At 43.9% G+C, this 144,179-nt stretch overlaps 1 protein-coding gene across 1 annotated transcript; it reads left to right on the top strand.

Annotated features, from left to right (window-relative positions):
• The first annotated feature begins 36,554 nt into the window (after positions 1–36,554).
• On the top strand, positions 36,555–137,796 carry LOC144774114 (extracellular calcium-sensing receptor-like). The gene is made up of 6 exons (XM_078659139.1): positions 36,555–36,757; positions 58,433–58,724; positions 61,488–62,330; positions 95,305–95,532; positions 104,235–104,358; positions 136,874–137,796. Exons 1-6 carry the CDS (start codon positions 36,555–36,557, stop codon positions 137,794–137,796), a joined length of 2,613 nt encoding a protein of 870 aa, XP_078515265.1.
• Positions 137,797–144,179: the final 6,383 nt, after the last annotated feature.

Raw genomic sequence — 144,179 nt, 5'->3', positions numbered from 1 at the left:
AACTGGGGTGGCAGAGTGGGCTAAAGAACGGTGATGGATTAAACCCAGATCTGACTGGGTGTGAGTGTTTGATTGGTTCAGATGCTCTGTCCATCACCACCCCCCTTTTGTACTGCAATACCTGACTGGCACCCATAGCAGGGCTCTTTGGGGGAGATCTTTCGTTCCTTGCTGTATAAGTGCTGTGGGTGTAAGGTTCCTAGTATGTGTAGATGTCAAAGTGATGTGTGCAGATTTAAACAGGGGTGGGATTCCTCTAAATGACTTTATTCAGGGAGGACCCTAGCCTGATTAAAAAGAATATAGGAGAGGCGAAAATCTGGCTACAATGTGCATCCCGGTTGCAGGGGAGCGGGGTAGGTCAACCACTGGGCTTCTTCTTGGAGCAGAAACAACATTACATGTGTCTTTTTTCTGCTGCAATTGATAAAGCACGACCTTACAGAGTTCAGGTTGGCTTCTTACCAGTGGATAATACTCATGTAGAACCACTGTATGGTAAGTAGTTGCACACATTATGAGTAATTTGTAGATAGTTCACACACGGTCCTGAGGAATCGCCACAGATCATTCGAGACTACCAGGTGAGAAACATGTCGACCACCTAGGAGTAGAGAGCATTTCCGACACATTGTAGCCAGATTGTCCCCTCTCCTAAATTCTTTTTAATCAGGCTAGGGTCCTCCCTGAATAAAGTCATTTAGAGGAATCCCACCCCTGTTTTAATCTGCACACTTCACTTTGACATCTACACAGATATTTCTCATTTATGACTTTGGTAAACCCTGTGCTTAGATAGGGCTGAGGTGATGTCTTGGAGTACCTGGGAAGGATGAATCAACCATGTGCTCTGCCTGTCAGTGTTGTTTTTTTTATCTAACAGGGAGATTCGCTTGATGTTGGACTGAGTGGAGCTCGCGGAGTTTCACTCTGTGGAATTTCGCAGAGTTACCAAAAGCTCTGACGAATTCAGCCGAGACCCACGAGCGGGCGGAGTATTGAGATGATAATGTAAAGACAGCACAACGTGTGAAAAAATGTAAGAGTTAAGGAAAAGAACACAATCTATGAAACTTTCCATGGAAGTACTACAGCGGTGAAATGACTGAGAACGTTCATCAGACGAGGTTGAAAGAAGATCGAGTGAAATAATCAGACACTGAATTGCCTATGAAGATTAGTGGTGAAGAATTTCTATACAAACTGACAGGAAACACGAAGAGACAACGAAGAGAGGATGCAATGTATATTAAGGTCTGTAACTACTCTGGCTGGGGAATGTTTTTCAAACACAGGGACGTACTCATCGGTTTTAAAGGTTCAATCCCTGCTGTGCAATATGGCTTTTAAAACCCACAGAGGGAGAAAGGCATGTGACTAGCCAAGTCCTTTACATGCATTGGTCAAGTAATGAAAAAAAAACAGGCAAAAAACTATTCAAAAGGTGTGGCAAATGTAAAGATATACACATTTATACGGTAGCAAGCTACTGTGTGGCGTAATCAAGAAAAGGACTGTTGCCTTAGTATGAGAAGATAGTACGCTTTTATCGACATCCATGCGCATTTGTTTCCAGGAAAGGACGCTATTCAAAGAGGGAGCCCCGGACGAGCCCCGGACAAGGTAAGTGCTTTAAAATAGTTTTATTCAGGGTAGTTGCTTAAATAATGTATCTAGGGGAGGGCGGGAGGGAGGCGGGTGGCGGCCGACTCGGCTACGCACACGGAGTGGGCGTAGTGTTGCCGGCTACGCTGTCTACGCAAAATGCGTAGAAGGCAACACTACGCCTACTCCGTGGGCGTAGCCGAATCGGACGCCCAGGGTTAATGTTTTGTCCCAAATTTTTGTCCTGAATTTTGACCTTCTGTCCTGAATTTCTGTCCTGAATTTTGACCCTTTGTCCTGAATTTTTACACTGACCGTCCTGAATTTGCACCCTGCCAGTTGGTAACCCTAGCCCCCAAAATCCTTAAAATTTCCCTTGTTGTAGGCCGTAGGTTTAGACCAGACCAGAGCGTGTGTTTGGCCTGCCATGTATTATTGCCTTCACTCATGCTTTTCTCGCTGTGGCCAGCAGGGGTCGCCGCTGCTCCACGCCACCTACTGATGTTAGCTCGGGATTGTGTATGTGCACCTACAGTCCAAGCAAGCGCTGTGCGGCTCTCCCTAAACACTGTCGGTGGGCTCCAGCCAATGAGCTGAAAGGAAGCAGGGTTAACAACAGAGGTTTAAGTCGCCCAAGGGCAATGAGTTGGCGAGCCAAGAAATTAACAAGGGGCCCGATTCACAGAAGATCTGAGACAAAATCTTAACTTGACCACTCCTAAATGCCTTTTGTGAATACCGAAAGTCGTAAAGTTAGGAGTTTGTCCCATATTACTTTTGTGAATCGTGCCCCGGGAGAGCTGAGCCATAACTGAGCCAAGGGTCCGGCTCGGATCTTGGAGCCCGTGCACGAGCCGAGCCGTGAAAGTATTTCCTAGGAAAGTCATACAACAAACCACATAAAATATGATAACATCTTTTCAAAATTCAAAAAAGTGTATTTCTTTAACATATAGAAGCTTTGACATTAATAGGACAAATTATAGCACTGCACTGAACGCACTAATAAAAGTGATAAACATATTTGAAAGTGCTTTCATAAGCGCTAATGAAAAAAATATTTGCAGGCTACGATCACAGAATTTGAGCCGAGAAGCTGCCCTTCATCCAGGTTTTCTGGATTCACCACGTACAAACCAGCCAGTCAATGGGTATGTATATATTAAGGCTTTGTTTTTAACTCCTAGTGCATTTTTTCAGCAGTTTTTGAAATGTAGAGAGAACTTGCCCTGCAGGTAATGGAGTGCTTTACTTGAGAACCAGATACATTACACACGGCCTTATGCAATGTTTATAGGCATGGGGTGATTATAGTGATTTGAAACACTGTAGAATGCAGCACACATGCACAGTTGGACACATAGGGAGAAATGAAACATGTATCCGCACTATGCCTGCCTCCAGGAGTCATACGTTTGTGGCTCGAATCCATGTGCATGAATATTTGTAGATAAGAATTTGCATCAAAACATATACGTGGTAGATTGAACTCCCTTGTACCACAGATGGAAGCCTCTTGATGTAAAGAAATGCAAAGCAGCACACAGCACAACTTTGTGTTACTTTGGGGAGCTTTCCACTGTGAATCCTGGCTTGTGTTGAATAGTAAATCCCACCCAGTACTTTGCACCGGGTTTGTGTCACCAGAGAGATGCAGATTTGGAGCAAAGGATTAGTAATTCAGGTCCATTGGCTCACATCGTGAGACAGGCACCGAGAGACTCTCATACGCTTCATACTGGCACCATTGAAACGCTTAGGCTTGGATAGTAATATAGATAATGAAACAAAGCTGCACAATAAGACACATGTCAACATTTATCTGTGGAAAGAAAGGGGCCCACCACCTGACCCAGATATTAAAGCACTCCATAAGGAAGGAGGGGTAGTTCATGCATATGGCTTCACAGCGGAGAGACTGCTCTATCAAGATAAATGGTTGTTGTGTTACGTGCCCAAGTGACACCAAGGGCACAACAATTAAAAACAAGGATTGGCAAAACCAACAGATCTCGTTTTAGTATGGTAACATGCAAACAAGGCATTCACAAATGCTATTTGCATGCATTAGCTGATTAAAGTCAGACCACTTGGCTTTGGCATGACAGGGAGTCTGAGGGGTGAGCAACACAATCTGCCTCCCACAAGATGTTACTAAGTGTCCCCAGAGTGAGTAGCCTACGCCTGCAGTACCACATGCTGTTTCTAGGTGTCCCAAGAGTGAGTAGCCTACGCCTGCAGTACCACATGCTGTTTCTAGGTGTCCCCAGAGTGAGTAGCCTACGCCTGCAGTACCACATGCTGTTTCTAGGTGTCCCCAGAGTGAGTAGCCTACGCCTGCAGTACCACATGCTGTTTCTAGGTGTCCCAAGAGTGAGTAGCCTACGCCTGCAGTACCACATGCTGTTTCTAGGTGTCCCCAGAGTGAGTAGCCTACGCCTGCAGTACCACATGCTGTTTCTAGGTGTCCCAAGAGTGAGTAGCCTACGCCTGCAGTACCACATGTTGTTTCTAGGTGTCCCAAGAGTGAGTAGCCTACGCCTGCAGTACCACATGCTGTTTCTAGGTGTCCCAAGAGTGAGTAGCCTACGCCTGCAGTACCACATGTTGTTTCTAGGTGTCCCAAGAGTGAGTAGCCTACGCCTGCAGTACCACATGCTGTTTCTAGGTGTCCCAAGAGTGAGTAGCCTACGCCTGCAGTACCACATGCTGTTTCTAGGTGTCCCAAGAGTGAGTAGCCTACGCCTGCAGTACCACATGTTGTTTCTAGGTGTCCCAAGAGTGAGTAGCCTACGCCTGCAGTACCACATGCTGTTTCTAGGTGTCCCAAGAGTGAGTAGCCTACGCCTGCAGTACCACATGCTGTTTCTAGGTGTCCCAAGAGTGAGTAGCCTACGCCTGCAGTACCACATGTTGTTTCTAGGTGTCCCAAGAGTGAGTAGCCTACGCCTGCAGTACCACATGCTGTTTCTAGGTGTCCCCAGAGTGAGTAGCCTACGCCTGCAGTACCACATGCTGTTTCTAGGTGTCCCAAGAGTGAGTAGTCCACACTTGCAGTACCACATGCTGTTTCTAGGTGTCCCAAGAGTGAGTAGTCCACACTTGCAGTACCACATGATGTTACTAGATTTCCCAGGCATGAGCAGGTCACGCCTTCAGTACTACGTGCTGTTTTTAGGTGTCCCAGGAATGAGTATTAGTTTAGTTTAGATTTATGAATTTATAGTGCGCAGCAGATACCCAAAAAGGGTTTCCCGGCGCAGAGGATGGGTCGGAGATGGAGCCATGTAGTACTAGGGTCAATATTTGTCAAATATCCAAGTTTTCAAAGATTTGCGAAACTGTGTGTAATTCGTTTCATTTCGAAGAGTTGTGGGTAAGGAATTCCAAGTGGAGGGACCAAGGAAGGCAAAAGACCTACCGCCCATCCAGGCAAGTTTGAATTTGGGAACAATGAACCTTCCTTGTGTGGCGGAGTACAAGTTCCGGGGGGGGGGGAATAGGGGCTGACTAAGGATTGAAGATAGCGAGGGGCGCAGCCTGACTTAATTTTGTGCATAAGACTCAAGGCCTTGAATTTGATTCTGTTTTCTATTTTGAGCCAGTCCAGTTTACTTCTATATTTCGAGATGGAGGAGAACTTTTGGGCTCCACATAAAAGTCTGACAGTTGGCATTTTGAGCCATTTGTGATCTGTGGACTACAGTTTTGTTTGCTCCCAGGTAAAGAACATTTCCGTAGTCCAGTCTAGATGTTATTAAAGCATTGACTACAGTTTTCCTGGTAGATTCCGGTAGCATCCAGCAGATTTTCCTTATCCATCTGAGGATGGTGAAACAGGTTGCCGTTACTTTGATAGATTGAGAATGCATGCCGAGAGAGTCATCAATGATGATGCCCAGATTTTTCACGTGAGAGGAGGGTTGCGGGAAGTTGCCCATTTTCATCGGCCAGTGTGTGGGATTCCATAGATTTTTTTGATTGCCCAGTAATAGAATCTCCGTTTTGTCCCAGTTTAGTTTTAATTTTTTTTCCTGCATCCAGCATGCTATTTTGAGGCTGGTTGGATCGTCCGTTTTATGTGAGTATCCACCCCTGAAGTACCACATGCTGTTACTGGGTGTCCCCAGAGTGAGTAGCTCACACATTTGATTCTGAATGATGATTCTAGTTGTTCCAGGAGTGAGTGGAACACACACAAGCTCTAGCACATAATGTTACTAGAGTCGCAATAGTGAGTATTCGATGCCTGCAGTACCACATGATGTTACACGGTGTCCTGAGAGGGAGTATCCAATCTCTGCAGTACCACAAGCTGTTACTAGTTGTCCTGAGAGTGAGTAGCCCATGCTGTAAGTATCACATACGGTTACTAGGTTTTCAGAGGGTGAGTATCCCATGTCTTCAGAATCGCATGCTGTTACTAGGTGTCCAGATAGTGAGTATCCCACGCTTGCAGTACCACATGCTGTTATTAGGTTTCCCTAGTCTGAGTAGCTCAAGCCTTCAGTACCGCAAGATATTACTAGGTGTCACAAGATTGAGTAGCCCCGCTTTCAGTACTACATGCTGTTTCTAGGTGTCCCAGGAGTGAGTATCCCACACCTGCGGTACCAAATGCTGTTACTATGTGTCCGAGAGTGAGTAGGTCACAATTTCAGTACTACATGCTAATACTAGTACAAGGAGTAAGTAGATCACACCAGATGTACCACATAATGCTAATAGGGTTCCAAGAGTGAAGAGCCCCTACCTGCAATACCACAACCTGTCATAAGGTGTCCTGAGAGAGTAGCCCATGCCTGCAGTACTACAAAATGTTTATAAATTGGCTCGAGAGAGAGAGTAGCCAACTCCTGCAGTACCATTTGTTGTTATTAAGTGTCCCAGGAGTGACTAGCTCCTGCCTGCAGTACTACATGTTGTTTCTAGGTGTTACAGGGGTGAGTAGCGCACACCTGCAGTACCACTTGCTGTTATTAGGTGTCCTGAGATTGAGTAGCCCATTCCTGCAGTACAACAACATGTTATTAGGAGTCCTAAGAGTGTTCCGCATTCCTGCCGTACCACATTATGTTGCTAGGTGTCCCGAGAGAGAGTAAATAGCCCATGCCTGTCGCATTTGACCAGAACAAAGTCAAAGTTTGAGGCTGAAAGCAATGGACCGCGGGTCAGATACAATGAGTGGGAGGGAAAGTCTTATTTTTAGCTTCGGATTTAGTTGTTTTTTTGGATTTGTAGTCAATGACGGCAGCTTGGTTCAGTGTGAAGCCGTGGTGAAATACTAGGAATCTTGAGCTTTCAGTGGGATCCAGGCTGGATTGCGGTTCGACATCGGCAGCTTGATTCTCTATGACGAGTCGGTCAACTTATGGAGCTTTTTTGAAATTTTTTCCAAAGAACTCCAAACTTCTGGAACTTATTCTAGGAGGTCATTTTGGGGTTCCAAAGTGTCTACAACACCAATGCAAGCTTCCAGAAGCTCTGAGCTGCTCCTTGGCATATCAGGTCTACATTTCTCAAAATGCACCTAGCCAAATCCTTAAAAATCTACTGGACGCCATCGAGCTTGTTTCTTCTTGGTGGAGATGATAGAGGTGGAGATCTTTAAACCTGTTGCTTTCCGTGAGTCCACTCCTTCAACTTTCCAAACAAGGCAAAGTTTTTTGGGCTGAAGACCAAAGTGTACAGAAGGTGCAGTCGTTATGAGTGCAGTCCTCTCTTGTGCAGTCCAAGGGTCCAGCAGGGTAGTCCTTCTTCTTTTGGTAGTTTCAAGGCAGGGATCTGAATTGCTGGGCAGCTCTCCCATATTTATTCAGTATTACTGGGTGACAAGCGGCAGGGGGCCCCTGAACACTGGGGTGCAGGGTGCCATCCAGAAGTATGACAGCTTCCTCCAAAGTGTGACATATTCTTCTCTCGGCTACACTGTACTTTAAGAAAATGGAGTAACTTTCTCCTAGTGGTTAAGATCTGGCTAAGCGAACCTACTGGTGTGGCTAACCTTCCAGGCCCACTAATTCATTTATTGGTGTTCCTGTCTGGCTAGGGTTGTAGGATGTGGGGGTGAATCTGTGTCCTGTCCAAATTGTCATTCCCTCTTTGATGACCAGTTTGTCTACTCCATCCCCATTTTGCCTTTTGCTCTGCAACTGGCAAATCTCCTCCCACCAGATGTTCCTTGTCTTTATGCAGGCCACTTCACACCTCATCATAGCAGTTTGACTCAGCCTGCCAAAGGCTGGCCAATCAGGAGAGGCTGCTAGACAGATGGATTTTAGCACAACAGAATAGCACATTCAATAACTTATTTTCTGTAATAGCTGTAATAAATCTAACCTGGGCAAGTTGTTGGATTTATCATAACATCTTTGAAAAATATTTTTGCTCACTCTTGTCAATAGTTGTATGTTGTTAAATTATTCCCAAGTTAGCCTACGGAGCCAACGTGGTACTTAGGGGGAAAATGAAATTAGCATTTTTCCTTCACCAGGGCGTATAAAACATCTTTTAATATGTCCCTGCTTATAGCTACAAGGCACCTACTCCTAGGGCACCTAGCTGAGACCATAGGAGTGACATATTAAAAAATAAGGTATTTCATTACTTCAGAAGTACCTTTAATTTCGAAGGGGAATTTGCAAATACTTTCAATTTCAAAGCAGCCTTCAAAGGAGGGCTGATTTTTAAAATGATAGAAGGCAACACAGCAGTGCACTCTTAAGTCCAATAAATCTACTGGGCCTCCAAACCTATATGCCCTACCATATACTAGGGACTTATAGGTAGTTTGTCAGTACCAATTGTAATGATACTTAATTACCATGTACCTTTTTACACAGTGCACATACTCTGGGTCTGGTTAGCCGAGCCGAGGGCACAATCAGAGTCAGGAACCTGTATTTAGTACTCAAAATGGGGGCAAACGTGAGGGCAAACTGCAAAAAGGTTTCCCACGCAATCCCTTCTTCCAGAAGCCAACAGATCAGGAGACTCAGCCCAACCCTGGGAGAGTTTTCATGGTCTGTCAGGCAAGTAAGAAAGAAAAGAAACCAGGCTGTACAATTGCAAAGCTAACTCTGCCTTACATCCTGCTGCCAAGGTCACTTCCTCTGTGAAACCTAATAATCTCTACAGTAACAGGACCCATTTTAAACTGAAACTTAATCACAGCTTTTTCATTTTCTTTCACCCCTTTTTAGCTTGGGCGGTGAGGTGCCTGCCTCCTCTAGCCTTGATGTTGCTAGGGCAACATCTTGCTTCGCCACAGAGATTACACAACACATGAGCAACCCCACCATGGCCAACAGGGTCAGAGGGGCTAACTTACATTTGGCTATCGGGTGTGCCTCCCATGCCAAGCACAGTGCTGCCACAGATTCCAGTACCCATCAGAGGTTACTGACAGCTGTCTGCACCAGAACCATAACCTCAGCTCACCACTGATAGGTGACTGAGCTGCACTAGGGGCACCTGTGGGTTACTGGATCTTCTCTTGCTGTTTAGATTGGACGGTACCATATCCTTGTGTTGCGGACAACCGTCTTCCACTCTCCCTTCTGTCAGGGAAGGGGGTCACCCTCCTCCTTGACATCTTCCTGAATGCTCAGGACTTTCTTCTGGTCAGCTTAAGTCTCACAAGTGCCAACCTTGGGTTTCTCCCTTACTGGGACAGAAGACCCGTAGCTCACTTGCACCCTCATAGGAGTGGCTTACCTTTCTTTTTTTTCCCTTCCTTCTGGGATCCCTGTCTCCTAACTGTAGGGACTTTGAGTTGGGGAGCTCTGGGCGACTGCCCCACTTGGGATAAGAACAACCTCTGGGAAGTTCTTGCCCTGGAGACAATATAAGGCGAGGTCAGAGCAGTTTACCACCTTATACCAGTTGAAGGTACCCTCATTTTCTAGGGGGACTAAGGTTACAGGTTTGGTTGCGACCTCATCTGTGGTTACCCTGACTCTTTTTTTCTCTCCATTTACATACATGTCTGTGGGCACCAACAAATCACTATCTAGGGTGTGGTCAGGTTTGTGACAGGGATTCCGTTCAACTGAATGGAGTGAAAGAGCATACTACCATCCTCAGGGCTTACCATCTGGACCTGTTTCTCAGCACAAAGCTATGAGGGCCTCCTCCTCTGAGGTGTCCATATCTATGGCTACACTGGACAGGCTAGTGCTAACCACTTTCTTGGAAGAGGTGGGGAAATGACCTGACTGCTGACAGTCATAGTACACCCTTTTGTCCAAGTATCTTTTTTAGCCAGAGTCTACTAACTCTGCTTATCAGAGAGGGGGTGAGATCTACTCTGCTCCTTTTCAGAGTTCTGGAGTACTAAGGGAGTCGCTATGGTGGGCTTACTACCTCCCTCCTTTTGCTTTTGTGGGCTTACCTCCCCCATTCTTGAAGTCTTCCCCCTTTGATTTCTTGATTACTCTAGTTTGCACTAATTCATCATCTTTTGCAGTCAGCTCTCTGGGGCTAGAACACTTTGAATTCACTAGATGCTGGTGTAAATCTTCCGAGAGGCAAGTAGCCAATATGTGCTCCTTCATGAACAAATTATAGAGTCTCTCGTAGGTACCTATCTGGTGTCACGAGCCATTCCTCTGAACACCGGGAAGTCCAGATGGGGTGACGATGGAACATAACTCTCGCTAAGGACCTTTTTTTGGTAGTAATGAATGGTATCCACTGCTCCTGTGAAAGTTCCCATGGGGAAGGGGGAATGGGAGTGAGAGACAAAGAAAGAAGCAGATCCCACAGGCTCTGCATATCTCTCAGGACACTGGACTGCCTTGGCTGATGGTGATGCTCTTGACCTCTTTAAAGAACAAGTTATGTTAATACACAATTGTTAAGTGAAAACAGATATGGAGTAATTACTTTTGCTAACTGGATAACTGATTACACTTTTAAAACAGTCTTTGAGGATCTCATTGGCAAATGTGACACAGGGTTCTTTTAGCTGATTAAGCAAAAGTTCAGTGCTGGTCCAAACCAAACCTGGTCTTGTTGAATGCAGAGTTCTTTATATTTACAATGAAACTGTCTTAACAAATCTTAAAGGAAGTTTTGTCTATCGAGCATAAAGATGTCTTTTTCAAAACGAATGTGAAAGATAAGCGCTTCCAGGACTGTATGCAAGACTCAATACACTCGTGTCCAACTATCTATCTGTTTTTTACACATTAATAAGGATTCCCAAAACTCATGAACTGCCCTATAATGTGTTTTGTTACAATGTTTCAAACTCTTGTGCTGTTCCTACTGTGCCTGCCTTTTAGAAAAGAAATTGGTTAACCCGAAAGTCGGTTGAGATCTGATCGTCAGGTGGTTGTTCCGTCACGAGTTATTCTTGTTTTTTTCTTTCCTGCTTTGTCTTTGTCTGTAGGAAGATTGAGTCAGCATTGTGACGAGGTGCACAGGTGAAAGAAGAGCAGTAGCGGCTGCAAGAAGGTGAGCAGGATTTGAAGAAGGAGAAGTCTGGAGCTTAGGTGAGTGGTTTTGGGCGACGAGGCCAAGCGTTTTTTCCTGAGCCTGGGGGATTTAAATGAAATGAAATACCAGCATTTGTAAAGTGCACAGCTACCTCCGGAGAGGTGTACCGGTGCTGGGGACCGTTGGGAAGATTAAGCAAGCTATTGCTCAGAGTTACATGGTGCTGGGCTGGCTTGCCACTGGTGCCAGGGATTGAACCGTGAACCCCGTGGTCGGGAGTCAGACACCCTGGCCGCTGCGCCACACCTCTTCCAATAGATAGTATGTGTGAAGTGTGGTGCTAATGAGTCATCAAAAATTAGATTAGGGCCGGCAGGAACCAAGCAGCAAGTCATCAGTAATTACTACTCAGTGAGTCATCCGCAATTACCAGCAGGAAACAATTAGTGAGTGATAAGCACTTACTCCCATTTTAGGGAATCAGTGACCGGTACAATGACATTTGAGTGTTTTATAAGAACTTTTCTTTTTTCAAAGGTCAAGAGCCATCGTAGGGGCAACAAAAGCACTAGTGAAAAAGGCTCAAACCTACTTGAGTGTTCTGATGGGGCCTACCCTGACTGTATTTCGGGCTAAACTACTCCCCTCAATTGCTTACGGTAGTAAGGCAACGCGGGGAAGAGATGCAAAGGAACCGGACAACACGCATTCAGCCTTCCGCCCTATACATCACCTGCTCAAATAAGGCTTGAGTTTGGCCTCCAATGGCAAGATGTAGCTAGGTATGGCACTTATATCATCTGCTTGTATAGGATTGGAAGTGCCACCACAAACACGTTAAACTATCTGCTGTGGCAGGATATACAGCACAGGAAGCACTCCCAAGCCAGAATTAACCTTCAGTTAGCCCTAGAATCTACCAAACTCACAGAACTATGGGATGCGCAAATTGGCTATCCCAACTTCAAAAAATTGGTCTGGAAAACCTTAAATCAAATTTCTTTGGTGGAGGACAAAGAAAGTTTCTCAAACAGATAGCATGCCTGGATGACCCTTAACTCCTATAAATCACTGGCTCCACAACCATTTTTCAACCAGGGTTACCCGAAGTCCATAAAAATGAATCTTCTGAGGTATAGGATGGGAATCTTTCCGTGTGCTCAGCATTTTCCACCATGGTTAAGGACACTAGCACAAGAGCTGTGCAGGTTGTGCAAACCCAAACAAGGTGACATACTACATCTAATCTACTTATGCACAGAACTGCACCACGCACAGCAACAGTTTCTTAAAGTACCCTTCAAACAGAAAGGCATCCGCACCAAGAGGCAAGCTAAACCCAGAAAATACACAACTAAACTGCAGACTGGTAAAATTCCTCATGCTGGCTGAACAAAAAATGCCCAAAACAACAAAAACGGAACCAGGCCTTGGTACTGCAGTACACTGCTCACAAGAACATGTCCCAAACCAGACCACTATAAGGACATAATGCAGCAGTAAAGAGCTAATTCTCGCATCTAGTGGAGAAAATTTGATGTGCAAAAATAAATTAATGGCTGGTCCTAAGGAACATGAGACTGCAATTTATAGTAACCAGTTATATAAGGACAAATATAATGTCTACAGTTAGTTTTGATTTTAATTGGTGAAGATTTACCCAAAAATGGGTCTTAATTAGGTTTTAATCTGAAGATAGCCTTTTATAATTTAATAAACGCATTGAAAATGGAGGAAATCATACATACACTGTTAAAATTGTTATATATGTTTTTGAATTTTATGCAGTAATATTGCAATGGTTTTAAGTAAATATATACTGGAAATAAAGAAACTGAAAACTGATAATAGAGTACACACTACCATTGATATTAGAGAATTCCTACTCCAAATAATATCTTTATAGGGGAGGAGGCCACATTAGGGACAATGACAGGACCGAACAATGTAACAGGACAACTGGATCATGACAGTCGCCCCTCCCAAAGGATGTATGACAGGGTTGGGCTTCGTGGGGGGTTAGGCATGAAATTGTTTTAATAAACAAGGGGCGTGAACAAAAGATGCGGGCTCCCAAGAGTATTCCCATGAGTCATATCCTTTCAAAGCAATCTAATAATATAAACGTCGCTGTATCCTTCGTGCATCAATAATGCATTGTACTTCATATTCAAGATTAACCTTACTGAAATTGGAAGAAAAGTTAAATCAGGTTGAGTAGCGGGGTTATGGGGTTTTAAAAGGAAAACATGGTGTACTGGATGGATATTTTATTTGGGGGTAAATCCAACTTCACAGAAACTAGGTTAAGTATTTTTAGGATGGGAAATGGGCCAATTAATTTAGGTTGTAATTTCTGTGATCCTTCTAATTTAATATTTCATGTTGATAACCAGACTAAATCCCCTACCTTGTATGAAGGGGTAGCACTACAATGTTTACCTGCCTGAGAATTTATAGTCTGCTTAGCTTTTGTTAACCAATGTTTAGCCTTTTTCTTGGATCTCTTGTAGAGCAGAAACTAGTGATGTGTCTGGGATAATCTGTAGTGCCCTAGGGGTATAACCAGTAAGGAAATAAAATGACGAGCAGTTTGTAGCTGGGTGTACGCTGTTACTGTAGACTAATTCGGCCAGAGGGAGGACTACTTCTCATTGACTGTTGGTGGAGACTAAAAGGCAATGTAGGGTTTGTTCCAAATTTTGATTTACCCTTTCAGTTTGTCCATCAGATCTGGGATGGTAGGCTGAAGAGAGGGTAACATCAATCATTAAGAGTTTGCAAAGTGCTTTCCAAAATCAAGAAGTGAATTGTACCCTTTGGTGGGAGATAAACTTGGCAGGAAGTACATGCCCCATTACTTGGGTCAGACAGTTGAGTGTTGTTAGTTGTTTCAGCCATTCCTCAATAATGAGTGGCTGAGTGGGTGGAGCAATTAGAAGGAATTCGGTCTTGAGGGTGTTTAGTTTGAGGTGGTTAACAGCAAGCCAGGATTGGGTTGCTTGTAGAATTGAATTAAGGGATCTGGTGTCTTCAGGGGAGGAGATGTTTAGGTACAATTTGGTGTCATCCACATACATATGATAATGAATGTTGAATGAGCCCAGAATTTTGGTGAGAGGCTTCATGAACAGGTTAAAGAGTGGGTGAGTGGTGTACCCATGAGAAGGTTGTAGATTAAATCTCTGCTTATTGTGCCAGGGATGTGGTGGTATGGGAAGCGACTGTAAAGGACTCCCTGGTGTCTGATACGTGCAGATTTGTTTCATGCACAAGTAGGGCATGCAGTTATGTTGCGGGTTATTTAGATGACCACAGCTTATTGCTGATCAGAGAATGACGATAGTCTGTAAGATCTTTTTTCTATATTTTTTAGGAACTGTGTATTCATACTGCCTTAAAAGTTTTTGTGTTTATCAAACTGGATATACCTTTCGACAGCAAATACTGCACTCACCAACAGGATAATTATCTTTGAGGTGATATTACATACATTCACATCCAGTTTTATTCACATTTGGTGGTAGGTCTATTGCATCACAAGAAAATAGGATATTTTTTTCTCACACTGCTCGGCTGTTTTTAGTTACACTATGTATTCTTCCCACATATTTTAATCCATTTTCTGAGTCTCATACTTGGCTCACCTTTTAAAATGCACTCTCCCCTGTGCAATGATTTCTTAATTCACTTGTTTATTCTTATTCTTGGACATGTATGGCATCGCATAAAGCTATTAATTTTTAGATTGAATATGTCGAGGACTGAAGGAAGCTTCTTGTCTAACAAAATGCATGTTGAGGGCTAAGAAAAATATATGTATGAAATGCAAACACTGTTTGGAATGGAACATCTACAATAGCTGTTGCATATATATTCCTCTGCAGCCCTGCGGGCGAAACGCGCGTCGGCTGCTGCTGTGTCTTCACTTGTCTTGGAAATAAAAATGAAATGACCTGATTTTGGAGTATGGCTGAAATATTCTTTGAAGCCTTGTTCTTGGGACTGTATATCAAGGACTCATTGGAAACCTATCACAAGGGAGTTGTTCCCATTACTTTCGCCATTGAGAAGTGTATACTGTTATGCCATTGGATTACAGTTATAGTGATTGAGTGTCCTCTGGTGCAGTGTGGTTAATCTTTGCTCTGGACCTCAAAGGTCTTGAGATCAGTTTTTACCCTGGTGGATATTAAGACGCCATTTGGAGCACCTCTTACAATTTGAAGCTAAAAATTGCTTGTAGACTTGTCATAGCATGTGCAGACCGAATAGCAAACCCACATCTTTTCTCTTTGTTTTAACAACACATACATCCAGGAATTCTGGCAGGACTTCATTAACAAAATATTGGAAATCCGCGGAGGCATTACACAGGCCAAAGGGCATAACAGTGTAATCAAACAGCCCGAACTTAGTTTGGAACGCCGTTTTCCAATCATCACTCTCTTTGACCTGTGTTAGATAGTATGCCCCGCAGAGGTCTAGCTTAGTGTAAATAGTTGAATGTTTTATCTTGTCTAAGAACATGGTAATGACTGGTAAAGAATATTCGTTTTATATTGTGGCTTCGTTTACGGTCCTATAATCATTGCAAGCTCTTAACTCTCTAGACTTTTTTGGCAGAAAAAGCAGAGGCGAGGAGATTGGAGTTGAGGAATGACGAATAAAACCTTAATGTAAGAGTTCATGTAGTATTTATTCAAGTATTGACTCTCAGGTTCTGTGAGTGCATATACCCTACTGCAGGACAAGGGAGTTCTGGAAATTAAATCTATGTGTCAACCAAAAGATCGGTGGGGCGTTAGCTGAGTTGCCTTTACAGGGTTGAAGACATCACAGTAATCCTGATAGACACTAGGCAATTCTGGGGTTGTGTCAGTTGTTGAGGTTGCCACACAATGTAGAGGTGAAACCTCTGTAGCTTCTTGGTAGTAAGTACTTTGGCAATATTAGAAACCTAATGTCACCATTCAAAGTACCCAGTCAATCTTAGGGTTACGACAAGACAACCCGGGTTCTCCCAGGATAGCCCCAAAAGCTGGAGTGTCAAAAAGACACAGTTTTAAAATGTATGAGCCAGGAAGACAGTTATGACCCATCTACTGCTCACACAGGCTCAGATTCAGTTTTGGAAATTGTAGGAATTTCAAGTTTCCTCAGCTAGTTTCTGGCTGTGGGTGCAGGATGGGGGGGAGTGAGCCTGTGTCCTGCCCTAACTATCATTCCCTCTGCTGCCTTTTGCTCTGCAGTTTTCAGATACCCTCCCACCAGATGTCCTTCGGCTCTATGAGGCTACCTCTCTTCTCATCGGAGCAGTTTAGCTCAGCCTGTCAAAGGCCGGCTAATCAGGAGAAGCTTCTAGAGGGTTTGTTTTTAGCACAACAGAAAAGCAAGTTCTATAAATATTTTTGTAATAGTTATAATAAATCTAACCTTGACAAGCTGTTGAATGTATCTAACTATTCTTTTAAGTCTTTGAAATATATTTCTAGCTCACTCCTGTAAATAGTTATACTTTATTAAATGATTTCCATTTAGCCTATGGAGTCAATGTAGTACTATGGGCAAAACGAAATTGGCAGATTTTCCCTCGACAGGGCATATAAGGCATGTTTTAATTTGTCACTGCTTATGGTTACAAGGCACCCTACACCTGGGGCACCTAGGCGAGAGCTTAGGGGTGACTTTTATGCAGAAAATGAGGTAGTTAACTACTTTGGAAGTACCTTTCATACAATGTCAAATTTGCATATAATCTCAATTTAAAGGCAGCCTGTAAAGCAAGGCTAACTTTTAAAATGACATCAGGCAACACAGCAGTGCACACTTACGTCCATTAAATCTACAGGGCTTCTAAACCTATATGCCCTACCTTATACTAGGAACTTACAGGTAGGTTGTTAGTACCAATTGTAATTATACCTAATTACCATGTACCTTTTACACAGGGTATTAAAGTTTGTGGCCAAGCACTGCCTCTATATGTTTTCCTGAATGTAATACGTCTTTATCGTGCATACCAAGGTATCGCTCCCCGCCTGGAGCGTAGTCAATGATTGGTTGGTAGCAGTTGTATACCAATATACAACTGTCCCCCTGGGCAAAGGTATTATGCTGACAAAAAATCCAGCTCTTTTAAAAAATAATATGATTATTTACAATCGTTGGTAGATATTCAATTTTATTTATTTGAATTTCCGAATCAATTATATGTTCATTTCATAAAAGTTCGAGTTTCTTTCAAAAAATGATATACATCCAATGCATTTCAGTGATAACTCCACCTTCATCAGGGATCCATCTGCAAGTAACAAACGACAAGTGCTAAGCATACTGTTTACTGACCGTTCTACTAACAACTGAATTAAAGTAAAGAATACTTATATGAAATACCACCCATGCCTATATTTTGGGAAACCAAACACAGTTCATTATCCAGCGTCTATGACAATTATAATTACTCTATGTATGATACCATTTCACTCATAATGCCGAAGTTCACCTAAAACGCTATGTTTAGGAACTCTCTTTCTACGAGATGTAACATAACTCTCTGACCAACAAGTAATACCCTGCTTTTACCGGCATGGTAATGTGAACTACACTATATGCCGTCAACTTTTCCATAGATTTAATTCGCTATGGGATGTATCTTAACGGTTCTCAATCACCGTTATACAAAACTTTCGTACGTTAGCGCTCTGCTCTTACCTGTTCTCGCTGTACTCTTATCTTCTAGGTGCTGCTGCGGTTACGCGCTACTGACGGTACCAGATTTGAGTTGAAATGAAAAGTTCTAAGCATGCGTGTTGTTACGTATGACGTATCAAGGGTACGCGCTGGTGTGTTTTTTTGCACTGTCTGCCGATAACTTTATGAACTGCTTCGCTGGTGTTCTAGTGTGTGTTAATAACAGGGTTGCTCTGTATGTCATAAAAAATAAATAATAAACAATAAATGTCTCAATCCTCACTGACTATTCTCGATCTGGAAAATTAAGAGGAACAATATAAACCTTCTGGTGCTACGTGACGTGCCCACGGAATTAACCGCCCTTAAGGCTTCTATTAGCGTTATGTTGTAATTTCACAATGAACATGTAATATGCACAGATATTACGTTACATTTATAAATAGCACAAGAATTCAGTCCTGTCGTTTAACCCATGAGGTTTCAGGCTGTTCAAATGAAAAATCCAATGATTCTCACGTTTTAACAAGTTGTTTTTGTTGGTGACTCCTTCTTTTCTATCCACTTGCTCTAAAATGCATGCCCTTAGTTGACTGATGTTGTGTTTTTTCTCCAAAAAATGTGTTGCCACTGTGGATTTCAATGAGCCTGTCCTTATGTTACTCTTGTGCTCAGTCAGTCTTGTTTTAAGTTTCCTCTCTGTGTGGCCCAGGGTGGTGTGGAGTGCAAAAAAACGATGGATTTAGGCCCAGATCCTTGTACTGGGGTGAATGTATGACATTGTTCTACATTCTGTCCATCAACTGTGTTTTTTGCAATTTTCACCCCGAGTGGGCTGGGTATGCTCAGACGTGAGTCCCAGGCTCTCCACACCACTGGAGTCAAGCTATCCAGGCTGATGAAGGCTGATAGCCAGAAACCGGTCCTTGGATGCTTGATTCCGGTCTGGGAAAGACATGGCTTGGTAGTTCGGACTGGACTGTTCCCATGAGGCACAGGGTCAGAGCTGATTTGCATATAGCCAGTGTCTAACCCAGGGTGGTGTGGAGTGCAAAAAAACGATGGATTTAGGCCCAGATCCTTGTACTGGGGTGAATGTATGACATTGTTCTACATTCTGTCCATCAACTGTGTTTTTTGCAATTTTCACCCCGAGTGGGCTGGGTATGCTCAGACGTGAGTCCCAGGCTCTCCACCCCACTGGAGTCAAGCTATCCAGGCTGATGAAGGCTGATAGCCAGAAACCGGTCCTTGGATGCTTGATTCCGGTCTGGGAAAGACATGGCATGGTAGTTCGGACTGGACTGTTCCCATGAGGCACAGGGTCAGAGCTGATTTGCATATAGCCAGTGTCTAACCCAGGGTGGTGTGGAGTGCAAAAAAACGATGGATTTAGGCCCAGATCCTTGTACTGGGGTGAATATATAACATTGTTCTACATTCTGTCCATCAACTGTGTTTTTTGCAATTTTCACCCCGAGTGGGCTGGGTATGCTCAGACGTGAGTCCCAGGCTCTCCACACCACTGGAGTCAAGCTATCCAGGCTGATGAAGGCTGATAGCCAGAAACCGGTCCTTGGATGCTTGATTCCGGTCTGGGAAAGACATGGCTTGGTAGTTCGGACTGGACTGTTCCCATGAGGCACAGGGTCAGAGCTGATTTGCATATAGCCAGTGTCTAACCCAGGGTGGTGTGGAGTGCAAAAAAAACGATGGATTTAGGCCCAGATCCTTGTACTGGGGTGAATGTATGACATTGTTCTACACTCTGTCCATCAACTGTGTTTTTTGCAATTTTCACCCCGAGTGGGCTGGGTATGCTCAGACGTGAGTCCCAGGCTCTCCACACCACTGGAGTCAAGCTATCCAGGCTGATGAAGGCTGATAGCCAGAAACCGGTCCTTGGATGCTTGATTCCGGTCTGGGAAAGACATGGCTTGGTAGTTCGGACTGGACTGTTCTCATGAGGCACAGGGTCAGAGCTGATTTGCATATAGCCAGTGTCTAACCCAGGGTGGTGTGGAGTGCAAAAAAACGATGGATTTAGGCCCAGATCCTTGTACTGGGGTGAATGTATGACATTGTTCTACATTCTGTCCATCAACTGTGTTTTTTGCAATTTTCACCCCGAGTGGGCTGGGTATGCTCAGACGTGAGTCCCAGGCTCTCCACACCACTGGAGTCAAGCTATCCAGGCTGATGAAGGCTGATAGCCAGAAACCGGTCCTTGGATGCTTGATTCCGGTCTGGGAAAGACATGGCTTGGTAGTTCGGACTGGACTGTTCCCATGAGGCACAGGGTCAGAGCTGATTTGCATATAGCCAGTGTCTAACCCAGGGTGGTGTGGAGTGCAAAAAAACGATGGATTTAGGCCCAGATCCTTGTACTGGGGTGAATGTATGACATTGTTCTACATTCTGTCCATCAACTGTGTTTTTTGCAATTTTCACCCCGAGTGGGCTGGGTATGCTCAGACGTGAGTCCCAGGCTCTCCACACCACTGGAGTCAAGCTATCCAGGCTGATGAAGGCTGATAGCCAGAAACCGGTCCTTGGATGCTTGATTCCGGTCTGGGAAAGACATGGCTTGGTAGTTCGGACTGGACTGTTCCCATGAGGCACAGGGTCAGAGCTGATTTGCATATAGCCAGTGTCTAACCCAGGGTGGTGTGGAGTGCAAAAAAACGATGGATTTAGGCCCAGATCCTTGTACTGGGGTGAATGTATGACATTGTTCTACATTCTGTCCATCAACTGTGTTTTTTGCAATTTTCACCCCGAGTGGGCTGGGTATGCTCAGACGTGAGTCCCAGGCTCTCCACACCACTGGAGTCAAGCTATCCAGGCTGATGAAGGCTGATAGCCAGAAACCGGTCCTTGGATGCTTGATTCCGGTCTGGGAAAGACATGGCTTGGTAGTTCGGACTGGACTGTTCCCATGAGGCACAGGGTCAGAGCTGATTTGCATATAGCCAGTGTCTAACCCAGGGTGGTGTGGAGTGCAAAAAAACGATGGATTTAGGCCCAGATCCTTGTACTGGGGTGAATGTATGACATTGTTCTACATTCTGTCCATCAACTGTGTTTTTTGCAATTTTCACCCCGAGTGGGCTGGGTATGCTCAGACGTGAGTCCCAGGCTCTCCACACCACTGGAGTCAAGCTATCCAGGCTGATGAAGGCTGATAGCCAGAAACCGGTCCTTGGATGCTTGATTCCGGTCTGGGAAAGACATGGCTTGGTAATTCGGACTGGACTGTTCCCATGAGGCACAGGGTCAGAGCTGATTTGCATATAGCCAGTGTCTAACCCAGGGTGGTGTGGAGTGCAAAAAAACGATGGATTTGGGCCCAGATCCTTGTACTGGGGTGAATGTATGACATTGTTCTACATTCTGTCCATCAACTGTGTTTTTTGCAATTTTCACCCCGAGTGGGCTGGGTATGCTCAGACGTGAGTCCCAGGCTCTCCACACCACTGGAGTCAAGCTATCCAGGCTGATGAAGGCTGATAGCCAGAAACCGGTCCTTGGATGCTTGATTCCGGTCTGGGAAAGACATGGCTTGGTAGTTCGGACTGGACTGTTCCCATGAGGCACAGGGTCAGAGCTGATTTGCATATAGCCAGTGTCTAACCCAGGGTGGTGTGGAGTGCAAAAAAACGATGGATTTAGGCCCAGATCCTTGTACTGGGGTGAATGTATGACATTGTTCTACATTCTGTCCATCAACTGTGTTTTTTGCAATTTTCACCCCGAGTGGGCTGGGTATGCTCAGACGTGAGTCCCAGGCTCTCCACACCACTGGAGTCAAGCTATCCAGGCTGATGAAGGCTGATAGCCAGAAACCGGTCCTTGGATGCTTGATTCCGGTCTGGGAAAGACATGGCTTGGTAGTTCGGACTGGACTGTTCCCATGAGGCACAGGGTCAGAGCTGATTTGCATATAGCCAGTGTCTAACCCAGGGTGGTGTGGAGTGCAAAAAAACGATGGATTTAGGCCCAGATCCTTGTACTGGGGTGAATGTATGACATTGTTCTACATTCTGTCCATCAACTGTGTTTTTTGCAATTTTCACCCCGAGTGGGCTGGGTATGCTCAGACGTGAGTCCCAGGCTCTCCACACCACTGGAGTCAAGCTATCCAGGCTGATGAAGGCTGATAGCCAGAAACCGGTCCTTGGATGCTTGATTCCGGTCTGGGAAAGACATGGCTTGGTAGTTCGGACTGGACTGTTCCCAGGAGGCACAGGGTCAGAGCTGATTTGCATATAGCCAGTGTCTAACCCAGGGTGGTGTGGAGTGCAAAAAAACAATGGATTTAGGCCCAGATCCTTGTACTGGGGTGAATGTATGACATTGTTCTACATTCTGTCCATCAACTGTGTTTTTTTGCATTTTGAAATTACAACATAACTCTAAAAGAAGCCTTAAGGGCGGTTAATTCCGTGGACACGTCATGTAGCACCAGAAGGTTTATATTGTTCCTCTTAATTTTCCAGATCGAGAATAGTCAGTGAGGGTTGAGGCATTTATTGTTTATTATTTATTTTTTATGACACACAGAGCAACCTTGTTATTAAAACACACTAGAACACCAGCGAAGCAGTTCATAAAGTTATCGGCAGACAGTGCAAAAAAACACACCAGCGCGTACCCTTGAAACGTCATACGTAAGAACACGCATGAGTAGAACTTTTCATTTCAACTCAAATCTGGTACCGTCAGTAGCGCGTAACCGCAGCAGCACCTAGAAGATAAGAGTAAAGCGAGAACAGGTAAGAGCAGAGCGCTAACATACGAACGTTTTGTATAACGGTGATTGAGAACCGTTAAGATACACCCCATAGCGAATTAAATCTATGGAAAAGTTGATGGCATATAGTGTAGTTCACATTACCATGCCGGTAAAAGCAGGGTATTTGTTGTTGGTCAGAGAGTTATGTTACATCTCGTAGAAAGAGAGTTCCTAAACATAGCGTTTTAGGTGAACTTCGGCATTATGAGTGAAATGGTATCATACATAGAGTAATTATAATTGTCATAGACGCTGGATAATGAACTGTGTTTGGTTTCCCAAAATATAGGCATGGGTGGTATTACATATAAGTATTCTTTACTTTAATTCAGTTGTTAGTAGAACGGTCAGTAAACAGTATGCTTAGTACTTGTCGTTTGTTACTTGCAGATGGATCCCTGATGAAGGTGGATTTATCACCGAAATGCATTGGATGTATATAATTTTTTGAAAGAAACTTGAACTTTGATGAAATGAACAAATAATTGATTCGGAAATTCAATGAAATAAAATTGAATATCTACCAACGATTGTGAATAATCATATTATTTTTTAAAAGAGCTGGATTTTTTGTCAGCATAATACCTGTGCCCAGGGGGACAGTTGTATATTGGTATATAACTGCTACCAACCAACCTTTTACACAGGGCACAGGCCCTGGTTCTAGTTAGCCAAGCCCAAGGCACAATCAAAGTCTGAAAACCAACATTTAGTAGTCAGAATCGGGGCAAAGAGGGGGGACACTGCAAAATGCCCTGATTCCCCACCAAGGCCCTGGAATATGGAATAATCGATTGTAGTGATTGTCAGGGTCGTCTGTCATGGCAGGCCGAAATCGTAAAATACCCCAGTGCACATTCAACTCTGCAACCACATCATACAATTCTGCCTTTTGTGCCATTTACAATCTGGCTAGCATCAGGGGCACAGTACAGAATCAATTCTGACATAGGGGATGATGCGCTAAAAATGCGGGACCCAAATTAATCTTGTCTTCTAACCTTTCTTGACGTATCTTCCGAATTCGACAAGGTTGAACATGACAACTTACTAGATCTCCTGAGGCATGGAATAGTCTTATCAGGATCCAGCCAAAACTGGTTCACCTCATTTCACCAAATAGATCTCAAAGATTCAAAGTCAATTAGTACCTATAAAAGTCCATCCCTGTCATTCTAGGATTCCCACTGGGCTCTTAACTCTCACCCACTCTTTAACCTGTTCATGGAGCCTCTCACCGAAATTCTGGGCTCATCCAACAATTATTATCATATGTATGTGGATGACACCAAATTGTACCTAAATGTCTCTTCCCCTGAAGACATCAGATCCCCTAATTCAATTCTACAAACAACCCAATCCTGGCTTGCAGTTAACCACCTCAAACTCAACCCCCTCATGACCAAATTCCTTCTAATCGCTCCACCCATCCAGTCGCTCATTATTGAGGAATGGCTAGAACAACTAACAGCACTCATTGGTCGGCCCCAAGTAATAGACTCAGTGAGATGTCTGGAAATAACTCTCAATAAAAACCTTAACATGCAGAAGCATGTCAGTGCCGCAACCAAAGAAGCAAACCTACAATTGAGCATCTTGAGGACGTTAAAACACTTCCTCCCCCCAATGACTTCAAATCTGAATAAAATGGCTGTATGCTGTTTTGGGTTGATTAGAGCCTTGAGAAAGATTCTTCCATTACTGCCCGCCTCGGCTAGAACATTAGTACTGCAGAGCGCAATTTTAAATCGCCTTGACTATTGTAGTGACCTGTTTTTGGACTCTCCTAAATATTTGATCCAACGTTTGCACCGGGTTCAAAACATGGTGGCAAGATTAGCTTTGGCTAAACCGTGAGATTCTTCTGCATCATAATGCATGGCAGAGCTACACTGGCTGCCAGTGTTGCAAAGAGTATAGTTTAAGTCCTTGTGTATAGTGTTCAAGGCCTTGCATGGCTTGGGACCGAAACCTCTGCAATAAAAATTACTTTGGTACATCCCCACTCGACATCTCCGCTCCTCTTCGGCCGGTCTGGCGAAAGTTCCTAGGTTTAATAGGGTCAGACTGGGTGGATGTGCTTTCAGCATTGCTGCAGCAAGGCTGTGGAATGAGCTGCCACCTAGTATCAGACAATGTAATTCCCTGCTGCTGTTCAGGAAAAGGATTAAGACATGGTTGTTTCTTAGAATTTGACTCTGTCCTCCGAGTACTGCCCATTCCCTCTGTTGCCTCTTTGATTAATATTGGTCCTCTAACTTACATATTGCAGCACCAGGGTACCCGTGGGGTGTTTGTTGCACTTAATATTATATACATACATACATATATACAAGTACACGCCCTAGTAATCCCTAGGCTAGATTATGGTAGTGTAGCTCATTGCAGTCTGCCCAGGTCTACAACAGCTTCTCTAAGAGCCTGCCTTAATTCGGCCGCTAAGCTCATCACAGGATCTACAAGAAACTGCCCCATCTCCCATTATCTCATTATTCTCAATTGGCTCACCTGTGAAGCAATAAAAAATTGCTTAGATTACCCATAAAGCCATTCACTTCAATACCCCGTGATATCTGGCTCAGACATTGATGCTCTCTGATGGCGATAAATCTTCCAGAAGCTCCAGCACTCTATTGCTTAAACCACAGAGATTCTCCAAAAAGAAAACATACAACCAAGCCTTCACCGGGATCACACGAGGATCTGGAACTCACTGCACCCATAAACCAGATTAAATTCCCTCAACTGCCTCCTTCAAGAAAGAAGTGAAGTCTCATTTTACTTCTGGAAAATCCTCTGTGCGAATATTGTCTTAAAGTTAGACTTTTGTTTCAGTTTGCCTTTGTGAATCGGGCCCTATATATTTTTTATTTAATCTGTGGTATTTAGTAGAGTGTGTCTAATAAAAGTAATCACTATTTTTTAAAAGCACTGATTGGACAATTATTTATTTTACTAGCCCTTACCACCTCATTTTGTGTAGGATTTGAACTGCTCTGCTTCAGTACCGTGAGAAAGTCAAGTGGTACAATTGGGGACATATTACTTGTGAAGGACTCATATCTTTCACAACTGATAACCCAGGGGCATATTAGCAAGCGGCAGCGATAATTATCGGTGACTGCTGCTAGCGTGAGGAATTCTATTGCCCGCTATCGCAGGCGATAATCTCCATGGTAGAGTTGTAGTAACAACGCTTAACGCCATGGAGATAAAAATCCCAGCAATAGCGGGGATTATCGCTGTTTTCAATGGAATATCGCTGGTTTTCCAGCGATATTCCATTGAAAATGGCGATAACCTTGCTGATAGGGCAGGGCAATTTTAGCCATGTAATCCACCTCCCATTGGAATACATGGCTAAGTCAGGTCACAAGCAGGCGTTAGGAAAGTAGCGTTAACTGTGGTTAGCGCTACTTTTCCTAACACTCTGCTTGTGAGCGTGCAGCTTGATAATAGGAGAAATGTCGCTTAGCGACATGTCTCCTATTATTTTGCCCTGGAACGCCCACTTTGCATCTCATTAGAGATGCAAAGCTGGGCGTTGTGGAAAAGGGCGCTAAATCAGCAAAACACGCGATAGCGTGTCGTTGCTGGTAAGGCGATTAAATTATCGCTGCTTTTTGGCCAAAAACAGCAGCAAAAGCTGCGATATTTTCATATCGCCCTCCTTGCTAATATGACCCCCAATTCTTACAGCTGCTTTATCTGTATGTGATTGCATTTCTGAATTCAGGGCTTTTTCCAATTGTTGGCTCTCTAATATTTTCCTTATCTTTTTGTGGGCCATCTATCCCTTCTTCCTCTTACATTTTCCCTCTGCTTTTGTTTATATTCCTCTCTCTTATTTGGTGCCATTTTTGCTGTTGTCTTTACCTGTTTCCTCCCCTTCACATATAGTCTTTGGGCTTGATTCACAAAGGTAAACGTACACCATTCTTGGAGCTTACTATTTTTTTGTGCTATTTACAAACGTACAGTAGTAAGATTACAACTCCACAGTGGTGGCGGAGAACTCTGCACATAAAAAGATGGGCCTGTCCTATCTTTTTATGTGCAGAGCTCTCCGCTCGACTTTGGACTCTCTACAGTTGGGAACTTACTAATAATGTGTAGCTTGTAAATAGCAAAAAAATTGCAATTTTACTCAAAAATGTAAGTTTACCTTTGTGTAGCAGGCCCTTAGACTTTTGTGTGTAGCACTTTTTCTGCAGAGTTGTTTTTCAAATTGTGTTTTAAAAATACTTTACTTTATAAAAGGGTTACAATTGAAGTAATCCTTTTATGATACAGACCATTCTATTCCACCTAACTAAATTATAAACACATCTTGTGTTTTTTTTAGGAAACAAACTGTAATGACCAGAAGTCCAAGAAACTCAAAAGACTCAAAATACAATATTGGTTTAGTAGATAATCCAAATCAAATTCCTGGCCAGCTTCTCATTTATACTTTTTAGCTATAGTTAATGTTAACTATCAAATTTCCTGTTCGAAGATTAATTTGAGTAAAACAGATGTTCCATCTATTATCAAGCTATGTTTATGTCACATGCTTGATGACTCTAATTTTATTTGGAATTCTAGAACAATAAAATATAATGGAATTTGGTTCATATCTACTCTCAAAAATATTATTTATCTCACACTTTCTGCTTTAGAGGATAAACTATCTGAGTTGATTTCTTTATTTATTCATTCTGGCAGGGCAGGCTAGATTCTATAAAAAAGATGATTGTTTCCACTATATTGTATGCCCAATCTTCTCTTCTATGGAAACTATCTTGCACATTGCTACTCATTTCCACATGATTTGTCCTCAATATCTTTGAAAAAATAAAACTTCCAGAATTAGTTTTTTCAAAACCTCAAAGTACTAACACTGAAGGTTTCTGGATTCCCAAACATATCCAACCTCTTTCCTTGTTCATCAGGCTTGTTGTCTATTACACAACAATTATTTTGTACTTCTACCTCCTTAGGTAATTACGAAAAATTCAGTGATGCCTTATTTTTCATTCAAAGAAATTCTCCATATGTCAAATTGGTCCCTTGTCAAGAGATTTCCTATTTGACGTTATCCTTTTGCTGAAACTTTACCTATGTCATTCATTGTTAGCTTCTTCCATATTGTATAAGATCATGAAAAATAACAACAATTTCCTTTTCTGGAAACAAATAATTTTTTTGTGGTAAAACCTTTTCCTCATTTTCACACCTAAGACTGGGGACCTGATTAGGATCTATGCAGACAGGGTTGCTCCGTCACAAACATGATGGATATTAATCTCGCCGTATTACAATTCCATTATATCCTTGTATTATGGGGACAGGATAGCTGACACATTTGTGACAGAGTATCCCATCCGCCAAGAATGTAATCAGGCCCTACGTTTTATTACCAACATCCTTTAACATGGACTATAGTATTCTCAAATATGTAGTTCGACAAGGTCTTGTGCATAGTCACACCACCGATGTTGCAGGTTTGCCATCTCATAGACTTCATAACCTCTTTTTGACAAACCCTACAAACCCATTCTCCCATTCTTAAAGTTGCCTCAATTTACACAGTGATTCATCAGCCTAAAGTGATCAGATCTAAGCTGCATGTTGCAGTTCTTTTCTTGAGAGTACATCTGTTATACTATGCTTCATTCATTGCTATGTTCCTATGACAGATTGCATATGCTCTCGCTCTTTCCTTACCTTCTCCCATTTGTTTCTATTTCTTTTCCTTTCGGTTTTCCTTCTTCCTTCATCTCCTAGATCATTTTCTTCCCATATCTGTTAGGCCCATTAGAATTTAGACAAACTGTTCTCACTTTGCTTGACATAAAAAAATTCTCCTTTTTAATGCCAGACTCAAAAAGGTATTATTTTTTGGTGTAAAGGCCTGTCCACAAATTTTAGTAGATAGAGCTTTGCATCAAAAACAGAAGGTGGCTGCATAGGTGGCCATGTACCCCCCATCTTGATGCAAAGCAATGAAAGGATTTTCCCTGGAAAGTAAATCCCCAAAATTAGTTTTTGCCTATTTACATCACCTTTTTAATGTTGTTAAATCTTCACCTTTGTCTTCCCCCAACTGGCATGCAGTGAAGTCCTTCTTAACCGAATGTCAGCTGAGGCTGAGTTCTGGGCCAGGAATGCCTAGACAGCTTGGCTCCCTAACAGTAGTGATGAGACCTTCAGCATGTTCACAATAAAATCTTGGGCATATGCTGTGGACAAACTAGTCCATGTTACCTTACATGTTACTGTAATGGAGTGAGGTATGATGTTATGACACATTTTATGCTGTCATGTTCACAACTAGCAGTTCCTGCACAGTGAAACTTTAATTTTGGCCCTCAATACTTCAGCTGGCTGAACCTTTGAGAAATACATTGGCATATCAAAACATAAACTGAGCTAAGAAATTTTGTCAGTAGTACACTTTTGACACTGCACAGGTATAGCATTGGTTAAACAACACCACCACTGCTCAAGTCAGGTTTGTGTTAAAAATGTAATGGAGTCCCAATCCAAAGTCTTTGTAAAGCTGGGCCTTAATGTACCATCCCAAACGGTCTGTAGAACAATTATTGTTCGGTTTCTTGTGTACCATGGTACTCAGTGGAAGATTCCACTAATGTGAAATGAACAGGAAACACACAGTGAAGGTTGTGACCCTGTTGTACTAGCACGCACCCCCTATATTAGCCGCCTCAGCTTCATTACTCCAGCAACCTCGGTGAGTCCAAAATGCAGCTACTCAACTTATTTACCAAACATCTAATTATTCACATATTTCATCTGCATTGCTACAGCTTTACTGGCTCTCTGTGCGAAAAAGTCACCTGATCTCTTGGCTAGGAAATTTTAATTTTGATTCCTCTGTCATTCACAGTGTGTAATTGTATTATTTAAAGTCATTAAGCTTCAGTGAGCAAGCACTTTTTTACAGCACAGTACTACAGACCATAGACAGAGATGAAGGGGAAGGTATGAGGTGCACGTCATTGCACATTTTTCATAGGTTAGCTTTTATTGTAGCAATTTCACTACTTCCCCCTTCTAGAATAACAGTACATTGTATTAGTATAAAATGCATCTTTGTTGCACACATGTAATGAGATGCTTTATTATCAAGACCAACTCTTTCTTGTTGAGCATGTTTGACAAATACAGCATCTGAAAGAGGCAATAGGTTGCTGGGCATCTGTAAGTGAAATGGTGCTATCTATGCACTAATATTTGTTGGAACTTTCACTACAAGTTTCAATTCAGTAACACATGTAGCATGTCTGGCCACAAGTGCACTCAGACACTGCAATGATCTGTGAAACATAACACAGGAATATCTGGAACCAGACATTTGTACCTTATCAAGTATAACTAAGGTTTACAGTTTTCAGTTAAAACTGATTATAACCACCAACACACCATCAACAGGAATATTTATTTTTAAATAGAAACTGGAAAACAACAGTTTTTGCTGGACTGTTACTGCTTTGACCGTTCTAGTGTCAAATAGTGTAAGTGTAGCCATTAATTTTAAGCACCTTTCAATTATGGATGTTCCTTATATGACCCACTATGGCTATGGTAACCAACTTAATAAGCCTGTGTGACCTTCTGCAAGATCCTCAGAACCATTGAACCTTATTACACACCAGTTTAGCTCACTGTTCACTACATGTTGCTGCATAGTTGCCATCAGGTTCACAACTTAATGCTAAGCAGTGTCTCAGTACAGTGACATTATAGTTAGATGAAATTATAAGGTAAAAGGTAACATTTTAAACTAAAAAACAGAAATTCACCAGTTGGAGTTCACTGAATAAGCTATAACTTGTGCCACTGCCATGCACAGTATTGTTATTAAAGATGTAATTTCATATGTCATAAGATATATTATCAATTATTTCATAGAGCATTTCAAGAGTGATGAATTATGTGAGGTCATAAGCAGTGCATGGTGAGGGCATGAGGTATAGTTTCTTCAGATAAATATAACTGTTTTGAGGTTCAGTGGTTATTTGAGTTTAACCTTTTTTTGGGGTGATTTGTAATGTTTTTCTAGCAAGCATAACGTAAGATTTTATTACCATGTGTAACTATGCAAACCCCGCCATATATGGTAAAAAACAGTGTGCAGTGCAGGTTTACACAGGCCTGGCCTGTGGCCAGGTCCTGTGCTCCATCCCCTGTGGGTGTCCTACCCCCTGCTGCACACTGACTTTGGCCTTGTCTGTACTCAACCTCTTCCATGTGCAGCAAAACACCTGCCACCCATGAACCTTTTTTTTATTCAGCAGGACTCTTACAAGAGCCCCCCCTTTTTTCTTGGTTCCCCTTGATGAATCACCCTAATACTTTCCAGGAAGGAGCTGAGTTGCGGGATGAACAGGCCCCCAGCCAGGCCTTTCGGTCAACCCTGCACAACGCATGGCCAACTGCCATGCACTGCCCTAGATTGGCTGCCCACGGGGCTTGGGCACAGGGCCTGACCACAGAGATGGTATAGTTACCTATGGTAATACAATATTGTTTTATGGTAAAAAAGAAACCTAGAAATTCACTGAAAAAAACAAAGGTTAAAGTGAGGTTATAGTTAACTTTGGTAATATTATCTTACTTTACATTGAAAAAACTCCATAGCAATTCACAGAAAAAACAAAGAGTAAAGTGACATTATAATTAGGTGAAAATTACAGTTTTAAGATAGCATTTACAACAAAATGAGTGGCACCTAAGTACAGAGTGAACAGTTTCTCAGTGTAAGGTGAAAGGTGTCTGAGTGCAGTTTGAATTATGTTTGAATGCAAGAGTGAGAAAAGTCTACATGACTGCCAGGTGTCCCAGGTCCATGCATGATATGCTTCTCTAGTCCAATTTTTTGCCTTTGAATTCTGTTACGTGTAGTCCTGTGTGTAAAGGTGTAAACAAGACTACAAATCCCTGAATTCAAAGAAAAGACCTTGACTGGAGCAGCAAATAACACCCAGATTTGGGAAACTTGGCAGAGCTGGGTCTAATTGCATGATAAACAGCGTGCGAGTGTTCAGGATGAGTAGAATATTGGTATAGGGTGAGAGGTGTGTGAGTACAGGGTGAGAGGTCTATGAGTGCAGTGTGAGATATGTGAGTGGACGATGAGAGGTATGTGAGCACTGCGTGTGTGTGTGGAGTGTGACGTGTTTGAGGACAGGGTGAGTGGTGGGTGAGCGGTGGATGAGCGCAGGGTGAGCAGTGGGTGAGTGTAATGCAGAGTATCTGGTGAGTGAGAGGTTTATGCATCCATGGTATGCTTTTGTGAGTTCAGAGTAAGGAGTGTGTGAGTGGTGTTTCTGTGTGAATTTCTGATTGAGTGTCATGTCTCTATAAGTGCACAGTGAATGGTGTGCTGAAGTGAATGCAGAGTGAAGGGGAAGCTTTTGTGAGTGCAGCGTGAGAGGTATGTGAGTGGAAGGTGAGAGGTGTGTGAGCGGTGTGTGTGTGTGTGTGTGCAGTGAGAGGTGTGTGAGTGTAGGGTGAGAGGCGGGGGATCACAGGGTGAGTGCAGAGTGAATTGTGTCTGACTGCACGGTGAGCAAGGTCTAATTCCATGGTGAGTATTCCACAAGTGTGCATGTGGGTGCAGGGTGAGAGGTGTGCGAGTGCAGTGTGAGGGGTATGAGAGTGGAAGGTGAGAGGTGTGTGTATGCAGGTTGAGAGGAACATGAGGGCAGGATGAGTAGTGGATGGGTGCAGGGTGATTTTGTAACATACCCTCTAAGTAGCTTAAATGTAAGTACAGTGGAAGTGATGGGCAAGAAATGTGTGAGTCTACTGTGTGCAGTTTGTGAGTTTCTTTGTGATTGCATGGTGTGGGTCAATGTTCTATAGGAGCTCAGTGAGTGGAGCGCCCTTGTGACTGTAGAGTGAGTGGCGTGCTTCTGTGAGTGGAGGGTGAAGCAGATTAAACCCAAACCTACTGGCATTGTAAATGCTTGCTCTACTTCATAATTTACTAATAAAACTACAGAAATAAGTTCAAAAACAGCTGAACTGACCAGGGGTTTGAGTGTGATAGCCCAGCTGCCCAAATGTATTTTTCTTTCCATATGCCCTTGCTTGAAAAAAATGATATAATGTATCCCAGCACAATACCACTTTGACTTTGTTACGACAATGTCTTGATAGAGGACAGTAGTGTATCCTCAAACTATAAAAAACTTTTTGGACTCGATCCAGTCATAAATCATTGTGACTAAACCTAAAAGAGGGTCCCTGATCAAAGTACAGTTAAGTATTGAATTGTTTTTTTCAATCACTGACAACAAAATTCCCTTCCAGCAGTTAATTGATAAGGATTGTAACACAACCTGAGCAAATTTGTCACCTCTTTGATACATGATAACAGCCATGATCAGATAAAAGGGTGCCAACTAACATTGTGCTGGGCACCGTTTTATCCTTTAGAGCAAGGAAATATTTTTTGGTTTAATAACATAAGTGATGTATAGAACAGATGATGCATTATGTGGCAAGTTTGGAAAATTAATATTTACACGGAAAGAACTGTGGGTGCATAACCATGGTTTACCGGTTGCCCTGTTATATTATGTTATGTTATGTTATTTTATTTTGTAACGCACACAGCTACTCCAAAGAGTGTCCTGGTGCGGACCTTGAGGGATCAGCAGGGTAAACATTAGACAAACAGATAGGTTTTCAGATGTTTTTTAAAAACCAAAGGATCTTGGATGTTACGTAATGCGAAAGGAAGTGCAATCCAGGCCGAAGCAGCTTTCCGGGCCAAAGAACAACAGCCCATCCTGTGGTGAAAAAAAATGGGGAACCTAGACTAAAAGTTGATTTGAGGAGCGCATTAGTCTTGGAGGGGTATAGAAGGAGAACCGCTTTTGCAAATAGGAAGGGCCCTGACCATAGATGGCACGGTGGGCGATAACTATGGATTTGAACTTAACCCGATCAGCCACAGGAAGCCAGTGTAGAGAGCGCAGGTGTTGTCTCACGCTGCTCCTGATAGGAATGTCAGGAAGAAGCCTGGCAGATGCATTTTGGACTACCTGGAGTTTATTCAGCAAGTAACCAGGGATGTCAACGAGCAGTGCGTTGGCATAGTCCAGCTGTGAAAGGATAAGCCACGGGTAACCGTTTCTTTCCCAGCCCTGGGAAAAAGAGGGAGACATTTCCTTAAAGTTTTAAGAAGTCCGAAGCAGTTGCCAGCCAGCTTCTTCACCTGAGTAGAAAAAGAGAGATTCTCCTCAAAACACACCACCAGGTTCTTAACTGGGTTTCCTTTGGATGTCGGGAAAGGAAACTCGGATGGCCAGTGCTTTTCTCTAAAGTTGGGGGGGACTTTTCCATAGAGAAGAATCTCTGACTTCTCTTCATTGCACTTGAGTTGAGCGGCGGACAGCCACTTAAAAACAGAAGACAGGCAATGCTGCCCTATACATGTAAAGCAACCTCTTATCTGACCTTTCTAATTTCCACACTGGTAATTACTCAAGAGTACACATTTCCCCATAGACAGAGTTTCATTACAAAAACTGATTTCTTTTTAGTTGTTTTATTTATCAAAACATTTATATTTTTTTATATTAGATATATATATAATTTGTATATATTTTCATAAAAATGTTTACACGTAGAGACAATTTCATAAGAGCATTTGAATTGAAAAACAATTGAATAGTCAAGCTTCTTATTTTTGAAAACTCAGTTTTGAAAAATTCAAATTTGAAAACCCCCCATACCACACCATCATCCTTTCATTCTCACCTTACATTCTACTCTTACACACTATCAATCAAACCATACAAAAGGTGTGAGTTAGGAGTGAATGTAACTTTGCGACTGAGTGAATCAGAGGGGCTGATAATAAGTGAGAATGAGTGACTGAGAGTAAGAGTGGGAAAGTGTGAGACAGAGTGATTGTGAGTGTGTAAGTGAGAGTAAGAGGACGTGCAATAGTGTGAGTGAGAATGAAGGAATGTTAGTGAGTGAAAATGAGTGAGAGCAAGTATGAGTGAGTAAGAATGAGTTTGAGTGAAGAAGTATAAATGAGCATGAGTGAGGATGTGGTGTTCTGCTTGCAAGCCTAGCTTTGGCTCTGGTACATTAACGGTCATTTCTTCCCCACTGAAACTCCCTAGAAGAGGCTTGGCTCATTTGCTGTGCTTGCTCCAATTTCAGGTAAGTGTTACATCTCACCTTTTTCAAAGATCACATCAGCACCTAAATATAAGTAGCAACTAAAATAGACATTTGTGTTGTGTTGTTTAATTAATCACACAGTTATCATGAAACGTAAGTTATTGTAATGTCATAAGGGTTATGGTCGTGTGACATCACTTTCTGGGAAGATTCCAGGTCAGAGGCAATTTCTTGTGATGTCATTAAGATGAAGGGATGTCTAATGTAATATCTGATGAGCCAGACATTTGAGTAAATTGATGACCATGGCTACCGTTATGGGAGACACAGGGGGATATTTATTAAAAAGTCACACAAAGCAACACATCAAGACAACTTGCCGTGCTGCGATGCGTGACAGGGAAAGAACAGAACTGCACCATATCTACTAAGATATGATGTATTCCTGATCTTTACCTGCGCTGGTGCACTGAATGCTTCCTGCTGCGAATGCAGGTGCACTGGCACCATGATGCAAATAACCCTGCGTTACAGATAGGAATGTGTTGTGCAGGAAGGTATACCGTCCTGCACAAAAACAATCCTTTGAGGCATTTTCCTCTTTCTTCCTAGAAAGAGTAAATAATGAGAAGAAACACAGATATTTCTCCTTGGTCCGCCTCTGTTGCAATCCCAGGTTTACTAACCTTAGTAAATCTGGGAATGCAACAAAATCCATGGGTGAATGTGTGGGAACACTCATGCTCCGCCTATGGAATGCCTTCCCAGCGCAAAGCAACGCAAGGCAGCAATTTTCCCAACTTTGGGTTACTCTGGATTTACTAAGCCATGCAGAGCCACTCAAGAGTAACACAAGCCCTTTGTAAACCTGGACCTCAGTTCTTCTGATGGTCAAAATGTGATCTTGTTGAGCAATGCTACATCTGGGACTTAAGAACCCTTCACAGTTCTCAGCACATGCATTTAAGCAGCTGATACCTCCCTGAACCGGTATCTCAGTCTATAGTGAATGCATGGATCATCTAGAAGTGGGAACAGTGTTTGCTCTGTGTTTAAATGCTTGTAGCTACTAGCCAGCAACATTTCAGAATGTCCGAGGCAACTGCTCAAAGAGAAAGTAAGTGTTTCAAAGTAAGTTTTCAAACAATATTGGAATTAACTGTCATAGGAATCAATGAGAATAGCTCATCTGCTTGATATTGTTCTCTTATTTTTAACACATATGTTCAGTCCCCACAGCTTCTGTGAAGTGGCAGATTAAAAGAATGATAAGAGATCCTTCAATTGCTCCCAGAGGCAGTATCTTGGATAATGCTCTTTATATGATGGGCTGATCAGCACTTGCCCTGGTCATTATATTACGCATTGTAATTTTCCAAAATGTAGTTATTACACAAAATACAGGCATTAGACAGCAGCTGGGTGATCAAACAGCTCCAGGGATGTATGATAAGGCGGGGAGAATGTCACCTTGGAGGTTAATCTAAACAAAGGTATCCCTTGAGAGTGATTTAGTATAAATTTCCTTAACTTGGAGCATCCTTGACACTGTGAAGTAGCATTGCCAAATGCCAGTGATGCATGATCAGCCACAAACATGCGTTCAAGGCTATGAATAGCGCTCTCTTCTCAGAGGTAGGATTTGGCTAGTTTTGGAGACGTCTACAACCTTGATGTCCCTGTTATTACTCTCAAGTTGTAACACATTGAAACACCAGTCTGTCTTATGGTACTTGATGAGAGGCCATTTCTGCACAGTAGCTTTGGTTGGAGCTCCTGGTTCCCTTGGCACTAGGCATCAGTCAGGCCCCTGGTGCTTGATGAGGTCCATTTTTGAACTGTAGCTCTGTTTGAATTTCTAGATTCAATGGCACTGGGCATGATGCTGGTCCTTCTCTTTGATGTCACAAAGGGCTCAGTGGACCTTGCTTGTAGGCTCCAGAGCGGGAAACAGGACAGCTACTCACACGATGGAGATCTTGTCATCGGGGGAGTGTTTGTCGTTCACTCACAGTTCACTTTCAACGAGCCCTCGTTCACAGAAAAGCCTCAAGCAGTTGTCTGTGAAGCGTAAGATCCACTTATTATTTTCATGTCATGTTATATTATATTATGTTATATTATATTACGTTATGTTGCATTGTGTTATGTTGTGTTAAGGTATGTTGTGTTATATTGTGTTGTGCTGTTAAGTTATTTTAGTTCTGTAATGGGTAGTGTTTGCCAATTAATTTAATGCTGGTGTAAGTGTCCTTTGATGTAACTGATATTAGCTTACAGAGCTGTTCCATTTGCATTGCACTTTAGTGTCTTTTTCTAGGTGTTGAGGATAGGGGTGTTCAACGGTGTTCAACATTGGGAATCCTACCGTAAAGAGGCACCTATGAGGTTGCAGCTGTTGTGGATGTTATGAGAGGTGCATAGTCCCATTAGAAGAGCTGCTACAAGCTGGGAGGGGATTGGGCCTGCTACATCTACCAAATCCAAGATGAGGTTCTTTGGTCATATGGATGTGTGAGGGTGCTATAAATGCAATTGTGTGTGTGGTTTAATGTACTTTGGTGATGTTGTCTACTTTTTTGTCCTGTCCTCTTGTTTATAATATAGGTTGAAGAGTACTACCTACCTGAACGTGTGCTGTGGTGTTTAAGGCATTTTCTGTGATTGTGTGAATAGAGGCTTGTGTTGATTTTCTGAGTGGTATGTTTGTATTGATGAACATTCTCCTGATGACGATGTCAAGTAATATTATTCAATTGTTTTGTGCAACTTTCACTGTTTCAAGTGGCTTCTTGAAGTAGGTGATTTATATGTGTTCTAACTTACAGTCACTGCATTGAGTAGTATGGCGGTGTGTATTGTTTTTAGTGTGGGCCATGTGTTGGGCTGGTGCAGTTCAGTATTTAATTGTCTGATGGCTGTAGAATGGTTGATGTGGAGCTTGTGATGTCAGGAGGGAACACAACGAGATTCCAGAGTTCCCCTCTGAAAATAAACCCTACAGTTCCGGGAAGAAACCTTCTCATTGCCATTTGAGAAAGGTGTTGATCAAATACAAAGTTTTCACTTTGTTCATCAATATGATACAAACATCTCTGATGTACAGCAGGTCATGAGTTCTTCCAAGCATGTTAGAAGATGCACAAATCCTGATAACATGACGCCATGAGCACACCTGGGTGGTGTCTCAAGTGTTTGTGTTTCGTGGCATTCTTAACCATGTTACCTAAAGAAGGAGAAGCAACAGCATGTATTTCCAGATGCATGTTTGATAAGTCCTTTGGATAATCATAAAACGTTGAAGAGCTTCAATTTCTTTAATTAAGCCTATCTAGACGAACTCCATCTAGAGGTCCTTCACTCATCTCCCACCCGTCTTCACATTCCCCTCAAGATTCTATAATCCCCACAAACATTCTTATTGCAACTTTCCGAGTGCCTATGTTTACCTGCCACCATTCCTCAATAACAACCCAAAAAAACACAATAGAGCAAAACCCCTCTATATACATCATAAAAGAAAGTAACTGTACTACACAACATGTCAAACATAACGTCCAAATGACCCACCTATCTGATCACGCATAATTCTTCAAATAACCAGGCTTTATTGTAACATGGGAACTCTTCCTCACTGTGGGCCGAGAAATTAGATGTCTTCATCAAAGTCCTCCTACATTGACAACTGTGGTTTCAGTGCAGTGTGACAAGTATTTTCAGTGTCCAAGCAAGAAGAGGATCATTTAACAAATCTACTTACATTTCAAATTCCTTTATCCTCTGTTTTGACCACATTCTTAAACAATATAATCACCTTTAAGGATTTAGTGAACTTGGAATAATGTATTCTTGACATTGAGATTTTTATTTTGACCCAATCAACAACACTCACCTCAGTTTTCATACCTCTTTTTCAATCATCAACCTTGCACTTTATTTCCAGCATTTTGCTTCTCTCTTTGTGTGTCACCTCCTCCCCACACAATATCTGTCTCCCAGGTTAGCCTCACCTTTTATTAACCCAACTCAGACTCATCAAACAGCAGGGTTTTCTACCTTTAAAAAGTTCAGAAGAATATCTACCAGATGTAGAGGGTGGAGCTAATCTGTACACTCTTACTTTCTCCTTCAGCTCCTCTGCCCAACTCTTACCACAAATCACAGCATGCTGATTGGTCTCCTTTAACATTTTATTAAACCTCTCAATCATCCCATTAGCCGTAGAGTGGTAAAGGAATGTCTTCGTATGCATTATCCCTTCATTCACCAAAAATTCCTGCATTTTCCTTGAAGTTGCACCCCAATATCTGTCAGCAAGGATAATGTACATCCTTTCCTACCAAACAACTCGTACAGAAAATGGATGACATCATGTGTCTCAATAGAGAATTTGCAATTTTCACTTCCAACCACCAAGCATACATATCAATGCAGTTCATTATGTATTGATCCACCCTGGATAGCCGTATGTGAGCCACAATAGCCAGTGCTATTTTTCCTAGGGGCCAGAAGGCAACTTTTGTAAACTGTACATTTCAAGATCTTATCACTACTTAAACACTGACCACAACCCCATACCATTCTATCACCCATCAAATCCATGCCAGGCCCCCAATAGTCCCTATGGATTTTATTCAAGACAGGAGGCTACCATTATGCCTTAATCTTTTATTTGCCACTCATACAGCACCTTTAAAGAACTTTACAAACATTAAACTTCAATCTAGAACCATACCTCTAATTCCATAAGTTATACCTTCTTAGAGCCCTCATCCTCTTTTAACCCCTTGTGTGCTGGCCATCCAACCTCACGGTGGGTGTGTGCGTAGGACGGCCGGGGGCCGTTTGAACCCCACCCACTCATTAATTCACCAGCACCGCGGGGGAATGTACGCAGTGCGCAAGTGGTTAAATGATGTGCCTGGAAAGAGTAGAACCTAATATTTATAGTGGTATATGAAATGTGTGTGTGTTCACAAATTAGTTCTTATTTAAGATGTGTTTAACTATGGGTTAAGTTTCTAATTTATAGAAGCAGGATATAGTTGTAATAGGTTTTAGAAGGATGTTCTGTTTAAAATGTGTATTTTTCAAATGTTATGCTTTTTAATACCTATTTTGAGTCTATCTGGAGACCAATGCATATATGTAGAGCTTGTCATTTATTTATAGACCTTTTAGAAAGTTTTCTGTAAAGTTGAATGATTACCGGCAGTTGGTGATGCTGGGGGCTTCGGCGCGAAGTCACCAAGCGGGAAGCAAGCACAGAGCGTAACAAGGTGTGAGCGCTGGCTGATTTAACTTGAGTGTCCGCTTTCTAGTGGTGCAGATCGTCTTTCATGAGCGCTTGGTGCCCGCTGATAAATGAAGCGGAGAGGTACGCGCTGCAGCAGCTGAAGACAGCATGCGCCGGTAGTGTAGCAAAAAAAGGAAAGCATTAAGTTTTAGTTTTGCAAGTGATCTCGTGTTTTTGGGTGCCAACTTGGATTGGTCAGATTTTGGGGACAATACTGGTAAATGCGTTAGAGCTCTGTAAAAGATCGTTTGAAAAAGAGAACAATAAATTATTTGTTGGTCTAGTGGACAATGCGCACAAGGTTAGAGGAGAGCATTTTTGGGATAAAGATTTTTCATTGTATGTTAAAGGTTTTGCATTGTATGTTAGTGGTAAGTTAGTGTAGTATATTGTGTGGATTATAAGGTTTGTTGTAGTTATTAGTAGTTTGTTACAGCATATAATTTTTGTATACTTGGGTTTAGATATGGGTTCAGAGCAGGGAAGGAGTTTAGAGATCAATGGATCAAAGATTAGTGAGGAAGTTATTAGGAAATTGATTCAGCATGAAATGAACGTTAAGAAGACTAAAACAGTATTTTAAAGAATAAGAAATGGAAGGGCATGAAGTCAGGGGTACGAAATTTACTCCTTGTAAAAGGAGAAGGCAATTAGAGGTGAGAAATGTGGTAAGAAGATGACAAAAAGAGCAAACATCCTCAGTAACCCATCAACCACAACCAACAACCAAGTGATCACCTTACGGGAACAACTCAGCACACAATAACCACTACCCTGATGAAATCAGCTAACTCATGGGCTCCCACTGAACCCTGCCCCCATTGGCTCTTCAGCCTCGGAAGCAACTAGATCAGCCACCAACTCACCTCTATCCTAAATGCCTCCATAACCACAACAACTTTCACTGATGCTTGGAAGCACACCTAGGTCAGACCCCTCCTCATGAAACCATCTGCAGACCCCAAAGATCCACAGAACTGCTGTCTGTTCAACCTCTTCCGGTTCCCCACCAAAGTCCTAGAGAAGACCATCAACACCCAACTCACCGAACATTTGGAAAGAAACAATGTACTGGACCCATCCCAATCAGGGAGCACAGAGGCAATCCTCATCACAACAACAGGTGGCACCTGAGTGCTACTCATCAAAGGATAAAGGGCCTACCTCAACCTCCTGGACCTCTCCACAGCTTTCAATACCGTCTCACACCATACACTCATCAAGTGTCTTTTTGCGAAATCTGAGTCACAGACAATGCCCTCAAATGAATGGTGTCCTTTCTAACTGGACGCACCCAGAGAGTACGCCTCCCCCTTCACCTCAGAGCCCACCCTTTTCAAACATCTACATAACACCAATCACAGACATCATCACAGCACACAAAATTAACACTCACTTTAAGCAAATGCACCCAGACAAAGACAAACTTCCACAAATACATGAAGAATGTAGCAACATGGATGAAAGACAACTGCTTTAAGATAAACATGGACAAGATGAAAGTCCTGATCTTTGGCAGACACACCACCCTCTGGGTCGACTCAGGGTGGCCAATGGAGCTCGGACACACCCCTTCCCTGAAAGACCCCACATGCAACTTAGCATCGTACTAGACAGCAAACTCTCCATGAGGCACCAAGTCAACAACATCACATCAGCCTGCTTCAAAACCCTCCGAATGCTATGAAAAATCTTCTGGTGACTCCCCACCAGCACCAGGAAAACAATGACATAATCCCTCATCTCCAGACGACTTGAATACAGCAATGTACTCTATGCCTGTACAACCTCTGAACTCATGCAAAGAGTCCAGACCATTGAAGAACACAGAAGCCAGTCTGATCTTCAACCTGTCCAAGAGAACGCACATCACCCAAAACCTCAAAGACCTCTACTAGCTCCCCGTCGATTAGATTTGCCAGTTCAATTTCCTGACCCTCGCCAACAAAGCCCTCCACAACATTGGAGCACACTGCATGAACCCCCCCCTGACCTTCCACCAACCCCCAGAAACCTGCTCTCCGTATACCTCACCCTCGCACAGATGCCACACATTTGTTGCACCGGAGGATGCTCCTTTTCTCACCTCACCGTTAAAGCCTGGAACACTGTCCCTCTCAAACTACGCACCTCATACTCACTCAGCCTCTTCAGGAAAGGACTCAAGACCTGTCTCTTCAACTGAGACTGGCACCAGGGCACCTGGATACCCCACAGGGTGATAAGCAGTGCTTTACAAAAGCTATTTGATTGATTGATTGAAACTTTTGAAAGACATAACTTTGTTAAGAAAAGGAAATGATGGATTGAATTCCATCAATACTAAAGTTGTCTGTTGCCACACAGAATGTAATTTAATTTTTAATTTGAATATTTGTAGGGCACAGCGAATCATCCCCTAGGGGATCTCTCGGCGCCTGGGAGGCAGAATGCCAGATGGCTAGTGCTCTAACAAAACTGCCACGTTTTGAGAAGCTTCTTGAATTGTGACAGGTTAGGAGCAGCTTTTGACTGATAGATCTAAGGAGGCGCCCTGTGGAGTACCATTGCAGCTTCTCGGTTAAATATGTCGGTCCGTGTCCTTCCAGGGCTTTGAATACCAGGCATAGGAGTTTAAAAATTGATCTTTTCCTCATAGGAAGCCAATGAAGGTGCCATACTAGAACCACTGATGGAGTTTGTGAGGGCTTGTTTAGGGCCAGGCGCCCTGCTGTGTTTTGTACACCCTGCAGCCTTGATAACAGATCTTCTCTGATCCCTACCAGTAGGAAGTTCTCATAGTCGAGTCTACTGACTAGAAGCGCCTGAATGAGAACTTTCCTGGTGTGGAGGGGGATCCAGGGAAAGACCTTTCTCAGCATGCGCATTGTGCCAAAGCACTTGTCCGAGGTGATTTTTACGTGCTCCTCCATGGAGAGTTTGTCGTCAATCTCCCCACCCAGGTCCTTAGCACATTTTTGGGGAATGGGAGCTTCCCCTAATTCTTCTGGCCACCACTCCGTGGACCATACCTCCTCAGCTTTCCCGAATAGAAAGATCTCAGTTTTACTAGAGTTCAGTTGTAAAACGTTCTTGCTCATCCAGGTTGCAGTATTTAGCATGCAGCTCTTAAATTTTTCTCAGGTCAGGGCAGGGTTTTTGCCTATGGGGACTACTACCGTGTGTCTTCTGCATTGGAGATTGTATGGAACCCACACGATCTAATGATTGGGGTCAGCGGGGAGACATAAATATTAAACAGGGTGTGACTTAGGATGGATCCTGTGGTACCTCCTTGTTCACCACTGTCGTTTGAGATACAAATGTGTCCATTTGTACACATTGTGTTCTTTCTGTCAGGAAGCTGTGTATCCAGTAAAAGGCCGGGCCTCTGACACCAATCCCTCGCAGTTTATCCAGATGTCCACTGTGATAGATGGTGGCAAAGGCTGCTGACAGATCCAGGAGAACTAATTTAGCGGGGGTTCCTTCATCCAGTAGCATCCTTATCCTTATTGAGTCTGTAACCTCTGTTAAAGCAGATTCCGTGCTCTGATGATCAGTTCAGTGCTGAGTTTGAAAATTCAGAGGAGACAAGTTCTAAGGATGTACTAAAAAATCCTCTAGGTGAGGAAATATTTTCTCTATACAATATTAGGCGCCCAAGGATTGGTGATTGGTGGCTGATGGAGCATGTAAGTAAATTTGTAAATTCATTAAGGAATGGATGTGGAAACCATGAGATGAAGAGGTGAGTAGAGTGCTGAAACCTGGGAGCTGGGTGCTCAAGGCCAGGTATTTATGAGAACGTTTGCTGCACCAAATTTAGAACCGAATACGATTTGTTCTTATCACGTTTGGGCAGAAACCCAGGGAAAGGTCTGGAACAATCATTAAAGCTGTGTCAATATAAGATACTGGATGTCCTTGGTCCATTGGCAAAGATATTTGATTTGGCAAAAGAGACTCATGTCAATGAGCATACAGGGGATTTGGAGTTACTCAAGGATGGAGTCAGAGAGCTATAATTATGTTGGGTAATCCATATGCAGGATTAATGGAAGAAAGGAGGAAAGCCATTTTAATGAAGATCAGGCTCAAGTTGGGGGATATGGCAGTGTCATATAGCTACTGTATATCTTTATAATGTGTTAAGTTAGCATAGGCTCATTAAATGTTTAAACGCCATTTTTCCTTTTGCTGCTTCTGCACACGACACTTAATTGTTGATTTAGCTTTCAACCCAGTAGTTCGTTGTGGTTTACATGAGAATAATATGTTATTACTCTGATATCAGCTTTGCTTAATAAACTATGTCTGTACAGAGAGTGCTGAAGTTTAAGGACAACACGATACAGATTTGTTATGAGGTCTGATCTTCGCGCCTTCATAGACATAACATAAGTGCCACTTCTACCAACTTTGGGCTTGAGGCGGGTTTTATATTGCTTTGCTTAAGGCACACAAACACACTTGATGCGGTTCGCATGCAGAGAGAGCTGGTGTATGCTGATGTGATCCCTTCAATCTAGGATCCTGAGGTATGGGCCCACCCTAATTCAACCCAAAGAGACCTTCTTAGCTATTAATATAATATGCGAGTTAGGGAGGGTGAGAAATAAGTGTTGTTAACCCTTATTAATTTACAGCATGGTAACATGCTGTCACCGTTCGCTTTCTATGGACTAGTAACTATGCTTGTAACTTTGTTTCTGATAATATGTTTACTTGTATTATCTAAGATACTGCGCCTGAGAAGACGGCATTAGTAAATAAACATTTCAAATGCTCACGTGTTCTTCTTTACTCCATGTTCTGGTTTGTAATGATTGTATAACGAAAGAGTGCTCATGTGTTCCACGTAACCTGAGGTTTGTGAGTTCATGTTCTGGTTTGTCTAAACATTGGGAGTTGGTTATGACCAATGAGACACTGTAGCTAGCTCGGTAAGGGGTTTGTTGGGTACTAAGGTGAGTTTTGGGTCACCCTAATTCGCTGAGGTTCCAATCCTCTGTGCACAGTTCTGTGGGAGAACAGAAACCCTGCTACATGGTGCCCGTACGTTGGTGGTCTTATATCATGGCACTCGAGTAGTATATCATTCAATCCTTAACCCCTTCACTGTCGTTTCCGGAAAACGGTGGTGTCGGTGAAACCTACCTGTTTTTTTAAATAGGTCTTTTTCAAGCTTGAATCTTTCTAAACGGTTTCCTTGAATTACTACCCAGTTGTGCTACAAAGTTGGCTTTGTTTTTCAGTAGTTCCGGTGAAATCATGGCTGTGGCTGTGGCCATTGCGCAGCATAGTCGCATTGTGGTGCGCACCCATCAACAGACATACCAGGTCCCGTAGGAGTGCATGGCTGTGATTTTAGTGGTGTGTGCAGATCCGGCGTACCCGTTCGAACTGTTTTACTCATGGGTAACGTTTCCGGCAGTGGACGCTACTTCTGGTGTGTTCCACTCCTACACACCCTCCCCTGTACCGGCTGAATATACACCGTACAGGGCACTGGAAATACCTATTGATCATTGGCAGCATCGCGTTTGGTTTGATGGCGCCCTCCCCCACTCTTTATCCGCTGCGAGGTTAGGTCCTTTATCCATTCCAGGCACGATTTGGCCTGCTTTGGGTGGCATTACCCCGCACCCGAATCACGGAGCTTGTACCCTTGCGGAAGTTCGCAGGCTACACGTTGTCTCGATTGCTGTGATTCGTGCCTTAGTGCAATACATAGGTCGGCATCTCCTGGGAGGTCCCCAGGGGGGTGCGGCCGTTCAAACGGAACGTGGCGGTTTAAGGCTCAATCCGGTTATGGTCAATTCGGTTTTTGGTCAGCGTCCCGTTGATAACGATGACTTCCCTTTCTGGCTTGCCGAGAAGTTTGACCAACTGGAGGCTGTGTTTCCGAATTCTACTCCTGCTGATAAACATAGAATGTTGACGATTACTTTACCAAAGGATTTAACTCCTGAGCACGTTGACTGTGAAAGCTGGGGAAAGACTTTTGCGGCTGTTTATACGAGGTGTTTCGGCACCCCGTCTATGTCCGCACTGCCTGAGATCGTTAAGCGTGTTCAGGATGATCACGGACCGGAGGCAGCGGTTGAATTGGGTATGCGCCTGTGTGGTTCTTTTGAGATAGTAAGCGATCTCATACTCTCCAATATTAAAGGAGATGCGGTGAACTTTCAGGTGTCGAATGCTTTGGCTGCTCTGCCCGATGCCGATAAACCCAGACAGTTAGCGAAGATAGTTGTGGCCGCATATAAAACTATTGGCCGCACAAGTAGGGGTCTGAAATATTTTTCAGTTAAGGAGAAAAAACAACCACAAGGACAGTCTGCTGCGGCAGATGTCCAACCCAAGTCCAAAAAACAAAATTGGCCTAAAAAACAGACACAGGGGAAGCAACAAAAGCAGACTCAGGATTCTTATCCTGCACCACAAGTTCCTGCGCCGACAGAAAAAGTTTATGATTTGCGCGATCGCGCGATGATTAAATCACCTGATCGATTTCAGGTTTCTGATCAACGCTCTCCTCGTTCCTTTCAGGACTCATTGGCCCCGAAGACCGGTGGAGGAGGAGGCGGTAGGGGACGTGGTGGCCAACAGGGACGTGGCCAGCCCCGCCAGACTGACGGCGCAGCAAAGCAGGAGGATTCTACGCCGAAGAGACCGCAGTTTGCGAAAAAGAAAGTCGAAGCATTAACAGTGCATCGATATGCCACAGATAGTGAGAACGCGGCTTCGGAATCTGACGTGGGCTCTGACCTTGCTGGACAGCGCGGCGGAGATTACCATAGTCAGAGAGGCGCTGCGTCCACTACTGAGGGTGACAGCGACTGATGTCTACGTTGTAATTGAAACAGCAGACACGAGACTTGCTCCCCCTGAGCGACTTTATGAAATTGTCCTGTTAATTGAAGGTGACATACAGCGTACTGTAAAAGGGGTGTTTTGGGAAAATCTTTCGTCTACATATGATATTTTGCTTTCGGAGGCTGACTGGCCCCCACCTTTTGTGTTCGCGGCGCCGCGAGGGGAGGAGGTAATCCTTCCCAGTTTCGCGAACACTGTCTCGAAAGAGCATGCGCAGCATTTTGCAGAAGAGTGGGCTCGGGCTCTTGCACCGGCTCTGTACCGTAACCAATGTGGTTGGGATAAATTGTCTCCTTGCAAAGAAATTCCGTTGCGGTCTCAGCCGCAGCCTCAACCTCAATATCCCCTTCAGCGCGAAGCAAAATCTTCTGTCGCGGAAATCCTTGAACAATTGGAATATCAGGGAGTTATTGAAACATGTGTGTCACCGATGAATAACCCTCTTTTTACTTTGACCAAGCCTGACGGTTCATATCGTTTGGTATTGGATTACCGGCATTTAAACTCGCATTGCCGTAACTGTGCAGTACAGAATACTCACGGCTCTGCCCTAGTGGATAGTCTAGTGCGTAAGCGTTTTAAAACAACGCTTGACATTTCCAACGGTTTCTATGCCCATAGGTTGGATAGCTTCAGCTCCCAATGGACCAGTTTTAAATGCGCTGGGGTCCAAAAACAATTCCGGCGTCTCCCAATGGGCTATAAGAATAGTCCAGGTATATTTACAGCACGCATAGTCTCCCTTTTGGAGAGGATCGACCCAGATGCTTGCTCGTATGTGGATGACATCTATCTCACAGACGACGAAATTTGGATGCATCTGTGTCGAGTAAATTCAATAATTTGTAACTTTGCAGATATGGGTTACAAATTTTACTTTGCAAAATCGCACATTGCTGAGTACACAGTGTTGTTCCTGGGCTATGAGCTCAACAATGAAGGTAGAGGATTAGCTCCTCACTTCTTGGAGAAATGCGCTCAGTTGCGCGCTCCTACAACACTGAAAAAATTACAGTCTTTACTGGGCTTTTTAAATTTCGGAAGGACATACATTCCGGAATATGCCCAGCGTATCAAGCCTTTGTATGCTCTGATACAACCTACATTTTCTAAATCATGCTGGCTGCCTGAGCATTCAGCCATCTTGCAGTCCTTGCAGGCTGATCTGCTCGCTTCTAAATTCTTACTGACTCGTGATAACCACACAAACCTGGTGATAAGAATTGTCCCTGGGACAGTGGGTTTCACGTACCTCACTTTTAATGAAGGAGACACAGTACCTATTGCTTACAAGTCGCACTTGTACACTTCGGCTGAAATGCGGTTTCCCACTGTGGAAAAGGTTTTAACAGCTGTGCAGATGGCGATTCTTAAGGAACGAGCTCTGTCACAGGGGAAACGCATGTTGGTTGTAACACCCTGTCCTCATTTGGAGGCAGTCACGAAAGCCAGTGTACCAAATTCAAAAGCTTTGCACCCTCGGTGGATTCAATGGGCTGCGTCCTTGACGTCCACGAATGTCACGTTTATTTTTGACGCCTCATTGCGGTCGCAAGAGTACTTGCAGTATGAGTTCGTTCATCCTGCTCCTCTGGCTATGCGACCTTTGGAGGACTTCCATTGCATCATTTACACTGATGGCTCGGCGCAGGTTGCGCATGGCTCTAAACATGCCTACTATTCCGCATGCGCCATTGTGGTCGGTGCTATGTTGGACGATGAGTTAATTTCCAGGGAAGTGCACACGTTGCCACTGGGCGATTGCACCGCACAATTAGCAGAGCTTCGCGCTCTCTTACTAGCGTTGGAGTACGCTGATCCTAGTGTTACTACTCTTATTGTAAGTGATTCCTACTACTGTGTCCAGTCTTACAATGAAAACTTGTTCTTTTGGATTCAGAATGACTTTCGTGATTCCAAGGGTAGCACAATAAAACACAAGTTGATCTGGGTTCGAGTGGCTGAACTTAAGGCTAAGTTGCCGCTCGTTTATGTGATTCATACTCTCTGCACCAGCCTGTTGGGGTTCACGCTGTCGGTAACTCGCTTGCTGATGAGGCAGCGAAATCAGCAGTGTCTACATACTTAGTTGCAGCAGTTACTAGGTCCAAAACTAAGATTGATAGTGACATCTTGGCGGCTGTTGCTGCCACTGAGAAGGGAGGTAAACATCCTAAGGGGTTCCCTTCAAAGTACACTTACCACTTAAGTCCCGAAAAGGTTCCTTTTGTGAAAATTCCAGATGTTGGAGAACGTTTGATTCCCAACTCGGATCGCAGGGCTGACTTGATTACAGCGGCACATGAAGGTGTGGCGTCTGCGCATGCGGGCGTCTCGGCCACTGTAACTCAATTACAACCACGCTTCTGGTGGCGGGGACTGTACAAACAGACGCGTGATTATGTCCTTCTTTGTAACATTTGCCAGCAGATTAAGCCTTCGACTGCAACGCGTCCGCCACAGACACAGTTGTACATTTCTAATAAACCACTAGGTTGTGTTTATTTGGATCACTGCGGTCCTTTTTCATCTGATACTGTGTATAAGTACATCTTAGTAGCAGTTGATTCATGCACACGCTTTGTGTGGGTATGGCCCCATCGCAGCGCTGATTCACGGACTGTCATTAGAGATTTGCGTGTCTTTGTAGGGATTTTTGCCTGTGGTACCTTCCATTTGGATCAGGGTCCGGCTTTCGCCTCTAAGGCGTATAAGGATGCCATGACTTCGTTGGGAGTCCAAGTCAAGTTTTCGTCTCCCTACAGACCTGAGGGTAACAGTGTAGTGGAGCGAATGAACCGTGATTTAAAGCAATCTTTGACAGCTCGAGTTATAGGCACTGGCAGAAACTGGCTGACCCACCTCAATGGCGTGCAGCGTGCGCTTAATAATCTCCCTAGAAGGTCTCTGGGTGGGCGGACCCCATACGAAATGCTCTTTGGCATCAAGATGTACGTCCCTGACCTTGACGGTCTAGACTGTGTGGTTCGCGCCACTTCCTTTGATGCAGATGAACATTGCAATGTTTTACAGAATCTACAAAAGACCAGAGACAGTCTTGCAAAGGAACATTTGCCCTCCACGTCGGATGTTGCGTTGCAGATCCCGGTAGTCGGCTGGCTACCCCAAGTTGGAGAACTGGTTCGTGAGAAGATCGATAACAAGAAAGAATTTGGTCCTTCCTATCGGGCTCCGGTTCCAGTGCTTGGAGTGAAGGGCACAAGAACAGTCGTATTACCACCACTTCCTGGTCGTAAGGAAAACAGGTTTATTTCAATTGACAATGTCAAGATACATAGAGTGGCCGATTCTTCTTAGCATGACACCGGCTGTTTCCTGTCCTTCCATTGTGAGAAATTCAGTTTTTCCCACTGCTTCTAATCATGAAACTGAAGTAGCCATTGAATTACCTGCAATTTCCAGTCCTTTATTAAGTACTTTGCCCGGTACAGTCCATGATGAAATTGACTATACTTACCCCACTGACTTGTACATGCCTGACCTGCAAGCAGGTTTGGCCACAGAATCCAGATTTTCATTTGACTCTGTCTCCAATGCCTCGAAGAAACCTTCACGTTTTGCAGTTTATGCTAGCTTATTTAAAAAACATTTTTTAATTCCCCCTTGGACATATATTTGGCTGGTGCTTTTTTCGATATATCTTTTTATGTCAATTGGTTTTGTATTTTATTTTTTCCGATTGGTAAATGGACACTATGTCGAGGAAAGAACATGCATACGCCATATCAATGGAACTTTGGCCCCCCTTTCCTCATCGCATTCTGCACATAGCCCGAGAAGAGACTTGACATTTGTTAACATCACTGCTTGGCCTGTCCTTGATGGGATAGTGTGGGATGCCGTTCGATTTCAAATTCATGGCCCTACGGAGGTTGTTAATGTCCCTAATGTGCTTAGAGTTAATATGGGGGATGTGGTGAAACGAAACATACGTTCTGATGATTGGGATGTTCAGGCCGTAGAGTCTTTGTTTTCTGATTTGAAATACTATGCTGCCTTTGATGCTGAAGATTTATATTTAGAATCTGCTAATTATGGTGATTTGTTTTGCTTTCAACATTTTGGCAATCACTTCTTGCATAAAACAACATCCAGAAGGAGTACTGTGAATTATACACAATGGGAGCATTGTCCGGCTCCTATACAAGGCAGTTCAAGTACTTTTTTGAAAAAGTACACATATTTTACTGACTTCAATCAGTCTAATCCCGAGTCCTTTTATTTCAAAATGACACAGAAGCCTATGTCCAAGGTTAGACTTACCGATACCAAGCTATTATATTCGAAGTCCTTTCTTGATCAGCTAGCTGTTGGCGGTTATGAATTATGGAAGGAAACTATTGACCTAAAATCAGTTTGGGGTTCTAAAAACTGGCAGGTACAAGGCTCTGAGGCTTTGCACCGTGCATGTCTCATCCCGAATCAGATTTTGTTTTTGAATTCTACTATTTCACAAACGACATGCTTTGGATTGGCTACTGCTAAAAAACTAAATTTTCCTTCTATCCCCGAGTTAGAGGAATATTCAGGCTGGAGTAATTATACTCAATTCTCGATTAGGGACTTACAGACCCTATTGCTGAATTCTTCCTTTAACATATCCTTATAGACCCTAAAGGTTGGCTAGTGTGGCACAAGAGTGCTGATTCTTGCCAGCGCCGTTTTCTGGGTTTGTCTGATGGCTTTGCTCAGGTTAAACCAGATTCACGTTTTGAAACTGAGCATTCTGTCACAACTTACTCTGTGGGTAAATTATGTCAAACATGGCTGAAACATTCTAAATTATCTGCAGTTAAATGACATCTTGCAAAACTAAATGATGATATAGATTTAAATGATTTCATAAAAGGCCCGGCTAGTGGTAGGTCGAAAAGATGGATATATGCTGTCTACAATGAAATCTGGAAAACATCACAGATTGAGGCAGCAACACGACTTAGGGCTATAGATCAAGCGAATCTAGAGAAAGTGCTTGCAGTGGTAGACAATAGTATTAACATGCTATCTTCTCGCATTTACACTTTAGATAACATTGTGTCTTCTGTAGTGGATATTGTGCATGATGAAGTATCTGTGTTGTACCATGGTCAGAATCAATTACGTTCTATCATGCAATTTGCATGGACTCTGCAAACGCTTAAATCTGGCAAGGTGCCATGGAGCTACATGAATGTTTCCTCTCTCTTTGCCCCCTTTAATTTGACTGACAAACAACGCTTGCTTTCTATGCGTGATGCTTCTTTTTCTATGTTACATATTGAGAAGTTGGAGTCCTTGCCTTTTTCTGTGGCAGAGGCCTCAGCTGCAACGTGGCTTATCCACGGTCTGATAACATTACCTTTTGCTTTGTAAAAATTTACTAACTGTATGAAATATGTTGCCATAGGTCGCTATGAGCCTTTGGGTAGTGGTTTTCTCCATGAAGTGTGGTCCCTTCCATTCGCTTATAGATGTTTGAAGGACGGCCAGGAAGTTTATCTGCATGGGGAGGAATGTACAGAAACTCCAGATCACTCGTTAATGTGTAGGCACATACAATTACACGGTTCTTGCAACCAGGACCGACCAAACTTGGCCTGTGTTTTAAAAGGCACTCCTGTACCAGCAATTACCCCGACTTTTACCTTGTTGGGGAACGGGAGTTATTTACTTTTGAATAATGAAGATTGTTGCGGGTTAATTAAAGGTGTAGCTTATGTGGTAACAGTAAGTGAACGTGTCGTTTGCTGCAGAAATGTCCTGTACCCACCCACACATGAAAATAGGGAGGTTTACATTTGGCCACGCATACCAACCTTGAAGGCAGAGTTCAATGGCATGACTAGACTGAGGGCTCTATTGTCCCAGAAAGAAGTGGCCTTGAGTTCGGCTCGGGAAACTTTCGTGCTTCACATAGCTAACACTCGGACCGAGGTTCAGGCCCTTTTAAATACTGATTTACCGTTGCATTTTGGCGAAATGATACATTCTATCTTTAACGCGTCCTCACCATCTGGGCTAGCGCATTTTTTCAAAACAGTTAGCAGCGGCCTTGTGACTTCATTTGAAAAAATATTTGGAGTGATCCCTAGTTTTTTCATTCCATTTTTTCGAGTCTGTTTGGTGGATTCCCGGTTTTACTGGCACTAGCGGCAGGCGTCCTAATTGTACTTTGCTTCCTTAAATATGGATACCCCACATGTGGAAGAAGCCGCCCAGCCCCTGCTGCCGCTGTTTCGCAACCGGATGCTTGAATATTTTGGCACACTGCCGCTTGCGATTTTGAGCACGGCATATGGATTATCGTTTCGATTTTCCTACTTCACCTGTGTCCAACCTGTGTTTCACTGCCTGAGTTGTGATTTTGATTGGGCCATTGATTTGTGTCTCTGCGGACCGGTTTCTCCTGACGTCGATTTTAATCAGCTGATGAGTCCTATCACTACTCACGAGTTGGTTTGTTCTGACGAAAGGATTATGGCCTTAGCAGCGGTGCATGGACTAATGGGTCCCTGGGGCTTATTCGCAGCAGCGCGGGATTTCTTGGAACTGAGCTTTATTGAAAACCCACCGAGTTGTCCTCTGATGGTAATAGAGGCTCCGATACTTGGGGAGCACGTATGTTCTTTTCCACTTTTGAATTGGATGGCTGAACTGTTTTCGGATGAAGACGGTGATTTCATGCTGGAGGATGTTGCTGCATATTTTGCTTATACGGTCTTGTCCTAAAAACTTTTCCATGGTTTAAGTCCAGCCATTTGACTTTCAGCTTACACCTTTTGCGAGTTTTAGTACATTGATTAATTTCCCAGACCTATTGACTTGAGCAAAATATTACATTTTTTTACAGTAGTTTCAAGTCTCGCAGTTCTTGAACTCTGCTTTCATGAAGTTGCCCTTATCTTATCTTATCTTATCCGTCCTCGGATCAAGGGGGGGTGTCATATAGCTACTGTATATCTTTATAATGTGTTAAGTTAGCATAGGCTCATTAAATGTTTAAACGCCATTTTTCCTTTTGCTGCTTCTGCACACGACACTTAATTGTTGATTTAGCTTTCAACCCAGTAGTTCGTTGTGGTTTACATGAGAATAATATGTTATTACTCTGATATCAGCTTTGCTTAATAAACTATGTCTGTACAGAGAGTGCTGAAGCTTCAGGAACAACACGATACAGATTTGTTATGCGGTCTGATCTTCGCGCCTTCATAGACATAACATAAGTGCCACTTCTGCCAACTTTGGGCTTGAGGCGGGTTTTATATTGCTTTGCTTAAGGCACACAAACACACTTGATGCGGTTCGCATGCAGAGAGAGCTGGTGTATGCTGATGTGATCCCTTCAATCTAGGATCCTGAGGTATGGGCCCGCCCTAATTCAACCCAAAGAGACCTTCTTAGCTATTAATATAATATGCGAGTTAGGGAGGGTGACAAATAAGTGTTGTTAACCCTTATTAATTTACAGCATAGTAACATGCTGTCACCGTTCGCTTTCTATGGACTAGTAACTATGCTTGTAACTTTGCTTCTGATAATATGTTTACTTGTATTATCTAAGATACTGTGCCTGAGAAGACGGCATTAGTAAATAAACATTTCAAATGCTCACGTGTTCTTCTTTACTCCATGTTCTGGTTTGTAATGATTGTATAACGAAAGAGTGCTCATGTGTTCCACATAACCTGAGGTTTGTGAGTTCATGTTCTGGTTTGTCTAAACATTGGGAGTTGGTTATGACCAATGAGACACTGTAGCTAGCTCGGTAAGGGGTGTGTTGGGTACTAAGGTGAGTTTTGGGTCACCCTAATTTGCTGAGGTTCCAATCCCCTGTGCACAGTTCTGTGGGAGAACAGAAACCCTGCTACAGCAGAGAAGTTGCCCAGTGCAGTTCCACAGGGCTTTTGTTTGGGGAGGGCTTAGTTAAAAGCCTAGGAAATATGTTGCCATATTTACAGCCTTAGATAATGCACACGTGAATATGAGGATGGTATTTAGAGGGAGTGTTCTTGGAAGGGCCAGTGATGCACACAGATGGCAACTTAGAGGTGTCCTCTGACAACCTACCACTACTAGTGTATTCTCTGACTAGTCTTAGCCAGCCTGCCACCACCAGACATGTTTCTGGCCTCATGAGGTGAGAGCCTTCACTCTCAGAGGAACAATGACTCCTCAGGGCAGAGGTGCTTCACACCTCCTCCAGGCCAGAATTGCATTTCATGGTGGTAAGCTTCAGAGGCAATGCCGCCTTTGAAATGCAACCAAGGCGTCTACAAATAGTGGAAAACGTCCTGCTCCACTTTTGGACTGGTGGCAAAATTAGTTATATTTGAGACGTGTTCACATTATTATAATTATTATCATTAATATTCTGCTTATAGAGCGCCTGGTTACTCCAACGGAGTGTCCCCACGCTAGAACACCAACAACACCTCACCAGCAGGCGTGAACCTCCCACCCTCCCTCCCTCCAACTGAGTCCCCAGAAGACCAGGTAAAGGCCTACTTTCGGCCCCCCAGTGGGTGCTTGAAGAGCCAAGCTTTTAGGTTTTTTACGTAAAAAAGTCTCCGACAGGCATGTCCTTAAATCAACAGGAAGGTCATTCCAGGCCTCAGCCGCAAGGAAAACAAAGGAGCACCCTCCACCCCGTACCTTCTGCACCTTAGGCACAATCATCTTAGCCTTGCCCAAGGAACTTAGATGACAAGCAGGTCTATGTGCGGTGAGAAGGGGGCGCAAAAATCGTTGCCCTTTCTTGTTGAAGATCCTGTGGACAAAACCCAAGGCCTTAAAAGTGACCCTAGCCTGTATGAGGAGCCAATTTAATTTCCTCAAGGCCTCCCCACCGAGGCCCGCCAAGGAATATTCAGAGTTAACCAAGCTGCAGCATTCTGAACCTTATTTATTTATTTATTTTTGCAATTTTTAAAGCGCTACAATTACCCGTTATTATTATTATATTTATATATATAATTAGCAGGTACGAACAAGGCAGAACTCTTGCGGCTGCAACGAGTGCAGAATGCCGCCGCAAGAGCGGTACTAGGGTTGCCTAAACGTTGTTCAGCATCCAAAGCATTGCAATCACTCCATTGGTTGCCTGTGGCTCGCCGGATCGAGTTTAAGGTGCTTTGCCTAGCTTTTAAAATTTTGAAGGGTATGGCTCCACCTATTTTGATGAACTTACTGACCCCTTACGTTCCCTCTCGATCCTTGAGGTCGATGGGGCAGAATTTGTCTGTTGTCCCTCGCTTTCTGCTGAGCAGGATGGGCGGCCGCTCATTCCGAGTAGTGGCGGCGAAATTGTGGAACGCACTTCCCAGTGAAATTCGAGCTATGGAGGACTTACTCCTATTTAGACGCGCCATTAAAACTTTTCTTTTTAACTAAATTCTTCTGGACTCAGGCGCGCTCTGTGATGTTGTGTTGACCTTTCTTTGGCGCCAGGACGCCCCTTTGCTGGGGTAGCTGTGCGCGGTACAAAAACTAATAACATAACATAACATAACCCATAGGTGTCTCGGCGCTGAAGCTAAATCTAAATAAACCAGTGATTAAATCGAAGGGACAATAGTAAAAGGATCTAAGTATCGTGTCGATGAGAAAACAGCCAAGTCTTTAGCTGCTTTCTAAAAACTATTAAAGATGGACTGGTCTTTATGTTGTCTGCAAGATGTTCAGATTGCTTGTGGTCACCCCTAAGTACAGGATGTTGCAATAATCTAGGCAGGATGTAACAAGGGCCTGTACAATGGTTCGTTGGGCATCTAGTGGAAGTAAGTCAAAGATTTATTGCAGGATTTTAAGAATGCAAACCCAGGCATCTCCAACTAGTGGAGAATGTCCTGCTCCACTTTTGGCAGGAGGACTGGTGGTAAAATTTGTTATTTGAAGAGATGTGCCCACATTCAGCCAGCACCACCCCTTGTGGAGGGAAGGTGATGTAGACCCCACTTTTCACATTCCTCCATCTTGTGTTGGAGCGAATCAGTCAACCAGGGTCAGGATTATGCCCACTTTCCAACAGAAGTTGTCTTATGAGGATGTATTCGCCCTAAAGGTAGGTAGCCCATTGCACCCCTTGACCCTGAGCTTTAGAGTTGATGTACCTACAAGGAAAAGGAAAAAAGAAGAGCTGCTGAAACTTGAGAATTGAGTGCCTGCTGTGGACTTTGTTGCAAAACCTTGCCTGCTGCTGCAAAACTCAACCATTATGGCGAGTTGCCTTGTTTTGATGTTGTGAGGACTCTACGAACCCCAGAGGACCTCCAGCCCTTTGAAAATCACCCACAAACTCCCTTGGAGCGGAGAAGCTACTCCCCTGCAGTACGCAGGCACCAACTTTGCAGAGTCCACCCTATCAACTGTGCAGGTAACCAGCCCGACCAATGCTGCGGCCAACAAGGAGTAGGTACCCTTGTTCTGGGAGGTCAGATCTGTCTCCCCACTGAGTCCGAAGACACCAGGACCTACCAGAGACAAGTGTACCAATCCCCAGGGTTCTGAACCGCCTGTGGCCAACACTGACTGAAAGAATCTACTCCGGACACCAACATCCCAGGAAGCAAGCACCCATTGGGGGACGTTGGAACCCCTGAGACCCACTCTGAGAGTAGCCCAGCTGTCCTGAAATTGTCCCTTCAGCCTGCTTCTCCCTAACCGCGATGGCACAGACCCCAGCTGACCAACCTGCTCTGCACCCAGTCAGCCTGGCCTGGGTACTCCCATGCTCCAGTGGCCCTTGTGACCTGAGCCTCAATTTGGGAGCCCTAGGACTTGCCTTCAAGTCCCCTTGTGCAGCCTGGTTTTAGGTTGCCCCCATTCTTCAAAGCGCACCAGCTACCAACGTCTTCAGCACCCTGCTCCAAGCCGAACCCGGGACTCTACTGATGATCTGCTGGTGGAACTTTGGACCTTGACCTTCTGCTACACTAAACCTCAAAGGTGAACCCCTGGAACTGACTGTACGATTTTCGTTTTTGTATTTTCTCCCATAGGAAATCCTTGTGCATAATTGCACACAATATTGAACTATTTTTCGAACTTTGATAATTAATAAGAAAATAGGTACTTACCTGTGAACGAAGTTCTATGTCAGAAAAATTATATAAAAAGAAGTATTCATTTTTGTATTGGTCTCAGATTTATTCTTGAATGTCTGTCTCATGTATTGCCTCTGTGAGTACAACAAATGCTTAGCACTACCCTCCGATAAGCCTAACTGCTCACCCACACTATCACAAATAGAACATTAGTATTATCTACTTGCGCCTCTATATACCAATCTGGGACTTACTGGACTTTCTGCACAGAGTACTTCATATCAGTACACTATATAGAGAGCTATGTAATTTACTGACTGGACACTGATGTTGTATAGCCCTCTTGAAGTTTAAGAATAGTTACTGATTGCTAGTTCTTGCTACTCTGTATTGTCTGTATGCTAATCTAGTATTTAAAGAGATTCATTTGGAGTGCACTGCTATTGTGACCCTTGCTTACATGTTGTTAAAGTGCTCTCTTTTTGTTAATTATCACAAACGTACCGGTCGTTATTGAAACAATGGCACTGCTTTCTACTCTAGGTTCTACACGCGATATTATCGGGATGTTCTGGCCATGAGTTTTGCCACAGAAGAAGTCAATGAAAGTTCAGAATTATTACCCAACATCACCCTGGGCTTCCGGATCTTTGACTCCTGCATGTCTGAGAGCCGAGCCATCCAGGGGGTCTTGGAGCTTCTCACAGGAAGATCGGGGCCGGTTCCTGGATATTGTTGTGAGAAGCAACCACCACTGGCTGGGGTAATTGGGGAAACAATGTCCTCTTTGACTGTCCCTATGGCCAGGATTATGGGTGTCTTCAACTACCCCCAGGTAATACCACATTATGAAGCTTGAGCCCTGCACTGCAAAGAACTCAAAGGATTAACGTTAATATTGTACATTACTCCCTATGGAGCATCACTTTTTGTGTTGCCCTGGTGTTAGCGCCTATAGTGACAGCCAAAACCCTTGGTAGTATTTCTGAATTATTCTATAGACTACAGTCCAGCATTTTGGTCATAGGAGTTTGCAGAGTTCCTGCACTGTTCGACCATATGGATAATCCAATGAGTATATGACATGCATTAGTACTGACTCACATGCCTGTTACATAAACTCAATGTATCTGCCATATTCAATCATGTATGGAAAGAAATTGCTGATGCCGATTTTTTGTATGTGTTTATCTTAAAAATCAATTAAAAGATAATTAAAAAAAACAGATGGGTAATGGGTGTCCGCCATAAGCCAGAAAGGGCCAGATTCATACCAGAATTTTTAATCCCAGAATTTATTGAATTTATTTATGGCTTGTAAATGTATATGGAAAAAACCTTATATTGATCTGTTGTTTGACATTCTATACATTTCTGGATAATTGATTTTATCCATTGATCATGTGACGCTTTTCCTACTGGAATATGGATATCATAATTAAGGCTCTCATGCTTTTGTTTTTACTGATTTTTAATAGAAATACGGACAGGAAACATTGTATTACCTGTCTGTATTTATTTTTAAAAGTGAAAAAATACTGTAAACTGTAATTCTTGTGAGTGACACACCATGCTTTCTTTTACGAATTTCTGGCTATTAGCTGAGCAGATATACAGCATGGGCAGTTAAAAAACAGGATGAGATTTCCTTTAAAATAGGCATATGTAAACATATATATGAAGAATAATAGTAATATGTACCTTTGGGTGTCATGTTTTGATACATTTGGCTGCTTAATTCGCGTAGGTTCATCAGTTAAAAAAAATTGGAAATGTACCATTTTACGACTCCATTTATTCTCAAAACACAAAATAAATATGGCTAAATAGCAATAAGATGGCCAAAAAAATATTATGGATAAATAGAAACAGAAATAAATACCATAATAACGGGACACCTAATCTTAATACCCTAGATGAGTGCTGACAACAGAATCAATACCCAGTGTTCCATTGAAAGTTTGAAGACCTCTGCTCTAAGTTAAGCCTGACAGCTTTTGCCTCGAGCTACCAAAGGATTAGGAACAGGTTAATTTTGGTTTGCTTGTGTTTTCCTGGCAAAAATAGTAGTTGCTCCTTTAGTAGGTATTCATCCCTAAACAAGAAAATCCAATTAACTACACTTGTCAGGTCCATTTCCCCAGCTATTTTTCCATGACAATAAGGGAGATAGCACCTCTGGTCCTGGGGAGAACCATGGTAATCCTGGGTGCTAGTTGATGTTAATGTTCTTCAGTCTGTTCTTGCAGTGGTATTAGGTGGCTTCACCTTCCAGCTTGGCATTATTCCAGCATCACAGCCTCATGTCCAATGTCATCTCAAGTGTCTTTTCTTTGTGAAGACTTTTGTAAGTGGAGTTGAAAGGTATTAGATGCCAGTCCTAGAGTGCAACATCATCATTGTGCTTAGATCCATCACAACCAGGAAGTGTTGGGAGCCATTTTGAGACTCAGACTCAGCATAGTCCCAAAACAAAAGTTAAAAATAACGAAATGGGGCAGGGTAGGAATACCCTGACCCCAAAGGCATGGTGCTGGGGTCCCTCAGAGACCCTGCCTGGGTCAAAAAGCATTTTTATCAAAGAATGTCAGCAAAAATCACACAGAATTGCTAATTCCAATATTTTGTTTTAAACTTTCTGCCAACCCTCTTGCACTTTGGGAAGATGGCAACTTTAAATGATCTATGAAAAGACTGTCCCTGGGAGCCTTAGCTCCTCCCCGAAAAGATACAGTCGCCTCGTCCCTTACCGCCAAAACCTCAAAGAGCAGCCCATCCTGGGGTTAGCTCCAGAACTTCGGCTTTTCCCAGCTGAGATGTGAGGAGTTAATAAGCATATGCACACAGGACAAAAAGAAACTCTTGTAGCATCATATTTTCTCCCCACCCCTTCATTTCCTAGGAACTGGGTCAATCAGTGTTAATGGCTCTAATGCGTGTGTAGAGTTTTGATCCTGCTCCTGACCAGAAAAGTAAATACCTTGGCCCAGTAAGGGGGGAGTTGGGCAGAGGCCTGGCATATGATTATTAGCTGAGCCAAGGCATTATGACAATTCTCAAAGTGCTATATTAAGAGTAGTTATGACAATAGTGACTGCGGGTCTGTATTCAGGATGCATGTTTACCCTAAGATTGATACCTCACTGGACTCTGTAGGCCTAAGTTGGGTGAAACTGCAGTTTGGTGTAGATTTTGCCTTTAATGTTTGACAATGTTTAGGTAACGTGGACTTTCTGTAAGCACTACAGACCTCCTTTATACATGCCCCCTCACATTGTAAGGCTCATCCCATGTCAGTATCAATCCTTGTGTGTTTGAGTACACTACTCTCCCATTTCACTACAATAATGGTAAATACATTTTCTATAAATGTGAACATAACGTGGACTGGTTCATTTTTCATGAAGTCTCTTACTGATTCAATTTTAAAACTCATGAAAGAGGCTGCTGGCTTCAAGTAGGATGCTGGATGACAATTTGCTTTGCTGATCCAGATTGAAAAATAAACATTAAAATGATTATTCATGCCATTTATGCTTTCCTGTACTACATAAATAATTTATACTTTCTTGTAATATTTAAATATGTTTTTTGACAGATCAGCCACTCATCTGTCCTCTCCACCCTGAGTGATAAACACCAGTTCCCATCATTTCTACGTACTGTGCCTGGGAACACGTTGCAGAACATCGCTCTAGCACAGCTGATGGGACACTTTGGTTGGACATGGGTGGGAATGGTCGTCTCGGATGATGAGGTTGGTTTAAAGGGAGGCCAGGACTTAAGAAAGGCCATAGAGGAAAATGGTGCATGTGTTGCTTTTGTGGAGCGGATCCACCTCCTGTACTCCAGGGAGAAGATCCTCCAGGTTGTAGAAATGATCCAGAGACAGTCTGTGAAGGTGATCATTGTTCACAGCCCTGAGGTGCACAGCAAGGTGTTTTTAGAAACTCTATATGCAGAGAATGTGACTGAGAGAGTGTGGGTGTTCTCTGCCTCCTTTGCTATAACCCCTGGACTCTTTCCAAGAGACACCTGGAAAATATTTAATGGGACTATAGGGCTTGTGCCCTACACAGAGAGCCTGCCAGGCTTTGAGGCCTATCTTTTACGTCTTCGCCCTTCACAAGGTCATGGGGACATCCTTAGTGAAACCTTCTGGGAAAACGTGTTTGGCTGCAGATGGCCTGAGGCCAATGGAACTGCCAAGGTGGCCACACTGAAGCAGGGCGCCTCAGACAAACTCTGTTCTGGAAGAGAGTCCCTGAATAAACTAGCCTTATCGACCTTTGAACTGAGTGACCTGAGCTACACGTACCACAGTTACCTAGCCCTTTACGCCTATGCTCATGCCATCCATTCACTGATATCATGCCAGCCAGGACAAGGTCCTTTTAGAAATGGGACGTGTGCTGACATCACTCACATGCAACCATGGCAGGTAACAACCAGTAAAGTTGAATAAATCATATACTCACAGCAGCCCTGAAGCATGACAATGAAAGATTCAGATGTCTGACATCCCTTGACTAAATTCATGCTTTGTTTATTCTGTGCAAGTCTTGCCCCACAGCTTAGCATGATGCAGCGGTCCTGTCTTTGACAGAACTTTCAACTGCTGTTGGTGCATTATGCTGATTGTGTCTCCACAAGCGACTGTGTGCACGTGTGAGTGTGTGTATGCATGTGTATCTGCATTTGTGTGTGAGTAAGTGAATTTAAGTGAAGCTTACTACCCTTTCACTCATTCACCTATGCCCTCACTCACTAAGTCACACAATGGCTTAGCCATTGACTCATGCATTTGCATATGCACTCCATTATCTAACCGTTTGATACAATCATGCCAAAAAAAAACAATACAATCATCCATCTTCTTACTTATATATTATCAATCAATCCAATTGCCTACCCACCCCTCTTCTCTACACCAACCCCAACCCCAAACCACCCATCACCTCTTCATTCATTCGCCTATTTCTCTATTCACCCACTCACCTATCTACTCGATCACTCCCAACAAATCATCTATTCACCCTGACACTCGTCCATCTACCCCAACTCAACTAACTTCTTAACAACCAATCCACTCGGACATCCATTACATTAACCAATTATATAATTACCCATAGTTCCACTAAATGATCCGTTCAGCTAGTCATCCATCCATTCAGCCATATGAGTCGGCAGTAAACTTGTAAAGAGCAGTATGTGCTGTCATCCTTAGAGGTGGAGTTTTTCACACCTCATACATCTGGTCACCTATCAATAGAATTATGATAGTGGGAAAAGTCACAAAAAGTATACTAACTTTAGAGAGGCTAAATTTTTCACAGGGCTAAGTAGCAGCTTCGCCCAGTGTATTTTCTGCAACTGGAACCTGCTCTGGAACAAACAGAAATTATCCTATTTGTATCACATCAGATTAGATTAGACGTTCAATGCCTATATATGAATTCAGCGACAGGGCTTTCAGTATGCCAAAGTAACACAAATCTGGTGGTTTACATTGAGCTTTTCTCGCAAGAGCAAAGTTAATGCAGGCAAAACAACAAAACTGTTGCTAGCCAACATGTGAACCAATTCCACACAGGCCTTCTCTTTTAAAGGTCTGAAAAGGAGCTGTTAGAACTGGCACCTTGGTGTGGGTCTCCCTTCCATGTTTTGCTGTTGCCTCATGTGTTTTTGCTGGTGATAGATGCGTTGGGCACTGTGCCACTGCAGTCCAGTGCCACAGTGAAAGTGCTCCCTATTGTAAATTGATGTATGGATTAGTGACTCCATGATTGGCTGATTTGGTTTACTTGTCAGACCCTAGTACAGTGCACTGAATGTGCCCAGGGCTGGTAAATCCAAATGCTGCTGGTGGGCTTTTAGCACTAGTTGTGCCACCCACAGAAGCAGCCTTGTAAAATGCGTCTCAGGTCCGGCGTAGCAGAGCTTGTGTGCAGTCTGGTACTGCCATGCTTACTGGGCAAGTGCACCCACTTGCCAGTCCCTAAACCTTCCATTTTCTTCATATCAGACACCCTATGGTAGGCCCAAGGGCAGGGTGCATAGTAAGTGTAAGGTAAGACACGCCCTGATGTGTATGGCATGTCCTAATTATGAATTACAGCCATTTTCGTTTTTCACTATTGCAATTCTACCTGTTCCCCATAGGCCAGAATGGGCAGTTTGATTATTACATCTTATACTCATAACTGACTCAGGGAACTAGGTAGAAATTTGCGTTTAGTATGCCTGAGCGACCTTTGACCCTGTCATCAGGCAGGTCGCTCCCCTCACCGCCACGCAGCCCCCTGTGTGACCGGTGATCACTACTGAGCTTGTTCTGCTAAGGTATCCTTTGTTTTTTTCCAGTGCCCTTTTACTTCTGTTCACCTGTGACCTGTGATCGCTGCTTGGCTTGTTCTGCTACTGTATCCTTTGTTTTGTTCCAGTGCCCTTTTACTTTTGTTCCCCTAGGCCCGTTTGTGCCTCTGTGCCCCCTCTCTTCTCCCCCGCCTTCCGTGTCCCCCTGCCGTTTTCCCGCCGCAGCATCCCTGCAGCCCCGCCCCCCTGTCCCCCTTTGGCCGCCCTGCTCCCACCTCCCAGCTGCTCCTCCCTCCCTCTACCCATCATATGGAGGCCACGCAGCGGTAGAGAGTGCGACCTTTGACCCTGTCACCAGGCAGGTCGCTCCCCTCACCGCCACGCAGCCCCCTGTGAGACCTGTGATCGCTACTGAGCTTGTTCTGATATGGTATCCTTTGTTTTGTTCCAGTGCCCTTTTACTTCTGCTCACCTGTGACCTGTGATCGATACTTGGCTTGTTCTGCTACTGTATCCTTTGTTTTGTTCCAGTACCCTTTTGCTTTTGTTCCCCTGTGCCCGTTTCTGCCCCTGTGCCCCCTCTCTACTCCCCCGCCTTCCGTGTCCCCCTGCCGTTTTCCCGCCACTGCGTTGCTGCGGCCCCGCCCCCCTTTCCCCCATTGGCCGCCCGCTCCCACCTCCCAGCTGCTCCTCCCTCCCTCTACTCCTCGAATGGAGGCCGCGCAGCGGTAGAGACAGCAACATTTGACCCTGTCACCAGGCAAGTCGCTCCCCTCACCACCACGCAGCCCCCTGTGTGACCTGTGATCGCTACTGAGCTTGTTCTGCTACGGTATCCTTTGTTTTGTTCCAGTACCCTTTTACCTGTTGTTCCCCTGTGACCTGTGATCGCTACTTGGCTTGTTCTGCTACTGTATCCTTTGTTTTGTTCCAGTGCCCTTTTACTTTTGTTCCCCTGTGCCCCCTCGCTTCTCCCCCGCCTTTCGTGTCCCCCTGCCGTTTTCCCGCCGCTGCGTCCTGCGGCCCCGCTCCCCTGTCCCCCATTGGCTGCCCCGCTCCCACCTCCCAGCTGCTCCTCCCTCCCTCTACCCCTCTTATGGAGGCCGCACAGTGGTAGAGAGAGTGACCTTTGACCATGTCACCAGGCAAGTCGCTCCCCTCACCGCCACGCAGCCCCCGTGTGACCTCTGATCGCTACTGAGCTTGTTCTGCTACGGTATCCTTAGTTTTGTTCCAGTGCCCTTTTACTTCTGTTCTCCTGTGATCTGTAATCGCTACTTGGCTTGTTCTGCTACTGTATCCTTTGTTTTGTTCCAGTGCCCTTTTACATTTGTTCCCCTGTGCCCGTTTCTGTCCCTGTGCCCCCTCTCCTCTCCCCCGCCTTCCGTGTCCCCCTGCTGTTTTCCCACAGCTGTGTCCCTGCGGCCCCGCCCCCCTGTCCCCTATTGGCCGCCCCTCTCCCACCTCCCAGCTGCTCCTCTCTCCCGCTACCCCTCATATGTAGGCCGCGCAGCAGGCGCGCCGCTGGCGTGCCGAAGTCACGCCAAAGGCAAGCCCATCTGTGCCTGGACCACGCCCAGCACCAGAACCCCTGGACCCCGCGCCCCCCCAACACCAGACTACACTACGACTCCAACACCCTCCACGCACTCAACAGCGTACGAGACCACCCCTGCTACCGGGCCACCCCGAAGCGCACCCAAGGGCCCTTCGCCTGCCGGAACTGCAGATTCACCAACATCCAGACCACCATACCACTAACCAGAGAACCCAACCACCTCCGCTGCATCCTCCTCAACACCCGCTCCGCTCACAAGCACGTCATCAAACTCTGGGACCTCCTACACTCCACCGCCCCGATGTGGCCTTCCTGACGGAGACTTTGCTGAACCCCACCTCAGCACCAGATATCGCCATAGCCATCCCACAGGGCTACAAGATCTCCCGCAGAGACCGCACCATCGGAGTGGGAGGGGGAATTGCCATCATCCACAAAGACACCATCAGAATCTCAACCAACACCGACGACACCCTCACCTCTGCCGCGCACATGCACTTCCAGATCCACACCGACCCCAACATGACCCTCCGAGGAACACTCGTCTACAGACCACCCGGACCAAGACCACAGTTCAGCGACACCATCGCCGACCTCGTCTGCACCCACGCCCTCACCTCCACGGACTACATCCTCCTTGGGGACCTGAACTTCCACCTCGAGAATAACAACAATGCCAACTCCACCCTGATAGACAACCTCGCCAACCTCGGACTCAAACAGCTCGTGATGACACCCTCCCATTCCGCCGGACACACGCTGGACCCCATCTTCTCCACAAGCCCCCACGTCTCCTTCAACCACACCACCGAACACCACTGGACCGACCACAGATGCGTCCACTTCACCTTCAGGAAACCCACCACACACCACCGCACCCAACAGCTGCCACGCCGCTGCTGGGGCAGGGTCACCAAGGACCAACTGACTACCACCCTCGCCCTGAGACCACCCGCCGACCCCATCGACCCGACACCGCCGCGACCAACCTCAAGCAGTGGATCAACAACTGCGCCAACACCCTCGCCCCTCTCAAGACCTCCGCAACCAACCACACCAACAAAAAAGCCACCTGGTTCACCAAAGACCTCCGGATCTCCAAGCGCACCAGTCGGAAGCTGGATAAGAAATGGCTCCACGACTGAACACCAGACAGCCACACAGCCCACAAGAACGCCACCCGCAAACACCACCAACTCATCAGGACCGCCAAGAGGATCGCCTTCAAGGACCGCCTTGACAACAATGCACACAACTCCAAGGAGCTCTTCAGCATCGTGAAAGAACTCTCCAACCCCAGCTCCAACACCAACGACATACCACCATCACAAGACCAGTGCGACTCCCTGGCCACCTTCTTTCACCGCAAGATCACCGACATTCACGACAGCTTCAACTATGAGACCCCCGCACTACCACAGAGTCCACCACCACCGCGACCACTACCCGCACCAACCGCCTGACCGCCTGGTCCAACGTCAGCGATAAAGACACCATCAAAACCATGAACTCCATTCACTCCGGATCCCCATCTGACCCCTGCCCTCACCAAGTCTTCAACAAAGCCAGCACAACCATCGCTCCCCACCACCGGAAAACTATCAACAGCTCCTTCGAGACAGCAACCTTCCCGGAAAGCTGGAAGCACGCCGAGATCAACGCTCTTCTGAAGAAACCCAAGGCGGACCCCAAGGACCTCAAGAACTTCGGGCCCATCTCCCTGCTCCCGTTCCCGGCGAAAGTGACAGAGAAGATTGTCAACAAACAGCTAACCCGCTACCTCGAGGACAACAACATTCTGGACCCTTCCCAATCCGGCTTTCGCAGCAACCAAAGCACCGAGATCGCCCTCATCGCCGCCACTGACAACATCAGGATCCTAATGGACAAAGGAGAAACAGCTGCCCTCATCCTCCTGGACCTATCAGCAGCCTTTGACTCAGTCTGCCACCGCACCCTATCAGCATGCCTCCATGACGCCTGAATTCAAGAGAAGGCCCCTGCCTGGACCACATCCTTCATCTACGGCGGAACCCAGAGCGTCCGCCTCCCACCCTATCGCTCAAAAACCACCGAGATCATCTGCGGCGTCCCACACGGATCCTCCCTCAGCCTGACGCTGTTCAATATCTACATGACACCGCTCGCCCACGTCACACGTCAACATAACTTTAACATCATCTCTTACACCAACGACACTCAGCTAATCATATTCCTCACCGAAGACCCCCCACACTGCCAAAGCCAACCTCCACAGAGGAATGAAGGCCGTAGCCAACCGGATGAAGGACAGCAGACTGAAGCTGAACTCAGACAAAACGGAGGTCCTCATTCTCGACCCACCCCATCAGCCTGGGATGACTCTAGGTGGCCCACATCGTTCGGCACAGCCCCCGGAACCCACAGACCACGCACGCAACCTGGGGGTCATCCTCGACTCCACCCTCTCCATGACCAGGCAAGTCAACACCGTCTCTGCATCCTGCTTCAACACCCTCCGAATGCTCCTCAGAATCTTCAAGTGGATCCCTCCCGACACGAGAAAAAACGTCACCCAGTCCCTCGTCACCAGCAGACTCGATTACGGGAACGCCCTTTACTCAGGAACAACTACCAAGCTCCTGAGACGAATACAATGAATCCAGAATGCCTCGGCACATCTGATCCTCGACGTCCCTGACACAGCTACATCACACCCCACCTGAGAGGCCTACACTGGCTCCCCGTCAACAAGAGGATCACCTTCAAACTCCTCATCCACGCACACAAAACACTGCACAACACCGGACCTACATACCTCAGCAACCCTCTCAGCTTCCACATCCCCACCCGAAGCTTCGGCTCAGCCAACCTCGCCCTCGCCACAGTTCCTCGTATCCAAAAAAACACTGCCGGCGGCAGATCCTTCTTCTACCTCGCCGCCAAGACCTGGAACGCTCTCCCTACCAGCCTACGGCAGACTCAGGACCTGCTGGCCTTCAGAAGACTACTCAAGACCTGGCTCTTCGATCAGTAGCAATCCCCCCCCTCCCCCAGTGCCTTGAGACCCTCACGGGTATGTAGCGCGCTTTAGAAATTCAATGATTGATCTTAGAATGATAAAATACATCTTTTAGTGGAGTTGGTTTTAACATTCTGTGTTTGAAAATACCTCTTTTAGAAAGTAGGTATTTTCTTGTCTAACCATCCAAGCCTGCCTCTGCTAGGTTGTGTATCTCTGATAGGTTGTGTATTCCTTGTCTGGAGTTTGAGTGACAGGGGCTGGGGTATTCCAGGAAACAGGGTGAGTCAGCACAGGGCTGAATAGAGAGTTCTACATGTAGATGGGTGGGAATAGTTGCACCTGGGACCTGAATAGGGCTGTGCCTTCGCTCCACAATGCTGGCTCCACCTCCTGTGGTGCGTCTGATGTCTCTGCCCTGCACTGTGAAAGGAAAGAAGGAGTCATGTAAACAGAGTGCTCCAGGACTGACCAGAACTGGTTTGGACTAGACAAAGGCCTCTCTGCCTGCAGCGAACAAAGAGAAATTGTGTATTAAAGAGGGGACCCAGAACTTAAAATCACTACTGGGAAATAAGAAGAAACCTTTGCTGAGGAGAGGAACCAAAGAGACTGAGGAGAGACTATCCCTAAGCTGAAGTGCTGCTTGGGGGATTGGCTTGCAGTGGTTGCCTGACTTCCAAAGAAAGGAGAGAGGAACTTTGTGTGTACTTTCTGCAACTTGTGAAGGATCTCCAAGGGCTTGAGTAAGAGCTTGCCTCCTGCTGAAGTCTCAGGGACAACAGATTTCAACAACCAGCTCCCCAAGAGATCTTTGGAAGTGCCTGCAGTTGTGTTGGGCTTTCTGGAGGACTGCGTGTCGCAAGGAGCTGAAAGCGCATCTCACGAGGAAGAGGCGTGTCGCCGCCGCAGCCGCTGCCGTCGCATCACTGAACAAGGGTGTCGCCGATGTACCTGTCACATCGCAGAAGCGCCTCGCATCACCGGAGAAGCGTGTCGCCGCCGCAGCCGCTGCCGTCGCATCACTGAACAAGGGTGTCGCCGCTGCAGCTGTTGCATCCCATCACAGAAGCATCTCGCATCACCAAAGAAGAGTGTCACCACCGCAGCCACTGCCGTCGCATCACTGAACAAGGAAGACGCCACTGTAGCTGATGCACCACATCGCAGAAGTGTCTCGCATCACCAGAGAAGAGTGCCACAGCCGCTGTCATAGCATCACTGAACAAGGGTGTCGCTGCTGCAATTGTCTCATCGCCTCGCCAGAGCAACCCGCATCACCGGAGAAGCATGTTGCAGGGCCTATCAGGGCTTAGAAGAATAGTTGAGTCGCCGCGCGGTTGTCGGGCATGCACGCATCGTATCGCATCAAGGAGAAGATGCCATCTTTGCTTTCATCACACCGGATCTTCATCGCCTCATGTTATTGCGAGCCGCATCACCACGGACGAGCAGTAAGAAATCGATGTATCACCGTCCCTACGTGTAAGGGACCAACGCATCACCTTCCCTGCAACACTTTCATTGTATAGCGTTACGCATCCAAAGGTACATTGAAATCAAAGTGCCGCATTTTTACATCTAAAGAGAACTAAGCTGATTCTACCATTTTACGTACAGTATTGTGGATTTTTTTCATTTGTGGTCTTGTGATAAGTCTATATAAATAATACTTATTTTTTGTATAAAACCTGTGTGGTGTTCATCTGTAGTGTTGTCACTCGGTTACTGTATGTGTTCACAAATGCTTTACCAACTGCCTCTTAGATAAGCCTGTCTGCTTGTGCCAAGCTACCAAGGGGGTTATCAGGAGTTATTTTAGGAGGTTACCCCTTACCCTGACTAGACACAAGGGTCCCTATTTGACACAGGTACCTACCTATGCCAACTAGAGACCCCCAAATCTAACCGGAGCCCATTATTTCATTATTGTCATTTTGTAATGCTAAGTGTTGCACACTCAATATGTTTGCCACCTTCTTATAAGTACTTTGTTGAGAGTTGTATACTTGAACTCAAATGACCATGTTCTTAATATTTGGTACTTAAGAGACAGAGAATCATTTTCATAAAGTTCAGTTTACATGTAATTATTCTCCATTTCCCCACCACTTCTCATTGTTACTCTCGCATTTACTAATAAAACTTTTATGTGTATGGAGCTCTGGTGCCCTAGGGTAGAAATTGCTCAACAGAAAAGACAGATGAGGCACAGGCAGAGATCTCCAGCTGGAGGTTTATGAATTGATTTTCGATGGCATACAGATTAGGGACTGTCTCGAGGCTGTTTTCGAGTGGTTCCGTTGTCAGGGTCTTAAATGCAACTCCGACAAATCGGAGTTGCTTTTCTTTGGCTGCACTCCTGATTCCAACTGGAAGGCCTGGTGACCACAGGATATGTTTCCCCCGGACACTGCCTCCGTGAAGGCAAAGAACCTAGGAATTCTGATCGATTGTGACCTATCCTTTCGGCCCCATGTCATCGGGCTCTCAGGGAAATGCTTCGGCATTCTCAGGATGCTTAGGACATTTCTTCCTTTGCTGTCACTTCACCACTAAAGAACCATCGTGCAGGCGTTAATAGGGTCGCGTTTAGACTATGCGAACGCCCTCTATCTGGGCCTACCCAAATATCTTTTGACCCGCCTGCAAGTAGTGCAGAATTCTGCGGCCCGAGCTATTTTCGGACTCTCGAGACGGGCCAACGCTGCTGAGCTATTAAAAGCTTTGCATTGGTTGCCCATCTCTAAGAGGATCCTCTTTAAAAGCCTCACTCTGGTTTTTAAAGCCCTTCATGGTATTGGGTCCAAGTACATCGGGAAACGTTTTTCCTTTTACCTGCCTAGCAGGGCTTTACGTTCTGCTTCATTGGCTAAAGTGGCTGTGCCTATCATTAAGCGCTCCAGAACTGGAGGCCGGGCTTTTCGTTACCTGGCATCGCGGGGCTGGAATGAGCTCCCTTTGGCTTTAAGAAGGGCAAGTAATCTTCTTGTTTTCAGGAAGGAATTAAAGACTTGGCTCTTTTCTGTATAGGGTTTCTTTCTGGCTTTTTTTTTTCTTTCAGCTTTTAGTTGTTATGTTTGTTACTCTGCATAAGTCCTCTTCGCCAAAGCGCCGGGATGCTCCTTTGGAGTAGCCGTGCGCTCTAGAAGAAATAAATAACATAACATAACATAACATAACAATTGCATTTGGAGTATGTAAAATTCACAGAAAAAGAGAAAGTGATGCTGTAGTTAGGCATGGTAATAAGAGCTTAGCTTATGTTCAACAATCTCAGAAATTCACTGAAAAAAACAAAGTTTTGGGGTGGGTACACAGGCTTTGCCCAAGGGGAGACAGGTTTTACCTTCTTCATCAAAGCACAGCCGCACTGTGGGATTGGTTGGTGTGGGACACAAAGGAAATGCTGCCAAAGTGAGTAGGGTTACTGTTACCCTTTTGGTTAAGGAGGGGTCAGGAGTCACCCCCTTAGCTTAGAGCCAGGCATAAGTGTAGCACAAAAACAATCCTGGGAAGATTTTTCCTCTTTCTGCGTGAGCTACAGAATGCAGCACACATGGAAAGAGGAAAAGATAAGTAACAATAAAGTTATTTCTCCTTATTCTCTTCCCCTGGGGAGGCATAAGATTTTGGTGCATCCCCAGGTTTATATGGTCTTGTAAATTTGGAGCTGCATCAAAATCCATGGGTGTTGTGGAGAAGTGTGGCTCACTGGTTAGAGGAGGCAGACCTGGAAGCAGAGGTCAGCCCGGGACCAGGGTTCAATCCCCGGCTCGACGGGGTCTTGAGTCGTAAAATGTCCATGGACTCGACAATTCTCGCTCCGGTGCCTACTCAATTCACGGGTTCACACTCTGCGACTCTGGGCAATAGCTTGCTTAATCTCCACAACGGCCCCTCGCGGTGGGATGCCTGGCTTTCACCTTGCGGATACCCTGCCGGGGTCATCTCACAGGGAAATACCAGGACGGGTTCCCTAAGCAAGCGCTTAGAAACCGCTTGGTGATTTGCGCTATATAAATTCCTGTACATTTACATTTGTTGTGTGGCAACACCCACCTCATTGCCCATGGAATGCCTCCCTAGTGCAGGTTAAGGCAACTCAGTGATTTGCGCTGCATTTCATTCCTCCACATGTATTAGGCCTTTCAAAGCCATGTAAAGAGGCTTTGCTCGGCCTCATAAATATGATTTTGTGGTTTGCCGTGCCAGAGCATCACAAAAAGTGCACCAGGGGCTTATAAACATGCCCCTTATTCTCTTGCTGAAAAGTTTCTTAAGGGAACTATCTTGACTAAAATAACAGATGAGTCATAATAAAATATTTCAGATCTAGCACAGAATTATCATTTCTGACAACCACGACCAGTTGACAGGGGTTGGTAATTAACGACTTTCAGCACTTTTTGAATTCAAAATTTAACACAATTTATATCTACAGTTATACTTACTGGATTTGTGTTATTTTGATTATTAAAATTAACTCTGTTCTTTCGAGTTTGCTCTGTGCTGTAGCTACCAGGAGGTTGCGCTCAGGTTAATTTAGTGACTTTAGGGGTCCACCTGACAAGAATTGTGATTATTAATTTAGGTCAGTAGGTACACCCCTCAACTAATACTCTCATTTTCACCCCTCTCCCCCACTAAGCACAGATGTTTGCCACCAACAGAGGTGGGCTGGCTTCAAAGCCCGATTTCTGGCTAGGCCACGTGTCTAACCCACATCACCTCCCACTGGTGGCCTTCTTCACTCAAGCTGTCTGTTGTGGGGAGTTGGGTGCAGGGCCTGTGCCATGGCCAACCCCCTACTGCACAGATGCTTTTGGCCATGCACAGAGGAGATTTGGTCACAGGTCCTGTGGGAATCCTACTGCTCCCGCCTGTGGCCAACCCCTGTGGGCAGCAAATATTTTTGATAAATACACTAGAGAAATAACTTGTACAAAGTTAGACTATACAGTGTGTGGACTCGCACAGCCGGGTAATCTGAAGTTATGCTTTTGTTTGAGTTTGTGGCGTGCTGCTGAGGTATCGCTGTCTGTTCCTAACAGCGTAGTATCAAATGACTATTACAAAGCACCTCCAACGCTTGGGTTTGGTCCTCAGTGCACAGCTGCAAGAAAGCCGATAGCTTTTTTATTAGTTCATAAATTGAAAACCAATATTTGTTTGCCAAGCAAAGTTGCTTTTTATTTTTCTTTTCAAATCATTTTTTCATGATCGCTGCATATCTTATGCTTTCATATTGCAAATAATCCAATACATGCTCTCAAGGGTTTAAATCACCGTAACATTTATTCCCAATGCATTTCGGGCGATCATTGCGCCCTACATCAGGGGATAATTCTAAAAGTAAAGAAAGGTATGAATATCAATAATCTATCTAATTTCATGTTACCTATTCTAAGGTCGGTGCTGTTAGAGTGACTGTCATGCTACATGCTGCAATTCTGTGGAGTGAAAATTGACGTGGCTCGCACATGCTCTATCTGGTCTGGTATATGTGCACCTTTGTTAATGTTTGTAATCATGCGGTGCATCGGTAAATTAAAAAAGTTTTCCTCGACAGTTGTTAGTCTGAATTCATAGGTGGGTCTGGTGACCGTGCATCCCTGGTTGATGGCCGTGATTATGGTGAAGTGCTATTAGTTGTGAAGTGGTTGCAAAAAAAAAGTGTTTGGCTCGCTAATGCAAGTTATTAAAGTTAGAGCGTGATTGTAAACATGCGGAAACTTACACGGTGAAAACCAAATTCCGAAGAGATCTATAAGACAAAAGTGTGGGCATACGGAAACGTTAATCCGATGCTGCAAAGAAGTTAGATACCGTCGGTCCCCCCGTTAGGAAGGTACTTACTTGGATTGTTAGTAGTACTTCTTATATTTCAAGTGCGACGTGCTCTGTGTTCGGCGAAATTGTGTGAAGTGTAAAGTCGAGAGCGTTTTCTGAATGTGTGCTCGTTAGTAAGTGGTAAAAAGAAACAATGGACTAGTGTGATGGTCCCAACTATGGGCGCCATCTTAAGCTGGTTTGAAAGGAACATTGTCGAGGGTAGTGCCCGTTGTGAGGTGCTAAAGTTGTTAACTATGCCGGTATTCACTAGGGTGTTTATAAATACACTTGTTTGAACAATTGTACAATTGACATTGCAATGACCTGATACATAAACAGTAAAAATAATAATTGGTAAACGTCTGTTCCAGATATGTTGTAGTTCTGTGATCAAAGATAACAAGAAAATTCAATTCTGTCGTTGAACCCGTTTGGCTGCATCGTGCTCATATATCGGATCCAGTAGTTTTCTCTCTTCAATAAGGTATTCTTATTGTTCATTCCTGGTTTAATGACTTCTAAGATGAGGAATTTTAGTTGTGCCATGGAAAGGCTCTTTTCCAGAAAGTGCAATGCCACTGTAGATTTCATGTTTTTAGTCCTGATATTGCTTTTGTGCTCTAATATTCTCACACGTATCTTCCCCTCTATGTGCCCCACATAGCTGGATCCACATGGGCATTTTAACATGTAGATTACATTGGCAGTATTGCACGTGGCATTTGCTTTTAATCTGATTTTTGTGCCTTTCATGGGATGGTGAGTGAAATTGCCCGGGATGATGTTATGGCAATTACTGCAATTATGGCATGGTACTAAGCCTTTGTATGTCACTGTGGTTGGACTCTCCTTAGTTCTAGTCAGCATTTCTTTGAGGTTCCGGCCTCTAGTGTATGCGAATATTGGGTTTTGATCAAACAGACCTTTAAAGTCCGGTTCTTCGCTTAGTAATGGCCAGTGTTTTAAAATGATGTTTCTGAATTTGGGACTGATGATGGCATATTTGGAGACTACTACCATTCTTTGGTTTTCTTTCTTCTCTTTGATGGACAACAGGTCCTTTCTGTTGATAGATTTACAGCGTTCTTCTGCTTTGTTCAAAACTTCGGTGGGGTATCCTCTGCTTTTGAATCTGTTAGGCATGATTCTCATCTCTTGTTGACTTGTGACGGGTGAGGAAACAATGCGCTTAACTCTGAGGAGTTGAGAGAATGGCAGGTTGAGTTTCAATCCGGATCTGTGAAAGCTGTTGTAATGCAACAGTGAATTGCGATCTGTAGTTTTACGGTACAGTGTGGTGGCTATGCTTCCATTTCTCTGTTGTATTTCTACATCTAAGAAGTGAATGAGTTCTTTGTTGATGGCCCATGTAAATTGAATGCGTTCGTCTATTTTATTCTTGTTGTCAAGAAATGTTTGTAACGATTGACAGGTAAATATTTGCAAACTATGCAAGGGTATGTGGCACAAACTTGAGTGCTGAAAGAAAACATTCTTTATTATTACATTGTTTAGGAGGAGAAGGGCAAGACGTTTTGGAATATTTACCGGAACTCACTGCATCTGAACAAAGAAACTTAAACGAGTATGAAATAGCTATTGAACAGTTAGATTGACATTATCTTCCCAGGTTAAGCACCATAATGGAAAGATACCATTTTGGTTTAAGAGGGCAAAAAAAGGATGAGTCAGTAGAAGACTATGTTTCTGCGTTAAGGAAATTAGCCTCATCTTGTAAGTTTGGTCAGACCTTGGAATAAAGGATAAGGGATCAATTTGTTTTAAAATGTGCACATGACAGCATTCGGAAAGAACTATGGCTAAAGGATGAACCACCATTGGAAGAAGTACTAGTAATAGCGAAACAGGTTGAACATATGACTAAATGTGTGGATGAATTAAAAGGAGAAAAAGAAAAGATGACGGAAACAGAAAAGAAGAATGAACCTAAAGTTGAAGAAGTAGTGTGTCAAGTAAAAAAAGAAGAAATAATAACTATGGAAAAAAATGATACTGGAGTGAATAGTTTTAATGCAAATCTTAACAATGCTAATAAGTTTTCTTGTTTTAGATGTGGGAATATTGGTCATTTGACTAACTCTCCCAATTGTCCTGCGCTGAAATCCATATGTAATAATTGTGGTAGGAGGGGACATTTTTCAAAATGCTGTAGAACTAAAGTTAATAAGAGGGAGAATATGAATAGGAAATGGTCCCAACCTCAGGTGAAGAGTGTGACTTTCCAAATCAATGGAGGCCCATTGGAACATCCTTCACACTTGGTAAAAGTCGATAATACTATGATTGAATTCAAATTTGATTCATGCTCCCAGATTACCATGATTGATGAAGCGTTGTTATATAGGAACTTTGGAAAAAATGTTAAACTCTTTAAAAGTGATATTTTACCCTTAGGATATGGAAAGAAACCCATAAAAATATTAGTTTATTTTTTGGCTACTATTGAGTTGGGAAGTCGCATCATTCCTGGTAAAATATATGTAGCCAAACAAGGCGATTCTTTACTTAGTTGCAGAGATCAACGGGATTTAGGAGTCAAACTCAATCCCAATGCGTCTCCTCAAGTGCAAATACAAGAGGTGGGTGACTTGTCAGAAATGTTTGCAGAAAAATTTCCGAGTGTATTTAATGAAATGTTAGGTTGTTTAAAAGGGTACAAACATTGTATAAGATTGAAGAAGAATGCTGTTCCCATAGTAGCTAAAGTAAGAAGAATTCCTTTAGCTGAACAAGAAAAAGTGCAGAAAGAGATTGACAAGTTGATAGAGAACAAAATTATAGAACCTGTAGAAGCCACAGAATGGTTGGCTCCCATTGTTATAGCTAAGAAGCCAACTGGCGAAATTCGCTTATGCATTAATTTACGAGCTTTGAATAAGGAGGTGGTGGTAGACAGATTTCCTTTGCCCAATATAGATGAAATGGTAGGGACGTTAGAAGGTGCTAGATACTTCACCACCTTAGACTTGGCTTCTGCCTACCACCAGGTGGAACTAGATACTTCTTGCCAAGATCTGACAGCTTTTATTACCCCCATGGGCACATTCAAATTTAAAAGAATGCCTTTTGGATTAATATCAGCTGCCTCTGTATTTCAACGCATAATGGCATCTATTCTTAAAGGTCTTCAAGGTGTGAAATGTTACCAAGATGATTTATTCATTTATGGAACTAACATGGTACAGCATAATGAACGTGTGTGTGATGTATTGAAAAGGTTAAGTAAAGCTGGTCTGTCACTTAAGAAAGAAAAGTGTAAATTTGGTTTAGAGGAAGTGAATTACCTTGGACACTGTATAAAGAGTGAAGGTGTTTTCCCAAAATTGGATTTAGTTACATCTATTGATAATATGGCCGAGACAATTAATAAAGAGGAGTTGCTCTCTTTTCTTGGCATGGTGGAGTTTTACGGAAAATTTATTGTACATTTTGCAGATAAAACTAAAAATATGAGAAGGCTTACTGCGAGGAGTGTTATTTTTGAGTGGTCAAATGAGTGCAGGAAAGAATTTGAGGAGATTAAAGAGGAGTTAAAAAAAGCTCCATGTCTTCAGGCATTTGTTCCAGGGTTGCCGACGTATGTATTTACTGATGCGAGTGATAAAGGTCTTGGGGCGGTATTAGTACAAAATATACATGGAAATGATTCTCTAATTGCGTGTGCCTCAAGATGTCTTCGAGGACCAGAACTTAATTACTCAGTTATTGAGAAGGAGTCTTTAGCTATTTTCTGGGCTCTTAAAAAATGTAAAAATCTGATTTGGGGTACCAAATTTGTTGTTAAGTCGGATCATAAACCATTGAAGGTAGTTTTTTGCAAGAAGGGTTTAGATTCTATCTCTTCCAGGATTAGGAGGTGGATTATCTCTTTGCAGGAATTTGATTTTGAGGTACAGTACTTACCAGGTGTTTCTAATAAGGCAGCAGACTGTTTTTCAAGACTAGTGAAAGGTGATGATCTATGTTCTGAGGAGGTGTTTGTAGAGGAGGATGATCTTCTCAATGTTTGTGAAGTTACAGACGGTGTTGTGGGAAAAGATGAGTGGAAGAATGAACTATTAAAGGATGCTGAGTTAGTTAAAGTGTTGTCCATGCTGAGGGAAAACAAGCGTTTAGATAAGCCTTGGTCTCTTGTCTCTGAGGAATTGTCTATAACTGATGACATGTTAACACGAGGTTTGAGACTCATACCACCCTCTACTTTAAGGAAAAAATTATTGGTACATGCGCACACTGGTCATTTAGGTATTGTAAAAACTAAGGAGATGTTACGTACTCAATTTTGGTGGCCTGGTATGGACTTGGAGATTGAACGTATGGTTAGAGAATGTCCTGAATGTTGTGCCAGTGACAAGATTCTTAAAACCAAGCAAATGCCCATGGTTTGTAGGAGTTTACCTAATCATCCCTGGGATGAGTTAGCCATTGATATTTTGGGTCCTCTTACTGGTGTCTCCGACACTCCTTATTTGATTGTGTTAATTGATTTATATTCGCGCTGGATTGAAGTGAGTGCTGTTAGTGACATAACATCTGATTCTGTCATAAAGTTCTTGTCTGAAATTTTTAAGAGCGAAAGCTTTCCCAACAGTATTTTATCTGACAATGGTCCTCAATTTTGTTCTAGTGTATTTGACTCTTACCTTAATAAATGTGGCATCGCTCACAAGCGTTCGTCATTATATCATCCCGAAACCAATGGTGCTGTTGAGAGGGTCAATAGAACATTAAAAGAATGCATTCAGCTTGCAAGAGCCAATGGTTTAAATTGGAACGAGGCTCTCAAGGAAAGGATTGATGCTTATCGTTGTTCCCCTCACTCTACCACTGGTAGATCTCCCTTTGAACTATTTAAGGGAAGAATTCCCAACACCATGTGGTGTCCTGGTTGGATGGATCTGAATAAAGGGTTTGTAGATAACCACATTGGTGCTTGGAGGGAGAGGGAGCTAGAAAAACAGACATGCAGGAAAATGTATTTTGATGACAAGAAATGTGTTCAGTTTCAGGAGGTTAGGATAGGTGATCTTGTCAAAATAAAAGCACCTGTTGGAAGGAAATATTGGTCTAAGTACACCAATGTTAGACCTGTCATCAAAGTTTTTGGTAATGCTATAAAAACACAAGATGGCAGGATTTGGAATAAAAGTCGGGTGGTTGTGGTTAGATCAAAGAATGATGTTCAAAATGACTTAGACACTGACGGGGACATCAGTGGCCCTGTTAATATCTCTTTATCTCGTTCTAGCTATCCTTCTGCTGGTCGAGTGAGGAGTCAAAGATTACGCAGAGCTCCTTCTTATATGAAGGATTATGTGTGTTCTTCCTAAGGATTATGTGTAATCTCCCTCTGTTTCTATTTTTTGTAATAATAAGTTATTCTCTTATTTCTTTTCATGTTTCTTATTTTGTTTACTGTTGTTGTAAGGAAGGGAGATGTGTAATGACTAGCTTTGCATGTTCTCTGTGCCTGTGCTTCTATTTGGAATATAGATCTCTGCGTATCTAAGATTCTCTGCATCAAGAATGTTGAGAGTTCATTCTTGGCAGTTGGAGCTGGAGCTGTTTGTGGATGAGGCGAATAAATCTTACCTGAATCACATCTGGACTTGTCTTCTTTTCTTCATGTAGAAAACACTACAACAGGTACCAGACCATAGTATAAAAATGTCGTCTAAAGTTAGACTATGCCAGCCTGAAGCTTCAGTAGACTACTCAACATTAGCCATCATGCATTTGCTTCCGTGATATTGTTTTTCCCTTGATGAGATGTGAAAAATCCTCCCAGAGCAGAGATACTGGCTTCAGCCTTTTGGCAAGAAGATCTGGGTGACTCATCCTCTCTCAGGAAATTTATATAGGGAGTGTGCAGTAAGTTTATTTACTTGAAAGAGTCCAAAATGAGACCTCCCCATTCCTATTTAGCTCCTAAATTGAGACCTAAAGAAGAGGGCTTCATCGATCTGAGGGTTAGCCCATACCCATTCCAGTGGCAGTGGGAGCTAGCCCCAGGACCGGTTTGGTGTTGTTGAGGAGGATGGACCCTCCTCATTTGTCTAGACACATCCCTGGGTTGACCACCAATCTCCACCTAGGGTCACAAGTTTCTGTCATCTTGATTTTCCCTGAAAATGTTGCACTGAGGGATGGTCTGCAGTAAGCAAAATGCATGTGCTGCAAACATTGTTCTTGGGAACTTTTTGCCCATTGGTTAGGAAATCACTGCCACCCACTGACTATAGAATTTTCCTGAATTGGCACCTCACACCAGCATCTCAGAACAGATCTGGGCCCGAAAAAGAACAACAATTGGACTTCCTGGCCATTACCTTTGTGGAAACTTGTACCCAGGGCTAAGAAGGTGACTCCAAGGGTCAGACGGCTAATCTCCTGTGGTGCTAAATGGACAAAAAAGCTACAAAAATGTGACCAGTTAAAAGGACTTGGACTTTATTGTGCTGGGAGCCTGTGGACCCTGCTCCAGGTGCTATTTCAGAGGCATTCAGAGTTTCTGAAAAGCCCAAGAGGAGCTATTCCAAATATTTGGCAAAGTTGGGACTATGAACATTTTTGACCTATGAAGGACTAGGAATAACCACCCAAGTCTCCCTGCTCAAACCACAACCTTGGCAGGAAATAAAATTATGTTGGTCCTGCTCAGAACTTTTTGCTGACTGAAAGAAGACTTCCTTGCGCCTTTGTGGCTAAGGCACCAAGCATTGGTGCGACCTGCCTGCCAACAGCTTCCAGTCTTGTCCTGCTGAAGGTTTCTGAGCACTAAAAAAGAGGCTAGTTTCAATGTTGAACTATTGACTGGATGAAGGATTGAAAAATATTCTGCCAACACAAGTATTCCACTGGTTACAAAATTTAGAGTTTCTTCTGTCAAAACCAATAGCTTCATCATGACCTCAAGCCAAGGTTATCTAACTTTGAGTGGACCTCATTGGCTGCAGCTTTTAATCTTGCCCCTGTGGAAGATTCTTAATTTCTAAAAGATGATGAAGTCAGTAGGTTAAACCTTTGACAGGGATGACCTGCTTGATGTACCCAACGTCAGTTCCCTTGATGCTGGCTTGAAACAATAGTTCCACCCAGTCAATGATAAACAGTGACTTTTGATTGGTGCTTTCCTTTTTCTTGTCACCTTTGGCCTAAAAAATCATATCTCAAGTTTCCCTGATTGGAATATAATTATGTTTATGCCGTTTTTCTAATTACAGTTTCCACTACATTTAGCAATTGGTTGTGGGATTTGTATAGTGTTATGTTTTAACCTTTTCATTATTTTGGTACTCGTGAATACTTTTATTTATCTTAAGCCTATCAGCTCATGATAAAGCTGCCATGGATTGAGACAATGTTCATTTACTTAACTTCTATATTTGACCTCACAGGTTTTTGGACTTATTATTTGGGAAGTACTCATGCCCCAACTAAACCCATTTCTTACAGGTATTATAGCAAACATCAATATTTTAAAAATGTAACTAAGGATAAAATTAATGAAAACCATGTAATTATATTTTACAACTGATAAGAAAATGAATTACACTAACATTTAAAATAATAGGTTTTTGCTAAACCATTTCAGCTGATTTGGATGATGTTGAATAAAGGATTCTAGCCCTCAGGGAAGCATTTTACACAAGAGTACAAAGAATGGTATGAGGGTTCAGCAGAATGCAGTCATTTTATCAGCAAAGGAGCAAAGAAGGTAGGCACTCTCAACAGGATATCCTCTACAACCACCACTATCAACATTAACACCAAAGAGTGCGCAGAACAAGGAAACTAGAAAGCACTAATGAGAGAAAAATGCAAAATATTGAGGAACATAAAGTATCAAACCTGGCAATGTTAAATTAATTGAAGCAGTTGTACATAGGTGCTTTGTCTAATATCCCTACACATTTGAAGTGTAATATGTATTGCAGTTCATATATATTGCTTCTTATATGATTGTTGTTGAGGGTGTGGGATGGCAGTTAGTTTCATATAATTGGCTTTTTTTAAAATATTTGGATAGTTTGAGAGCAGTTTACTTTTATAAATTTACTGTGTATTTTAGTGTTAGGAATAGATTTTAGAATTAGAGAGGGGATGGGATAGGATTTATTTTTTGGAAACTATGTAATAACATTTAATTCGTTACAAGTTAAAATATGTGTTTTAGATAATTCTTTGTAGATTAGATTATTTAAAAAATACTTAAAATATATATCATTATAACATACTTATATAATTATTTGTTTCAAATATTTAAATTTAATATAAAAATAAAATAATTGAATACTAAAAATCTCTACACATTTTCGATTATTGTAATGTAAACACACACATTTACATTATTATTATTAAAAACAAAATAAGGAACCATTTTACTAAATTTAAGAACATACTGAAGAGTCTCTTAAATGTGAGCACTTACATTACATGTTTTACATGGTTTGATATTTACAATGCAACTTATGCATATTTGAATAAATTACTCCAGCTTTAGGGCCAGATGTAGGTAGACAAATACCGGTCGGTAACGGCCGAAAATACAGAATTTCAGCTGTTACCAACCGGTATTAGGATTTTGAGATGTAGGGTCACAAAAATACCGATTCGCTAAATACGAGTCGGTAATTTTACCCAATCGGTAATTTTACAGATTCGATAATGTTACCGATTCGGTAATTATACAGAATCGGTAATTTTATCGAATCGGTAATTTTACCGAATCGGTAAATAGGAAATGCTGAAAAATTAATTTTGAGATGTAGGTAACTTCCAAAATACCGAAATTCGGTATTTAAGAGTCGGTATTTACCATGGATTGAAAGCAGGTGGTAACCAGGTGCAGGCTATAAAAAAGGGCCCAAAATGCAACAGTGTGACCAGAATGGCGGCATTCTACATGATAGCAAGGCGGCTACGGCTACAGGCAGCAGGAGAGAGGGTCTGGATAAGGGAGGAGCAAGTCTACAGGCAGAGGATAACGCTATTTCAACTAACTGACCCAAAGATATTGAAAAGGTATAGGCTACACCCCCACACCATCCTGGACTTGATCAGGGACCTGCACCCACTTTTGGAGCACCCAACCCCAAGGGCGCATGCCATACCACCCCATGTGCAGGTGCTGTGTAGCCTACACCTGCTTGCATCTGGGAGTTACCAGAGTGTGATTGCTGCGGTAGGTGGGGTGTCCCAGAGCTGCCTGTCCCGTTTCTTCAGGAAGTTCCTAGAGGCCATGATGCAGAGAATGCATCATTACATCAGCTTCCCTGAAACCATGCGGAACTACTCAAGACCAAGACTGACTTTTATCAAATTGCCCATTTCCCACACGTCATCGGCTTTATTGATGGTACCCACATCCCAATATGCCCACCTGCTGCCACAGAGTACATTTACAGAAAGAGGAAGTCAACCCACACAATCAATGTACAGGTAATCTGTGATGCCAAGTAAGCATGGGCGGATTTTGCGGATTCGCAATCCGCGAATTTGCGGATTTGCGTATTTGCGGATTGCGAAAATCCGCAAATTCCGCGAATTCTCGCGGATTTGCGGATTTTTTTGGGGGGGGTGTGTTCGCACGGGTTTCTGCAAGTTCGCGAGGGTTTTGTACAATTTCGCAAATTGCGAACTTACTTGTCGGGTCGCCAGTTTTGCGAACTTGTTGTTTCTACGTGCCCAGCCTGTTTGCAAGGCTTTCTTCATCACTGCCACCCTCTGTCACCACTGGCACTCTCTTTGGTCACCCATGCCACCCTCTGGCTCACCCATGTCACCCTCTGTGTCATCACAGCACCCTCTGGTTCACCAGTGTACATTATTGGGGCAAAGCAAAGCACTGCCATCCTCTGTCAACACTGGCACTCTGGTTCACCCATGCCACCCTCTGGCTGGCACACCCATGCCACCCTCGGTGTCATCACAACACCCTCTGATTGACCAGTGAGTGTACATTATTGAGGCAAAGCAAAGCACACCTGCAAAGTGCTTTAAGTTATGCAAACCGCAACACCTGCCCTGCCTCAACTGACATTAATGAAGGCTGGCACCTGCTTGTCTGCTCCCTTTCCTTTTTGTTGCATTGTTAAAATTTTTTAACAGGATGCAATGACATACTTGTAACTATTTTGTGACTGTCAGAGCAGGGTCACACAATAGTTGCAAGTAGGCAACCGGATTCTGGAGGGCCCCTTCAGGAAGCACTACAGGGAAATGGTTACAAATGATGAGCTCGAACTTTTGCACCTGCTCGTTGGTTTTGCTTTTGCAAAACTCGTTTTTCGGTAATTTCGCCCTATTCGCGAGGCGCGACGTCGTGCGAAATCGATCGTGTAAGCCGCGAACTCGTGCGAGTTACCCCAAGGTTTTGTACTTTCGCGAGTGCGAGATTGTTGCTGCCCGCGCCGCGGGCCGCGAGCAGTGCGAACACAAGCAAAAAATCCGCTTCGCGCGGATTTGCGTATTCTCGCCACATCCGCGAGAGTTCGCGGATTGCGGATTTTCCGAAAATACGTAAAATCCGCGAGCGTAACGGATTTTACGCCCATGCTTAATGCCAAGTACATTATCACGGACATAGGGGCCAAGTTCCCAGGAAGTACCCACGACTCCTACATCTATCAGAACAGTGGGATCTACACACGCCTGACAGCGGGGGAATTCGGAGAAGGACACCTGCTAGGTAAAACACTGTGTGACACTCCCTTGATACATATTGCAGATGTATGTGTATGTGTGCATGTGAGTAATGACTTTCTCATTTTAAAATAGGAGATAGTGCATAAGCCGTCCGCTCTTTCATCCTGACACCCTACCTCAACCCTTCAACCCCCAGCCGGAGACGATACAACGTGGCACACAAATCAACTAGGAACATTGTGGAGCGCACCTTTGGGCTGTTAAAAAGCAGGTTCCGCTGCCTCCACAAAAGTGGAGGGGCACGGCAGTACTCACCAATCATCTGCTGTAAGATGATTGCAACTTGTGCAATGTTGCACAACCTTGCTACTAAGAAGGGCACCGAGGTGGAATTGAGCGACTATGAGGACCATGATGATGAACATGCACTGCCTGAACCCAACACAGCAGGAGTTGCAACACCAACAGATGGCAGACACAGACGGGCAGAGATTACACGCAACTACTTTTAAGTTAGTAAAGAGACACAGACAGGTGGAGTATGCACCCAACGTAGTTTAATATTTGGCACTATGCAGGTACTCAAAAGCACAAATGTGCAACACAAATATCATCCATTTAATAATGGTAGTCCTGGGTCACTCCCCCATTTATTGTACAAGTCATTTACGCCCACGCCTACCAGTGCCAGATGTAAGTGGCTGGCTCTCTTTACTGTGTGTTTGGGCTGTTGGCTCACCATGGTGCCTGCAGCTCCTCCGTGTCTCAACAACAAGGGGGCTTGTCATGCTGCTCCTACTGGTGCTTTCCTCACTTTCCGGTACATCCAAAGCCGCAGTTTGTGCTGTCTGTGCATTAATCAGTACCTCTACAGCACTGGTCACCCTAGCAATGCCCCTAGACACCTCATTGCTGTTGTGTGTAAGTCCCTCTTGTATGTTGATGCATCGTCTGCATAGCAGGGAAGTGGCTATGGCCAGGCGGTTCATTGCCTTACTTTGTTGCTGCGCATGCTGCCTCTCCTTGCGCCTTGCTAACATGTCCTGGTCCAGCTTACTGCACAGAAGCTGCACCGATTGTGTCATGTCCCGCATCCCTCCTTGTTCACATCAACCAGTTCTCTGATGCCCTTCCCTATGTCTTCCATATTTGTGTTCCGGTTCCTCATCTGGCGTTGCACAGACTGGATGGCCTTCCCCTGCATCCTTTGAATCTTGACCGTGCTACCCTCCAGCCCACGGAAGACACTGGGACCCTCCACATGTGCTGCAACACTGCTATCTCTAGGCCTGCGGCGTCTGGTACCTGTACAGGCACCCTCTGCACTGGACTGCTGTGTGGCAGTGCTTCCGTCCCCAGCTAAGGTTTGAATAACATCCCCCTCCATGTCACCTTCTGATGACTCCATTTGGACTAGTGGGGCAACTACTTGCCTCTTGCTCTTTTGTGATGCAGGTGTTGTCAGAGGCAGTGACACAGGCAGTTCAGGTGAGGACAGGGCAGAGGGGGTCCTAAACGTTCTGGGGATGCCTGCAGATGTGGAGACATTTCAAGGTCTTGGGATGGTGGCTGTATTGTTGGTGCACCTGTGTCCTCTGTGACATTCTCTGCACTTGTGGCTGCCTCCTGGCTGTCATCCCTCTCTGGTGCCGTGCCTTCCTTCTCCCTGGTACGCCTGCGAGATGTCTCGCCTGTGGACATATAAGCATACATTAGCTCTGTGCTCCTGCCTCACAGCCTCTACAATTAAATGATTCACACTGTAACACTGTACATGTTGCCTGCGCTTGATTATGTCTGATATGATTTGCCTAACTTGTTGCTTGTTGTGCTGTATGACATGGTGTTTCATTTAATGACTACATTTCCCATAATCCATTGCTCCTGTATAGTGCTACCTCTACTGGACTGGGGTTAACTTTGCCACATAGGGAAAAGGGAAGGTGATGGGGTGGGGGTGATTGCTGTGCATGCGACTTACCTTTTCTGGTGGCAGCTCTGGCTGAGCTGTCTGCATCTCCCAGTCCACAGACGCTCTCTAGTTCAATGGTGGACCCCACCAGCTCCTCCAGCTCAGTCAGGGGGGGTGCACGGTTCTTCTCTCCTCCAGTTTTGTTTGCCTCTTTATGGAGCTCTGCAATTTTTTTCTTAGTCAGGCTCCTCAGGTCACACCACCTCTTTTTCAGGTCATCTATGTCCCTTGGAGTCACTCCTACAACATTCACCTTTGCTTGTATTTCCCGCCAAATCTTCCTTTTGGCAGATTTAGCCACAGTGAGGGACAGCTTGCCAAACAATTTCTGGTGTTCCTTCACGAGGACCTGCAGCTCCATGGTGCTAAATTGTATTTTTCTCTTCCTCTCTGGAAGTTCCTTTTCACTGCTGCTTGCCATTTTCAAAGTTTAAATGCACAAAACTTTTCCTGTGGCTCAGGGACTCAGCTCAGCTTTCACAGCCTCTCCTGAAGCTACTAATTACTTGCAGCTGCCAGTAGCCACTTCCTGGTAGAGAGGGGGAGGTTGGTAGCACCTGATTGGCTGCCTACTTAAGTTTCACTTTTATTTGCTTTCCGATTCGGTATTTACCAAATCGGTATTTCCCATTCATTCCTATGGGCCTTGTGGCCCATAGGAATGAATGGGAAAAACCAATACCGATTCGGTAAATTCCGAATGGCAGATTCCGAATTTTACCGAATTGGTAACAAATACCACATTTTTACCTACATTGCATTTACCGATTCTGAAATACTGAATCGGTAAAATTTGGTATTTTAGAGTCGGTAAATTGCAATTACCTACATCTAGCCCTTAGTTATTTAAACAACATTTAAATTAAATTGACATAGTATACGCGTTTCGTACCATACATTGTATATTTGATTTCAATCAATGTCAAGTTATTTTAAGCTACACATTTATGTGTAAACTAGTTAGCAATCCGATTTTCAAATGACCTTCAAGAAATTCTGTTGGGATGTAAGCAAGGTTCAATAGGCTACTTATGGTCACTACTTTTTAATATTATCAGCGCTCACTTAAGTATTGCTAGAGCATGGATCAACCAACTGCCACTGAAAGTGACAGAATGGTGGGCAATGCAGCAACAAATATATGAGGCAGAGGCTGCCTTAGCCAAGGCTAGAGGTCCTAGATCTCTTAAAAAGTTTAAAAGGATATGGTCCAGCCTCCATTGGGACTAGTCACACAGGCAGGTTAAATGTTGACCTAGATCTAAATCTACCAGGTTTTATCCCCTCTTATCCTTTTTTCCTGTGTTTTTCTTTTTTTTTTAGATTCCCTCTTATGATATTTATATTGATTCATATGTTGTTTACTTAAATATGATGGATTTGTCATACGCTGTAGTTACTGTTTTGCTCCAATGCATACTGGATCAAGTAAAAAATAAAAAAGTGTAAACTAGTTATCATGTCACAGTTTTCATTTGTTACATTCAAATCACAACCAATGTGCAGTTTTAAGGTGGTAAAGATAAGATAAAAAACATTGTAGTTAATTTATTTAAAATATATTTTTCTAGTTTATAAAGTATTTTTATTAGTATTGATATCATAGACACATGCATATTTAATACCATCATATAATTGACTATGGCATATCTTACTCACCTATGCCTGATTTGCTTACTCAGGCTTATCTTAAGCACTCATGAGTGTGTAAGTTGTGCATGAGTGAATAAGGTACATCATTTAAGTTACTCATTATTTCATAAGATGTTTACAAATAAGGCTTTACAAGGATTATCCAAAGAACAACACCAATGTTCAAGAGTAATAATGGGCGAGATGATGCAAATGATAATAAGGGTGTGCACATTTTTCATTATCAGAGTTTTAGGAAACACCCTTGCTCTTTTCACGTTAATTATTCACAAAAATTCTTAAATCTTTTCCTTTTTGCTTAAGTTTGTCTTAATTAAGTGTGGAAAATGGTGGAGTAACCATTCTAGATCATATGTTCAGGAATCCTAATCACTCTAAATTTCACAGGGTGAATGGAGTAAAAGTAGAAGCACCAAAGAACATATTTTTGAATAAAGTATTTTAGTGTGTTTTTTTCCTAAATGTGTTAAAAGCAACGTTTAATTAATTGCTGTGAGTTATTCCAGAGATATAAATTATGCCACTTGCCCATTGATTTTCCATTTTTATCCATTGCAATAGGCAAAAAAAATCCTAAGAAAATGTTATGCTTACTCTCAAAGAATAGTCTCAAATGGTTTCTAAGATTTATAGTTAAGAGACTTTATTAAATTGGGCCCTTCATATTTTACATATTAAAATGGTATTTTCAATTTATAAATTATGTTCCTCTATAGTAGAACACGTGAATGTATTAGAAAAGTAAACAGTTTACCAATACAAACATATTTGTGCAGCACGTTAATACAATTTTACTTTAACAATTCTACATGTTTATTTTTAAAAACATTTATTGAAGGAACAAATTATTAGCAATTTCTAATCGCCTTCTTGGATCCTCCTGTGTATCTGTGTCAAATGTGAAAAAGATTAAATATTGAATATTGATGTCCCCATTAACATTGTCCAACTCCTCATCTAAAGGTATTGCTCCATTACAGCTATTTATTACATAAAACTGCAACAAGTCATTTTGTAAGCTATTTCAGGTGTGTGTAGCTACTGTTCTCCCAACCGATCAAGAAAACAAGATCTTAACTTCCAGATTCCAAACTTATGTTCAACTTTTCCTCCTGTTTCTTTTGTACTGGACTGTATTCTATTCCTGCCATAGACTTTAGTTGATTGTGGGTGTCAGTTAACTTGGCTGTAGAGCATGTCCTTGGTCACCTAAGAATAATTAACTGTCAATAAATATTTAAATGTTGTACATGTAAAAAATGCAATTTTGAAATCATTAGTCTCAAAAGTTGCACCTCATTTTTCTAATCAACGTCATTATCATTGAATCTGTAATATTTAATAAATCCTCTTTAGTAAAGGAGAATTCTTTGTCTCTGTTGCTTGTCCATTTGATGAAGTCAGAGACTGTGGCACAGTATCTATCACTGTATCTATCTATCTATCTATCTATCTATCTATCTATCTATCTATCTATCTATCTATCTATCTATCTATCTATCTATCTATCTATCTATCTATCTATCTATCTATCTATCTATATATTTCTTTCTGCAGGTTTCCAAATAAATTTCAGGTTTGTAAAGCTCAACCGATCACCCCTAAGGGGATCCATGCGCTGGGGGCCATCAGGGAGATTAAGCGAGCTATTGCCCAGAGTCACGTGATGTTGAGCTGAGCTGCAACCAGCGATCGAACCATGAGCCCTGCGCTCCGGAGCCAGCCACTCTGGCTGCTGAACCACACATCTCCCCTGTCTTTGCAAGACTCTCTGGGGAAGATTTATAGGTCCTTATCAGCACAGGAAGTTCACTTTTAAAAACATTCTTGTGGAGATAGAGGCTTCGCCTTATTTACACAGCGGCATTAAGCCTCTTAATGTGGCTTAATGCTGCCTCATAAATAAGCCACATTTTCACGCAATACCTAGTATGAATGGGGCAGGCAATGGGTGTTGTTCGTGTTCCACCACAACGCCCATTGATTTTGAAGCTGCCCTCTATTTACAAGGGCGACGTAAATAGGAGGCAGCGCCAACATTAAGACCAGGGAAATCCTGGTCTTAACATTGCGAAACAAGGAGAAAAGCTTTATTTCTCCTTGCTTTTGTTATTTCTATGTGTGCTGCACTGTACAGCACAGAGGGAAACAGCAAAATGCCATGAATGATTGTTAATGTGCAGGAAGGAGTCCCTTCCTTCACATAAACAATCTTTCCACCCAAAGCAGGCACCCTTGCACTATGGTGCAAGGGTGCCTGTGTTGGCGCTAGACTGCTTAATTTAGCATCAGTGCAGGGAGAAATGTAGGGGTGTACTGTATCTTTGTAAATATGGCACATATCTGCATTTTCAAGATGGCGGCCCATTGGCATTAGCAAGTTTTGCTTAACAAACGCTCTGCCATTCTGCTGTACATATGTCCCTTTATTTGTTAGAATATTTTCCACAAAATGTACATACAATTGGCTTTTTAGGCCTGGTGTTAGCCAAGACCTTTTGATTTTGCAAACATATTATGTATAACATAATTAGATGTACTGGTTTTCCGGCAGACTTTATCAATTAGTCTGTTGTTGTGGCATTCATATTTTTATTTCAGCTACTGCAGTTTGCATCATGTGGCAATGGGTCAGAACACTTCAGCCACTGGCTGACTTTGAGTTACAGCCTGCTCCTGTTTACAAAGAGCACATACACACACAAATTAGCCCCCTTCTGTGTCAAGGGCTATGTCAAAGTGTGTGTATGTGTTTTTTTTTTTTTTAAATCAAGAAATATTTTTGCCTATAGACAACTATGTTTTTAGATTAAAAGCCCAGTTGCTTCCCCAGCAATTAGGTTTTCCACATTGCCAAAGCCAAAATGCTGGCAATCAACACCTGAGCTATTGGCTTTGCCAATGCTTGTTCTGTTTAAACTCGTATTCGCTTGTTATTGGTTTGTTCATACCCAAAAAGGTCAGTAACATACTGCCATATCATCAAAATATCTGCATCTTGACAGGTCCTGGGTACCATTTGTTAGCAGAACCAGTGATCTTAGCATTTTATTCAATAGTTGCTGTTAATCCGCGCATCCGTAGTCATCTAACTTCAACCAAAGTACCTGCCTTTCCTACTGCAAGTCTTGTGCAGTCTAATGGGGATGAGGACATCATATAAATGCATTATACACACCTATTTCTGGGTGGAGTGGGCCTGGAATGACCAACTTTCCTCATGTTTTGATATAATTGTTTGTTAGCACAGACTGACCGAAATGTATTTATCATGTGGTAAGGCAGTGAAACTGAGCTTGTCAAATACCATAACACAATCCAATCAGATTACTGAAGACGACAACCTATTGACAATAGTCGATCATGTTGTAGAGCTCCATACAGCACAGAAAGACCTACTCCACAGATCATGGCACCTACTCTGCTTCTCCTGGAGACCTGAGATTCATGCCTACTCATCCTTCTTGACCTATCTGCAATGTTGACATCACCACATCCTACCCAGCATCCTCTAGGGGAGACTGAGGATAAAGGGCCCAGCCTGAGTTCATCCCTCAACAGCAACAAACATGGCTGCTCTGTTGATATATATATTCAAAGTCCAGTGAGTAAAGGAGTTACTTGTATGTCACAAATGGATTATAAAGTTTAATTGCGACCTGCTGCAAAAGTAATCTTGGGGCATATTATCAAGGGGGTTTATCTCCGCTTTTTTGGCTTTAAAAGCCAAGAAAGCGGAGATAAAATTATCTCCCTATTACCTAGCTGTCGCTAACGCCAGTTAGCGACAGCTAGTAGGAGATAGCGACCATCTTGGGCCCCACTTTGCATGTCAGTGATATTTATCACTAATGACATGCAAAGTGGGCATGCCAAGATGTTAGCGACTGGAAACAGTCGCTAGCATCGCTATTCCCTATTACCAACTTTTGGAGATATTCGCGCTAAGCGCGAATATCTCCAAAAGCTAACACCTGCCCTGAGCAGTTCTTAGCCATGTTATCCAATGGGAGGTGGATAACATGGCTAAAAGCATTAGCTCGGTAATGCATGAATATCGCTGACTTTTCAGCGATATTCATGCATTGCGGCCGTTTTTTATCGCATTTGCGATAAACCTTGGTAATACCAAGGTTTATCTGCGATAAAAATTGCCGCAGCACAGCGGTAAAATTTTGTCTCTAACCAATTATCGCTATTGCTTGGTAATATGCCCCCTTGTTTTTTATAATCCGATGACCTCAGCCCCTCTAACGAATTTAGGGGCATATTATCAAGCAGGGCTTTAAAAATTATCACCGTTTGGCCTTGTGAATTCCAATAGAAACCCATGTTCTGGTGTGAACATGGGCTTCTATTGGAATTCTCCAGGGCATATTATCAAGCCCAGTTTTCTGCCGCTAAAACGGCGATAATTTTAACGCCCTGCTTGAGAATATGCCCCTAAAATACCTAATTCTATACTTTCAAACAGTTTTCTTTAAGAGTATCATAGCAAAATTCTGTTTTCCTATGTAATTCCAAATCAGCAACTAATTGAAGTTTTCTTATTTTTGGGGATGACATCAAGAGTGTCATTTATCGATCAGAAATTCAATATTGGGAAAATTATGCATGTTCATTTCTAGCCCTGAACAAGCAGCTGAATTAGTGGAATTCACTGTGCTGTTTCTAACGTGAAGCATTGCGGATTTTGAATGATGGATTCAAGTAATCTTGAAAAGAAACCAGGGCCTCATTCAGAAAGAATTGGTGTAGAGCAGCTCTGCAAGTCTTTTTGCTCCTCTGCCATATGCCATTTCGAAAGAGCAGGCATGCACTCTGTCTACAAGATACAGGGCATTGCTGTCTTTTCAGCCAGTGATAGTGCACGGTTTGCAGCCGAGGACCAACACAGGTACCCTTGCACTATGATACAAGGGTGTCTACGTTTTGGTATGATTTCTTTTGTGCATGAGAGGACACCTTCCTGCACAAAAATAATCCATGGAGGCGTTTTCCTTGTTCTATGTGTGCTGCCGGACGCAGCGCACACAGAAAGAGGAAAAAAACAAGGAGAAATTAAAATATTTCTCCTGGTTACACCTCCTCTGGGGAGGCGAAAGAGTTGTGAGCTGCCCCACGTTTACGTGATTTTGTAAATCTGGGCCAGAGTCAAAATCTATGGGTGTTGTGTGGGAACACCCACTCCAACGCCCGTGGAACACCTCCTTGACCCAGAGTAAGGAAACATAAGGGCTTATTTATGAGGCCTTGCATCACTTTTGCGCCGCCGGTGCGTCACTTTTGGTGACGCAACGGCGGCGTGAAAAATGAGCGTTGTTGCTCCATATTTACAAAGTGAGGCATCTAGGTAGATGCGTCACTTTGTAAACCCCTGCGCCACATTATACCTGCACCAGGTATAATATATGAAGGGCGGGCGTTCCCTCGTAAGTAAGCATTGTAGAAGTGACACAGTGAAATCTGAGATTTTACTGCGCCTGTTCTAGGGTGCCAATGCGCCAATATCTTATGCCTTCCTCACAGCAGGCGTAAGAGTGACACCGGCCCTATCACATGGGGATTGCCCCATGTAAAAGGAACATTGCTGGAGTTGAGTCACTTTTGTGACACACTACAGCAATGCGTCACTTTTGCACCTACAGATACGTCGCACTGTAAATATGACGCATCCGTCATGTCGCAAGGACGGTGCACTGAGAGGTGACGCATCGCTGCTTTCACCCAGCAATGCATCATTTCTCATGAATAAGGCCCATAGTGCTTTGTGCTGCTTTGCCTCAGGGTGACTTTGCGTCACCTCATAGACATGCCTGAGAGGCTGAGCTGACAGAACGTAAAAAAGAAAGTGCAGGCCTCTTGTAAATGAGGCCCCAGTTATTTAATAAAGAGAATAAGACTATACAAATATCAATAAAGATGTTCATAATTTGAAGGCCCCCTAAACATTAAAACATGTTTTCCTGTGTTCTCGTACTCAGTACTCCTGAAGCATGTATTGTTAAACACTTCGAGGACGCACGTTGGTTTGGGCACTATTTCCACAAAGTTTTTTGTTTATTAGGTGAACAGCAGTACATTAAAATTATCTTCGTACAATTTATAAATTGCATTTGTTGTGATTAAAAAACCTATATTGTCTACAAAGATCATATAGCTTGAACATTTTCCTCTTTGTATCAATGTGAACAAGTATTTTTCATATTACCATTGTTTATTCACGGATTTACCACATAAAAGCAGTATGTTGTTTCATGTTCTGGGGCAGGCAGGTTATATATGGGAAGTTACTCTCACACTTGCTAGAGATAATATCCGAACCTTCTGTCATATATTGGAGAAAGTGATGGGGTGGTTTTCAAAGCCAGGTGGCTCTGTGTGACCGTCTGTTGTTGTGTCACAACATCCAGGTGCTTCACTATGTAAAACACGTACACTTCGAGACGGCCAGCGGAAACGGGGTCATGTTTGATGCCAACGGAGACGTCCCCGCATCGTACGACATCCTGAACGTGCAGATCTCACCGGACAACACGTTCCAGCTTGTTAAAGTGGGAAGATTCAACTCAAGGGCAATGAGAGGCAAAGAGGTGACCATTGACATGAGCGCCATCTTGTGGAGTGACGGCTCATCGCAGGTGAGGCTCAAATGGCTGCGGATGAGATGCCCTCGAGGAAGTGGTAACAATCCGTGTCCCCGGGTGAAAGGGAGGTGTGAGGCCCGTCTAATTTGCATGTGACTTGATAAGAAGTGATATCACAGAAAGTGACATCAAAGGGCTATTAGTCTTCTCTGGCATCGCTGAAAATACCTGGGGGCTCATTTATGAGGCCTTGCGTGAGTTTTGCGCTTCCGATGCGTCACTTTTTGTGACGCATCAGCGGCGTAAAACATGCCCCCTGATGCGCACTATTTACAAAGTGACGCATCTAAGCAGATGCGTCACTTTGTAAACCCCTGCGCTACATTATACCTGCGTCATACCTGCGTCAGGTATAATGTTCACCCGCAAAAAGCCTCGTAATAGTGACGTAGTGAAATCTATGAGCTTTCACTGCGTCACTTTTAGGACGCTGTTGCGTCAAAATCTTGCGCCTGCCTCACAGCAGGTGTAAGACTGACGCAAGCCCTTTCACATGGGGTTTTCCCCATGTGAAAGGACGCATTGCTGGAGTTGCGTCACTTTTGTGACACACTCCAGCAATGCGTCACTTTTTCACCTACAGATACATCAGGAATACTGACGTACCTGTAACTCCTTGCAACATGATGCGTCATATTATAAATATGACGCATCAATCATGTCGCAGGGGGAGCGCAGTGAAAAGTGACGCATCGCTGTTTTCACGCAGCGATGCATCACTTTTCATAAATGAGGCCCCTAGTGTGGATGACAGTAACATGGCTGTAAAGATAAATACCCAAATTAACAAAGGGGCAGACATTGACAACTAAATTGTGTGGTGCTGCAAGCAATTTAGTGGCACCACACTGCGTCATTTATAAAAAGCAGGGATGAGCTGTACCGACAAGATTACGGTGCATCCCTGTGTTTTCCCTGGTGCCTGCATTGGGTGCCTGCTCTGCAGGGATGATTCTGTTTGTGCAGGAAGGGTTCACCTTCCTGCACAAAAACAATCATTCATGGTATTTTGCTCCTTCTATGTCTGCTGAAGAATGCAGCACACATAGAGCAAAAAACGAGAACAAATTAAACTATTTCTCCTCGTTGCAACACTGGCAATGCCTCAGATTTACAAATCCTCTGAAAGCAATGGGTATGTAAATGTAAATGTAAATGTAAATGTACCGGTATTTATAGAGCGCACAGCTACTTCCCTGAGGCAGTGTCCCGGCGCTGTCCGTATACCGCTTAGGAACCCTTCCTGGTTTTCCCTGTGAGTGTTCACTCCTGGGCACCCCCCAGGGTGAAACCAGGCATCCCAGCGCTTTTGGAGCCGTTGTGGAGATTAAGCAAGCTATTGCCCAGAGTCACAGAGTGGGACCCAAGGTTAGACTAGGCACCGAGGCGAGAATTATCAGGTCCGGGGAGATTGAGTCCAAGAGCCGCCGAGGCGGAAATTGAACCCTGGTCCCGGGCCAGCCCTCTGCATCAGGGTCTGCCGCTCTAACCATTGAGCCACGCTTGCTCCAGTATTGCATGGGTATGGCCACAACTACACCAATTACACAAACCTTGCCGCAGAAAACTGCGGCGAGGAGGCCCATAATTGCAAGGCGGTATTAATCCAGGCAAAGTGCGGCCTTGTAAATATGGAGCAGGGCATTGCGCCACCGGAGCATCGGAAAAAGTGATGCTCCAGTGGCTCAATGCCGTTGTAATTAAGCCCCTAAATCTGTCTATTTTAAAGCTGAAGTAGGTGGATTACATTAGTCACACTGAATGGAAAAGCTAGGCACAGGTCTCACAAAGATTCCAGAGAATTGTGGAAAATTGATTAAATGGAATAGCGAAATAAAGTTGTGTTCAAATAAGTGTAAACTTGCCATTTTTATCTAAAAGCTTTTTAAGTGAAACGTCAGAAGCTAAACAGGGCAGCAGAGTTCTGACAAATCAAAACAAAGCTTATATTATAGACAGCGCCATGCCACCACGTGAGGCTGCATCAGAGAATGGCTGAGATCACCTCTTTACTGAAATGGCTGTTTGAAAAAAGTTTTTAGAGTTTTCAAACGTATACATCATTTGATTTATTCCTTTCATTTGGATATTGTCTGCTGTATTTTTGATGTGGCACGTTCCAGATTGCTAGCAGGCTGCACTACTTCCACCTGGTACAAAAATGCACTACTACACAGTTGTTTTGGGCACCTTGCGTATTACTGCAAAGACAATATACATCCCAAGCACAGCTCATGGTGCTATAAGGCGCTCTCTAGAAACAAAACATGGTACAATTAACAAATACTAGTGTCACTCAAAGTGACATACGTATGATGTAGAGATGTGAATCGTAAAGACAAGGCCAATATAAAAATGGCACACATAGGCAAGGGATTAGCAAGAAAATAAAAATACTCCCCACTTTCAACAAAAGCTCTTCTGGCAACAAGCAACTGAAACAAGTCATTGTGACCCTACCCAGAAGAGTTCTCTTGTCTCTTCCATCCAAACAACTATCGATTCATCCTTTTATCCTTCCAACCACCCACTAATATCCGCCATTTCACCTATACATTCTGTATTCTATTCATTCTTTCATTCATCATTCAGTCTTTCACCATTCTGTCCGTCCATCCATCCTTGTGCCCATCCATATGCATTTACAAATGTATCTATCCATCAATCAATCCATCCATCATTTCACTCATCCATCCACACTTTCACTCCATCCTTTCCCTAATCCATCCATCCATTTCCCGTTCTCCCACCTACCCATTCTTTCACTTGCTCCTCCGTCTATACATCCATTCACTTAGCTATTTACATTCATTCACCCGTACACTGATCCATCAATCCTTTCTTCCTTCCCTACATCCTTCCTCCCTCCCTCTCACTCATCTATCTATTCTTTCACTCATCCACCCTTACATCGATTCTTTCACTTGTCCATCCATCCTTTTTCTCATCTATCCATTCCCCCTTTTACTCATCCATCCATCCTCCCATTCACTCTTCCATCAATCCTTTCACCCAGTCAGCCATCCTTTCACTAATCCACTAACACTTCAACCCATCCATCCATCCCCTCATCCATCCATTTCCCCCTTCAATCATGCATCCTTTCATTCATTCATCTATTTACCCTTTCTCCCATCATTTCACCTGCTCATCATCTATCCATCCATTCACTCAGCCCTTCATCGATTAATCTGTTCACTGATCATCAATCCTTTCTTCCTTCCCTCCATCCTCCCTGCCTCTCGCCCATCTATCTATTCTTTCACTCATCCACCCTTACATCGCTTCTTTCACTCATCCATCCTTTTACTCATCTATCCATCCGTTTGCTCATCCTCTTCCATTAATCATTTCACTCAGTCAGCCATCCTTTGACTAATCCATCCACCCTTCCTCCCATCCATTCATCCCCTCAACCATCACATCACCCTTCACTCATGCATCCTTTCCTTCATTTATCCATCTATCCGTTTTCTAATCATTCATCCGTCCACTCTTTCACTCATCCACCCTTCTATTCATGCACCCTTTTACTCATCTATTCATACTTTAATCCATCCAACCTTCCTTTCACTCATTCATACAGTCTTTCACTCTGCCATCTTTACATCCATCCTTTTACTCATCCATCCATCCATTCATCTAACAACTCATCTATCATTTCACTCATTCATCCACTCTTTCACTCCATGAGAGGCGGCTCCTCCCTGTGGGCGGAGGAGCGTCGCCCCACTGCTTTCTCGCAGTGCAGAATGCAGAAACATAAAATGGTATTACAAATACCATTTTATGGTTCTGCTTCCTGAACTGCAAGAAAGCAGAATGGTTTGGTAGGGAGTGGGTGGCTGGGCGTATCTGCTCGAGAGCAGGGGAGGAGTGGCTTGCCCAATGCTGCAAGCCATGACTCTGGGGCTGACCAAAACAGTCATGCACACTTTCCCTTTTCTCCATGTAGCCTACATGGAGAAAATGGCCTCCCAATAGACGCATGTGTGATCGGCTTCCCAAGCAATCACAACGCTGCCATTGTGGTGTTGTGATTGGCTTAGGGGAGGGGAGAGTGGCTGCCTTCTTCCTGTTCCTGTGGAGGCAGGACAGCAGGGGCAGACTGAGCTGGGAAGATGCGGGACCCGGGAAAGGTAAAACAAAAAAAATAATATTATTATTTAAATACCCCCTCCCTGCGCAACCCCCCTTCCCTCGTGGCCACTTGCCCATCTCTCTCACTCGTGAGCCATATCAGCCGTGACTGCACTCCATCCATCCTTTTACTCATCCATCCACCCTTCCATTCAGCTGGTGGTTCATGACTCACGCATGATGCACAGTGTCAGGGCGTGAGGTGATAGTGACATGGCATTGTGGTTCCTTTTCTGCAGTTTTATATAGCACAAACTTGGCAACCCCGATAACAGAGATGGGAGTAAACCTGAGGGGACGGAATTAACAGAGGTTACAAACTGGACCCATAGAGGTCAATAAGTAATGAGCTATTACCAAGGAATCTTTGATCCCAGGACTTACTCTCCTGTAATTTCCCCTTTTTTATTGGAATTTCACTCAGAGATGTCAGCTAATTTTTTAGCAAAATGTACCAGGTTGGATCAATACACACACCTTGCTATTGAGATGGGGTCTATTAGATTTGGCGGTCTCTAGTTGGCAGAGGTAGGTACCTTTGACAAATAGGGACCCTTGTGTCTAGTCAGGGTAAGGGGGTATACTCCTAAAATAACCCCTGCTCACCCTTGGTAGCTTGGCACAAGCAAACAGGCTTATCTCAGAGGCAGTTTGTAAAGCCTTTGTGAACACATACAGTAACCCAGTGACTACACTACAGATGGACACCACACCAGTTGTAGTATAAAAATAAGTATTTATATATAGACTTAACACAAGACCACAAACGACAAAAATCCACAATACTGTACTCCAAAATTTTAGAATTAACTCAGTTCTCTTAAGATGCAAAATGCAACACTTTGAGTTCAATGTACCTTAGAATGCGTAACGCTATACAACGAAAGTGTTTCAGGGAAGGTGATGCGTCAGTTCCTTACACGCAAGAACGATGATGTGTCGGGTCCCTACTGATGCATAGGGGATGCGTCAGTTCTTCTTTGCGAGGGGAGGTGATGCGTCGGTTTCTTACTGCGCTTCCGTGGCAATGCGACCTGCAGTGCCGTGATGCGATGAAGATCCGGTGCAATGAACAAAAATGGCGTCTTCTCTTGGATGCAACACAATGCGTGCATGCCCGATGGCCGTGCGGCGACTCAATGATTCTTCTGAGCCAGAGAGGCCCTTCAAAACGCTTCCCGGTGATACGGCGGCTTCTGGTGCGACGTCAATCCTCTTCTCCAGTGATGTGAGGTGCTTCAGCGATGATGCGACAGCTGCAGTGGTGGTGACGCGCTTCTCCGTTGATGCAGCGGCGTCTGATGTGACGTTGGTCCTCTTCTCCGGCGATGCGACGACAGCCGCTGTGGCGGCGACACGCTTCTTCTTCATGAGTCACGCTTCCAGCTCCTTGCGACCCGCAGTTCCTCAGATAGTCCAACACAACTGCAGGCACTTCCAAAGAACTCTTGGAGAGGTGGTGGTTGAAGTCTGTTGTCCCTGAGAATTCAGCAGGAGGCAAGATCTTTCTCAAGCCCTAGTCTCACTACACCAATGTTATGGGTTCACAAGTTGAATAAAAGTAGCACAAAGTCCTTGCTCCTCTCTGTGGCAGTCAGGCAACCACTGCAGGCCAATCCCTCACGCTCAGGTATAGTCTCTCCTCAGGCTCTCTTCTTTCTCTCCTCAGCAAAGGTTTCTTCTTGTTTCCCAAAAGTGATCGAAAGTTCTGGGGTCTGGGTCCCCCTTTTTATACACAGTTTCTCTTTGTTCTCTGAAGGCAGAGCGGAATTTGCCTAATCCAAACTAGTTCTGGTCAGTCCTGGAGCACTCACTTTTCATGAGTCCTTCTTTCCTTTCACAGTGCAGGACAGGGACACCAGACGTACCGCAGGAGGTAGGGCCAGCATTGTGGAGGGAAGGCACAGCCCTATTCAGGTCCCAGGTCCACTCCTCCCTCCCATCTGCATGCAGATCTCTCTATTCAGCCCTGTGTTGACTCACCCTATCTCCTGGAACCCCCCAGCCCCTGTCACTCAAACTTCAGACAAGGAATACACAACCTAGCAGAGGCAAGCTTGGATGGTTAGACAAGAAAATACCTACTTTCTAGAAGTGGTATTTTCAAACACAGAATGTTAAAACCAACTTCACAAAAATATGCATTTTATCATTCTGAGTTCAGGGATACTAAACTCGAATTTCTACTAGTTCCCTGAGCCAGTTAAGATTATAAGAACTGCCCATTCTGGCCTATGGGGAACAGGTAGCCTTGCAATAGTGAAAACGAAAATGGCTGTAATTCACTATTAGGACATACCTTTTACCAACAATGCACCCTGCCCTGGGGCCTACCATAGGGGCGACTAATTTATAGAAAAGGGAAGATTTATGGACTGGCAAGTGGGTGCACTTGCCCAGTCAGCATGGCTGTACCAGACTGCACACAGGCTCTGCAATGGCAGACATGAGACACACTTTTACAGGTTGCTTCTTTGGGTGACACAACCAGTGCTGCAAGCCCACCAGCAGCATTTGGTTTACAAGCCCTGGGCACACTCAGTGCACTGTACAAGTAAACCAAACCAAGCAATCATGGAATCACTAATCAATATATTAATTTACCATAGGGAGCTCTTGCAATGTGGCACTGGACAGCAGTGTTACAGTGCCCAAAGCATCTATAACCAGCAAAAACACGAGGCAACATGCAAGAAATGGAGGGGAGACCCACGCCAAGGTGCCAGGTCTAACAGGGTCTAATACTCCAAGATCAGATAGCCCCTTTCCCTTTTCTAGAACTCCTTATATTAGGACAAGGTTTCTGTTCCTGCGCTTTACAAAAGTCCTTATCCTGCAAATTAAAACAGACTGAGGGGAAATGAGTGATGAACCTCAACACCTCAAAGAATAAGAGGAGTATTAACATAGTGCAAATTCACCCTCATGGGGCATCCGGATGTATCCTTGTAGGGCAGAATAATCACAAATACATTTTATGAAGCAAGATGCCATCTACTTTTTTTAGTTTTATATAGTGTGAATTTGACCCAAACCGGGTATCAGACCGTTTTACATAGCACCAGTTACATTTCATAAGGAAACACATACATTTTTTTGGAGCACGGGGAGATTAAGTGATTTGCCCAGAATCACAGGATTTTCAGCATCATTGCTGAGATTCGAACCCAGTTCCCCAGATTTGAGGTTGACTGCCCTAGCCGTTAGGCCAACTCATCTCACCTACTTATCAACAACTATGCAGGGTTTCACAGTATCAATCAAATGCCTTCTGGACGAGGAAGGGTCAGAGTGGCTGAAACGAATACAGGCCACATATTCCCATGTCCTATCCCGCTGTTGACTAGAAGTATGAAGGAGAGGGCACTTCCACACGTGTTTGACATCTTCCCCTGCATTACGCACTGGGAACAGTCAGTGCGTAGTTCTGGTCAGGACAAAATTTTGACTAAAAAGGCATATTGTCTTGTTATTAGTATTAGACCTGTTTGACAAGCCGCATAAAACTTTCCAAGAAAAAGAGCGCATCACATTTGGGTTCAGCATGTCAAATTTTGTGTAGCCCCCATCTGGGGGAGGTAGGGGGGAGATAAAGGGAGGGTCGAAAAATGATATTTTTCCTGTTAGCTCCAACAGATGTCTCTGCTGTCTGGTACTCAAAAAGGCTTTTTTTGTAAAAAAAATAAAAAATAAATGTGGTAATAAAGTAGAACTTTACTCATGGACGTGCCTTTGCTCGATTTGGTCTAAACATGTTTCGTTACTTTTAAGAAATCAGCATAACAAAAACAGGGCCTGGCATTATGATATATTCATCATTTTAAAACCTCAAAATGAGCTAGGTCCTGAAACATGTGCTTGAGTCTCCAAAGGGGGCACTGCAGATGTCACTAGGTCATGCATGTCATCTATTCTAGGAATTTGTTGGTGGGATACTGAAAAACCAATGGAAAGTCTAAAAGTATCACAGAGATCATTGGGTGGTTTGTGGGGGTTTGAAGGATCACAGAGATCATTGGGTGGTTTGTGGGGGTTTGAAGTATCACAGATATCATTGGGTGGTTTGTGGGGGTCAGAAGTATCACAGAGATCAATGGGTGGTTTGTGGGGGTTTGAAGTATCACAGAGATCATTGGGTGGTATGTGGGGGTTTGGCGGATCACAGAGATCATTGGGTGGTTTGTGTGGGTCAGAAGTATCACAGAGATCATTGGGTGGTTTACGGGGATCACCAGAGAGAACAGACCTCACGAGTGATTCTTCAAGGATGTTTCTAACTTAGATGATCCTAAAATATTACAGGACACACTAATTGACCCATATATTTGTCTCAATCCTTTATAATTATGACTTCAACTTACATTTGAGATCCATGAAAGTTGATGAAAGAATGTGAGATTCATGGTGCCAGATGTATTGAGGAACAACTGCATGCACCTTCTAGTCTCCTCTTTAATACACATTACCATACCATGGATGTCCTGTGTCCTTCATGCTGGTTCACACTTTATCAATGTTGTTTTTCTCTTTTTCATTACATTTCCATTGTCTTACAGTCACCGCGCTCTGTCTGCAGTGACAGCTGTCCTCCTGGTCACCGAAAGGCCTTGAAAGAAGGAAAGCCCATGTGCTGCTTTGATTGTGTGCCCTGTTCACATGGAGAAATCAGCAATGCCACAGGTGGGGTTTGCCTAGACATGCATCATTCATTGCCCTCTCAACTTTAATCAGACTATCAATATCTCAGTACATGTGTGCTTCTCTCTACTGGACACAGATGGGATGACAAACGTTTTAACATGATTTGAAGAAGGGTATTCTGCAAATTGAGGATGATATGAGTAGGTTTTATCATTTAACATCTTCAGGAATCCTTCAATTGCCTTTAAAAGTTTGATAGATTCCTAAATACGTAAGACAATTCTACTGTGTAAAGGACAATTTGCTGAATATCTTTAGTTTAATAGGATACTGAGTGGTCCGAATTTTTGATAAACAATTTGGGATGTCTTCAAAATGCCTGTTGGTGTAATTTGGGCTAGAAATTCATAAAGTGAAAAGAAAGATAAAACTGTTAAGGGAGGCACAACTCAGCTGTAAAAATGATGCAGGTTGAAAACTCATACAGGAAAATAGGAGTCTTAACGATTTAGAATAGATATTTATTTTGGAAATGTTTAAGCATAGCAACATAAACCAAATGAGTTAGGCAAGTGCAAAACTGTAAATCTTAGATCCAAAGGGAGGAAGGTATCACATAATTTCAAGGGAAATATTCAGGATTTTCCTTCCCTTCTGCCCAAATATATATAGTAAAAGTCCCCTAACTTAATGAAAATCGTTATTTTTGTGATGAATATAGATTTCCAAGATTTTCTTTTCGTGGTTAATATTTACTTGTTACACTTTTTATAAGCTTAGTTTAAAGGTCTTAGAGAAGTAAGTCGCCACATAACTTGTACCACAAATGCCAGGATACTAGATTTATTTTCACCCTTACCGTCCAAGGGAAATTGGACACAGTCCATAAAATCTTCAAAATACTCAAAAATTTAGATTATAGTGAACATTAATTGAGCTACACATTCCCAATGAAAACTGTGGCAGGCAGACGTTGTAAAGTTATTCATCAATTTATCTCTCCTGATCAGAGTTGATCAAGTATAATATCCAGGTAAAATTTCTCTTTTGGATGCATTTGATTCTGCAGAAATGTTGTCCTTCCCATTTCAATAGCCTATTGCTTTTTTTGTATACTGTAGCATGCTTTATCTTAATGAGTGACGGAAGGACTAGTGTTATTTTAGAATGTAGGCATAACTACATCAGCAGTTACTGACCTCGCCAGTAAAGCTCTAGAACCCCTTATTAACAGTCAAGGCATCCCTCTTCCCAAAAATGTTTCATAGTTTCAGAAAACCTGTAGAGATCCTGCAGCTGCTGAAGGAGACCACCCTGAACGATCATCTGCTTACTATCTACCACACCTTGCTAGGATATTAATAAGCACATTGACACCCAATGCCATGAGAAGATGAAGGCTAATATCCATCTGCAAGATCAATGTTAGACCTGGTCCCATTGGCATAGATCTCTCTTGCATTTACTGCATTTGCCTCCTGTATTTCTTCTATGTGTTCTGCTGGTCTAGATGCTTTGGGGGCTTTGCAATTGCTATTCAGTGCCAAGTCCTCCCTATAGTAAATTATTGTAATGGATTAGTGACTCAATGATTGGCTTATTTGATTTACTTGTCAGACCCTAGTACAGTGCACCAAGTGTGTCCAGGGCCTGTAAATCAAATGCTGCTGGCGGGCTTGCAGCAATGGTTGTGCCATCCACAGAAGCAGCTTGTAAAATGTAATTCAGGTCTGCCATTGCAGAGCCTGTGTGCAGCCGGGGGCTGCCATGTTGACTTGGTAAGTGCACCCACTTACCAGTCTCTAAACCTTCCCTTTTCTACATGTTAGCCTGCACTAAGGTAGGCCCAAGGGCAGGGTGCATTGTAAGTAAAAGGTAGGACATGCCCTGGTGTTAGTGGCATATCCTGATAGTGAATTACAGCCAATTTCATGTTTCACTATTGCAAGGCTACCTTTTCCCATAGGCCAGAATGGGCAGGTTGATTATAACATCTTATAATCCTAAGTGACCCAGGGAACATGGTAGAAAAACGAAATTAGTATGCCTGAACTTTTAGTGAAGTTGGTTTTAACATTGTGTGTTTGAAAACACCACTTTTAGAAAGTAGGTATTTTCTTGCCTAACCATCCAGTATGCCTCTGCTAAGTTGTGTATTCCATGTCTGCTTTGTGAGTGACAGGGGCTGTGGTGGCTCAAAGAGACAGGGTGAGTCAGAACTAGGCTTAATAGACCTAGCTGCATTGGGAGTGGTGGGAGGAGTAGCTCCTGAATAGGGATGTGCCTGCCTTCCACAATGCTGGCTCCACCTCCTGTGGTGCGTCTGATGACCCTGGCCCACACTGACAAAGGAAGAAGTTGTGCACTGGCAGGATGCACACAGAACTGGTTTGGACTAGGTATAGACACTCTCGGCCTTCAGAGACAAATGATTTGTGTGTATAAAAAGGGGGACCCAGACCCCAGAACTTTACATCACTTCTGGGAATCAAGACGACCTTTTGCCAAGAAGAAGAACCAAGGAAGCTGAAGGAGGCGACTGCCCCTGTGCTGTGCTGTTTGGGTTGGTCTTCAGTGGTTACTTTATTGCCAAGGAAAGGAGAAAAGGAACGTTGTGTGTACTTTTGCTATCTTGAAGAAGAATCTCCAAGGGCTTGAATTGTGCTTGCCTCCTGCCTGAAGTCTCAGATATACAAGGCTTCACCACCAGCTCCCCTGAATTTGATTGCTGGGAATTCTGCCTGCAGAGAGGTGCCTACTGTTGTTTAGGCCCTCTGAGAAGACTGCGTGTCACTGGGAGATGAAAGCGCGACACAACAAGGAGAAGTGTGTCGCAGCTGCAGCAGTTGCCATTGCATCACTGAAGAGGCGTGCGGCCGCCGCAGAAGTCGCCGCTGCATCACCGGAGAAGCGTGTTGCAGGACCTGCCGTGGCTTAGAAGTTACCTCGTTCACCGCACAGCCGCCAGGCATGCATGCACCCACCACATACAATGTTGTTGCATCGCATCAAGACTCCATTTTACCACAGCCCACCGGATCGTCACATCGCATCGAGGTGCCATCTTGTTGTATTGTCACCGGGCTGCAGTAAGAAACGACACATCAGCTCCCCACACTGTAAGTAAGGAAGCAAGCCTCAACTCCTCTGCATAGTATTAAGGAACCGACGCATCAACTCCCCTGAGTGTAAGGAACGGTGCATCAACTTCCTTGCGACCCTTTTGTTTGTTTGCGTGACGCATCTAAGGTACTTTGAGAGTAAAGTGTCATATTTACCATTTATATTAAACTAAGCTATGTTCTACAATTTTAAAGTCTATTTTTTACAGTATTATGCATTATTGTTGTTTGCTCTTGTGTTAAGTCTAGCAAAGATTACTTATGTTTCTAAACTGGTGTGGTGTCCATTTGTAGTGTTTTCACTGTATTACTGTATGTCTTCACAAATGCTTTACACACAGCCTCTGAGATAAGCCTGTCTACTTGTGTCAAGCTACCAAGGGGGTGAGCAGGGGTTATTTTATCAGTGTAGCCCCTTACTCTGATTAGAAGCAAGGGTCCCTATTTGGTCAAAGGTACCTACCTCTGCCAACTAGAGACCCCCAGTTCTAAGAATCAACAACAATTTTCCAGGCTGCAGAGGACAACACTGAGACAGTAACCTTGTAATTGGTGGCTACATTCTTCCGGTCAATGAGAACGGTGGCAACAGATATAAACTCTTGTAGATTTGAGTTCCTTACTATAAACTGTGCCCCTTTCCCTAGCATCCACACTGTCACTGGGATTATTCAGTCTCTACTGCAAGCCTGTTGTAGTTCTCATCTACAAAGAAAATGTCAATGACATACAATTCTGCAGTAAAGGCTCTGCTGCAAGTCACATTCAATGAGGAAGGGTTGCATCACCAGAATCCAACCTACTAGTACAATGTACCCCTTGCTCCACTCTCTGAGGATAAAGTGTTTGCTCATCTCAAATGCCACCAATCAAGAACAACTGAAAGGCTGGCTCTCCAATGGTTTGCCCCACAACCCAGTCTCACTACACCAATGTTATGGGTTCAAGCATTGATTTCAATGTCTTTACTTTCAAAACGCATATTTTGAAAAAGACACAAAGGGCCTGATTTAGATCTCGGCGGATATGTGACAGTGACAGCTATCCTGACAGCTGAAATGTAAATCCCATAGTATACAATGGGATTTATATTTCAGCGGATGGGATGGTGTGCTGTAGTAACCTGTCCAACAAGATCCAAATCAGGACCAACATCTGCTTGACCTCAACTATTCTTGTGGAGGAAAGTGGAGACATTTCTGCCACATTCATATTCCCAAAACTGCCATACAATGCAGTCTTAACAAAAGCTATTTCCTACTTCCCAGCATCTCAGAACCCTCCCTCCACCAACAAGGAGAGCGTCCTCCATGCGGCCATGTATGGCATCAAAAGACTAATGCAAGCCCCATCAGCTCTTCTTACACAGAAGTCTCATGTTCAGTCTCATCCAGATCAGCTTCAAGGAGCAAGGCTCAAGTATTTCAATGACATTGGCAATTAAAATTATGATCTACAGTCAGACTTACCAACTCAGAGAATCATCTCAAAAGGCCACTTGCTTTTATTCGTGTAAAAAACTGATTTGTATTAGTGTATATTCTGTCCCATGCAGATTAGATGAAGTTTGTAATTCAGTTAAAGGTATTATAAATTAATTTTGCAAAAACTGGAATTTTATGATGGGACATTCTCATTATTATCGGATCCTGCTTTTTTGCCGCGGTCATGAAGTGCAAAAAAGAGCACTTTTAAATGTTGCCTGCTTCCAGCTCAAATACATCTTTGCAAGCCTTACTATAGCTTCAGCTGAGACTGCTCTTAAAAGTGGGTGTTATATAGCGACAGTGACTCATTTGTGAAATCATGGAATAAATCAAGCTGCTGCCCTTAGACTGGTGTGTGACCTGTCATCACTTCTTAATTTCTTGCAAAGCCTGTGCATTCCTTCCGAATGTATATGTCATTCATATTGCGAAAACAGTTTTTTGTCAATATTTTATAAATTAGGGATTCCTCTGTCCTCTGTCACATGGTTCCATTTGTATGCATTTTTCACTATATATCAATCCCTTTGAAGATATTTGAGGTCATTCTGTAAAACCAGAATTTTGGTCCATTCTCATCCCTGTGCCTTCTCCTTTAATCTCAGGGCATGTCTGCCCTATGGGATCTTAGTATCCGAGTTTGTTGCCTGTATTCCCCTTGCCCTTCCTGTAAGACCCTGCCCTGCTATCTTTCTGTAATGTGCAGTCAAAGCTCACTGAATGAGGCGGCTTCACAGCCGAAATAAGCTCAACCATAGGAACATCTATGGTTTAATAAAGCTAATAAACTAGATCCTAACCTTTCTACCTGGAAACAATAGTCCTCAGTAGGAGTACTATATGTTAGAGACATTATTCAACCCAATAATCCTGTTTTCTTTGCCATGTTCCTTCTTCATCCTATGAATTTGTAACATTTTTTTTATCAATGATAGTAGCTTTAAGGGATTTTTAAAAAGCTGCATAAGGTTGAATGTTTAATATTTCTTTAGAATTTTACTCCACGAAACATATTGTGCCACTAATATATAAATCCGGGAGCTCAATAAGATTCAACAAACATGGGACATCATGTTCTAAATATAATATTGAACCCATCCCTCCATTTAAATGGCATAATAGATGGAGCTCTTGATATGAAATAAAGTTTTTCTCTTCTTATCACAAAGCACATTTTGGACGGTCTATAGGTCATACTGGACTCCCTGCCCGTTTACCCAAACAGGGAGTTCTCCCTTCGGCTGTGTGTTGGCACCTCAATCATCCTCTGTTTGACTTGAATCATCTGTTATTCTACTGTAAGAATACTCATACTTTCTGGAAGGACATTGAAAATATACTATCTAATAATATTTACATTAACTTGTCCCTAACCCATACTCTTGTATCTTTGGGCATTCATTTTTGTACTGACACCCAACTGTGTAATTTTCTGATTTCATGGGATAGATTGCTGATTGAAGTTTTACTTACTATAGGTATTAAAACTATTCTTTCCTATTGAAAAAACTAATTAATATCTCATCCCAGTCGCGCACATCCAAGATGGCCGCGTGAGCTGGGGGCTCCCGAGACCCCCCTACCCTCCCACATATTGAATTTTGGATATGTCATACATGATTAGCGCTTATCTTTTACCCCCTCCTACAATGATATGAGTAGGTTATGCCAGGTTTTCACTACCTAATAAGAGGGCGCTTTGAAAAGAAATATGGGACACCATAGGACCGGTCCCGATTCGGCTGCACCGCCGAGGGAAACCACGTGACCTAGTCCAGGATCAGCTCTCTTCTTTTAAAAATGGCGGGGGACCGGCGAACACTGCTTCCAGGATTCCACGGGGAGGAGCAGGAGACCGCGGATACCCTATCACAGGTATGCCATACGACATGGACCGAGTACGATCGTTTATCTCGGGGACGTTTTTTGCATAATTGTGAAAACTGAACCTATATTTGTTTTAAGGTCCCGCTTTTCAAGATCTAACTTTGGCTACTGGTTTGGATGTTACCCGACAACCAGCACTTTCCACTGTCCCCCTCGCTACACTGACTCTCGAAGGTATCATAATCTGATGATCAAGAGTAAATTGTGTATTATTTTGATCATTTTTGGGAGAAATTATTGTTTATTGTAACAGAGGGAGGAGGATAATAATGACGGAATTGTTCTTAGCCACACTAATGGGAGGAGGATAATAGTGATAAGCGAACCTTATTTTGAGAACTTTATACTGAGACCCATATTACCAGGACTATTGCATATTTATTTCTGAGTTAAATTCTCTGATTGAGGGATTTTTAGTTTCGATGAGCTTCTAAGAGCCTGATATAACATGGCATATATATATGTGCTTCAAATGTGTTCCAAATACAGGGGGGCCAGAACAGACTCTCGTTTTTTCACTTCACGTACTGTTGGGGCCCATTTGTGGAAATATGACCAGAAAACATCTTCTGGAACGTTACATCTATATTGTCCAGGTAACATAATCTTTTGATTATTTCGTACGATGCTCTACATGAGCAATAATGAAAAATAGCATTTTTTATTATTAAACCTTTTTGTGACTCACATGACTAAGGCTGCAGTATAGCCCTCAGATCGAAATAAGTTTATGGTCAGCATTAAGATCCTTTATGACTCATGGCTGAACCGCTACTCATAAAGTTATACTATTATATCTTACTATTAGGAATATCTGGGTCTACCGACGGACCGTATTCTTACAGCATCAACTTTGAAGGTGCGACTACATTTTTGGCCATCGGATTGGAATGATCCATTTCTATGGTGAGCTTACTTTTGATTTATATTGTGGTGATTATAGGTGACAAATAGGACCACATCTTATCCCCTATGTTCATTTAGTCAACCAGGGTGTAATAATCGGTACTCCGATGCTCCATTCATATCTCGATTTCGGTCAATCTGACCTCACACTCTGCGATCTTCTATATGTCTCACTTTGGCCAAATTAGGTTCTACTTTACATTTCACCTCTGGTTATTATCTAGTACTACACGTTGCATGGTTGCACAAATTTCTTGTTTCGGGTGCCTTTCTTTCCCCCAATCGGCATATATCGGAGGAATTAATTCATGTCGAATTACACCATTTGGATTTGTAATGTGAAAAGCAATGTACTGGTGAGGGTGTACTTGCTTTTTAAATTGACAAACATGTCATATGGCTTGAATTTTTAGTATGATCTTGTCTATTGGTGTATCCTCTAATCAATTTTAACTTAATTTTGTATGTTATGTACTATATTGTCATGACCATTTAAACACAAGGCAAAAAATGCTTATGCATGTCAACATCTTTTGCAGCCCTGACGAAATTCCCAAGGCACTAAAGGGAATGAAACGCGTTGGCTGTGCCTGTGTATTTTAAAAAGAGAAAATAAAGAACCCATTAAAGAAAGAACAGAAGACTGACAACATCTATGAACTCTTTGTATTATTGACTTCACTGAGTGCACCTCTCAATTCTCTTATAAAACTATTTCTGACGGACATCCTTGGCGGCGGATGGTGAGAGTGGTTGCACCATTAGAAATTTGGAAACAAAAGACGTTGATGTGCTAAACCTTGGTCTGCTGCTGTGTGCTTTGGTTTTTTGTATAATTCCTAGGAATTGACTGTTTTGCACTCTTCTTTATTCATAACATTGCATGACTAGGATGCCTAACTTTGGAGATGGGAGGGAGGAAATGGCCCTCAACCTGTTTGGATCCAATAGACCTAATGAACCACAATACTTAGGTGAACCTAGCAAACCCAGCTTAAAGACCCTATTCCTCAAACTTGAGCGTTTGAAGAAATTAGAATTATCACGCTGGTGGGATGGGGCTACCCTCACTCAATATCTATCCAACAAAAAAGTTCCTAGGGGACTGAAAATCCTTTTATTCCCAACATTTGAAGATCTAGGGGAGGATCTACTCAACGAGTGGGAAGGTAACTTAGAACATGCCTCACAGGTCATGATGAAAATATTGATTCGTCATGCCCAAGAAAAGGGTGAAAAACTAATGGCTGAAATTGACGCCCTGACAATAGAAATAAATGGGTTAGAACCCAAAGATCTTATTGAAAAAAACTTTGCCATCTTAAAGAAAGTTATGGATGAACATCAAATTTACTTAAAAGACAAGAAACTAAAAAAGATAAGGAGAGACGACAGGGACTATAGAGATGGACGCATATATAGGTTCGCTAAGAAATTTGACCAGATTCAAGGGGTAGAGGAAAGAAAGAGGCTACGTGAGGAAAGAGGGACAAGCGAAGATGCACTATCTGAGAGTGGTGCCTCCACAGCATCTGTAAACAGCATTAGGTCCAACTCTGTAACTGATATCCCTTTAGGAGAGGGAGCCTCTTCTTTCCAGAAGGAGCTGGCCAAAATACGCACAAGCAGTCGTCTACAACAAAAGAAGGACCAACCCCAACCCCTAAGAGTACCACCAAAACAAGGAGGGTCAAAGGGCAGGTACAGAGAAGGGAGCAGTAGGCAAAGTAGAAACGGGAACGAAACAGAAATAACGCATTTGCCTACCACTAACCAGGAAATTGTTGTTTCAGAATGTACTACTGATTTAAAAGTTGTCAATCTATCAAATAAAGTTCTAGATGAAGATGAACTGGCTGTTTTGAGTAAAGGTCTCAGTTTCTGTCCTGCTCAAAATGGCGATATGACTAATGTTCACATTGACCTTTTTAAATTCACCAGACTCTTGAAACGAAAGGATTTTTTCTCACGCCAAACACCAAAAGAATCCCCACAAAGGGGGACAAATCCACAAGTTGCACATTCGGTGGCTAATATTCGCACCACCCTGTTATTGTATAATTTGGATGGGGAACAAGAACAGAATATGACCACCATGCTCAGGGAGTTGGATATAGAACAAGACTATAGTATGGATAGTCACCTAAAACGAAAGTCCACTTTCATACCTACCTTCAATTATCATCCGAGCATTGATACCTTTTATGAAAGGGTATCAATGGATCTATACAAATTGGAAGATACAGGAAGAGTCTCCACTATTTCTAACCACAACATTACCGCCAAACAACGACAAGCCCTTGAAAGACTCAAGGCTGACAAAACTATTGTCATCAAAGAGGCAGATAAGGGCGGTAATGTTGTGGTTATGAACCTTGTGGAATATATGACTGAAATCAACCGTCAACTCAGTGACACCAGCTGTTACAGACGCATCTCCAGCAATCCAACCAATGAGGTCACTTGTAAGATCACAGCCAAACTGATGGAATGGAGAGAGACAGGCCTTTTATCAGAGGATGAATTTAAGTTTCATACATTTACATTTACATTTTACCCCTGCATATACATCCTGCCTAAAATTCATAAGGGGGGGCTTCCCACCAGGACGCCCAATCATCTCTGGAATTGGGTCCCCGACCGAAAAAATCTCTGAATTTGTAGACTTGCATCTACAGAAATATGTGGTGGCTCTCCCCTCATACATAAGGGACAGCAAGGACATACTGGTCAAACTAAATGACTATCAATGATCTGATGAACTCTCCTTCGTCACATTTGACGTAGAGAGTTTATATACTTGTATACATAGGGATGGTGGCATAGAGGCATTACATTCCTTCCTGGACAGGGAACCAGCTGACAAACATGATTTTAACAACATGCTACTAGACATGACTGACATAATCCTTAGTAACAATTACTTTTTACATGACTCTGTCTGGTATCACCAGACCCGTGGCACTGCACGCAGATAGTGCTCACCCACATTCAGTAATCAGCAGGTGACCCTGTTAGCAGCATTTGGGACGACGCCTTGGGAGCCTGTTTGCCCACTTACTTTGCCTGGTTGCTGTGTTTGCTGTCTGTACACGGCTCGCCGCTCCCGCTGCGCGGGAGCCGCTTCGCTCCGTGTGACCCTTGAACCCACCGACGCTGTTTGCCCTCGCCTGCTGGTTTGTGAATACAACATCTGCGGAGGCTGCAGGGGTAGCGCGGCAGGGACTCACTATCCCAGGAGTCCCTGCTTGACCACGTTACATCCGGTCAGCGCCCCCCTGCGTGCCCCGCCCCCGCCGGCAAACGAGTAAAAGGAGAGTCTGGGCATTCATCACTGTGACCCTGTTAGCAGCATTTGGGACGACGCCTTGGGAGCCTGTTTGCCCACTTACTTTGCCTGGTTGCTGTGTTTGCTGTCTGTACACGGCTCGCCGCTCCCGCTGCGCGGGAGCCGCTTCGCTCCGTGTGACCCTTGAACCCACCGACGCTGTTTGCCCTCGCCTGCTGGTTTGTGAATACAACATCTGCGGAGGCTGCAGGGGTAGCGCGGCAGGGACTCACTATCCCAGGAGTCCCTGCTTGACCACGTTACATCCGGTCAGCGCCCCCCTGCATGCCCCGCCCCCGCCGGCAAACGAGTAAAAGGAGAGTCTGGGCATTCATCACTGTGACCCTGTTAGCAGCATTTGGGACGACGCCTTGGGAGCCTGTTTGCCCACTTACTTTGCCTGGTTGCTGTGTTTGCTGTCTGTACACGGCTCGCCGCTCCCGCTGCGCGTGAGCCGCTTCGCTCCGTGTGACCCTTGAACCCACCGACGCTGTTTGCCCTCGCCTGCTGGTTTGTGAATACAACATCTGCGGAGGCTGCAGGGGTAGCGCGGCAGGGACTCACTATCCCAGGAGTCCCTGCTTGACCACGTTACATCCGGTCAGCGCCCCCCTGCGTGCCCCGCCCCCGCCGGCAAACGAGTAAAAGGAGAGTCTGGGCATTCATCACTGTGACCCTGTTAGCAGCATTTGGGACGACGCCTTGGGAGCCTGTTTGCCCACTTACTTTGCCTGGTTGCTGTGTTTGCTGTCTGTACACGGCTCGCCGCTCCCGCTGCGCGGGAGCCGCTTCCCTCCGTGTGACCCTTGAACCCACCGACGCTGTTTGCCCTCGCCTGCTGGTTTGTGAATACAACATCTGCGGAGGCTGCAGGGGTAGCGCGGCAGGGACTCACTATCCCAGGAGTCCCTGCTTGACCACTTTACATCCGGTCAGCGCCCCCCTGCGTGCCCCGCCCCCGCCGGCAAACGAGTAAAAGGAGAGTCTGGGCATTCATCACTGTGACCCTGTTAGCAGCATTTGGGACGACGCCTTGGGAGCCTGTTTGCCCACTTACTTTGCCTGGTTGCTGTGTTTGCTGTCTGTACACGGCTCGCCGCTCCCGCTGCGCGGGAGCCGCTTCGCTCCGTGTGACCCTTGAACCCACCGACGCTGTTTGCCCTCGCCTGCTGGTTTGTGAATACAACATCTGCGGAGGCTGCAGGGGTAGCGCGGCAGGGACTCACTATCCCAGGAGTCCCTGCTTGACCACGTTACATCCGGTCAGCGCCCCCCTGCGTGCCCCGCCCCACGCCGCCCTTCCTACAACATCGAGAGAGAGCACGCTCTGCGGGACGCAGGCGGGACGCCGGGCAAAGCCCGGGCAAAGGGCGGGCCCTCTACGGCCCTCATCGGCCTGAGGAGGCTGGGCTGGGCCTGAGACCCTGGTTCCTGATCCCCGTAAGTTGCGCTCCTCTTCCTAATAGTTCCCGTTTTTACTATCTAACTTAACGATGGCAACTGCTGCTACTAGTCCTGTCTTAGTGGGAGCTGATAAAAATGCGGGCATGTTAAACCGTACTCTGGACAATTATTTCTTGAAACTAGCCCCTGAGGGTAACAAGGAGTTGCTGTTAGCAGAGAGGAGGGCAGATCGCCGTCGTTCAATAGAACGCATAAAAAACAGAACCTTCTCGGAACCCATAATGTCCGTTACATGGGATGATGATCTGACTATCAGCTCAGCAGACAACTCAACGCTAACAGCCAGCGTGCCCTTGCTCCTTCAAGACTGTTTAGCTCCAGCAGTGTCACCTATCCCAAGTCAACAAGACTCATTACCTGTGGCGAATGTCCCTAATAACACCCCCAAGAACTTGATTTCACCTACAATTAGATCCGGCAAAGTTGTGAGAGGAAAATGTTTGCGGCCACTGTCTTTTAAAATAATTGGGCCCCCACCACCTAAAAGGAGACGGAAAACAACATCAGCAAATAAGTCCAAACTAAGCCACACAGAGTTTGGCAATAAAGCGAAGATTGACGTTATTACGTCTTTGGGAGGTCCCGTCGCTCAACAAGCAATAGTGGCCGTTTCTCCGCTCCCAATAACTTTATCTCAATCAACCACAGAACCAGATATCGTCCTCGCTCAAATGGAAAAAGACTTACAACCAGCCTCCTTTAAGTCTCTTTTGGACAATATCGAGTTGATTGTACGCACTTATACACTTGCAATGGCTGAAAGATTTAAAGGGTTGGAGTCAAGGTTGGGTAAAATAGAGGAGGACCTGACCAAGCTAGGGAACTTTGTCCAGTCAGAAGGGCCCACAAAAGTGCAACAACAAAAAGTTATCACAATAACGCACCCTCCCAATAAAAATGTCGTCGTCCCTACACCTTCAGTACCCCTAAACGTCAATAGCCAGGCGGCTGCAGCAACTCCCGCTGCCCCCCACCGGCCACATGCGGTCACGATAATACCTGACGGCAATAACCCAAATAAATCTCTGCCAATAGACTCATTATTAGCTCAGGGAAGATCAACTGTTGCAGTCATAGACAGTAATGCTACCACTAGAGTTAATGCCCTGACTAGAGATCCTTGCTCCCTTCCGGATAGACACTCTAGATCCGCCGGGAATGTGACCAACCAGGGGAGAGGTGAACAAACCAGGATACCACCTATGGAACTTCCACCAGAAGCGTTGCCGTATGTGGTTGTACTTACCGGGGTCCCAGAGCTGATGAAAGGAAAAAGAGAGGGATTTTTCCAATTAAAAAACAAAATAACGCACTGGCTTTCGCTGTACAGACCCAAACCCAATCAGGTAAATGGCGAAATAGTTCATGTCCGGCGCATGCCCTGGCTGGGGGGCAGAGCAAAGGATATAGGGGGAGACATCGTGGTCATAAACTTTAGGGATATAAAAGCAGTACAACATATACTGAATTGGCCATTTGCCAATGAGAATAGTTGTATTGTACCACGTCCTTTGACGTACTTTTACCCCAGATCTGTTGTACTTCCCCTACAAAACCCAATTAACAGCACCTATTTTACCCCCCAGTCACTAACTTTGGAGTCCGCACTGAACCCAGCATATATGCCCTATCTAGCTCCGCCATCTGCAATGCAGGGGTGGAATACGATACCATTAACCCACAAAATAGATGCAAAGGGTAGCATGTCACATTTGATGCCATTTACTCCTCTAGAGCTTTATAATAGATGTGAGGCCTTTAGCGGTCTTGAGGAATGCGATTGATGTTTAAAGTATGTAGAGGGAGTTTGGGATGGTGAGATTGTCCCCCGAGATGAAACAGAAACACATACTGTTGCAACATATGCTGATATGAATGGTGGCTCACCCGCTGTATTATTTACAATGCCTTCTGGGTTCAACGTGGTGTCTCCACCACTCTTAACTGCTATTGTGTTTAATAATGGTATTCCTGTAAGTGATGTTATTAAGGATATATGCACGACAAACTGCCATGACGATCTTCCTAGCACATCATTTGTACCCTTGGCCCCTTCACCCATAGATACCAACTCTTCTGTCTTGTATGAGGTTTATGCTTCGACTCGAGAGCCATTAGTATCGGCTGCAGTAAGCACTGTGGATACGGGATCACACATTTTGAAACACTAACCCCAACTCCTGTACCATCTATCAGTGAAAGTCTTATATGTCCAGCATTAGCCGATTGTGTGAATTTAATTTCATGGAATATAGCTGGCTTGGCCGACAAGTTATGTGACCTAGTATGGTTATCATTTGTTAAAATTTTTTCCATTGTATGCCTTCAAGAGACGTGGTTGGAGGACAGAAATGTCCACATAGAAGGGTACTTAAGCTTCACCACTTGATTTTGATTTGAAAAGAATTTGTTAAGCGCGGCTAACACCATTAGGTTTCTTGGCGCTGTGCTGGGGCGTGGTGAAAATAAATAGAAAGGAAGCAGAATCTAAGGATACGAGATAGTAAAGAGGAAAGTTTTAAGAAGAGATCTAAAGCCAGAGTATGAGGGTGCTAGTCTAAGAGAAAGAGGAAGAGAGTTCCAGAAGGATGGGGCCAAAAGAGAGAACCTCAGGCCCCCATGTTTTTTCCTCTTGAACCTAGGGATGGATAGCAGGGCCATTTGGGATGAGCGTAAGGTACGGGACGGAGTATAAGAGTGAAGGAGAGAGGAGATAAAAGAAGGACCTGAACCAGAGAGAGACTTATAAATGGTGCAGCCTAACTTGAATTGGCAGCGGGCAGAAACCGGCAGCCAAAGAAGGCTCTTTAAGAGTGGGCGAACGTGCTGATCTCTGGGCTGGTGAAAAATCAGGCGAGCAGCCTGATTTTGTATCAGCTGGAGTCTTCTCTGTTGGTACTCAGGAATACCGACGTGTAGCACGTTGGCATAGTCGAGTCGACTGATCACTAACGCCAAGAGTGCTAACGTGAGCGCTTCGGTGGTAAGAAGGCGGGATATTTTCCGGAGTTTCCTGAGTTGGAAGTGGCTGGCGGACACCACTGCGCTGATCTGGGGGGTCATTGAAAGATCATTGCTGATAATGACACCCAGACTTTTGGCAGAGTGGACTGGAGAAGGAGGGCTTCCAAGACTGGCAGGCCAGATGGACGGTTGCCATGGGTTGGAGGCTCCCCCGACAAGAATTAGTTCAGTCTTGTCGGGGTTGAGCTTCAGATGATTTGAGCTCATCCAGTCACTGATGAGGCAAAGTGTATTTTGAAAAATAGAGATGGAATCCTCAGAAGAGTCAATATTAAAAATCAATTGGATATCATCCGCGTAGTTGAACGCAATAACGTTCAACCCGCGGAGAGCACGGAGTAACGGGGCCAAATACAAATTAAAAAGAAGAGGGGATAATGAAGAGCCCTGAGGAACACCACAGGACAGCTCAACCTGAGTGGCGGAGAACTGAGACAGCCTGACAGCTTGTTGTCGTCCCGTCAAAAAGGACTGAACCCAGTCAAGGGCGGTCCCTCGGATGCCGGCCTCCTCGACACGGTCGACCAGGATCCCATGGTCGACCGTGTCGAAGGCGGCCGATAAATCCAGAAGGACCAGGGCTTGTCGGATGTTAACATCAGCCCCTCTGCGCAATTCATCCATCACGGAGAGAATGACTGCCTCCGTTGAGTGCGCAGGTCTAAACCCTGCCTGCTTAGAATCCAGGACACACGAGTCCTCGATGAAGGAACTAAGTGTGGAAGTCACGTGTGATTCCAGAACTTTGCTGAGGAAGGGGAGAAGGGATATAGGGCGGTAGTTGCTCAGGATGGAGGGGTCTGCTGAAGGTTATTTTAAAATGGCAACCACCTCAGCTTGTTTGAAAGAGCAGGGGACAGCCCCAGTGACCAAAGAGCTATTAATGAGGGCCAGAGGGGGCTCAGGACAGGAGATGAAAGCTGCTCGAAGGACCAAAGGGGGGCAGCAATCACGAGGAGAACCAGAAGAAATTTTGTGCAGAAGCGAAAGAAAAGTAGTCATCGGAATGGGGGGAATAGCAGTAAGAGTGTGAGAGTTGGAGTATTTAGAGAGCTCAGGGGTTAGGGAATGAACAGGTAAAGTTTGGGCAGCAATACTAGATTTAATTTTAGCTATTTTTTCAATAAAAAAAACATTCAGGGAATCGCACAGAATTTGGGAGGGAAGTGGCCCTGGTGTAAGTCTGGCTGGGTTAGATAGTTCCTCCACAATGGCAAATATGTCCTTCGACTTATTTGTAGAATCCATAATTTTGGTGGAAAAATAGGAGGATTTAGCAAAAGCTATGGCGATTTTGTACTTTTTCAGTAAAGAGGAGAATACCTCCTTATTCTCAGGGGAATAACCTCGACGCCAGCGTCGTTCTGCTTGGCGGAGGCCTAATTTAAGGGCTCTCAGGTCCTCGGTGAACCACCTTTGAGCATCGTGGCCACGTCTGGCTCTAACTAATTTTAGCGGAGCTACTGCGTCAGCGGCGGAGGTGAGCCAGCGATTAAGGTCTAGTGACTGGGTATCAATAGAGACAGGTGGATCAGAAGTAAAAGGAGCAGAGGAGCCAAGAATAGAATGGAAAGTATTTGAGTCAGACCTATTCCAATTGCGGGCCAGGAAGTTCATCTCTTGAGGCTTAACGGTGGGGCAGGGAATCCCTAGCGTAAATGTAATTAAAGAATGGTCTGACCACAGGCATGGCAGAATAAGGGGAGCTGAAATGTCCAAGCCAGATGGCCACACCTGGTCTAGGATGTGCCCTTTTGAGTGCGTAGGCGAGGAAATATGCTGAATGCAATTCAGACCTGACATGAGGTCCGTAAAAGCTAATGAACTGGGAGATTCGTGGGGGTCCGAGGGCCAGTAATTAAAATCGCCTAAGACTAATATGTTAGAATTATTAATGGAGAGCTGGGCGATGAGGTCCCCAAACTGAGCAGGAAAGTTAGGCATGGATGAGGGAGGACGGTAGGTCAGAGCACATATAAGGGAGGATCCTGGCAGTTCCAGCCGGATTACCAGGCAGTCTACTGAGGGAATGCTGGTAGTGGGCACTGTGGAGAAGCGATCGGGTGCTTAAAAAGGGCGGCAACTCCCCCTCCGACTTTGCCGGAGGCGCGATTAGCTTGTAATATATGATAACCGGGGGGGGTGGCAGCCAAAATATCAGGGGCGGAGTCGTCAGTTAACCAGGTCTCGGTCAAAAATAGGATGTCAGGTTGTTCTGACTCCAGAAGATGGAAAATGTCGAGTTGGTGACTGACCAGAGACCGGGTATTGAGATAAAAGACTGAAAGGGAATGATGGGGGGGTTTTGTCAGTAAATGAGGACCAGGTCTGGGGTCGGAGACCAGGGGCCTCGAGATGGTAAATGGCCGTGTTATTTCGGGAAAAGAGCTGCGGGTGGTAAGCAGGCCTAAAGAGACCAACCTAGGAACAGATCCAGGTGGAGGAAGCGCAGGATTATGACATGCAACGAGTGATGCGCGGGTATACGTAAGAAGAGGGACAGAGTGGAGCGCCCCTAGCCCCGGCCGGCCGCGGACGGGCGCAGACGGGCTTAACTCAGGCGCAACTCCGGCGCGCCTACGACGCGCCCGCTGCGCTCGTCCACTGCGCTGACACATGGGGGCCGTTAAAATAGGAGGATGGCGAGGGGGTGTGGCGAGGCTCTAGCTCGAGCCAACCCGTTACAAGATGGCGGCCGCTGGGAAGCCCGTTAGGCGGGGCGACCACAGCCGGCGGCCAGGCACCAGGCGGGAGGCGGTGTCACCGGGAGAAGAGCAACCCCGCTTGTATTCAGCGGAGAAAGGTAGGGGGTTAAAAATAGTAAAGGTCACTGCTAGCGGTCAGCAGGACCAAAGTGATGTTAAAATACTGCTCGTAATCAGCGGAGGTATCAAAAGTAACAGAGGCAGCGCACCAGCAGTTGCGAGACAGCCCCCTGCCACATCCCCCAGCCCTACCACTCCAGCGGTTGCTTCGACCAGGGGCAGAGCTAAGGGGGGATTGGCCACCTTTATAAACTTGGGATTGCTCTGTAACATCAGCGTATATCATACTGATAATTTAAACATTCAGATGCTTGATTTAAAAAATGGCAAGAATACCCTGACCCTGGTCAATTTCTATAACGCTAGTGGTTCTGGTGGCTGTGATATTATATTGTTAAAAGATCTATTGAGAAAAAATGCACACACTACATCCCGGAACCTGTTGATAGCAGGTGACTTCAACGTTCACCCTTACGGTAACCCAGGCACCACCCCAATGGGATCCTTGGGATGTAATAGTGTTGAAGGCTTTCACTTTTCTCATACTAGGGGTGGTAAGAACCTAAATGACTTAGTAAACGGGAATAACCTAACAGTAGCTATGTCCATGGTTCCCGATATTAAAATCTTTGATATTACGACTTTTAAAGGACATGGCCAGGGATCCTTCATAGACCACATACTTTTATCTTCAGATCTTGTACAACGGGTCCTGCAATTTACCATTCTCCTCAGTGTATACAGTGATCACAACCCCCTATCTATTGGCATGGGTGGGCTTTTGTTCACTAAACGACCGTCCGGTATTGATCGTGGTACGCTGAGTTGTATAAACGGCAGACGCCGTATCAAATGGACAATGATAAATCAAGACAGTTTATATTCTAACATAAACAGTGCATGCGAGGAGGAGCTGATAGCATGTTCATCTCTTGATTCATCCCCCTTGAATATCTTGACCGGGTTTGCGGATATGGCTTCTAAAATTGGTGATATGCTATCCGCACCAATAAAGGGGCAAAGTAGAAAGCAGGTCAAATGGTTTGACCACAACTGCTCAAAGGCAAGTAGAGATCTGAAGAACGCTTTAAAAACCAAACCTAGACAACCAGACCTGATAAAAAGTCTTCGGGTGTCTTATAGGAAAGCATTAGCCATAAGAAAAAAGGAAATTAAGGCTAACACTATAGAATCCCTCCTTGATCCTACAGTGTTGGGGAATAGTAGCAAGTTTTGGCAAATCATTAACAAACCATTGTTTGATAATCCAAATGACACAGTTTTAGGTACAAGCATCTCAGAAGGGGAGTGGGTGTCTCATTTCAGCACAATTTTTAAGAGTAATGAGCATAGGGCAGAAAATGCCCTTTTAATATCACCTGTAAACCCATTATGCTTTACAGTAAATGAGGTTGTAAGGGGGATTCAGGGTCTAACCAGTAATAAGGCCCCGGGCCCGGATGGTTTACCACCAGACCTGTTTAAATCTAGCACCTCTTTTTGGGCTCCCGTTCTTACGGCAGTAATAAATGCAGCTGCTACAACGGGGTGCCCAAAAACGTGGGGCCTATCGACCATAGTCCCCGTTTTTAAAAAGGGTGATCGCAGCAGTCCACTATGTTACAGGCCGATATCTTTAATAAATTCAGTAGTTAAAGTGGTAGGGGGGGTAATACTTAATAGGCTATCTACATGGGCAAAAGACAATAGCATCTTGTCCCCCATACAATATGGGTTCAGACCTGGCCATTCGACCATTACGCAATGTCTGAACCTATATTTGATCTTAAGTAAATATACCCTGGCAAGACAAGGTTCTGTCTACATGGCATTTATGGACTTGTCGTCCGCCTTTGATTGTGTGGACAGAAGCTTATTATGGGCCTCTTTGTTGAACATGGGTGTGGAGAGGAATCTTGTCAACTTCCTAGCCGATTTGCACTTGGACACTAGGGCTAACGTCCGTTACACTCAAGACCTTAAAGTAACGGACGAATTCAGAATAAATCGGGGAGTTCGACAGGGCTGTATTTTGGCCCCATTCCTCTTTAACATGTACATAAACGAACTGGAGGAATTTCTCTTAAATACAGAAGCAGACTACCCCCGAGTTGAACGCAAGGGGGTGCCTGTGCTTCTTTATGCAGACGATGCAGTACTCATATCTAGGACAGCAATCGGTCTCCAAAAATTATTAAATTCCTTCTTTAAGTTTATGGAGTCACGCGGCCTCAGTATAAATAACTCCAAATCCTACGTCATGAAAACAGGAAAGGGTTCCCGGAAAACTGACTCCTTTAGTATAAACGGGGAGAAAATCCCTTTAACTAACTCTTTTTCATACCTTGGGGTCCTTTTAGATCACAAATTAACGTGGGGCCCCGCAATATCCAAAAAGAAGGGCGAAGTAACAAGGGTAAATGCGGCCATTCTTGGTTTTGGTAAAAAAATTGGCAATTGCCCCACGGCCGCATTACTCAAACTTTACCAGGCAAAAAGTGTTGCTGTCGCCTGTTATGGTAGCGAGCTCTGGGGCTATTGTAGGATAAAAGACCTAGAGGTCGCAGAAAACAACGTCCTGAAAAAGATATTGAGGTTGCCAAGGGGTACCGGGACTTACTCCGTACACGAGGAGTTGGGGGTTCCATATCTAAGCGACAGAATAGCAGTCAACCCGGTTTTGTGCTGGCTGAATTGTTGGCTCAACACCGACATTCCGCTTACACATGCCTTGTTGAAAGATGTCTTTTCGCTAGATGGTAGGTTTAAAATTCCGTGGGTGAAATATATAAGGGACTGTCTGTCGGCAATAGGCCGTTTTGACCTGTTTCATGCCCCCAATCTAATCACAAAACCCGATGTTGTCTCAGTAAAAAACGCCATATTATTGGCAAGATGTACCGACAAAGAAGAGGCTGAGATACAGAAGGGCAGCGTCAGGAAACATTTACTACTCAAAACCTGCCCCCAAATGGAGCCTTATCTGTCATGGCCTATGACTAGTTATGACCGGTTTTTGTTAACAAGGTTCCGTTTTGATTTATATCATCTTCTACTAGCGGTACCAAGTGGGGCACAACGGGGAGAAGTGTTGCCAGCTTGTGGCTGCGACAGTAAGTCTCCTCAAGATCTGGCACACTTTCTTTTTATCTGCCCTTATTACTCTATCCCACGGAAATTATACCTTAAACCTTGTCTCAAAAAACTGAACTTTTTATAAATTAAGCCCGCACTTTATCACCTACAACTACTGAATTGTGATTGTACCTTATTTGTCTGTAACTTTTTTAAAAAAGCTATCTGTTTCAGGAAAAGTATGGACGGATAATTATGCTGTGAATATTTTAGGTGTTTTTTAACTAATATAGTAATTTATGTTTTTAATCTTATATTGCTCATGCTCATAGCACCCGCTGTACCTTCTTTTTTTTGTACTGTATTCTGTGTCCTTCATTTGCCACATGAAATGTATTGTTTGGAATTGTTTTTAAAATGTGTATTCATGAACTGCACTTTTATGATTGTATGTTCTACAATCGAATAAAGACTTTTGAAATAATCAGCAATATACCTTACGGTGAGATGGTGAGGCTGCGTAGAAACTGCAGTGAAGAGAATTCCTATGTTCAAAATCTTGACATTGCAAAAGCAGATTCCTGAAAAGGGGCTACAACCAGAAAGTGGTAGATGTCGCGATCCAAAAAGCCAAAAATCTGAGCAGGGAAGGCACGTTACTAACTAAACATCACAACACCTCTACTAGAAAGGATCGAAGCATCACTTTCACGACCCAATACAATTCCAACAGTAACTAGGTTCACAATGTGCTTAGAAAACATTGGGATATTCTGAAAAATGCCCCTGGTCTGCGAGAATTGATATCAGCGAGACCACTCATATCCTACAGGAAGGGAAGATCCCTTAGGGATAACCTATGCCAGACTTACGTAACAACTCCACGCGAATCATGGTTCCCACCTAAGCCTTTGGGCTTTTACACATGTGGATCATGTATTGTCTGTGATTCAGGTCTTAATAAGATCACTAACTTTACATACAACACATCCAAGGACTAGAAGATAAACAGCTTTATAAATTGTAACACCACACATGTGATATATGTACTTGGATGTAGCTGTAATATCATTTACGTGGGAAGTACTGTGCGTCCTTTAAAATTGCGAATTCAAGAACATAGAAGGGCAATTATGGGCAAAGATAAACGCTATCCAGTGAGCTCACATTACAATGAGAAACATCCGGGGGACACCAATTTCTGGTTTCATGGAATAGACCATGTGCCACAGGATAAAAGAGGAGGTGACCGAGAACTAGCAGTAAGACAGAGGGAAGCCAAGTGGATTTGCCGCTTACGGGCAACACGAAGGGGGCATAACACTGATAAAGAACTTCATTATTTTCTTGAATGAGATACTAATGCCACCCCTTTTTTTGCCACGTTCCCTTCCCCCAATATACCTGTGTTTCTTGAAATCAGAATAAGAACTACAAAGGGTGGTAAGGATCTGTGTAATCTGCATACACCTTCAGACTAATCACTATTTTAAAATGGACAAGTGTAGGGTTAATCTGGAAACACATTGGCTCTTACTGTGAATATTTTGTAAATATACACTCGACCTGTGCATGCCCATTTTTTCATTGAGATTGATGATTCTTTTCATTGTCAATAATTTGTTCATTTAATGTTCTTCCAATTTGAATTGTTTTGGAACATGTGGAGCATACATCTAGCACATGGGTATTCATAATGTATCGAACTAATGTTTCCTTTCTAACTTCATGCATTGATATCTGCATGCAGACCTTTTAAAAAAATTCTCTTCGATTATATTTATATTTCTTCATTTATGTTCTTAACCACACTGGGTTTTTCATGATTTATCAATATTAATCGAATTTTGCTTTGGGGGGTAAGGATATAGCCACTCCATAACATGAGCTTAATATCTTCCGTGTATTATCAACCTTTTCTAATATGGCCACCACGGCCCTTCAGACTGCCATGGAATATCTTTCCACCTTCAAAATCAGCTCGGTCACAATGATTCGAGCTTTTAATAAGAACTACTCCCATTGTGCTAAACAACAGTTTCTCTAAACTATACATACATACCGAATTCACAATATTTAATCGGGGAAGTACTTTCATCGTTGTCTATGGACAATTATGATTGTATCGCCGTATATACGATGAAATGTACCCCTTTGAATTTTGGATATGTCATACATGATTAGCGCTTATCTTTTACCCCCTCCTACAATGATATGAGTAGGTTATGCCAGGTATTCACTACCTAATAAGAGGGCGCTTTGTAAAGAAATATGGGACACCATAGGACCGGTCCCGATTCGGCTGCACCGCCGAGGGAAACCACGTGACCTAGTCCAGGATCAGCTCTCTTCTTTTAAAAATGGCGGGGGACCGGCGAACACTGCTTCCAGGATTCCACGGGCAGGAGCTGGAGACCGCGGATACCCTATCACAGGTATGCCATACGACATGGACCGAGTACGATCGTTTATCTCGGGGACGTTTTTTGCATAATTGTGAAAACGGAACCTATATTTGTTTTTAGGTCCCGCTTTTCAAGATCTAACTTTGGCTACCGGTTTGGATGTTACCCAACAACCAGCACTTGCCACTGTCCCCCTCGCTACACTGACTCTCGAAGGTATCATAATCTGATGATCAAGAGTAAATTGTGTATTATTTTGATCATTTTTTGGAGAAATTATTGTTTATCGTAACAGAGGGAGGAGGATAATAATGACGGAATTGTTCTTAGCCACACCAATGGGAGGAGGATAATAGTGATAAGCGAACCTTATATTGAGAGCTTTATACTGAGACCCATATTACCAGGACTATTGCATATTTATTTCTGAGTTAAATTCTCTGATTGAGGGATTTTTGGTTTCGATGAGCTTATAAGAGCCTGATATAACATGGCATATATATATGTGCTTTAAATGTGTTCCAAATACAGGGGGGCCAGAACAGACTCTAGTTTTTTCTCTTCACGTACTGTTGGGGCCGTTTTGTGGAATTATGACCAGAAAACATCTTCTGGAACGTTACATCTATATTGTCCAGGTAACATAATCTTTTGATTATTTCGTACGATGCTCTACATGAGCAATAATGAAAAATAGCATTTTTTATTATTAAACCTTTTTGTGACTCACATGACTAAGGCTGCAGTATAGCCCTCAGATCGAAATAAGTTTATGGTCAGCATTAAGATCCTGTATGACTCATGGCTGTACCGCTACTCATAAAGTTATACTATTATATCTTACTATTAGGAATATCTGGGTCTACCGACGGACCGTATTCTTACAGCATCAACTTTGAAGGTGCGACTACATTGTTGACCATCGGATTTGAATGATCCATTTCTATGGTGAGCTTACTTTTGATTTATATCGTGGTGAATATAGGTGACAAATAGGACCACATCTTATCCCCTATGTTCATTCAGTCAACAAGGGTGTAATAATCGATACTCAGATGCTCCATTCATATCTCGATTTCGGTCAATCTGACCTCACACTCTGCGATCTTCTATATTTCTCACTTTGGACAAATTAGGTTCTACTTTACATTTCACCTCTGGTTATTATCTAGTACTACACGTTGCATGGTTGCACAAATTTCTTGTTTCGGGTGCCTTTCTTTCCCCCAATCGGCATATGTCGGTGGAATTAATTCATGTCGAATTACACCATTTGGATTTGCAATGTGAAAAGCAATGTACTGGTGAGGGTGTACTTGCTTTTTAAATTGACAAACATGCCATATGGCTTGAATTTTTAGTATGATCTTGTCTATTGGTGTATCCTCTAGTCAATTTTAACTTAATTTTGTATGTTATGTACTTTATTGTCATGACCATTTAAACACAAGACAAAAAATGCTTATGCATGTCAAAATCTTTTGCAGCCCTGACGAAATTCCCAAGGCACTAAAGGGAATGAAACGCATTGGCTGTGCCTGTGTATTTTAAAAAGAGAAAATAAAGAACCCATTAAAGAAAGAGCAGAAGACTGACAAAATCTATGAACTCTTTGTATTATTGACTTCACTGAGTGCCCCTCTCAATTCTCTTGTAAAACCCTCCCGCATATATCCTGCCAGTTATCCTGTTTGCTGTTGATGTGAGGTGAAAGCTTAAAACCGCGTCCCGACCCCGGAAGCCGAAGTTGTGAAATGCAGAAGTTTGCGGCCCTCATCTCCTGGATGCCCGGTGCTTGGGTTGGCAGAGTCCCTGAGGTGTAATTGAACAACATCGGCACAAGTTTGCGGAGGAGGCCGGTCCAGTCTCACATTCACTTTCAGTTTTGGCACTTGGACTGGTCTTGGAATCGGAAGACGCCTCATTGTGGCGGCGGCTCATACCCCTCTTGGCGCTTAATCGTATTGGACAAATATACGATTTATTTGACTTTAGCCTAGGGGGTTCGCCGTCCTTCTTTCGGGCTAATTCGTATGCGTGGCCCGAGGGCCGTCTTGTACTTTCCGGACCTTCTCTATAACCTGTTAACCCGGAGACTAGTTCCCCGTTATCCAGACTTGAGACTGTCCTGAAATGGCGAGCAAACCGGAGGGGGACAAACAGAAGTTGAGAACCAACAGAAGGGGTGGATGTACTCAGTCCAATGTCATGGATAGATATACCCAAGTTAAAGGATCGCCCAGTGGCCCGGGCAGGTCCCAAGATGCGGCCAAGGATTCCTCTGCTTCGACAACTGAACGAACGTTGCAGGATGTTATGGGCGCAATCGAGGGTGTCAGGTCAACCTTCGGGCAGCAGATTGAGGCCCTAGCACATAAATTGGACACAGTGGCTATTGATGTGAATTTGATTCGCACGGACCTTACAAAAACAAACGAGGTCAAATCGCTAGATATTAAAACGTCAAGTCTAACGGATGACGTCGTGGAGTTGCAGACTGAAGTCCGAAATCTGAGGGCCGTGAATGACACAGTTGTCCGTCGCCTGGAGGATTTTGAAGGGAGGGCCTGAAGGAACAATGTCCTTATAATCGGAGTTCCGGAAAATGCGGAGGATCAAGCTGCTGACCTCTTTGTTGAAGACCTTATCACTAACCACCTACGGCCCAAGGGCCTCAGTAAATTTTTTACCGTGGAGCGAGCTCATAGAGTCCCTGGTAGAAGACCGAAAGTGGGCGCCCCGCCGAGGCCAATTATAGCGCCGATCTTTAACTTTCGAGACAGGGACGTTGTTCTTCAGGCCTCTTGTGCGGGTGGGCCCTTGCAGTTCGAGAACTCATCTATCAGCTTTTTTCCGGACTTCACTCAAGCGGTTCAAAGACAGAGACTCAGCTTCATGGGGGTGAAGAGACAGCTTCAGGACATGGGTCTCAAATATGCCATGCTTTTTCCATCCAAGTTGAGGATCGAACGTGATGAACGGACCTATTTCTTCGACAAGCTCGAAGTGGTGGCTGATTGGTTGGACACGTTGCCGGCCCGGCAAGATCTGGAGGGACAATCTGGTGGGGCGGAGAGTGGACATATAGACCAGGAATAAGTCTCGCTCATCTGACTCCTGGGGTCGCTAGGGTATCCTATTGTTGTTGTTCTAATTGTTATGTGCAGTTTCATACAGCTGGAATGGGGAGGTTACTGAGCTACTGTAGGGTCTCCCTCCGCCTCAGCTTACTTTTTGTAGCTTAGTTTAGATGTGGGGGCGACAGGCACACTGCGAGTTGGGGTGGCTCTATAGTCGGAAGCAGGGGTGCAGGGTGGGGGGTATTGTAACGTGTTGTTTGGGAAGGGGTGGTGGGGGGTGTTGGTTGTTTGTTTCCTTTTTCAGCAAGGCGCTATATTGCAAAACATTTTTATTGAGGTGCTGGACTCGGAGGGGGGATGGGTCTTCTTTCTGTTTCATGATGGGGGTAGGGGGTTGAGGTTGATGAGCTGGAATGTTAATGGTTTGGGGGACAAGATTAAACGCGGGGTGGTGTTGCAACTCCTGAAACGACACTCCCCAGACGTGGTTTTACTACAAGAAACCCACTTGGTTGGTAATACATGTCCCGCCATGAATAGAAAGGGGTATCGTTTGGTTGCTCATGCTGGGTTTTCATCCGGTTCCCGTGGGGTTGGAATCCTCCTTAAGAATTCTCTTCCGTTCGAAGTGGATTCAATGATCCTTGATGAGAGAGGGCGCTATGTGGCTATATCGGGACGGTGGGAGGGCCGCATACTTTCCTTGGTGTCTGTTTATGTTCCTCCTGGCCTACAGTCTACTACCTTTGCCGACCTGGGGCGAGTTCTACTCGATCTCCTGGGGGTTTCTGATTCTGGGGGTGACTTTAATTCAGTAGTATCTGGTGTGTTGGATAGGTACCCACCTAGGGATCTAAGGGGAGCTCAGGGCTGGCTACCTGACTTCATTGGTACGATGGCCCTGGTAAACTGTTGGAGATTGCGTCATACTACTCAACGGCAGTATACATTTCTTTCCGGCGTCCATGGTAGTCCCTCCAGGATAGACTATGTACTGGTGCCGGCTGCACAGGCATCCTATGTTGCGGAGGTCAGGCATTTGGCTCGGGGTATTTCCGACCACTCCCCGCTCTGGTTTCGATTTGAATTAGCGCCTGGCTCTGGGGGGAGGGTGGCCCCTATTAACCCTTGGTATCTTCGTAATCCCAAGACTCGTTGTGCTCTGATTAAGGCATTGGAACTTTATTTCTCCGAAAATTAGGGTTCGGTTTCTTCCTCTATATCGCTGTGGGAGGCTTTCAATACTGTCATTAGAGGTCAAGCTCTCTCTTTAATTGCTGGTGTTAAAAAACAGAAGGAAGAGGGTGTGGTGAGTATAGAGACGGAGATAGCTGATTTGGAATTGGAATTGGAAAACGAAGTTACCCACTCTAGACTACATGTCCTGCGCTTGAAGCAGCTGGATTATAGAACGTTGGTGACGGACGGTGCGAAGGCCCTTAGTCGAGAACAACAGGGGCGTCTCTATAATGTTGGGGATAAGGCGAGCAAATTGATTGCATGGTTGGACAGAAAAGACAGAGCCAATCGTGTAGTACTGGAAATCGAGGTATTTACGAGATATTGCGCTCCCGTGCCTGTCTGTGGCAGATAGAGACCTTATGGATGGTAAGATCACTGCAGATGAGGTGGCGTTGGCAATGCGTTCTCTGCATTCTGGTAAGGCGATGGGTCCCAATGGTCTCCCATTTGAGCTCTATAAGCTTTGCCCGGATAGGATTGCTCCGTATTTGAGAGATATGTTTTTGGAGTCCCGAGATCGTGGTCTCCTCCCTCGTGAACAGAGATCGGCTTCGATAGTAGTGATTCACAAGGAGGGAAAACCTAGTAATAGGTGTGCCTCGTATCGGCCGATCTCATTGTTAAATGCTGAACCTAAGATTCTCGCTAAGTTGTTGGCTAATAGACTGATAAAGGTTATTTGCGATCTGGTTTACCCAGATGAATCGGGCTTTATCCCACACAGGAATACGGCGCTGAACCTTAGGCGTTTGCACGGAGTGCTCGCGAAGGCCTCGACATTATGTGAACCGGCCATTTTGGCGTCATTAGATGCCACGATGGCATTCGATACTGTTGAATGGCCGTATTTGTGGGTGGTGTTGGCTAAATTCGGTTTCGGTTCAGATTTCATTGGCTGGGTGAGTCTTCTCTACTCAGACCCTCTTGCCCAGATTGTAGTCAATGGTCGCGTCTCAGAGCCATTTTTTTCTCGGGCGGGGTACTCGCCAGGGTTGCCGGCTGTCACCTCTCTTATTTGTGTTGGCCCTCGAGCCTCTCGCAGCTTGGATCCGCTGGGAGCCCTCGATGAAGGGTATTAACTAGTCTCCGCAGTTTGAGGACCGTATCTCATTATATGCAGACAACATCTTGCTGTATTTGACCTCCCCAAGGAAATCCCTAATACTACTCTGTAATGTTCTGACCTCCTTCAGCAGAAACTCAGGCTTGGTCATTAACTGGGTGAAATCCTATTTATATGTTCTTAGTGGCGAGATACCGACCCCACCACATAACTGTCCTATCCAGATAGCACGGGATGGGTTCCGATATCTCGGAATTTATATTTCAATGGATCCGGTGGTTCGATACGAGAGAAACCTTCTCCCTCCTTTGACTCGGCTAAAGCAAGATGTTGCGAGCTGGCGGAAACTTCCATTGTCAATGCTTGGGCGTGCAGCCCTTTTTAAAATGATGTCACTCCCTCGTTTTCTTTATGCCCTTAAAAACACATTTGATATCGTCCCAGCTAGTTACTTTCGTTCTGTGGAGGAGCTACAGCGTAAGCTGTTGTGGGATGGAAGACCGCGTATTGCGCTGGCCAAACTAACACTCTTGTGGTATGACGGAGGTATTGCTCTTCCTGATATTAAGAGATATTACTGGGCTTCACAGTTGAGTGCTATCAATCATGGTATGTACGGCCCTGAGTTAAACCCTGGTTTTGCCATGGATAGGTAGTTACTTCCTGGCGGAAATTATTATAGAGCTTTGTACTCTGGATCGGTGATGAAAGCTTTGACAGGGCCAACCAAGACGGCTGTGCGGATCTGGCGCAACGCCACTAATTCGTTAGGGTGGAAGGACCGTCTGACTTTGGCTACCCCGCTTTTTGGCTCTGACAAGTTCGGCAAACTGTGGAACACTAAGGGGTTTGACACATGGGATCTTATTGGCATTTCCAAAGTGGGAGACCTGTGGGTGAAGGGACAGGTGAAATCGTTTGTGGACCTGCAGGCCGAGTTTGAATTGGGCGAGACGGAGTACTTTTGTTACGTTCAGATTTGGCATGCGCTGACGTCTGTCTTCCCGGAAGGGGAGGCGATACCGGAGTCGACCCCCTTAGAGGATGGTATTTTGGACAGCCATATGCCCGACAGTACTATTTCCCTAGTGTACAAGAAACTGATTAATCAAAGGGTGGGCCTTCTATTGCGGCTGCGTGAACAATGGACCCGTGACGGCCTTGAGCTTGATGATGAGGACTGGCAATTGGCGGTCTCCTCACCAAAGGAGGTGGCGATTCCAGCACGATTGAGATTAGTCCAGCTCAAAATATTACATAGGATATACGCCACGGGTCCCCGTCTGGTACGTATGGGCTTTTCTGAGGCGGGTCTGTGTCGTCTGGGTTGTGGTAAGCTGGGGACGTTCCTCCATATCATCTGGGAATGTCGGGAGTTATTAGATTATTGGAGAAGGGTACATGAAACGATGCAGGAGGTCACGGGCGTGGCTCTCTTACCGGAGCCCAGACGTTGCTTGTTAAATGTTTGGGAGCCCACTGATCATAATGTGGCACAGACTCAGTGGGTGACTCTAGGGGCCATGGTAGCTAAAAGGAACATTGCACAGCTGTGGGGGTCCCAAAGGCCTCCTACACTTGATGTATGGGTAGAAAACATGGATTGGTGCATGTTCAGAGAGAAAACTGTGTACTTACCTCGGGGTCGCCCCCAGAAATGGCATAAGATTTGGGGCCCTTGGAACCGATATAGAGGAGATATATGTGCTTCACCTGAGCCTGTGGTCCCTGATGGTTTGCTTTCCCCCTGACCCCTTACTATTATTGATACTTTTGTAAGATTTTTCTGCTCCTTTCTCCTCCCCCCTTCCCCCGTCAATGTAATGTTTATTGTGATGTTGGACGATATGATGCTCTACCCTCGTTGAGTCACTGTAATCGTATATCCTGTAAATGCCTTGCTTTGTTTTTCTTCAATAAAAAGAAATATAAAAAAAATATCTCATCCCACACATAGTGGTCATGGGTGCATTTTATCAGAAGTACAGATAATAATAATAATAATAAGGGTAGCTTGTAGAGCGCTTGGTTACGCCAAAGCGTGTCCCCGCGCTGCAACTGAAGAACTCTATGCGAGGTGGAGACCAGTGATCCTTTATCTGGAGAGCAGGTGTGTTTTTAGGTTCTTGCGGAAGCTGGATTCGGATGGATCCAGACGGAGATGGAGAGGGAGGGAATTCCAGCTTTTCGCTGCCAGATAACGGAATGAGCGTCCGCCCATACGGGCTCTTTTGACCCTGAGAACCTGTAGTAGGCCCTCATATGAGGAGCGCAGCTCGCGTGCAGGTGTATACCTTGTCACTAAGTTCTAAGTAATATCATACCTACATTACTTTTAACACCAAGTCATCTTGCCTACTATGGTACAAACGCAATCTTTACTTGCAAAGAGTTAACCCTCCCTAAATATACTATATGATGATTCCCTCCCCTGTCCTCTGGTCTCCTCTTCTCTTCTCTTCTCTTCTCTTCTCTTCTCTTCTCTTCTCTTCTCTTCTCTTCTCTTCTCTTCTCTTCTCTTCTCTTCTCTTCCCTTCTCTTCCCTTTTCTTCTCTTCTCTTCTCTTCTTTCCTCTTCTCTTCTTGTCTTCTCTCCTCGCCTTTTCTCTTCTTCTCTCTCTCCTTGCTCTTCCCTCCAGTTAATTAACTTACAAATAATCATTAAAGTCAAATTTCTCCACCTTTCAAGTATCTTGATGTACTCTCTCTCTAGCTGCTTTTGTATGGTACTTACTAAAGCACTGTTTTGTATTATTTTGAACTCTTTTATTGATAAAATAAAAACGTTTTTAAATAAAAAAGCTAATGATATGGTCCCACAGTTCAACAGCTCCAGAGCAGAAAGTAACCCAGAGTGTAGGGGTCATCAACAATGAATCACATTTGTGGTGAATTTGCCTACATGTCTTATGCTAACTGCCAACCTATCTGCCTCTTGCTCTTTTTTTGGGGTATAGCCAGCAGGAGAATGTTTACACATGAGCTTCATTGGTAGCCTGACTCATGCTCCTTGGCCAAAGGCTTGGGTAGTGAATATAACCCACAGGCCAATAAGATACAGCCACTCATTTGCCACTCACAAATGTGCAGAAGTATTTTAGATGAATCTGACCCAATTGTTTATATTTCATTGTATTGGTTAACTTTTATACTGTGCACACTAATATCAGTCTCTCAATTTCTAGGCTCAGCAAACAAAGTGAAAGGAAATATTATATTGTACAAAACATACTGAGATCAAAAGTGAATTGTAATAATTGATAGAAAATTAATAGAGTAAAATAGATATAGATATGCAGGTTAAATGGTTAGCCATAACAAACATAAGGAAAACTGTTGAAAATACTGCTCATGCCCGTACTTTAACCCCTTGCATGCTGATGACGTCCCCCATCCATCATGCACTACGGCGCTCATGTGCTGATGATGGCTGGGGGCCATTATAAACCCGCCCACTCGCGATTTTGCCGCACAGGCGCAGAATCGTGGCAGCATGCAAGCGGTTAAGAAGCTGTTTTTTTCACACTTGCAGCTTATAGTTACATTAATGCACTGGTTAATATAAGTGGCCAAAAGAAAACATCTTTGAATACTTCTATATCGATTGTGTTTCCATTTAATAATGTATTGACCAATTTTCCTGATCTGGTTGTGTGACTGGTAAACAGATCATGTGAGTAAATCTCCCTTCCTTCCTCCTGCTTTAGATACTCTTCAATGCCTAAAGTGCCCAAGTCATCAATGGACCAATGAAAAACGTAATCAGTGCATTCCGAAAGTGATCGAGTACCTGTCGTATCAAGAACTCCTGGGTCAAACACTCGCTATCACAGCAACCTTCTTCACGGTCCTCACTGCTTCTGTCCTGTGCATCTTCATCAAATATCGAGACACTGCCATAGTGAAAGCCAACAACCGTGATCTCAGCTACCTTCTTCTCATTTCCCTCATGTCCTGTTTCCTCTCTTCCTTCATATTTATCGGCCGTCCCAGGATGCTCACCTGTATGTTACGACAGACTGTCTTCGGGGTAGTGTTCTCCATCAGTATTTCTTCCATTCTTGCAAAAACGTTCTGTGTTGTCATTGCATTCAAAGCAACACAGCCCAACAGTTCTATCAGGAAATGGCTGGGAGCCAGGGCACTGTATTGTGTAGTGCTTTTGTGTTCTCTGTCACAAGTGATTGTTTGTTTAATATGGTTAGTAATCTCACCTCCATTTCCAGAACTGAACATGAAGTCTTACAATGAGAAGATAATCTTTGAATGTAATGAAGGAGAGGCCATCTTCTTCTATTGCATGCTGGGATACATGGGCCTCCTGGCCACAGTCAGCTTTATTGTGGCCTTTCTCTCAAGGAATCTCCCCGGAAACTTCAACGAGGCCAAGCTGATCACCTTCAGTATGCTGGTGTTTGTCAGTGTGTGGATCTCCTTTATTCCGGCGTACCTGAGCACACGGGGGAAGTACATGGTGGCCGTGGAGGTGTTTGCCATCCTGTGCTCCAGTGCTGGGCTGCTGGGGTGTATATTCTTTCCCAAGTGTTATATCATTCTAATCAGACCCGAAAAAAATACCAGAAACAATCTAACTGGTAAATCTCCTTTTGGTAGTATGAAAATTGAGTAGTCACACAAAGGAAAACGGTCCTAGGTATTACATCACACTAGTATGACCCAGCAAAATGCAAAAATTATATTTGTTTTTTACCTTAGACTTTGTGTCACCCTTTGCGTGTGATCTACAGGTGTCCTCAACTTTCAAGGAAACTTTAACTGGAAATCCTCCAATATTCTAAATAGGATACTATACTAATATCTATACATACTTGGAATATATACATGTAAGAGACCATGATAAATAGTACCTTTGCATTGGTGTGTTCCATTAGTTAAACACATCTAAGTATCAACTTCCTTTCTTATTTCTATACTTAGGAAAAGTAATGTACCTAGAAGTAGATGATATCAGAAACAGAACTTAGAACTGTCAAGTGAAGGTGGTAGCAGCCCGAGGACATTGTCTTCCTTTCATGGTTCCTCAGTGTATCTTGGTAGACAACTTTTTGTCTTGAGGAATAGGAAGACATGTTTATGACTCTTCAGACATCTGTATAGGCCAAGAGACACAAGAGTGTGTTGATCAACAATAGGCAGGAGTTCAAAAGAATAGGGATAAGACAATGTTTATAAAAATTAAAAGTCCCATATGAGATTAAAGTTATCAAGACTGCCACAAATAAAAGGAAGTTTGGAGTCACACAACTAAAAATAATGAGCTGTTTACTTATTTAAAGTTACCTACTTACTATTAGCAAACATGTTTCACAATTTTCTTGTTTTCTCAAGGGCACAGTAATATAAAATACATCAAAGATCCTTATTTATAAAACATATAAGTAAAAAAATCCAAATGTATGAGCAGGAAGTCCATATTGATTGCAAATGTATTTAAGAAATATTGCCTTACATGTATAATTAGTATTACATAACGTTTACAAAAATATTGTCCCATTTTTTAAGATTTTCTGTCATTAATTCCACTGAGGTGATATTTTTATAAATGGTGTTTAACACATGACATTTATGACACTTGAGTTTCTGACAACAATATTCTTGCACCACATATGAACGCACTAGTGCTTTTATCGTATTGTGACCTACAAACGCGCCACACTCGATGGCATACCAATCTTATAATACTTCATGTAAATTATATATTTGAAACCTGGAACAAGAAATCAAGCCTATTAATAATTTTTAATGCCAACACCCAGTTCCTAAAATGTATATTCATTGGTTATGATACTGGATCACTTTATGATATATAGAACTTTCTATAAGAAAAACTACTGCGTTTCCTCATATTTGAAAATATATCCTTTATCTTGTTTCTGTTTCACGAGACTGTTATTACTTCATTCTGATATGGGTAAATATTTAGGGCCTGACTACGAGTTTGATGGTCTTACCGCAGCTGTTGCAGTCCCAAGGAGACGGCTGCACCGGCAGCCTTCTGCCCGTTATATTACGATGTTCCTGATTAGAAGTGGGCGGTGTTTCTGACGGCAGTGAGTGTTTTTTCATATTTGTCGACGCATGTGTGTATATTTTGATTGCACAAGTGTTAAATGTACACAGATACATGTTACATGTGGAACAAAATACCTACTACCAGTACGTTTCTATTGCTCTGCCAGTCTGGTTCCATATGTGCCTGGTATAGTCAAAGGGTAAATAATGCAAAACGGGCTTACTTGGATTTCGGCACCAACAGGGTTGCTTTCTTCAAGGTCAAGATGTTGCTGTGAAGGGGGGACCTGGATGAAGGGTTCCACGTCGTAGACTTAAGGTAAGAAACAGAAATGGGTGAGCATGCAACCTAAATCCTTCGATTCTGAAAACTCAAAGCAGTTGGAAACCCAACTCTGAGGGCGGTGAACCTCTCTGTACCGCCCTGTAACAGTTGCTTTTTCTCGACCGCAGTCAAGGTTGTCTGTGATTGGCTGTTGGTGTCGGCGGCACTCCAGCAGTCTTTTGTATAGCAAACTGACAATATCGTAATATAGTGCCATGGACTGCCTAGTCGGAGGAGGTGAATCCAACACCTACGCAAAGACGGAGGTGTGACCGCCGAATTCTTAATCAGGCCATTAATTATCCCAATGTTATTGAGTCACATTGATTTTTTACGTAGGGTGAAAATTGTCTTCTCTCTTATATCATTAAATTTCCAGTATGTAATGGACTCAGGACCGGTGCTAGGCATGGCCAGTGTGGGCAGCTGCCAGGGCCCTGCACTTAGGTCAAATACATGGGGTCTCACTTCTGTGTGAAATGGCACACTATTAGTCTGCCCACTTTCTCCACCAGTGCCTCTCCCCCATCTGATCACAACATAAATGTTTTTTTAAGGTAGATGTCTTAACCTCGCTGGTTCAAGGGTGTGGTGGCATTCCTGGGTTGCAGAGGTGGGGGAAGGGAAGCAGTTGGTGGGGAGGTGGGCAGCAGCAAAGTCAACAATTGTGTTGGCTCATAACATCGGGGATCAGGCAGCACCTCTCTTAAAAACCTGCCCTGAAGCATTGCCAATGTTTTCTGTTTTGCATTGCCTGGCAAGAGAAGGGCCCCTTGGTTCCATGGACCAGGTGGGCATTATCAGGTAAGGAGAGGTGGGCTGGGAAAGGCGGTAGCAGTCAGAAATACTAGCAAGATAGGACAGTGTTTGCCAACGTGCACTCCCCTGGACCTTGCAACTGTGAATCAGACTACAAAGTCCAGGTATGGGACCCCCTCCATGGTCTTTGCAGCCATTTTTCAGTCCTGCAAGGCCCAGGGCAGAGTGCCCTCTCTCCTTGGCTTCAGTGCTACACTATTGCTGTGAAGCCCTGGCAATCAAAAACTCCCTCTCATGGGCCCAGTAGCACATGGAGTAGTTTTAAGGAAGTGGAAAACCAGGTACAAGTGCTGGCATCTGATATCAATACTGATAAGTTCTGAGAAAATCATTAAACCTCCCCATACCTAAAAAAAAAAAAATCTGACCTTTTGTAGCATTATTGGTACTTGTGTAAAGAGCTCCAAATATTTTGGGATTGGTTTGTGCTATATAAAACTGCAGGAAAGGAACCACAATGCCGTGCCATAGTCACCTCAAGTCCCGGCACTGTGCATCATGCATGACTTGTGAACTCCCAGCTGAATAAAAGGGTGGATGGATGAGTTAAAGGATGGATGAGTTAATGATGGATGAGTGAAAGGATGAATGGATGGACAGATGAGTTAAAGGGTGGATGTAAGGACGGATGGGTGAAGCAAGGTATGAATAAGTGAAAAGGAGGGTGGATGGAGAGAAGGATGAATTGATGCATGAAAGGGTGCATGAATAGAGGGATGGATGAGTAAAAGAGTGGACAGATGGATGAATAGAGAATTGATGGATGGATGACTGAAAGAGTTAGACGGATGGATGAGGATAAGAATGGATGGGTAAAAGGTGGATGGATTAGTGAAAAGATGGCTGGCTGAGTGAAAGAATTGATTGAAGAGCGAAAGGCAGGATGGATGGATGAGTGAAAGGGTGAATGGATGGAGTAAAAGGGTGGATGGATGGATGAGCGAACAGATGGATAGATGAGTAAAAGGATGGATGGATGAGTAAAAGGATCGATGTAAGGGCGGATGAGTGAAAGAATGGATTGATGAGTGAAAGGGATGGTGGAGGGATGTTAGAAAGGATGGAGGGATCATTGAATGGTGAAGGGATGAACAGCTGAGTGAATGGATGGATGGTTGAGTAGGTGAAATGATGGGTGATGCGTGAATGGGTAAATGTATGAATGGATTAGGGACAGGGTAGAGTGAACATGTGGATGGATGAGCAGTAGGATGGATGGATGATTAAAAGGATGAATGGCTGGATGGATGGATAGGTGTGGAGATGGATGAATAGGTTTGAATACGGATGGGCACACAGATGGACGGACAGACAGAATGGTGAAAGACTGAATGGTGAATGAAAGAATGAATGCGTGACAGGATGTAAAGGTGAAATGGTGGATATTGGCAGGAGGGTGGAAGGATAAAAGGATTAAGCTTTGATAGAGGTAGTGATTGCCTTGGTACTCTCACACCTAGATTTTGCCAATTCAAACTACGTGTTTCATCCCTGCCGGGATATCACCAGGGCTGTAAAAAATTGAGAAAAACACAAAAAGTAACCATGTGGGTCAAAATAACTTGGAATATTCCTATTCCTAATCAACCAACATCCACTTCATCCTGCCTATATACCATTCTGAATAACATAATTTACATTTGGTCATAGCCTGCCTATATTCCATTCTAACATGATATATATACAATCGTCAACCATTACTTGGAATTTCATCCAACCCTGCAGAACCCCCTCTAGGTGGTCTTAAGCAATAAAAAAAGAAAAATTATTTTATATGATCACCTGCTTTCTGCATGTATTCAATTCACATTGCTCTATCCCAAAACCTGTTGTCTCCCTATTGACCCATCTCACCTTATAAAAAATCGTCTTCTCTCGCAATCTGTCAATATCTGCTAATAGTGTTCCAATATTCTTTCCAGATCCTGTTGTTGTTTGCGACCAGTAGCGGATCACCCCAATACTTGAAAAAATAAATCAAAAGGCGAACATGAGTCTCACCCCCTTTTAATCTACCTCCATCTAATGATTAGTGCTCTAGCAAGAAACCTCATAAGTAAATGACCTATGTCCTCACTCACCTACACTCTAGAATTGAGTGTTTTTAATTATGTCATGACATCACGGTGGTTTTGAGTAAAGATGTTAACCCAATAACGGTGATTACAAATTCTGAAATGACTATCTCACACTTACGTGAAGTTCAATTATTGAAGTCTATTTCTGAAGGGGAGAAAGATGGTATTGAAGACATAGCCAGTTTACTTGGAGTGGAGACTAATTATAGTTGTACAAGTGGATTGCATCCCACTTCTAAGTTCACGCCCCAAGGATCACAATTTGCAGTGATAGATGTATTTGTAGAGAAAACCATAGAACATTTACACTGAGGACTGTGAATCAAGAAATCACAAACGAAAAAGGTGGGGGGACAACTTAACATTATGTGAGCACAGTGCCCTGAAAAGTCTGAGGAGTGATGAAAGTATTGTGATTAGAGAATCAGATAAGGGGGGGAATATTGTTGTCCAGGATAAGGGGGATGATTGCAAGGATATTGCAATGCAATTAGCTGATGAAAATTGTTATTGCAAATTGAGTTATAATCCTACAGAGGAAGCAGTGAAAATGATTACAGAGCGTTTGTTTTCATGGAAAGAAGCTGGTCTTTTAGATGATGCAGAATTTAAATATCTAAGAGTTCTTATTCCATCATTCCCCTTTATATATACACTTCCAAAAGTACATAAGTCAAGGTAGAACCCACCTGGGAGACCCATAGTCTCCAGCATAAGCAGCGTGACAGAACATTTATCCGAATTTTTGGACATTTTTCTAAAACCCTTAGTTTGTAACTTACCGTTATATGTAAGAGACACGATGGATGTCCTTAATAAATTAGAAAATGTCAAATCAGAAGAGGTAATGAGCTTTGTCACACTCAATGTGTTGGGGCTCTATACTTGCATTCAGAATGATAAAGGCGAAACAGCACCTCACCGCTTCCGTGCAGCGCCGATTCCGCCCCTGTGCTGGACATTCCAGAACAGGGTGCGGTCGTGACGGAACCGCTCCGTCATCAGCACAGCTCAGCCGTGACTGATGACGGAACGGTTCCGTCACAAGCATCGAAGGGGTTAAACACTTTTTAGGTCAAAGAAGTGCTAGTTTAATAGAGCATTCAGATATGATTGTGGCAATGAGCTCCATGATTTTGAACAACAATTTCTTCCTCTTCCAAAACGAATGGTACCATTAAATTAGGGGCACGGCGATGGGCTCCAGGTTTGCTCCTTCTTATGCCAACCTGTCCATGGGTTAGTATGAGAGGGAGCATGCCTGGAGCCTAGGAGCCGCTAAATGGACCGATTTTATCCTTTTTTGGGGTCGCTTTATTGACGACATTTTAATTCTTTGGAGTGGGACACAACGTGATATGGAAGAATACGGGATATTTTTTAATAAAAATAACTTCAACATTACTCTAACGATGAATTTCCAGCAGATAAAAATTGAGTATCTGGATGTAGAATTATTTGTAGAGGGAGAGTCCATTAAAAGCAAACATTACAGTGACCAATTCAATTTTGAGGGCTGATAGCGCGCATCCGGCATCAGTCATCAGTGGAATACCATTTGAAGAAATGGTAAGGATTAGAAGAAACTGCAGCACAGAGCAGAACTTTAACGAGTAGATAAATAAACTTTGTTGTAGACTAAAAACAAGGGGCTACCAGAAAAAAGCTCTGGATAAAGCCTTAAGTAAGGTCTCACAGATTCAAAGAGACACCACACTAATTCCCAAAACCAAACGTGAGACTAAAAGACCATTGACA

The sequence above is a fragment of the Lissotriton helveticus genome, chromosome 8 (genome assembly GCF_964261635.1).
Source record: "Lissotriton helveticus chromosome 8, aLisHel1.1, whole genome shotgun sequence".
Lineage (NCBI taxonomy): Eukaryota > Metazoa > Chordata > Amphibia > Caudata > Salamandridae > Lissotriton > Lissotriton helveticus.
Note: the sequence above shows the minus strand (reverse complement) of the source record. Positions and strands in the feature narration are given on the sequence as shown.

Excerpts from the sequence above, each read along its gene's own strand:
- LOC144774114 (XM_078659139.1), top strand. The coding sequence starts at position 36,555 with ATGGCACTGGGCATGATGCTGGTCCTTCTCTTTGATGTCACAAAGGGC. Across the intron at positions 62,331-95,304 it reads CTCACATGCAACCATGGCAG|GTGCTTCACTATGTAAAACA; the intron begins GTAACAACCAGT and ends CACAACATCCAG. Across the intron at positions 95,533-104,234 it reads GGAGTGACGGCTCATCGCAG|TCACCGCGCTCTGTCTGCAG; the intron begins GTGAGGCTCAAA and ends ATTGTCTTACAG.